The sequence below is a fragment of the Miniopterus schreibersii genome (assembly GCF_964146895.1).
Source record: "Miniopterus schreibersii genome assembly, chromosome: 2".
NCBI classification, from domain to species: domain Eukaryota; kingdom Metazoa; phylum Chordata; class Mammalia; order Chiroptera; family Miniopteridae; genus Miniopterus; species Miniopterus schreibersii.
This window is the reverse complement of record NC_138102.1, coordinates 143,115,544-143,238,884: the sequence shown is the minus strand read 5'-3', so window position 1 is coordinate 143,238,884 and position 123,341 is coordinate 143,115,544. Positions and strand designations below refer to the sequence as shown.

The following is a 123,341-nucleotide window of genomic DNA, read 5'->3' as shown; positions in this document are numbered from 1 at the left end:
ACTATTCCCATTAAAGTTAGGTATTCCACAAGGATGACCCCTGTGACTATTTTTATTTCACATTGCTTTGGAAGTACTCGCTTACTTAATTACAGAAGAAAGAATGGGATATAAAAGCTGGAAAAGAAGTATTATTTGTGATATGAGAGCCAACCTGAAAAATCCAAGGACATCAACTGAAAAAATAATATAAATAAGACTTCAGCAGAGTGGACACAAATTAATATACAAAAAGCCAATGAACAACAGCCAATTAGAAAGTACAGAGGAATAAAATTTTCATTTATGATAACAGCAACAAAGTAAACTAAGGATAATCTTAATAAATATGCTAGATCTAGGTACCTAAAACTAAAATGCTGTATATCATAGGACACAAAAGGAGGCTTGAATAAATGGAAAGGAATACTCTATTTTGGGGTGGAAAGACTTGCTGTAATAAAGATGTCAGCTCTCCATAAATTAATCTATAAATTTAACACAATCTAATAAAAATACTAACACTACATAACCTGAATATAATGTTCATGTGGAAGTTTTTGCATCAGGAATAGCCATGAACATTCTGGGGAAAAAAGTTAATGAGAGGAGAATAGCTCTACCAGATATTAAACTATTAAAAGCTACAATAATTAAAATAGTAAAATTCAGGGGACACTGGTGCATGCATAGGCAACTTGTTCAGGAGAACAAGAGTCCAGAAATAGACCCAAGACATTTAAAATGTTAGTGTATGATAAAGATGACATTGTCTATCAGTAGGGAAAGGAATTATACAAGTGGTATTGAGACAATTGTATAGCCACCTGAAAAAAATAATGTGGTATCTCTGCTTTAGCCCTTACACTAACATAAATCCATATGAATCAATTGTGTTTAAATAAATTTAAAAGAGTAAAGACATAAATTTATAATGTAGTGAAGAAAGTATTTTTCAGAATAGCATAAAATTTCCCAAAGCATAAAAAAAGACATTCTGTCAACATAAAAATCTATCATTTCTGCAGAGCAAAAACACCATAAACAATGACAAATGGCAAACGGGGAAATATTTGCAATTCATATCATAGACAAAGGGACTAATTTGCTTCATATATACAAAATCCCTTCAAATCAATATGAAAAAAAGCAAAAATCCAATACGAAAATGGGATGGTTAGCACAAAAGGAAAGACAAATGGCTCTTAGATACTCAACCTCACAAGAAAATTAAAACTACATTTAGATACCATTTTTCACTTATAGATTGGCAAAAAATCCAAATGTTTGACAATAGACTCCTGGCATGGTTGTAGGGACATAGGCCCTCTTAGATATTATTGGTATAACTATGAATTGTCAATACTTGTCAAAGTTACAAATGCATATAATTTTTGATCCAGTATACTTGTACACATGCATAATAAACTATACAAAGTTATCAACTATCGCATTGCTTAAAGTAGCAAAAGTTTACAAACAATTCAGATATCTATTATTAGAAGACTAGTTAAATAAATTACAGTCCCTCCATACAATGGAATATCATACAGCCAGGCTAAAGAGCTGTCACAAAAATCTTTATAGGTTATGATTAAACTCATGAAGAAACCATTAAAGGGTTTTTAAGCAGGGTGTGTTGTGAGGTCAGGATTTTAGAAAGATCTCTTTGGCCTAGTATGAAGTATGGATGAAAGAGTAAAACTAGAGACAGGGTGATCAGTCAGTAGACTAAATTAGGCTAGTCACCAAGGCGAAGATACATAAGATATAAACTGGATAGGGCTTGGTGATAGATTAGATATAGGGGTGCAAGAGATGAGGCACTGATGATACCCTGGTTTCCAGCTTTGGCAGTAGAAGGAGAGTGACGGTTAATGCACTGAGATAGGAAGCACAGGTGGGGAAGCCAGTTTGGGTGAAAAGAAAGATGAGTTTTATTCAGATGAATTGAGTTGAAGGTACCAGTGGGCAACAGGTTCAGTTGGGTGTTCAGATATACAAGTCGATGACTTTGGGGAGAGATTGGAATTAGGGAATCATCATCATATAGCTGATTCTCAAAGCAGTAGGGAGAATGAAGTCATGCTGGGATATTCCGTGGCAGGAGGAAAGGCGAGAATCCAGGCACTGGAGAGACCCCTGGAGTACACAGGAAGAAGGTAATGGGCTCTTACAGGAGCCAGAGAAGCACAAGGGGCACATAGGAGGGAAACCCAAGTATCACAGAAGTCAAGGGGAAGAATATGGTAGCGTTTTAGTGGCCTGTGTCTCTCACTTGATTATAAAATCCTTGAGGACATAAGTTGGGTTTATTTTTCTTTGTTGTCTGCTCCATCGCTACCTTCAATCAACACAAGATTTTGCACATAATAGATACGTCTGTGAACAAATAAGGGCACGAATCCAGTCATAGCTGGTTCTTTACACTACTTTAGTTCACACCTTCATTATTTTTATTTGTGTGGTTTTTTTATTGATTTTAGAGAGGAAGGGAGAGGGAGAAACATCTATGAGAGAGAAACATCAAATGGCTGCCTCCAATATGCCCCGCACTGGGATTTGAGCCCGCAAACCAGGCGTAAGTCCTGACCGCGAATCAACCAGCGGCCTCTTGGTGCATGGGATGACGCTCGACCTACTGAACGACACCGGCCAGGCCACACCTTCATTATTGCTCCTCTAATTGATCTCCCTGCATCCACTCTCTAGCATCTCCACATTGCCAAAGCTGTCTCTAAAGCATAGATCTGGTATTACCACTCCTCTCCTTGAAAATCATCAGTGGCTCTCCACTGCATACAGAGGAAAGTCCTCAGCTTGGCCTTCAAGCTCATCCAAACAGTCCCAGCCCCGCTTAGCTCCCACAACCCCTGGTTTTTACCCATTGAACACAGCCATACTGACCACTTTCTGGTCCATAATATGGTCTGTGCTTGTAGTGCTCTATTTCCTGGGTCCCCTGGGTCCCCCCTTCCCTGCCACCCATGGCAGTTCTTCAACATTCTGTTGGAGTCCCACTTAGTCCTGAAGGTTTTACCAGGCCCTCACTGCCATGGACACCTCCTTCCCCATTCTCCATTTTACTTTGCACCTGTATGACATCACTTGCCCTGTACTGTGTTACATATGCCGGCTTCTCACTGTTTGCTACCGATCTCCACACTGCAGTGTGAAAAGGGATTGTATCTCAATGTCACCTTTATACATCTAGTATTTAGTAAGTGCACTAAGTACTTGCTAGATGAGGGATGGATGGATGGGTGGATGGTAAGTCCTGGGAGTACAAGGACCTAGTTCTATTTATTTTGTTACCACTCCAATGCTTTGCATATGGGCTGTATGCTATGTTGGCAGTAAGTTCCTTGGAAGTTTGTTTTACTCACTTTTATACCCTCACTCCCTAGTGCAGAGCATAGCAACACAGCAAGTGCTCAATAAATGTTTAAAGACTTAATAAATAATTACTCATTTAATTTGCTCTTGGGAGGCTCTAGAAAGGCCACTAGCTTTGGCAAACAATGTTTTGTATGTGCGTTCTGCCAGCTCTGACAGGCCGCCTGTGCAGGCCAATGACAAGCCATGTGTGTAAACATGGATCTGCAGAGGACTGTGAAGCTCTGCTAACAGACTAAATTAGGGCTGTCGTGGTGGGTAAGTGTTTAACTCAAAGAGATGTGGCTCTCCAGGCAGAAACATGGCTTGGAAGAAGCCTCAGAGGCAAGAGTAAGTCAAGTCAACTAAGGAGGGATGGGATCACTAATTCCTTAGGGAAAAGTCTGACTTGGTTTCTACTTTGTGCACAGCCCTCTGTGCTGGGGCAGCTACAACTGGGCAAATAACTGGAATGTAACTGGGCTTCTACTCTTAAAGAATCTGAAGTCTGGTGGGGCTGAGGACAGCCCATCAGTAATCCCAGAACAAAGGCAATATTGACCAGTGCTGGAAGAAATGCAAGAACAGAGAAGATGGAGAGAGCCCCCAAGAGAACGGGGGTCTTAGGGAGGATTAGGAGAGGCTTCATGGTGTGTGTGGGGGGTGGGGGGCATAGCATTTGAGCTCATTTATTAAGCTCTCCTGAATGAGATGGGAATTGTAATCACTTCCAACTTGTCTCTGCTTCCTTCTCCCAGCCTTCGGTCTATTCTCATCACTGTAGCCAGAGCAATGCTCTTAAAGCGTAGGTCAGAGTATGTCACATCTTTGCTTAAAATTTTGCAGTGGTTCCCATTTTATTCAGAGTAAAAATGTCTCCTACTGCCCCCCACCCCCACCCCAGTCACTTCTCCTGCATCATTCCTTCTCTTCTGCTCACTCACCCCACAGCAGCCACACTGGAAACTTCGCTATTCCTTGAATGTGTCAGTCATGCTCCCCCTTCAGGCCATTCTCTCTGCCTGGAATGCTCTTACCCCATGGTTTGCTTCCTCACCTCCTTCAAGTCTTCACTCAGATGTCACCTCGCTGAAGCCTGACATGACCTATTTTCATTGTAACCCCTACATTGTGGAACCTTACCCCTCTTTTGAAATTTGTGACCCTACATGGCATCTTTTACCAATTGACATACTGTGTATTTTACTAATTTTTTGTTTATTGTCTGTTTCTCCCCTATAGAATGTAAGTTCCATGAAAGCACTTAAAAAATACACACCTATTTTCATCAGTACTGTATCACTAACGTCTAGAACCGTGGTGTTAGGTGCCCAATAGATACTTGTTGAACCAATGAATGAATGAATGAGGACATGATACATGCTTGAGAAAGTCTACAGGAAGAGCCCCTTGGTGGAGTTCCTAAAAAACAGTTACCTGGAGAATCATTTGCAAGCACAGCTTTCTGACCTGCAGAGCAGAGGACCCTCTGGGAGTGGGTGGTCAAGTGAGGAGGAAGTGGCCCTAAGCTGAGGGAGAGAAGACTCTGGCTACCAAGAATTGTCTGCGGGATCCAGATGTCCAAGGATGGGCCAGGAATCCTGTCTCTTTCCCCTACCATTGTCATACTTGCTTTCCACACTCAGCCAAGCACCTTCTCAGACAAACCCTACCCAGCTTCAGTTGTGTCCCTCTTTCCCATGCTTTTAATTCAGCCCCTCTCCCTATCCAGGCCAGTTCAATCTCTTTAAAAAGCACTTTGCTGCCCCCTTGTGGCTCCTGCAGTGAAGGAACTCTTCCAGAAAGTGAGGTGACATAGAGACCTACATAGTACTCTTAGGACAGGGATTGTGGTAGAGGAAATCTAAATCTTCTCGACCTCATGGCAACTCTGAATTATTGACAACTGCGTTCCCTCACAGACATTGCCACCAATGGCAATTACCATCTCTTCGCAGAACCCTGATAGATATGCCAGCTGGGTTCAGGCTTCAGTTGTTCTGGGATAGTCACCTGTGGGGAAAGAATTTGGGGCAACAGATCACAGGGCCTACCTTGAGGAGCATTTAGGCCAGTTTACTAGTATATCTAGCCTCCACCTATTCTGTTTCCTCCCAACTCACAGCCAATAAATAATCTTTGAGGGTGATGCAGCTCAGGGTTAGTATGTGTAAAGAGAGGAGGGGTTGGGTATGGCATGAGAGGGAGAGCTGGGCACCATGGAGAACTAGAACACATTCCCTGTAGGAAACTGCTCAGATGAGCCACTGCTCAGCTCTAGCCAATTGTTTTTGCAGGTAACAGAAACCCGTCTAAGCTAATATCAGCCCCAAACGGGAATATCCTGGAATGCTCATGGGTTATATTGTGGACTTATAAGGAAGAGATACAGATGGGCCTTAGTAACCATCTGGCTGGCACAGTTTCCAATGAGGAGAGTGCTTTGTTACTTATTTCTATGTAATTTTTTTTTTCTTTCTGGCTACTTTCAAGATATTCTCTTATCTTTGGTTTCAGCACTTTGACTATGATATGCTTAGGTGTGTTTTTCTTTGTGTTTATCCTGTTTGGGGTTCTCTGAGCTTCTTGGATCGGTAGTTTGTTGTCTTTCATTAATTTGGGAAATTCTCAGTGATTATCTCTAGATATTTCTTCTGCCCCATTCTCTCTCCCTTTTCCTTCTGGGACTTCAATTACACATGTGTTAGATCATTTGTCATTGTCACATACATTTTGCTTAGTTTTTGGTTTGCCTGATTGTTTGTTTGCTTTTACTCTTTGTATTACAGTTTGATTAATTTCTATTGACCTAGTTTAAAGTCATGGATTTTTCCCTCTGCTTTTGTCCAGTTTGCTGATAAAACTGTTCAAGAACTTCATCCATGATACTAAGGTTTTCACTTCTAGTATATCAATTTTTCCATTTCTGTTAACAATTTCCTACTCTCTGCTCAAATTTCCCCATTAGTTCACACATATTGTCCAGCTTTTGCACTAGATTAGATCCTTTAATGTATTAAATGAAGCCATTTCAAAGTCCCCAATTGACAGTTACATCTTAGTCATGCTCATATTCTCTTTTCGAGATGACTCCTCCATTCACGGAGTCATGCTCATCCTTTTCCTGATTTTTTCAAGTTGGCCTCCCCAGTACATGGGACACGCCAGACTCCATATGGATTTCTTCCCCGTGCCTCTTTGTCTGGACTGTTTACAAAAGGTTTTGGTTCCTCCCACTTCATCTGTGCCTCCTTGAAGATCACAGCAAGAGCTAAAGTAGACCTTTCCCTCATGTCCCCTTCCACACTAGTGTTAGTTTCTCATCCTGGAGGCTCGCAGAGAAGCAGAGATATAGCCAACCCCAAATCTGGCTTGAAGAACTATGCCAAAAAATATTTCTTTCCATGCCTTGGCTTTCCTGAGATTTTTTTGAGGATGGAGACATACCTTGTTTGACCAAATATATAAACTTTGCTCTGGAAAAAAAAAAATGAGGCATGTGTATAGAATCAAAGAACTTCATTGCTAGAAAAGCACCCTATATATCTATGCATCTCCTTGGTTTTCAACCCTCTTGGCTTCATAGCTTGGCCCATCTAGGCCTTCTTTACCTTTAAGGAGATGAATTGTTAGCAAAGCAGAAGAAGAATCTATCAACTACTCTGCTTGCTTGAGAGAGAGTTGCTAGAGGACATGCAGAAAGTCAAAGTCCTCTATCACCAGAGCAAGAGTAGCCACTAGGCTACTTAAGCACAGTTCCAAGAGCATATGAAACATAAAAAAAATGTTCCTGATTAAAAAAAAAAGTTATTAGTTTTAAAATACAAAAAAAATGTAAAAAATATGTATATATAATTAAATGTTTATAAAATATAGTATTGCCAGTCAAATTTAATATTCAAAATAGTCTCATTACATTTATAAAACTTGTTAGATTTCATCTCTATTCATGATGATTGTTGAAAAGTCATAGCCAAACTACATATTAAAAACACTTACTTATAGCCACTTAATTTCCAAAGCAGAGTTACAAAAATCCTTTCAAATTATTTAAAGCAATATATTGAATATGAGGGTGTTTTAATGTTGGATATAATTGGTGTGAGGCCTCCAAAAAAGAATAAGCCTAGGAACTGAAAGGCTAGAAAGGGCCCTTTGCTGCCACAGCTGTCCCGTGTGACCCGCATCAGGAATGCCTCTCACCTTCCTCCCCACCAGGCTTTCCTTGCAGTATGTTAAGCTGTGGCTCAGAAATCAAACCCTACTCCAACATCATCCAAGAGCCAGTGGTTCACATCCCACATCCTTTCCTTCCTTCTAGACTCTCAACCTTAAACTGGAAGCAAAGATGGGCAGGATTGCAGGATTACAGGTTCTCTAAGGACAGAGTCACTTCCCAGTTAACATGTTATTATGCCTGGTCCCTGAGCGGGGTCTGGCTGGGTGAGTGGAGAGGAGAGGGAGGTGGAGGCAGGTGAGAGATGAGACAGATGGCTGTGTGCTAGGAACAGAGAGGGCGGGACAGTACTTTTTAGCTGAATGAACTGAGGAAAGTAGTGTCTTGACTGAAATGAAAGACAATTGCCAGAAATGGCCTCCTTAGCCCACACCATCTAGATTTGGAACCTCCATGTCTCCATTTCTGTCACTTTTGCCATCACTCCTGAGAGTTACTCACCTTTGCCTCCCACACAGTGACACTTGACTCTGACTGTACACAATATTTCCTTTTGTTTTTCTCCTCTGTGCTTTCATTCTAATCATCAGTATTTCAATTACTTATTTAATTCAAGAATTCCAACCCCTATTCCTTGCCAGGCACTAATCATGGCCGTCTTGGCCTCTTGGCTCCCTAAGGAAAGAGAGAATCGGGAATCTTCTCCGATTGGTGTCCAGGTCAGTGGCCAGGTGGTCATGGACCTGGTTCCAAAAAACAGTTGGGAAGATGTGGGTTTCAGCAATGAGACAGAAAAATTTTAAAATAAGCATACCTCTATTTTATTAAAAATATACAATTTAGGGAGTGAAGGAGGAAAGTAGCATTTCTCAAAGTTCTAGGACTATTTAGCAACACCCCTGGTGTTTGTTGAAAAACACCAGCTGGGAACCTGAATTTGGAACAAGTTCCCATGTGATTTTAGTCACCCTAAAATTTGAGAATCACTGGCTAAGGGATGGAGTGGGGACTGTGATTGTCTCGATCCTTCTGGCTGTTTAGGGTTCCAGGGAGCGACTCACTTGACTTTTTATGAACAAGTACAGCAGACTCATCTGAGGACTCCTGGTGTTCCTTTCTTTGGGTCACCGAGACACTGAAAGAGTTAATATAGTTATAGGTAGGGGAGCAGCAGAGGCAAGGCCTCAAGATGTGAATGCGCCCACCCAACCCACCCAAGAGCTTCCCAGGTCTTCTCTGGGAGACCAGTACAGGGCTGGGCCCAGACCTGGCCTGCACATGAAACTGCTTAACACACATTTCTGCCCCATCCCAGGGGCTCTGCTTCTCTTCTCCCAAGTCTGCCCCTTGTCTCATATCACAGAATACTTCCTTCTTCTCTCCCCTCACGTTTCCCTGCTTCCTCCTACCCATCTCCATAGCCATCTAATCTCCTTCCCAGGAACCAACTTAAAGCCCTCTCCTCTGTCTGCAGCATGTTGAACATCTGTGTGAGTTTGCACGCGCTGCATCTCAGTGCACACGCAGGAACCACTGTGAACTTTAGCTGTGCAGGAATAGGCCCTGAGCAAGGGAGGGCAGTCAGAGTGAAGGTTAAGATTCTTCTCCAATGGCAGACAGCATTTGGTGTGTACAGACACATAGCTATCTTACCTGTCAGATAGAGCCCAGGGGAGACGCTGTGAAGCGAAGCAGGAAAAGATCTTGAAGGAGGGGTCTGCTGGTTTTTTAGGGCAATGGTCTTTCTAGTGTCCCAAATCACAGAGGGAAGATGAATAGCCCTTCCCCACAGGCTGAGAGGACACCTCAGCAGGCCTGAGATGAGAGGCTGTCGATGCCAGGCAGATTAGGAAAATGGGGTAGTCAGCATGAGGTCAGTGGTCCTACTTATGAAACCAGATGGTGCTGTGAACTGGACAGCACAGCCAGGGAGCTGGTGAGGTCAGCAGGACTACCAAGAGGTGAGTGACCTGGAACCACACAGCAGGTGGACTTGAGGATTCATGGTGGGCCTGGGGCACGTGGCCAAAGAGAAGGTGCACTTTTGGGAGTGGAAGCAGAGTGTAAATCCAGAGGGGCACACACACAGAGTACTCACAAAGCAGCATAACCACACCCCAAAGCAGCAGTAGCTGGGCAGTCGCATGGAACTTTTGTTAAAGAGTGGCAGATCCTCATACCACAATAACAGGATCCCCAGACAACTCTGGGAGCCCCTACACTGAAACGTTGAGGACCAGCCTGACATGCAGGTAGGTGGTGCCAACCTGGCTGTGGATAAAGAAGACAGAAGAAGCAGGGCTTTGCCTCCACACCTGGTAGTGAGACAAGGTGAATAAACTTGTATAGAGTTGGAAAAGGGGGGAGAAAATTGAATGCACCTAAATTCCCCTAGAAAGGGGAAGCTGTCTTTGCTAGGAACAATATTTTGATAAGTGCTTAAGCCTGAAGCTGAGATCCCAGGGGAGGCCTGGGTGTGGGAGGAACAGCTCTGCATGAGACAGGAAGGAGTTTTTGAATTCTGCACTTTATACTGAAGAGAGGGGGGAGAAAAGAGGCTGCTATTTGGTGCTGTTTACTGTGAATCCCTTACCACATCCCCCGCTTAAATTTTCCAAAAGTTGCTAACATCATGAAATGCTTGGGGTCAAATGGAGTAAGTACCCTTGATATTTATGTGCAAATATTTATGTGTGTGGGAAGAACAAAGGGGTTGGGGCTTCCAATCCAAACAGATGCCAAGTAGAGCCCAGGCACTGACAGGCATACAGAGGGAGAAGAGAAGGAATGCAGGATCCTGAGACACCAACATGGGGGTGCCCTGGGCAAGTTTAACCAAATCTCAGGGTGATGGGGCCCCATTTGACCTCTGGGTTACTTCATTCTGCCACAGTGTCGTTTTGGTTGTTCTCAATCGTGTGTGCTATATCCAAATCAACTCACAATAACAATAACACACACACACACACACACACACACACACACACACACACCCCTTGCAAACTCCAGAAACTGTATCTCTGCTGGGTGAGCTATAATGCTAATGTCCAGTTGGGGCTCAGGCCCACTTCAGAGTGGAAGCCTAGCTGTGGACCAGCTTCTTCTGATGCTGCCATGATACCCTGCGTCTCACCTAGGTCCCTGTCTGGAGGATGGCAGCAGCACCAGCGTCTTACAGCTCCTGGTTTTGGCCAGGGCTAGACTGTCAGGCAACAGTGCTCACTCCCTGTCAAAGATCTTTTGGTGTGTGTATGTGTGTGTGTTTTAATCCTCACCTGAGGATATGTTTATTGACTTTTAGAGAGAGAGGAAGGGCAATAAAAACATCAATGTGAGAAACATAGGTTGGTTGCCTGCCATACATGCCCTGACTGGGTATCGAACCCACGTTTTTTGGTGTGTGGGACAACACTCCAACCAACTGAGACATCTGGCTGGGGCCCTGTCAAAGATCTTTAATTGGGGCAGGGCCAGGGCCACAGGAGGCAGCTGGGATTGGTCATCTAGAAAAGCTGTGTGAGCCCTGGCCGGGTAGTCAGTTAGAGTGTTGTCCGGATACACCAAGGTTGCAGGTTAGAACCCCAATCAGGGCCCAAACAAGATTCAACCAATGAATGCAGAAATAAGTGGAACAACAAATTGATTTCTCTCCCCCTCTCTCCCCCTCTTCTGCTCTCCCTCTCCCTTCCTCTCTCTCTAAAATCAATCAATCAATAAAAAAAATTTAGAAAGGCTGCTTGAAAGAGCCTTGAATCTTCAATAGTGACATCTTAAAGCCAAGAGAGGCAAAGGAGAGTTGAGCCTTCCTAACCAGAAAAGCTGATTGTTGGCCCACTGCCTCCTTCCCCTCAGCTGCTCTTCCCAGGGACAGTTTTTGAAGGTCTTAAGGAAATGACAATGCCAAAGACAGGCACAGGCCCAAGTCTCCGATTTATCATATGATTCTTGGTCTCCCTCATCTATCCATTCTTCACCTGGCTCTCTTTGAAAACAACCCCCAGACCTAGGACGAGATATGCCTCTTGAGCAATTCATGGGAAGCCCAGGAAACAAGAAGGAGAGACTTCTGTAGTGATCTTCTGAGACACCATGGAAAGTCCTTTGAGAAAACTAGATTGGTATTGGCGTGGGGACCCAGGCTGATGGCTGATGAGGCAGGCAAGCATAGCCCTGTCTGATGCGGCATAATAAATGAGGTCGTTATTAATGTTTGGAAAGAGACGTCTTGGGTCACTGGACAGAGACATTGTGTACTCTGTCCCCTACCCTTGATGGGCAGATCTTCCTGTATCCAGATTAACCACCCAGCCTTGCACCTTACCAGGTCTTGAGGGACATCAAGCTTTTATGGTAGGAGGAATGCACATCCAATGCCAACAGCCGGGGAATATCTGGGCACCCCCCCAGCTGGTCCCAGGACAGAATGGCAGGGGTCTTCTTTTCTATTGCGTGACTGGAGGAGGCCACATCAGTCTTCCAAACAGCCTCCATCTGGCTCCTCCGTTGGCTGGGGGTGGAGGGGTGGGGGTGGAAACTGTAAAAAAGAGACAAAGAGACATACAGAGAGAAAGATTGAGAAGCAACAAGCTCTCCAGGGCCACAAGGCTCAACATACTGTTTTCTTCCTTTCTTAAATAGTTGTCACCTCTCTTCCCCTTAACTCTAAGTCTCACTTCCCTGGGGCTCCTTTGGCTGAGGAGTGGCTGGAAGAGCCACGCCCCACCCCCTCACCACCCCCACATTTCCTGGAGCTGAAACCCATACTAGGGTAGGTGTAGATGTGGGTCTTTTTGGCTGCCCAGAGTCTCACAGTGTCTCTTTTTGAGTCTGGAGGGTCACACAGTGGGAATGATCAGGCTTGTTTATAGGGACAAACCAATGGCAAGTGCTGGACCAATGCTCAGGGTAGAAATGGTTGTAAATTCTCAGCTGTGGGTCCTCAGAATCTTTCCATTGCATAGTTTGAAACATATTTGGTTAGGCTTGCCCCTGACGCCCACATACCACCACGCATGCGCGCGCACACTCACACACACACACACACACACACACACACACACACACACCATCTGAGCCATTGGCCAGAGCTGAGCAGGGCAGCTGAGAAAACAGGTGCCTTGCAACTCATGGGGTGAGCCTTGCCTGTCTGCGCCCTCAAGGAGCTGCCAGCCTCTCCAGTCTGGCCACCCCTACTCCCTGCCTTCCCACCCATTCAGCTGGCGGTGCCCTTGGCTTCCCTGCACCTACCGCGCTGTCCTTAGGGGCACACGTTCCTGGTGCTCGGATGGAAGATGCTCTGGGGGCTGCTTGCAGAAGGCGCTGCTGGAGTGGACACGCCGAAGTAAGGATGAGGGCGGCTTGCTTTTCCTTGACTTCGGGGAGGTGACCACAGGGGTGTGCAAGTGAATGTTCCACTCCAGCTTGAGCTAGAGGAACCAGCAGAGAGGCATCAGGGCGATAGGGAGTCATGCCCTCTCTAGGGCAGGAGGAGGCATTGCCTAACTCAGGGCTGAGCAGAGAGGGTGAGACCCAGGGAATTCCTCCAATTAGAAACCCCTGGGACCCCAGGGTATCAAATTTCCTATAAATTCCTTGAAGTCTTATTTGCTAGATTAGTTCTTGTTATCTCCTTTGCTGTAGAGAATCTGAACAATGGGTAAGACAGCAAGGAAAAAAACAAAGAAGCAAGGAGCAGCTGGAATTCCTGAGGCACTTGCAGGGTTAATGACATGGGGTCAGGCTGTGCCTGGAATGCTCCAGGTATCTTTTCGTCCAGCCTCCACTCAGGCAAGGAGCTGGGGGAACCCTCATAACCACCAAAAGAAGTCATATGGTCCCTTTCCTTCTCAACCTCAAAACCAATTTAGCAAGTTAGGACACAGGAAATGATCAGGGCTAGTATACGACGATAAGAAACTGAGTCGGGAGATAACATCCATGGCCAAAGCTCTTCCAACTGCCTGCTGCTGGCACTTACACAGAGTCCCTCGCCACACTGCCTCCCCCAGACTTAGGCCACTTCTGTTCAGGACTAGGCTTACCCCTGACCCAATCCTAGGGGAGATCCCAGCAGATTTTGAGGCACTCCTGTGGGACTCTCCAATCTCTCCAAGGCACAGGCTAGCCCCCTGGGGACCAAGTCAGCTGCCCCCAGTAAAGGGGAAGGGGTAAAAGAAACTGAAGCCAGCAGTCGGCAAAAATGGGTCAAACCCAAAGGCTGGGACTCAAAATGATTTTGGACTCTGAATAGCAACGCCAAAACCTAGAAGGCAATGAGCAGTGTCTTCAAAATCGTGAGGGAAAATGAATTCTAACCTAGACTTCCATATCCAGGCACACTGTCAATTAAGAATGAGGGTAGATATTAAGTAAAGATGTTTTCAGACAACCACGGTCTCAGTGATTTCATCTCCCAGGCACCCTTTGTCCGGAAGTGACTGGAGGAGGTGCTACACAAAAGGGAGGCCTGTCATCTAGAAAGCAGCGGAGCTATCCCCAGAGAGAAGCAAAGCCAATCCCCAGTGTGAGGGTAAAGATAGCTGTGACCAGGCCTGAAGTACTTATAGGAGCAGGGCAGAGATCCACAGGGGAGGGAGAACCTCAGTGCAAAGTTGGGACTGTGGGGTCCAGCTACCGCCCCCCTCCAGAAGAGTCTTCTGTAGTTTTTGAAAGTCCCTCTCTATTGCTCTCCCCATATACGGAGATTGGAAAGCTGCCCTTCCTTGCACTCAGGCCGCTCCTGCCTTTACGTCTTCCTGGTGAAGCTTAAACCTGTTATTTACCATCTGCCCCTCTTGCCTCCAGTCACACCCCACATTCCTGCTGACTCATTTCCTGGCCCCATCCCTACTGTCTATGTGGACCCTGGAGAAGGTCACCAGGCAGGAGAGCCACCTTGGGGAACATGGTCACCATGCTGCTCAGGCACTCTCGGCGCTTCTCCTCCAGGTCCTTCTGCCTGTCCACACAGGCCTGCAGGCGGAGGTTCTGCAGGTGGTCGATGTTCTCCAGGAAAATGTAGAGGCTCTGGGCCTTGTAGGTTGCCCCAGTTTCTCGCATGTCTTGTACGTGGTTAATCACTTCTTGTCTGGGGAGAAAGGGAAGTCATTTAGTGGATGAAGGGGCCTGCTTTCCCCCCTAAGTCTGTTAAGCAGAGATGACTTCGCATTTGTAATTCCTGGGAGCAAGAAGAGAAGCGGAGGTTGGTGAGAGCTGGGGAGGAGCAGAGAAGTGGGAGGCAGTGTCAGGTGAGGAGGCTTGGGCTGGCTGGAAATAGAAAGGGAGGCTGGAAAGAAAGAAATGACGGAGCATATAAGTGGGTTATGGATGGGGGGGGAAGGAAGAGAGGAAGAAAGAAGGAACTGGGCTTAGAAAAGTAGCCCACTGCAGGGGGAACAATTTGTAAGTACCCTACCTCCCTCCTTCAGGGTTGCCCAAGCCTCGGGGACCTTTCCCCATCTCCCTTACCCGATGCTCCTCCGTTTCCCTTGAGTTTTGGCTGTGCCAGCACACCACAGTGGGTAGGTGCCAGATGAGTGCCAGGGAGGACCTACCGGAGGCTCTGGAAGCATCTGTAGAGGATATATTTATGGCACAGGTTCCGCAGCTTGAGCATGGTCAGCTCCATGGTGGTGGTGGTGAGCTCCAGAGCCTTGCTGCGCAGGTAGCTAGGCAGCCCCAGCTCCGCATCCTCACTTAGGAGCTGCAGGTTCTTCCTCTGGGCCTCCACGTCCATGTGGTACTCCTTCCCCTTCAGAGTTACCGGGGATATATGCAAAGGGGGCTGGGTCACCTTTCGAATGAATGCCCCTCTGACAGGAACGGCGGCTGATTTCTTGGGCTTTGTGGGAACCCGGCGGGTCCATGGTTTCTGGGTTAACTCGGTTGAACTCTTGGCACTCCGCTGCCCTGGAGTGGGCTGCTGAGTATTAGGGGACCTGGGCAAGCGTGGCCTCCTGCCTTGGTGAGCAGATTGGGTGCGGCTTGGGGGAGGTACCAGTGATGCCTTCTCCAAGTCCCTCCATCGACTGGTGGTCACAAAGATCTTCCTCTCCTCATCCTTGCCTGGCTGCCCCGGCTCCCTCCGCGGGCCCCCGTCCCCCTTTTCCGGCGGGACCAGTCTCTGCTGCTGCTCCTTTGCTCCTTCCTCCACCTCCCACTGGCGCATCTTCTCCTGGTGCTCCTGCTCCAGCAGGGCCCACTTCTTCTGCCGCTGCAGCCACAGCTCCTCCTCCTCCAGCCACTGCTGCCTCCGCCTCTCCCAGCTGAGTTCCTCTTCCCAATGCTCCCGCTTGCTCTCCAAGGCCACCGTCCTGGAGCTCTCTGGAGACAGCTGCTCCCTAAAATGGGACTTAATTTGGAGTCCTCCTTTCTCTTGGGCTGCTTCCGGGAAGAAGTCCTTCTGATCTAAGACTTCGTGGCCTGGGCTCTCTGCCATTGGTATTTCCCATTTCTTAGGAAATTTGTGATCCACTGAGGATGGCAACATAAGCTGAAGACTTTCAGTGTCCCTGCTGCTGTATACATCTGCGATCCTCCGATGCATGGTCATGGTGGAAAGTGGCTGACATGTAGAAGACCTAGCACCACTGTCCCCAGCTGTGGCCATGGGACCTGGGGAAAGTGGTGAAAACAACTGCTCCTCCTTCTTGGGCTCCTGTTGGGTTTCCTCCGTGGCTGCTTCTTTCTTTGGGAGAGTCTCTTTCTTAGGGGGGTCCAGGGAGTTGGCTTGACCTCTAACAGTCTGGGCCTTCTTCAGCTGAAACTCTAAGGCATGCTTTATCAGGAGAAGGTCATGGTACTTTCCCCCTAGAGTTTCTACCTGCCTTAGTAGGGCATCCCTCTTATTCTCAAGGACTTGGAGGGATTGCTGAAAGTAGAGCCTCTGGCAGCTGAGTTCTTTGGTCATCTCTATTTTCAGTTGCCTATATTTGGTCTCCAGGCTCCTGTTCTCATTGTGCTGGAGGTTCAAGGCCTTGTTGAGGTTCTCCACCACTGCAGACATGTACCTGATGGCCCTGACCTCCCCCTGGCTGAACATGGTGGACTCGAGGAGTTCCTGCAGCATGGACCTCACCTCAGAAACCCTCGTGCAAGTAGTATTCTTGTCCTGGAGCATCTGCTCTGGGCTCAGTGGCTGGGGGTAGGATGTAGACTTTTGCAGGCTTTGTTCCTGCCAGCCTTGCCAGAATGTGTGTTTGGATACTAGAAGAAGTAGAGAGAACAAAGGCAATAAGCTCCCATGGGTCCCAAGAATTGTACTGCTTCTCCAGATGCTGCCTGGCCACATTCCCACCCAACCTGACTAGAGCTTTGGCAAGAAAGGAGCTGGGGCTATATGTGAGGCCAGGGGAGATGTTGTCAGGAGGGATCTCTGCCAGGCTCAGAGCTTGCTGAGGGCTTACCTGTCAGGGCCTGCCAGCTCCATAGCACCTGCAGGACCCAGAGGGGCTTGAAACTATTCAATTCAGTTCAACTCAATTCAAAGTACTCCTGATCTTCCATATTTCCCTGGAGTAAAGTTGTTTTTCTAATCATGCTACTTTTCAGCCTCAATACCTGTGTTCTCCAACTATCCAAACTCTGGAAGCCTGCCTGGCATTTAGACTCCAGATCACCTTGGAAGTTTTATTTCCCTTTCTTGTTATCACTGAACTTTGTAGAAAATTTATCACATGGTCCTGTAACTGTTCACATACCTGTTTGTTTTAATGACTGTCTTTTTCCATTTTGGGGGGGAGGTTTACAAACTCCTTTAATACTCTGATGAAAGCAGGAGACCTTCCCCCCAGGAAAATATACATAAACACAGATTGTGCGCTCTGTGATTAAAACCATTCATAGACGTCAGCTCTTCAGGGCTGAGTCATGGTCATAGTCATATTCCCTTGGATGTACCACGTGTGGGGTTGCTAGAGTGATTATCTGGGAGCATCCATTTATTTGCCCATTCAGCGAACATCACTGGCACACAAAAAAACATTGGCTAACTTTGGATGATGGATATATGGAAATTAAATGACACTGAAATCAAGCTAGCATCAAGCTAATACTGTCAGAGAGGCCATATGGCCTCATGGTTCAGAGCCTGGATTCTGGAATCAGATAACTTGGTCTTGGATCCCATCCTTACCACTTGGTTTGGGCAAGTTTCCTAACTTTTCAGTGCCTCCATTTCTGAAAAATGGGGATAATCATAACATCTAATTCGTAGCATTTAATTTAAAGCATGGTTAGTGCCAAGCACAGTACCAGATACCTAGTAAGTACTCAGTAACTAATCCCTAAAAAGAAATGAGTAAGACACAGCTTTGCCCTCTAGGAGTTTATAAACCAGCAAGGAAATAAGTCAAGTATACAAATAACTATATTTGGAGAAATAATACGGTTAGGATTGTAGAAGAGATTGTCTCCTTCGCATCCACCTTTCCCTGCTTCCTCCCTCCCCTAAACGTGGACCTTGTTTGATGATAAGTAACCTGGCCCAGGAAAGTCAATGGTAAATGCTAATGTGAGCTATTGTTTATTAAGCCCTGAGCATGTTCTAAGTATAGTGCCAGATGTCTGTACCAAGGGGAACCCTACAAGTGGGCAGTGTCCTCCTAATTTCGTATAATGGAAAAGTGAGGTTCAGAAAGATGAAGTTAGTTGCCGAAATCACACAGCGAGAAAGTGGCACATGGGATTCAAAGTCAGGCCTGTGTGACTCTGCAACCCATGCTCTTGAGTAAGATTAAGAAGCCAGAAAACCCAGGTGTGGAGCCTGGTTTTGCCACAAGCTTTCTTTGTGGTCCCTTCTCTTCCTTGAGCTTCAATGTTCTCTATAAAATGTAGGAGTGAGATAATCTCAGTCCCCTTCTAGTGCTGATAGGAGTACAATGTCAAGGTTGTACCTTGTTGACTGACGACATCTGGAGCAGCCTCAATTAAGGAGGTTCTGACACCTTTGGTTGAGTTGCACCAGACTTTTGGCTCTGTGGCTGGTTTTGGAGTAAAAAAAGGATGTACCTCAGGTTCTAGCTATAAACTTCAGCCTTTCTGGCTTTGTTCCCCAGAATTGCATGAGGCCACAGCCGCAGGGAGCACCAATAGGTGATGTCTCCACATCACTCCTCCTCTAACCCTGAGGAACAGCTCAGAACTGCTCAGTGCTCAGCTTCAGTTTAGTATCCCAGCCCCTCACCACTGCCCATGCGTCTCAGATAAAGCTTTTGTTTTATCTGAGTCAGAAAGACCACCATGGACCGTGGTATGTGACTTCTCCTCTGAGCTGGTATCCACCCCCCAAGCCCTCTCCCCTATACGCCTGGTACCCACCTTGTGCCCTTTTCTTTTGTCCTTCAATGAGAGTGGAGCAAAGGGAAATGAGCGACTCGATGCCTCCTTTGGTGGTGATGAGGGAGAGAGGTAACACCTTCTCCATCACCTCAATCCATTCGTCCAGGGCTTCCTCCTCCTTCTCACTCTTCCTGTTCCTGATCTCGTAGGTCAGACTGTCACCTGGAGAGGGAGTGGGAGGTTTAGGCTGAGAACAATCCGTCTTCTAGGGAGCCCCAAGCAGCCCGATTGCACAGGGGTGACAAGAGTAGGCTTTGAAGTCAAATCGGTTTCCCTCTTACTAGCTGTGTGATGTTGGGCATGTCGCTTATTCCCCTGAGCTTCAGTATCCTTGCCTGTAAAAGGATTGGGCGGATAGTAAATGAAACAATACATGTGAGGCCTGCCATGTAGAAAATATGTAATAGACATTAAACAGTATTGTTGTACTATAAGGCCAGGGATGTGCCTGTCTTGTTGTTGCTCTATCCCCATATTGCCTAGTCCAGGACCTGGACAGTTAAATCAATTATCTGAATTCAACAGTCCTGCTGAGTTCTTGGGGGCGGCTGAAGAGCCACTGAACTGAGAGCCCCTCTGAGCAGGGCAGTGTGAGGGGGTGGGGCACATCCCTGTGCCACGTGGCTCCCTCCAGCACTGCAGCATCTACCACCCTTCAGGGCAGACTGAGCTCTCACGATGGGATAACCCTGGTGTGGGGGTAGCACCTGGCCCACACCCGAATGGCCATACTGGTTTCTTACAGCTGGCATCGGTGCTGTTTGGCCCGCTGCCCATGCGGCAAGGGTCATTTAGTACTGTGAATGACACCCTTGGGTTCCTGTATAAAACAGCTAATGTGTACCACCAAAAACACTGTTAGAACTAATAAACAAATTCAGTAAAGTCGCAGAATACAAAATCAACTTACAAAGATCAGTTGCATTTCTATACACTAACAATGAACTGTCTGAAAAAGAAATAAAACAATCCCACTTACAGTAGCATCAAAAACAATAAATACTAAGGAATAAATTTAACTGGGAGGTGAAGGATCTCTGCACTGAAAACGATAAGACACTGGATGAAAGAAACTGAAGAAGACACATGGAAAGATACCTCATGTTCATGAATTGGAAAAATTAATATTGTTAAAGTGTCCATACTACCCAACCAGCTATAGATTCAATGCAATATGAACGGCATTTTTTGCAGAAATAGAAAAAACAATTCTAAAATTTACATAGAACCACAAAAGTCCCCAAATAGCCAAAGCAATCCTGAGAAAGAAAAAACATCAGCCCTTCCCCGTGTGGCTCGGTTGGTTGGGTGTCATCCCATGCACCAGAGGTTACTGGTTCGATTCCCAGTCAGGGCATATGCCCAGGTTGTGGCCTCGATCCCCAATAAGGGGCATGCAGGAGGCAGCCAATTGATGTTACACTCTCACGTTGACGTTTCTTTCTCTCCCTCTCCCTTCCTCTCTCTCTAAAAGTCAATAAAAATATTTTTTAAAAAAGAAAAACAAAACACATCATACTACCTGATTCCAAACTATATTACAAGGCTATAGTAATCAAAAACAGGATGGTACTGACATCAAAACAGACACATAGACCAATGGAACAAGAATCAAGAGCCCAGAAATAACCTGATACACACATGGTCATCTAATATTTGACAGGGGAGCCGAGGATACACACTGGTAGAGGACAGTCTCTTCAATAAGTGGTACTGGGAAACCTAGACATTCACATGCAAAAGAATGAATGAAATTGGGCCCCTATCATACCACTCACAAAAATTAACTCAAAATGGATTAAAGACTTAAATGTAAGGCCTGAAACCATAAAACTCCTAGAGGAAAGCCTAGGGAAAAAGCTTCTTGATATTGGTCTTGGCAATGATATTTTGTATATGACACCAAAAGCAAAGGCAACAAAAACAAAAATAAACAAGTGGGACTACATCAAACTAAAAAATTTCTGCAGTAAAAGAAATGATCAACAAAATGGGAGAAAATATTTGCAAACCATTTGTCTAATAAGGGGTTAATGCCCAAAATATACAAGGAACTCATACAACTTAATAACAAAACAAAACAAAAAAATCCAATTTAAAAATGGGCAAAGGATATGAATAGACATTTTTCTAAATGTTCAATATCACTAATCATCAGAGAAATACAAATAAAAACCACAATGAAATGTTACCTCATACCTGTTAAGATGGCTATTATGAAAAAAATAAGAAATAAGTGTTGGTGAGGATGTGGAGAAAAGGGAACCCTTGTGCATTGTTGGTGAGAATGTAAATTGGTACAACCATTTTGGAAAACAGTATAAAATTTCCTCAAAAAATTAAAAATAGCCCAGCCGGGCATGGCTCAGTGGTTGAGCATCAGCCTAGGATCCAGGAGATAGAGGTTCGATTCCCGGTTGTGGCACATGCCCAGGTTGTGGGCTTGGTCCCCAGTCGGGAGCATGCAGGAGGCAGCTGATCAACAACGACTCTCTCATCATTGATGTTTCTCTCTCTCTCCCTCTCCTTTCCTCTCTGAAATCAATAAAGATATATTTAAAAATAAATAAATAAAATTAAAATTAAAAATTAAAAACAGAATTACCATATGATCCAGCAATCCCACTCCTGGATATATATCTAAAAAAATAAAATCACTATCTCCAAGGGATATCTGTATGTCCATGTTCATTGAAGCATTATTTATAAGAGCCAAGACATGAAAACAACCTGTGTCAGTCAATGAATGAATGGATAAAGAACATGTGGGCCCAGCTGGAGTGGCTCAGTGGTTGAGCATCAACCTATGATCCAGGTTCGAGTCCCGGTCAGGGCACATGCCCAGATTGCAAGCTCAGTCCCCAGTAGGGGGCGTGCAGGAGACAGCTAATCATGACTCATCATTGATGTTTCTCTCTCTCTCTCTCCCTCTCCCTTCCTCTCTCTGAAATCAATAAAGACATTTAAAAAATTTTTTTAAAATGAGAACATGTGGCATAATGGAATATTACTTAATAATTAAAAAGAATGAAATCTTACCATTTGGAACTACATGGATAGACTTAGAGGGAGTTATGTTAAGTGAAATATGTCAGACAAAGGCAAATACCATATGATTTCGCTTATGTGTGGAATCTAAAAAACAAAACAAACAAATTCATAGATACAGAGTACAACTCATGGTTGTCAGATGTGAGGGGAGTTGGAGGGCTGGGTGAAAAAGGTGAAGGGATTAAGAAGTACAAACTGTAAGTTACAAAATAGTCATGGGGATGTAAAGTACAGCATAGGGAATATAGTTAATAATATTGTAGTAACTATGTATGGTGTCAGGTGGGTACTAGACTTATTGGAGGAATCATTTTGTAAGCTATATAAATGTCTAACCACTATACTATACACCTGAAACTAATATGATATTGAATGTCAACTATAATTGAAAAATAAAAATAGCCCGGCTGGGCGTGGCTCAGTGGTTAAGCATTGACCTAGGATCCAGGCGATCAGGGTTCGATTCCCGGTCAGGGCACATGCCCGGGTTGTGGGCTCGATCAATGACTCTCTCATCACTGATGTTTCTATCTCTCTCTCCCTCTCCTTTCCTCTCTGAAATCAATAAAGATATATTTAAAAAATAAAAATAAAAAAGTAAAAATAAATTTAATGTGGTATATACAATGAAATATTAGTCATAAAGAAGGAAATCTTGCCATTTGCTACAACATGGATGGACCTTGGGGGTATTAGGCTAAGTGAAATAAGTTAGACAGAGAAAGACAATACTGTATGATCTCCCTTATGTGTGGAATCTAAAAAGTTGAACTCAGAAACAAAGAGTAGATTGGTGGTTACCAGGGGCTGGGAAGTCGGGGTAAATGGGGAGATGTTGGTCAAAGGGTACAAACTTTCAGTTATAAGAGAAATAAGTTCTGGGGGTCTAATGTACAGCATGGTAACTATAGTTAACAACACTGTATTGTATACTTGAAATTTGCCAAGAGAGTAGATCTTAAATGTTCTCACCACATAAAAAACGGGTAACTATGTGAGATGATGGATGTGTTAAATAACTTTGTTGTGATAATCATATCGCAACATATATCACTGTACACTTTAAATTTACACAATGTTATTTGTCAGTTAGCTTTCACTAAAGGTGGAAAATTTAAAAATAAAATAGCTAGGGTGGGTTTGAACTTAGTTTCCATCTTGCTAAAAAATACGGTGATATAATGGACCCGTGACTTAGGCTTCATCACATATGGCAGCTAATGTTACATTTTGACAATCATGTGTTTGCCTCTCTGGGGAGTGAAGGTGAGGTGTTGTGACATGAGTGGGAGGATGTTTCACTGGAGAGGCACTGCACTACGTCCTCTGCACCGCCACCCCGCAGTCCCCTCCCAGGGAACGGGACAGAGGAGAGGAAGAGGCTGAGCAAGCTGGAAGGCGCCCGCCGCAAGCTCACCCCAGTCACCCAGCCAGTGGAGAATTTCGTATAAGTGTTTCTCTTTAGTCTTAGAATCTTTGGAGAAGGAGGCGATTTTCTCCAACAAGATGAATCTGTTCTTGCCCTTTTGCTGCATCTGGTGAGATTTTGCCTTTTCTTTTAAATCATATCCCAATTCTTCCTGGAAGCGGTTGATGACACAATTGACATTGTCCAAGATGTCGGCGAGCTGGGACGAAATATCCTATATGGAAAACCGAAGATTGTAGTGTTTAGAGGTGTGAACTCTGGAGCCAGATGCCATGTCCTGGTATGATCTTAGGCAACTCATTTAACCTCTCGGGGCCTCTGTTTTCTTATTTGTAAAGTGGAGACCATTAGAGTACCTATGTCACAGGGTTTTTGTAAATATTAAATGAATTTGTAAAGCACTTAGGACAGTGTCTGGCACATAAAATAAGAAGCTCTTACTATGTCATTTTGATTATTAAGAGCAGGTCAGGGAGAGAATACTAAAAATCCACAACAAACATTTCTTCAGAATTTCAGAATTTGCTGGGGATGTCTGGACATCTCTCCTCACAAGGATCCAGAGATAACAGACCGGAAAAATTAGGCCCCAAGAAACTCTCAGGATCAGAGGCTCCCATAAAAAATGCACTAAAAGCTCACGAGTAGGGTGATTGCCGCCTTTGGCCATTTCACTCTGAGCTTCTAGGGCTTAACTTGGGGGATTCTGACAGGTCGCCAGGAACAGACCCCAATCATGAACTCCGGGCCCCTCCCCTTGCCTTGCTAGAACCCACACCTCTGTGTCTCACTACTATCCTGGGGTTTCCACGGGCTGTTCCCTTCCTGGGCCCAGCCCTGCCTTAGGGGGGTGGTTTGATTATGGCCTGCCCTGCAGAGGCCAAGTCTAAGAGGTGGATGTTTTGCACTAATCTGTCTGCAAACTCAGCTTGCCAAGGATCCCAGGACCCCAAGGGCCCAGACCTGGAATCTTGCCCAAATCTGGGATCAGTCCCCAACTGCCACATCAGACTCCAACAGAAGGGTAACTTCCTCATCTCCGCGGTTACCTCCTGCGCCCGAGTTAGCTGGGCAGCCTCAATCCTTGAGATGATGGCTTTCACTGATGCAGGAGTCACCAACTGTGGGGCCTCGTCTTTCTCCATTTTGGACCACTTTGTCAGTCACAAAGATATTCTGTGTCTCTAGGTCACAAGCCTGGACGCGTAATGTTGGCTACTTTGGAGTTAAGGGCTCTGGGGGAGCTCCTGAGTACCCTATTTCTAGCCACGGCTCCCAGTAACTGCCAGACACCAGGTTCCAACGGACCTTCTTTTCTCCAGTGACATCATCAGTTTGATTGGAAGAATGACTCCCTGTCATCTATCTGCTTGATTACCTAGCTGTTACCTAATATACATGAACTTCACCTGTTGCTTTTAAAACATCATTAAATGTTTTGCTCCCAAACTAAGTGTTAATGGCTAAAAATAGGAAAAAGCAATGAGAAAAAGTTCTTTTCCCAAAGAGGACTTCAAAAAACTTATAGCCAGTCAATAACTAATGGGAATATGCTTGCATTTGCACCAGGGATCAGGGTTCAATCAGCACTTTCACTTACTGAAGGTGAACCTCATTGCAAGAGGCCTTTTATAAAAAAAATCTTTATTGCTGGGAATATTACAGATGTCTCCCTTTTTCTTCCCCATATTGCCCCCCTCCACCCAGATTCAGCCCAACCCCAGGCCTTCACCACCCTATTATCTGGGCAATGCATCTATGCATATAAGTTCTTCGGTTAATCTCTTCCTGACGACCCCCGCCCCCCACCCACTTCTCTCTGAGATTCCTCAGTCTGTTCCATCTTTCCATGCCACAAGGGGCCTTTTGAAAACAAATGGTTAAAATGAACATTGTAGTATGCCCAGGATCTAGAACTGTGCCTGGCACATACTAGGCACTTAATAAACACTTGTTGAATGAATGAATATGTAAGTACAAATACATATACATAAAAATTATTCTTCCATGCTACTGAAAAGTATTCCCATTTAAGAGATAAGTAATTAAAGTAAATACAGCCCAGCCGGGCGTGGCTCAGCGGTTGAGCTTCGACCTAGGATCCAGGAGATTGAGGTTCGATTCCCGGTCAGGGCACATGCCCGGGCTGCGGGCCGCCAATCAATGACGACTTTCTCATCATTGATGTTTCTTTCTCTCTCTCCCTCTCCCTTCCTCTCTCTGAAGTCAATAAAGATATATTTTTAAAAAAATCAATAGAGTAAGTACAGTTCTTAGTAGTGCCATAGGCACTTAATAACTTGTCATCTGACACCCCCCTGTCTTCCACATACCATCATTCATTCACTTACTCAAAGTTACTTATTTCATTGATTCATTCACTCCACAAACACTTACTGGTAACAGTCTATGTGCTAGGCACGGAACTAGGTGCTGGAAATATAGAAACAAGTGAGATCTGTCTCTGAGGTGCTCACATTACCCTGGTTTATGAATACCTGTCTATATGTCTGGCACTTGATGGTCCTTTAATCCTTACAATTTCAGACCATGTTGTAGTTTATAAATAACTTATTCACCCTTACAAACATGTGTGAGGCAGCTACAGCTCAGAGGAGTTAGATTTACCTAAAGTTACAGAGCTAGTAGATACAATCAGGACTTCAACCTGGTTTCCTGACTCCCAATCTAGGGTCCTCTCCTTTTTTCCCCTTTTTCCTTTCCCACTCCCTTCCTTTCTTCTTTTAAACCCAACATATTGATAATTAAATTATACATAAATGACTTAAACATCCAATTAAAAGTTAAAGATTGTAAGATTCAATTAAAACCCAAGACTCAACTATCTGCTGTCTCCAAGAAACACACTTTAAATAAAAAGATACCTATGGGTTAAAAGATGTCAAGGTAAGAAACATTGAAATCTATAGAGAATTTTTTGTGAGTTTATTTGAGCCAAACTGTCAACAATTGCTCGAAGCAAAATCTCAACGCATTGAGATAATGCTCCAGAGAATGGCAGTTTTATACCTGACTTTATTATACAATTGACAGAGAAGATGCCAGTGGGTTCCATGAAATTCACTGGCGATAGACTAGGGAGGTAGGAGAGAGCAAAGCAAGGAAACCTCTGAGATTGGATGAAAAGTAAAATGATAGACACATACACCTTTTACCTAGGTGGGTATAGGGCAGTTAACCATCAACAATTAACATGATAACAGTAACAATGAGAGGATTTATGGTCTCCGCCCTAGTGTATTGGTTGTGCTTTGAAGGATCTGGAAAAAAGGGGAGTTACCTTGACATTCCAAAGGTATGTTATCTCAGACGCAAAAGACAATAGACAAGCTTAGTTAAGATAAAGACTGACTTTTGTCAGGGAAGATTCTAGCCTAGGACATAAATGGCTTTTATTTATTTATTTATTTTAAAATATATTTTATTGATTTCAGAGAGAGGAAGGAGAGAAACATCAATGATGAGAGTCATTGATCGGCTGCCTCCTGCACGGCCCCTTCCTGGGGATAGAGCCCACAACTCGGGCATGTGCCCTGGCCTGGAATCGAACCAAGATCTCCTGGATCCTAGGTTGATGCTCAACTGCTGAGCTATGCTGGCTGGGTGGACATAAACTGCTTTTAGTTAAAAAGGTTTTTTGGGGTGTTTCTTTATCCTTAGCCAAGGATTTTTTTCATTGCTTTTCAGAGAGAGTGGAAGGGGGAGAGAGACAGACAGACAGACATCAATGTGAGAGAGACACATCGATTGGTTGCCTCCCACAGGCGCCCCAACCGGGCCTGGGGATTGAGCCTGCAACTGAGGAATGTGCCCCTGGCTGGAATCGAACCTGGGACCCTTCAGTCCGAGGGCTGACGCTCTAACCACTGAGCCAAACCTGCTAGGGCTAGTTAAAAAGTTTTAATTGCAGACCATCCTTCGTGGTTACTTTAGGTCTCTGAGTTTACAAGGCCACCATGCAGGCCTTCCCTGAGCTTGTCAGGTTAGCTTTGTGGCCCCTTTTGTCCACAAAGAAAAAGAATGGAAAGACAGAAACCATGCTCATACTAATCAACATGTTGTAGCAGCAGGGAGGGCACCAGGCTTTAGACCAGTGGGACCAGAGGGATCAGACCAGACCTGGGTTCCACAACCTTAGTACTTGAGTTCTGGCTAGGAGAGAATTCAGAGTCGAGACTCAAACTATAAGGGAACATTTACTTATAAAATCACAGAGGTAGAAGAAGTAATTTGTAGAAGAAATGGGCTGAAGAAACAAGTTATGGAGTTAAAGGAAGGGCCCTTGGAGCTTGGGAGTGAGAAGCTAAAGGTAATGTGCCTGGGGAGAGGAGGAGGGGAATGGGAAAGGGAGAGGGAGAGGGAAAGGTTGGGGTGCGCTCCTGGGGGGGAGAGCACACTGGGTCCTCCATCCTAAGGGTGGAGATTTTAGGGGAGGTCCCAGAGGAAGATCTCAATAGAACATTCAGCAGCTTTCCAGGTGTGTCCTTTCAGGGTCTATGTCGCCACTGATTGATTGGTCGGCACCAGGGCAGCGGGTCATTATCCGATTCAGCTGGTCCTGAGGTCAGCCATGGAGTCGCTGGTCTGGTTTTGTTGCTTTTCTGGGCCTGAAGCTGAAATGTAACTGAGGCCTAGATGTTATATCTAGAGAGGAAAAGTCAGGGGGTCCAAACCACCTGACCAGGGATATGCTAGGGGAGGAAAGGTCACCCTAGAGGGGAGGTCCAGCCCTACAATTGCCCTTTGCTAGGCACCTGGAGCCTTCTGTACCTGGCCCATCATCCTTGCTCTGCTCATGTCTGTCTAGCATCCTACCACAAAAAGAATACTTGAGGGGCTATATTAATAACTAGAGATATTAGCAAACATCAAAAGGGAGGGACTTCCCATATCAATAAAGGTGTCAATTAATAAAGAGGACATAATCCTATACGTGTATGACCCTAATAACATAGCTTCAAAATACGTGAAGCAAAAAACAAGTGAACGGAGAAATGGATTGTTATACTCGGCTTTCGCGGGATTAATTCACACAGAGACCAAATTGACCGTTTGGAGATTTATTAGCCGGTGACTGTGAGCAGGCTCCTGCCCTGAACAAACTCGCAGCCCCGAAGAGTCTTTGCAGGGAGAATATAAAGGCAAAAACCACATTCTATTTGGCTAAGGGGGGCAGGTGGGGGACCAGCGAAGCGGTATACAGAAACTAAGATAAGCATTAATTACCCTTCCTGCTTAACTATTCCCTGGAATTTTTATGGGCGGAAATCTTTTACGAAGTTTACAAAGAGCCAGGGGAGGGGAAGAGGTCATTGTTTCTACCAAATTTTGTTGCTCTTATCTTCAAAGTAGCGGTTGTAAGGGTAGAAAATAGGAGTGCTAAGATGGGAGTGCTACACTTCAGGATAAACCCACAATTATAGAGATATCAATACTTCTCGTACAGGAATTGGGTAGAAGTAAAACAAGTAACGATACAGAAGTCTTGACAACCACTGTCAACCAACACAATTCAATTGACAATTATAGAACACTTCACTCAAAAATAACAGGACACGTTATTTCCAAATACATAAGGAACAATAATCTGGGCTGTAAAACAAATACCCATAAACTTAAAAAGATTAGAATCATACAAAATATGTTCTTTGACCACAGTGGAATTAAACTATAAATCAATAATTGAGAAATATCTAGAACATTCCCAAATATTTGTAAATTAAATGTACGTCAATTAATGTAAGAAACATTCAAACATGTGAAGAATTTTTTTGTGAGTTTATTGGAGCCAAAATCTCAACAAATTGGAATAATGCTCCGGAGAATGGCAGTTTTGCACCCTGCTTTGTAGATTACAATCAAAGGAGAAGACACAACTGGGTTACATGAAATCCTTTGGTGATAGATTAGGGAGGTGGGAGAAAGCCAAGGGGGTGAGGGAAACCTCTGGGATTGGACAAAAAAGTAAAATGATAGAAACATACTTCTTTTACATAGGTGGGTACAGGATAGTTCACAGTTTACAAGATATCAATACAATGAGAGGATTCATGCTCTCGGCTCCGGTGCATTGAGGTCCCGGAAATTACTTTGTTTTGCAAAAACATGTTAATCAGGATGTTATCTCAGATGCAAAAGACAACTGACAGGCTTAGTTAAGATGAAAATTAACCTTTGTTAGGGAAAAATACTGCCTTAGGGCATGACTACCATCCATAAACTGCTTATGTTTAAAAAGTTTTCATTTCAGACCATCCTTTGTGGTTATTTTAGGTCTCCGAGTTTGCAAGGCCACCGTGCAGACCTTCCCTGAGCTTGTCGGGTCTAGTATGTGGCCCCTTTTTGTCCACACATCTATATAATCCATGAGTCAAAGAATACATAATAAGAAAGATTATGAAATAATTTGAACGGAGTGAAAATGAAAACAAAATTTGTGAGATGCTGCTAAAGCAGCGCTTAAAGAAAGAAACTAGAAAAGGAAGAACAGAGAAACTCAAAGTAAGCAGAAGGAAATAATAAGACTAACAGTAGAAATCAATAAAACAGAAAGCAAAAAAAAATAGAGAAAATCAATGCAATCAGAAATGGTACTTTGAAAAAAATTTATAAACTCTAGCCAGATTTTACCAGGAAAGAAAGAGAAGACACAAATTATCAACATTGGTAATGAAAGAGGGGACATCAATACGAACTCTACAGTGGAAATAATAAGTGAGTAGTATGGAAAGACTCTGTCAAAAAAGTTGGTAAACTGGATGAAATGAACAAATTCCTTGAAACACACAATAAAGAAGAGAAAACCTGAAAAGCCCTGTATCTACTAAAGAAACTGGATTGGTAATTAAAAACCTTTCCTCTAAGAAAACTCCCGCACCAGATGGCTTAATTGGTGAATTTTGCGAAGCATTTAAGGAAAAAATAATACAATTTTATATAAACCCTCCCAGAAAATTGAATGGTAGGAAGCACTTCTCAAATCATTTTATGAGGTTAGCATTACCTTGCTACCCAAGCCAGATGAAAATACTATAAGGAAAAAACCCCAATATTCCTCACAAACATAGACATAAAATGAAAGGAAATAGAAGCCTCTGACTGGAAAAAAAATATTTGCAAAACACATGTTTGATAAAGGACTTGTATCCAGAATATATACAGAACCATTACAACTCAATAACAAGAAGAAAAATAATCTGTTTTTTTTAAATGGGTAGAAGATTTGAATAGACACATCACTAAAGAAGATATACAAATGGTAAATAAACACATGAAAAGATTATCAACATCATTAGTTGTTAGGGAAATGAAAGTTAAAACCACAACAAGGTGCCAAGTCTGACAAGGATGAGTCAGACAATAAGAAGTGTGACAATATTAAGTGCTGAGGAGCAGGATGGTAAAGTGAACCCCTCACATATTACTGGTGAGAATCTAAAATGGTACATCCACTTTGGAAAATAGTTTGGCAGGTTTTAATTTTTATTTATTTTTTATTTTAATCATCACCCGAGGAGAGAAAAAGAAACATCAATGTGGATTGGTTGCCTCCCACATGTGCCCAGGCGGGATGGGGATCGAACCTGCAACCAGGTACATGCCCTTGACCAGGAATTGAACCCATGACTTAGGTGTGCAAACTGATGCTCTAGCCACTGAGCCACACCTGCCAGGGCAGTTTGGCAGTTTTTTAAAAAGTTAAATATACATTTCCATACAACCCAGTAATCCCACTCCTAAGTAATGAAAACATATGTCCATACAAAGAGCTATCCACAAACATTCATAAGCAGCTCTATTTGTTATAGCACAAACCAGCAAACAACCTAAATTCCACCAACTGGCAAATGGATAAACAAATTGTATTATGTCCATGCAATGAAATATACTACTTCACAGTAAAAAGGAATGACCTACTGATACATGCAACAACATGGATAGTCTCCAAAGCAGTATGCTATGTGAAAGAAGCCAGACACAAACTACTACAAACTGTGACTCCACTTACCTGGAATTCCGGAAAGGCTAGCTATGACACAAAGCAGATCAGTAAATGCCAGGAGCCAGATGAACAGGAAGAGACTGACTGCAAAAGGGCACAGAGGAAGTTTCTTTTTTTACTGTTTTTGTTTTTAATCCTCACGTGAGGATATTTTTTCCATTGCTTTTCAAAGAGAGTGGAAGGGAGAGAAAGACAGACAGAGGGAGATCACTCGATGTGAGAGAGACATATCGGTTGGTTGCCTCCTGGCAGATCAAGCCTGCAACCAAGGTACATGCCTTTGGCAGGAATTGAACCCGGGACCCTTCAGTCCTCAGGCCAATGCTCTATCCACTGAGCCAAGCCAGTTAGGGCCAAAGGAGGTTTCTGAGTGAAGGAAATGTTTTATTTCATGATTATGGTGGTGGTTATATGACTATATACATTTGTGAAAATTCACTGTATTGTACACTTAAAATTGGTGAATTTTATTGTATGTAAATTACACTTCAATAAAGCTGATTTTTTAAAATGTAATGTTTTATAATGCCTAAGATGTGGTGGGATTGTGGGTAGATAGTGCAAGGGGCTGGAAGTTAGGAGGGTATTGGAGGGTGTAAGGAAATAACCCTTTCTCTCTTTTTGGTGGCAAGTCTCTACTTTCATTCCCTTTTCCCTTGAGGCTGGGATGCTCCCTCGTCCAAGCTCCTTTCCCATGCAGCTCTGTGGCCGATAGCAACACCTTCACCATAGTGCAAGGGCCACAATTAGGCGATCACTAGCCCAGGAGAGATGTTTGTAAATGTTTTTTAAAAAACGCAGTCAACTCCCTTTCCAAGCAAAGCCTTTTGTACAACCTTACTATTTAAAACAGGTAAAAGAAATATCTTATTAGAATATTTATATATGTTCAACTTCATGACATCTCTGTGTTCTAAAGTCATTCCATGTCAACAAGTCTTTTATGATGAACCTCAAACTTTTATATGTAGGACATTTGACTGTATATATTTTTAAACTATTGTTTTTAAAAGTTAAAATACAGGCAACCAGGTGCCGAATGGTGGGTGAAATGTTCCATATTCTGGAGAGCAAGGGCATCCAACTGGCTTTGGGCCCACAGAGCCCCCAGGAGGAACATTGAGTGACCTTTTCAGAAGTCCAGAAGTTGTTCCTTCAAGCCCACCCGACAGGATGGCATCAGATATTTTTGGACAAACTTAAGGACCTCAGTACATGCCTAAGAGGACCAACCCTCAAGGAGGGAAGAAAGTGGTATTTTTAAGGAATCAACGCTTGTGCACACTCAACAGAGCTGAACCCACCTAGTAGGAAGACCAGTGACATTTTTGGGTCCCCAGTGAAGACTACTTTACCCTTGGCACACCCAAACAAACCCAAGGACCACGTGCTCTTGTGTGGAGATCAAAATTGGACCTTAAAGCCTCAACGAGCACCTTGCCCAGAGAAGAGCTGGTGAGAAAGGCAGCCCAAGAGAAGCAGACCTCTCCCAGAGCCTCAGCCCACCCCCATGGTAGACAGCCATGAGCCCAGGTTGGGCCCATGGCCTTGATCTCACAACAAAGTCCTGAACCTACCTGGAGGCAAGTCCAACATCTCCTTCTGCTAGAGAAGCTATTGCTTCTCCTATAGCCAGACAAGAAACTCGAGGGATAGAATTACAAATATTATAGTTTCCTTCAGCCCAAAGGAACAGGGGTGGGGAGAGGGTCTGTTGTGTATCTGAAGCCACTGCTCAGGCTCTATTGCCACCATGAGAGATGAAGAGGACCTCGCCTTCTAGACTGCAGAGAGATATATCTTCATGGGGAAAAAATATGACTCCTTGGTGAGCACTCATTTGTAATTTTGGATGTGAGAGGGACTCTCAGATGGGCTGGATGGGGAGCTGGTGCAGGCTATAGGAGAGCCTGATGAAGTGGGATCTTCCCTGTCCTTGTTGCATGGGTGATCTGCCAATCAATTGGATACCTAGGAATCACTTAACACAATAACAGAGTTTAAAGCCTTTGAAAGAAAGCCAAAAATAACTTGCCAAAACACTAGTCTCCATTCTTGGGACTATTGCTGCTAAAACCCGAGGCCTCCTTTGCACTCAGGCACAGTGTATTCTGCAGTTTTTTCTTTCTTTCTTTTTAGATAAGTTTTTATTGATTTCAGAGAGAGGAAGGGAGAGGGAAAGAGAGATAGAAACATCAATGATGAGCGAGAATCATCAATTGGCTGCCTCCTGCACGTCTCCCCTACTGGGGATAGAGACTGAAACTTGGTCATGTGCCCTGACTGGGAATAGAACCATGACCTCCAGGTTCATGGGTTGACACTCAAGCCCTGAGCCACACTGGCTGGGCTGCAGTCTTTTCTTGAAACATCTTTATTGCTTTTCCTCAACAACTGTCGACCAAAAACAAAAAGTTATTCTCAGTCTTATGCTTTATGGAGAGATTTGGTACCCCAATCCTCTGTGGCGATCTGCCTTTCACTCATAAGGGACTGGTCTTGGTCTCTTCATAGACTGGTTTTGCTTGTAAATTGTTTCTTTTTTTCTCTCATCCCTAAGTCTCAGCCTTAGCTCTTCACCAGTGATGTGGACAGTTCCTTTATTTGCAAAGCCCACTGACTTCTGTAAGACTAAAACTCTACCCAGATACATAATTGGGTTATTTAAATTCTTTTTAAAAAGTTAAAATATATTTAAAGTTTCTAGGTAAAAATGGTAGATTGAACACATGTATCTAATTTTGCTGCACTAAAAATACACTAAAACTAGAGCAAAGGGATTTTTTTAAGGCAGAGATCCACAAGGACAGGGAAACAGGAGAGGAGACAAGAGCCAAATACTTTAAGAAGCTGGAAAGCATGTGGATGAGTGGTTACTGACTTAGACTAGAGAAAGAGAGATCCTAAGGCACCAATGGGGCAACCATATGGCAAAAAGGAATTGATTGTACCAGATGGCTTACCACCCCAAGAAGGAAGTCCTAAGATGCTGACAGTAGAGGTTCCCTGCTGTGAAGCTGTGGCCAGTAAGTCCCATCATGTTTATGAACCCAAAGAGCAAAACACTTCCAATCAGCTTTTTGGTAATCCATCCTTAAATGTGAACAGACAACCAAAGATTATAAGACCTTCAAGAAAAAAATCTAATATGAAAGAACAAAACAACAGAAAAAAACGTTTAGAGAAAACAGAGATTAGGCAAAAAGAAGAAAACTTAAACAAAATTACAATAGCTTCAGAGATAAGATAAGCTATTGCAACTCTGAAACAAAACGAAATGCTGTAAAATGAATATTCAGAGAATAAAAATAAGGTGAAAGTAATAAAATCTGTAAAATATGGAAAAACTCAGAAGAGGGCTCTGGCTGGAGGGTTGAAAAAAAATATATATATATTTTTAATTTTATTTTTGTTTAAAATATTACAGATGTCCCTTTTTCTCCCCAATGACCCATTCCACTCTGTCCCATCCCTCTCCCCAGTCCCTCTCCCCACCATTGTCCGTGTCCTTGGGTTGTGCATATATGCATATAAATTCTTTGGTTACTCTCTCTCCCTCCACCCACCCGCCCTCCTCCATCCCTCTGACATTCATCAGTAACATCTATGCTTCCATGTCATTGAATCTATTCTGTTCATCAGTTTATTAAGTTCTTTAGATTCCACGTATAAGCGAGATCATGTGATGTTTGTCTTTTGCTGCCTGGTTTATTTCACTTAGCATAATTTTCTCTAGGTCCATCCATACTGTCCCAAAGGGTACGAGATTCTTCTTCTTTACAGCTGTGTAGTATTCCATGGTGTAAATGTCCCACAGCTTTTTTGTCCACTCATCTACTGATGGGCACTTGGGCTGTTTCCAGATCTTAGCTATTGTAAACTGTGCTGCTGTGAACATCGGGGTACATATATTCTTTCTGATTAATGTTTCAGGATTCTTAGGCTACATTCCTAGGAGTAGAATCACTGGGTCAAAAGGCAGCTCCATTTCTAATTTTTGAGGAAACTCCATACTTTTTTCCATAGTGGTTGCACCAATCTGCATTCCCACCAGCAGTGTACTAGGGTTCCCCTTTCTCCACACCCTCGCCAACACATGTCGTTTGTCGATTTGTTGATGGTAGCCATTCTGACAGGTGTGACGTGATACCTCATTATGGTTTTAATTTGCATCTCTCTGATGATGACTATTGAATATCCTGAGAGGTCAGATTGCTGTCAGACATGGCTCATGGACATGAACATGGTCATAGTAAAATGGAACTTCCAGATTATAAAAAATGGAAGGTAGAAGGGACACCATTAGAAACTGTACAGGAGAAGCTGGCTGCACGAGGGCTAAGGGATCCATGGGGCTACAATGAAGCTTGGAGATACATGGGTGGCTTTGCAAACAATGTTTCCTTTGTCGGTGCATTATTAAAAGGATTCAAATGGGGATTTGCTGCATTTGTGGTGGCTGTAGGGGCTGAATATTACTTGGAGTCCCAGAGTAAAGATAAGAAGCATCACTGAAGATAATACCTGGAAGTATTTTAGTGGCTTCGTAAATGACTTTTAAAAATAAGATGATTTCTTCACTGTAGCCTACTCATCTGTGTGTTTGTCCCTTAAAGAATACTAGTAAGATTTAATAAAGAATACATGTGACAGTCAAAAAAGAAAAGAAAAACACAGAAGATTTCTCAGTAGAAGAATGGAAAGATAAAATTGAGGAAATATCCAAGAAAACAAAGTAAAAGGATGGAAAGTAGGAGAAAAAAATAAGAAACTAGAAGGACCAGTCCAGCAGATCCATCATCTGAATTATAGAAGTTCCAAAAACAGAAACAACAGAGAAAATGGAAAGGAAGAACTCACCAATGGGATGATTGAAGATTATTCCCCAGAAGTGAGGGGCACTGAATGTCCAGCACAACAAACAGCATCTCACCAAGACATATCATTGCCATTTCAGAACACTGGAGACAAGAAGACGTTCAGAGAGGGGGAGAAAGACACTTACAAAAGATAAGGATTAAAAGGCTTCACCTTGAGAGGAGTGATGAAAACTAGTAAGGTAATGTTGCAATGCCTTCATTATTACCAAGAAAGTCAATTCCCAGCTAAACAATCAATTCAGTGTCAGAGTAGAATAATGGCCATATCAAACATGCAAAGTTTCCAAACAATATAATCACTTCCTGTCTCAGGAAGCTTCTGGAAGATGGTCTCTTCCAAAAAGAGGAAATAAATCAAGAAAGAGAAAGACATGGAATATGGCAAATAAAAGATCCAACTAAGGAGAGAGGCAAAGAAAATGCTCAGGAGGATGAGAGAGAAGATACCAGGATGCCAGATGTTCAACAAGGATAGAGGATGAACCCTCAGGTTGGAGCAGGCCAGGGCTCTGGCAGAGATGTCTTCAAGAAGGCAAAGTTGATAGAATATCTGCCATATCCAGATATTCTGAGAAGAGATTTAGACAACTTGGAGAAGATTTTAAGGAAGATTTTGTGATAAATACATAGACAACTAAACAAATGGGGAAAAAACCTCATAAGATAATTATTCATTCCAGGAAAAATAAAAAATTGTGCAGGAAAGAAAGAATAATCAAAGTTTTCTACACAGCTCAACTCTGAATGGAATATATAGTCATAGTGTTATAAGAACTAAAAATTGAACTACCAAAAATTATCAAATTAAATTTGGCAGAAGGGAGATGGGAATGAGGTATAAGTGGTGGGGAGAGAGGAAGGGGAAAAATCCTCAAATCTACCCCTATTATTTGTGGGAGCTAGGGCAAAACTACAACGGAGACTCATGTACTAAATATTTTAATGTTATAAATTAAACCAACAAGCTGTTAAATAGTATACCTTCGAGAGACAACAAGATGGTGGCGTAGGGAACAGCAGTACCCACCTCCTCCCACAATCACATCAAAATTACAACTAAAATACAGAACAACCATCATTCAAAAATTCCTGAAATCTAGCTGAACAGAAGTCCTATAACTAGGGAACTAAAGAAGCACATTGAGACCAGTTAAAGGGGTGCAGACATGGGGCAGAATTAGGCGGAATTGCGGAAACGCAGCCATGGTCCCACACCAAGTTGCCGCAGTTTAAAACCTGGAGGAATACCTTAGTGGCAGAGGTTTCCCGGAGGAGCAAGTGGTCCCAGCCTCACATCAGGGCCCCCAGCCCAGGGTTCCAGTGCGAGGGAGAGAAGTCCAGAACTTCAGGCTATAATAACTAATGGGGATTTTGGCTGAGTGACATGGAGGCTGCGGGAGTCCCAGCAGCTCCTCTTAAAGGGCCCACACAGGGACTTACTCAGACGCACTTCCTCTGAGTCCCAGCGCTGGGCAGCAGCTTGAAAGGAACCTGGACATTCAGGGAGGAACTAACTTGCCTGGAATCAGGAAAAGAGCTGGAGGAGCAGCTTCTCACAGACAGAAGAGCTGGCAGAGGCCATTGCTCCTTTGATGACCCCTCCCCCAACAGAGCTGGCAGTCAGGCGCCTTTTCTGAATCTCCATCTATCAACCTGACTCACACCTTTCACCTGCCCTGGTGATTCCTGGAGACTTCACCCCTCCCTACTTGCAAATTCATCCAAAACATTTCCAGTGGCTTTTCTATGCACGTGGCCTCTCTTGCCTCAGGCTTAGGATTTTCCTAAACTCTCTCAAACAAGCAGCAGCTGGCCTCAGTGTGCCCCATACCTGCATTGGTTCATAGCTTGGCCTCTCCTGGGCACCTCCAAGACCAGCACAAATAGCAGCCATCTACAGACTACTGTGTAGCTCATGCTGGGTGATCCTAGCCAGGGCACAGGCAGAGGCTGACTTTGCACTTCCAGGGAGGTCCCAGAAACAGGGCACCCAGTGGTCAGCTTCAACCATGCTGGATTACAACCCTACCACATCCATGAATGACTCAAGGGGCCAACTCAATGAACACCAAAGCTCCACTGAAGTAAATACTGTTACATAGGGATGTCTCCAGCATAGCATCTCTTTGGCAGTAGTTGCAGCTGGTCCTTACAGTCGATTGGCCTGGGGGTCAATTCCTCCCAGGGACACCAACAGCAACCAAGGCTCAACTACAATAGGACAGTGCACACAGCACACATAGGGGAGCACCTAGAAGGTCCAGCTCAGGTGACTGGGGAGACTGAGCCTCTGGGCCCTGCAGGACACCTATTACACAAAGCCACTCTACCAATTCCAGGAGACATAGCAGCTCTACCAAATACATAGAAACAAACACCAGGAAGCAGCAAAAATGCCAAGGCAAAGAAACATGTCACAAAGGAAAGAACAGAAGAAATCTCCAGAAAAAGAACTAAATGAAATGGAGCCAAGTAAGCTACTAGGTACAGAGTTCAAAACAATGGTTATAAGGATGCTCAAGGATCTTAGTAAGGCTATTAAAGAAACTAGTGAGATCAGCAATGACATAATAAAGAACCAGTCAGAAATGAAGGCTACACTAACTGAAAGGAAGAATAGTTTACAGGAAATCAACAGTAGAGTAGAGGATGTCGAGAATCAAATCAGCAATTCGGAATATGAGGAAGCAAAAAACACCCAATCAAAAGAGCAAAAAGAAAAAAGACTCCAGAAATATGAAGATAGTGTAAGGAGTCTCTGGGACAACTTCAAGAGGCCCAACATTCGCATTATGTGGGTACCATAAGGAGAAGAAAGAGAGCAAGAAATTGAAAACCTATTTGAAAAAATGACAAAAAACTTCCCATTCCTGGTGAAAGAAATAGATGTACAAGTCCAAGAAGCACAGAGAGTTCCAAACAAGAGGAACCCAAAAAGGCCCACAGCAAGATGCATCATAATTAAAATGCCAAAGGTTAAAGACAAAGAGAGAATCTTAAAAGCAGCAAGAGAAAAGCAGTTAGTTACCTACAAGGGAGCACCCATACAACTGTCAGCTGATTTCTCAACAGAAACCTTGTAGGCCAGAAGGGAATGGCAAGAAATATTCAAAGTGATGAAAAGCAAGGACCTACAACCAAGGTTACTCTACCCAGCAAAACTATCATTTAGAACTGAAGGTCAGATAAAGAGCTTCACAGTTAAGAAAAAGCTAAAGGAATTCATCACTACCAAACCAGTACTACATGAAATGTTGAAGGGTCTTCTTTAAGAAGAAGCTAATGAACAAAAGAAACTGACAAAGAAAATAGACCCAGAAATCTCTATTGAAGCATGCAATAGACTGTCATACCTCAGAGAGAAGAGGGAAGAGGGAAAAGGGAAGAGGGGTGAGGGAAGGGAAGAGATTAACCAAAGAAGTTATATGCATTACCCATTGACACAGACAATAATGGGGTGAAGGCCTGGGGTGGAGGTGGGACTGACGTGGAGGGGGTCAACAGCGGAAAAAATAGGACACCTGCAATACTTTCAACAATAAAGATAAATTTAAAAATAATAATAAAATACCTTCTAAACTCCTCAATTACAAATATATCTTCATAAGGACCTGGAAGGCCAGGTTCTTAATTAGAATTTTTGGAATCCTAGAGTTCCACACTAGAAAATAGCAGGCTCCAGCGCTTGGCTCTTGCCTGACCCCCTTCCTTTCTTTTTTTGCCTCTGTCCTGCCTTGAGAGAACCTCAGGCAGGGTCCTGTGGACACCCCAGCTTGTGCTCACACCTCTTGCTGTAAAGAGCTGTCCTTGGCTACCTTCAGGCCTAGGGATGCCCACACCATCAGCACAGTTTCCCTGGGAAGGACAGATGCAAGGAAGAAGCTGGTACAAGCCCATCAAGCAAGGTGGGCAGGGAATTGTAGGGTCCTAGGTATTAAGGATATGGCATATAAGGGCATAAGTGGTCTTTGGATGAGCACATCTCCTTAGACTCCTCACCCTGTAGGGAGGGATGAAGTTGGAGGAGGGCCAGAGATATGAAGGTAAATTCCAAAAAGAAACAGCTTAAAATAGCTGAAAATGGAGAAAGGGTTCTGCTTATAACAAATCTTGTACAAGTATTTGACTTTCTAAAATATGTGTCTATGTATTCTAGGAAATACTTCATAGAAAAAAGAAAAGCTTTAAAAATAAAATAATAAAATCTGTGGAACCTCTGAACCACTTCTGCTATGCCTAGAGGTCTCAATAATTAAGTTTGAAAACCACAGGACTATGCCCTCATGTGAGGCTATCTAGGTATTGTGAGGAAAACCACAATGAATCCCTCTTCCTTTCCTTCCATCTATAACCTCTAGTTTAAGACATCTACTTCGTGTTGGTTGCTTTTCTACCCCTCCCCTCCTAGACTCTGAGCTCCCTGCAGGCAGATACCCAGTTCAGAGTTTTTTATATTTCTAGCACCTAGCACAATGCCAGGCAGAGTACAGGCCCAACTAGGTGTTGATGGAAAAAGGAAGCATCTTTACCCAGGCTTTGGAGGGAAGGTGTTTGATCCCTTTCTGCACCTGTATTCCTGAAGCCCTGTCAGTTACTAGCCCTGCCACCTTCAGCACATTTATTAAATAGCTTTGGGTTATAATTCCCTTATCTGCACAACACAGTATTTATCTTACACTAATTCCTATAAAGGATTGGGTCCCGCCCCAGCCGGTTTGGCTCAGCGGTTAGAGCGTGGGCCCGCGGGCTGCAGGGCACGTGCCTCCGCTCCATACCCTCCCGGGTCGGGACGCGTTCGGGAGGCAACCAGTCGGTTGATCTCTCCCTCATCCTCGGGTGAGGATAAAAAACATAAAACAAAAAACTACGCGTCGAATAAAAACATGCTTTGTTAAGTGCAAAGATACTCATATTCGGAATAAAAACTTCGGTTCAGGCTCTGGTCCTGAGAGAGCACGGGATCTAGCCGCTCCGACCGTCCCTCCAGCCGAGCTGCGAAGGCTGAGAACGGCTGGCCGAGGTCTGGGGGTGGCTGGTGGGAAGCGCGGGAAGGCCGAAGAGCTGCGGGCGCGCGCGGTGAAGGCCGGGGACCCAGAGCTCTGGCGGCTTTGTGCAGCCTGGCGTCGGGGCCGGGGCGGTCAGTCAGAGCGCCGAGCAGGTGCCGCCCGCCCTCCAGTGGGCGGGTCCTGGACCCGGCGCGGGGGTGGGGCCTGACTCTCCGCGCCGGGGGGCGGGGCCGAGCTTGGGCGCTCCGGGCCGGTGCAGGGCCGGGCTGGTCGACCGGAGCGACCGGAGCCCCGGCCACCAAGGGGTGCGACCCCCTACTGGCCCCGCCTTCCCGGCTGTGGCCTGGCCAATCAGAGAGGCTTTTACTAGCGGGTGGGCCCAGCCGGCTCAGCTGCTCCGAGGCTCTGGCATGGTAACGTCCTCGCGCGGGGGTGGAGGGACCCGGGGAGGTTCCACAGCGCCCCCCGCGGCCCGGGCCGGGGCCTTGGGTCGGGGAGGCTGTGGGGGATACGCGGGACCCCGGGGGAAGTCGAGGAGCTTGAGGGATTAGGGAGAGGAGCCCGGGAGGGGGAGGGGGTCGGGGATTTGGGGAGAAGGGGTGGGAAAGGCCATGATGGAGGATGGCGGGAGGGGGGTGTTGAGGAGAACGAGAGTTGCGTGACTGGGTGAGGAGGAGAAAGGGAAGAAGTGAAGGGTGGGTTTGTGGAAAATGGTTCGGAAAGAAGAGAGGGAACAGGAGATGTGGAAACTGCAGGACAAGGGAAGAGCTGGGAGCCACAGTTTCTCCTCCTGGGATATTTGGCGTGCGACATGCCCCTCCCCCAGACTCAGTGCTTGTTCCCTTTGGAAGCCGCGTATGCCCCTTCAGACCTCTTGGAGACCCTCTTTCATTTCCTTTCCTTGTCTTCTGAGGAAAGAGAGGCTTCCAGCCCCCGCCCAGTGCTGGATAGTCCAAGAAATAGGAGAGCAGAGGCCCCTTGGTCCCAACCCTGGCTCTGCCATGAACAAACTGTGTAACAACTCTGTGTGACCTTGGGCAAGTCACTACCTTTTTTTGGGCCTCAGATTTCTATCGATTAAGAAAAGGGAAATGCTTAAGAATGGTAGCTCAAATCTCTTCCAGCTCCAAAATGGAGTGGTTCTTTAGGAGAGATTTCAGGACAGTGGGTTCTAGGATGTGGGCAAGCAAAAGAAAGGATGAAGATGGAGGCAGGCCTTCAGCTGGGGCTGCAGAAAACCCCCAGGGATGTGGGGGATGGTAGGCTCAAAGCCTGCAAGGCTGGGACAGGCTGCCCCCGGCTTCTCGAATGCTGTTGGAGGGATGGAAGAACTCTTTAAGAAGAGGAGGAGGAGGTTGGGACCTAACCCAGTAAAGATGAAGACCAGAAGTAGCATTCTGTTCTTCAGAGGGAGAATAAGATGGCAGGATCAGAGAGAAGCAATGGAAGATTTATTCTAGTAAAACAGTATCTTTGCAATCAGGAGGAATAAAAAGGCTGGTACAGGAGAGTGGGGACTAGGATGATCTTGAAAACAGGGAGGGAGGGCTCTTGCTGTTTGGGGCAACTGAGTAAGGGCAGTATGTGGATCGACCACAGGATAATCAGCTGGTCTCAGCCTCTGTGATACTTTTCTTTTTGGTGATGACTACCTCTTTCTGAGAGATGTGCCTTTCAGACATCATTTACCAACACAAATCTCTTCAGGGAGTGAGTCAGACCAGGTCAGCCTTGGGATCACCTAGCTGTCTGAGGATTTCAGAATTGTGTGAAAATTGGGAAAGAAAGCAGAATGATACCTGAAACCTATATAATTTTATTAACCAATGTCATCCTAATAAATTCAATTTAAAAAGAAAACAGAACGAATTTGAATGTAAGAAATACCTGTGGCACCATCCGGCACCATCCTTGCTGGGAGGAAGCTTTTTGAAGTATTTGAAAACCGAGGCTTTGGGGTCAGTCTGCTTGGATTCCAAACCTGCCTCTGTCATTTAATCTCTTTGAACCTCAGTTTCTTTATAAAAATGGGGTTAATAACCTCTGAGATGGTTGTGAGGATTAAATATTTGTCCTGGTATCTGGCTCATAATAAGCACTCAATAAATATTAGCTATTAGCTGTTATTATTCCTTCTTTGCATTCTCTTTCTCCATTCTTGTCCCTTTTTCCTTTTGTTCTTTCTTCTTGAATCTTCAGTTCTGAGATGCCCCTTATATGTGGAGGCTGAGAAGAATTGATTGCATCTTGGGGGGTTCCACTGGTCTAGGTGAGCACATGGTGATCAGGCGATCAGTTGTCTCTTCATCATCCTTCCCCAGCCCACAAATATGTTTTTGTTCCAAGGAAGACACAGGAGCTGCTTTTCTTTCAGCCCCCTTTTCTATATCTTTCTCGCACGAGTTACTTCAGATTCGCACTCATTTGTAATGAGATCCAAAGTTGTACAGGCACTGCAGCAAACGAAATAGGGGAAGGGGTGTCTGAGCAAAGAAAGAAAGTATACACATCGCACAGGGGAGGCTTAGGAAAGGGAAGGCTTTGGAAGTTTCGTAGAAATTTATGCTCATTCCATTGCTCTCTCCTCTGTCCAAAAATAGGCCATTGTCTGGATCCTTGCCAGGGGTCTACATTCCAAGTTAAAGATGGTCATATACACTTAGTTTTTCATTGTTTAGGTTTTTCCAAGCCAATATTTCATTCCAGTTCCCTTTTCACAGCCACATAGATCTCTGCCAAGCTGCCTCTCTGTCTCATCAGAGTCAGTCTTTACCCAGAGAATTTATACAAAGGTACCTAGGCACCTGTGTGTGCGTGCGTGTGCACACACACACACTCCTATTTTAGGATATTCCAGTGTGCAAAAGTCTAATCAGGTTAAGGATGACTCTGCATTTTATCACAGCACTTTGTGTGCTGGGCCCTGACTAGATACTCAGAGGAGGCTTAAAAAGAAGAAAACCCAATCTTGAATGTAGGGAAATCCCCACCCAAATAGGAAGAGAGGCAGTCCCACATGAAACACCCAACAAACATCCACAGAGTTGCATGTCACTTGGTGCAAAGTAGTGCAGCATTTATCATGAGGGGACTCAGGGAGATAGAAGTGTGTATGTGTGAAGGATAGTCATAAAGGTAACCTGAAGGAGGTGAATACTGGATCATCTTCAACAAAGTGAGAGACAAAGTGGAATAAAAGATACACTTGGAGTAATTTGTGTGCAAAGAGGAGAGAAGCCATTGAGTCAGGAGGAGCAAAGAAGAGTTATGGCATGGGCCTTGTTGAAAGACTGAATGTTAGATGACAGATTTTGTAGGGTGGACAATAGAGACCCACCACTGATAAGCAAGAAAATGTTGGATCCTTGCTGATTTAACTACATGGGTTTCAGGGGATATGCTGGAGTAAAAAAACAGACCTACTTCCTATGGCAAGGACTGTGCTTTTAAGGGAGTAGGGCTAGAAGGCAGATGAGATCCAGTCCTGGCTCTGTCCCTAACTAGCAGTAGGACCTTGGACTCATTAAGCTTCCTTAGTTTTCTCATCTGAAAAAAGGGGGCTACCTTGGGTGGTTGCAAGAGTCCTTTCCCCATCTCTGATATCTTGTGTTCCCTGAATAAGTACTAGGCTTTGTTTTGTGGGACTGTCAAGATCATTCAGTCATTAAGTCTACAGATATTTTTTAGCACCTACTGTGTTTCAATAGCAGGTAGTGAGGAAAATTCAATGGGGATAGGATATCGGGGTGAGCAAAAACAGATAAAGTCTGTCCCTTAGAGTTTTCAGCCTAGTGGAGGCAGCAAGTAGATATTTCATTGATTCTAAGACTCACAATCTAACATTTCTTAAGTCAAGATGCATCTTAAAATCAATGGAGTAGCATGATTTAATTGGCAGCATTGTTTTTTTTGTTAATGCTACATAATAGTAAATCAGAATTGTAAAATAACTGTAAAATCCCAATGGATAAGTGCTGAAGGGAAAGGTACATAGTGTACAAGCATGTAAAGGAGGGTACTGACTGGGGTCTGCTGGGTTGGGAGGAAGACTTTTCTGAGGAAATGATGTGAAGGATATGTAGTCGAGATCTGTGGGATTGTGGGTAGATTACCCCACGAAAAGGTGGGTGCCTGAGGTGGAGAACTGAGAGAAGGTGAGTGTGACTGGAGCACAGACCCAGGAGCTCAGCATGGGTGAGGCTGGCAAGGCAGTTGGGGAGCAAATCTATCACAGCTTCCCAGACCCTGGGCAGGGATTTTGGTCTTTACCCTAAGAACAGTGGGAAGCCATTAAAGAGTTTTAAGCAGGGAAGTAACATGGTCTGAGGTGCATTTTGATGAGCTCATTATGGCTGCAGGTTGGAGTGGATGTGGGAGACCAGATGAAAGAGGTGGTAGGCATGGAGGAGGAAATGGAGAGAAGTAGAAGATGGGTTCAGGAAATCTTTAGGAGGTAAAATTAACAGTTCTCAGTGATGTATTGAGAAGGAAGAGGGAGGTGTGGAGAGTGACACTCATGTTTCTATCTTGGACAACTGGTGGCGGTAGTCTCTGACATGGGCAATGGCTGGAGCCTGGTAGGACCCACGAAGATGGTTACGTAGCATCTGGGAGGGTAGAGAGGATCCTAAGGCAGCTTGAGGTGGGAAAGTGTGGCACAAAGAATTGGGTTTCTTTCCATATTGATTAGTTTCTGACTTCCATGCTAAGGAATGTTTCAGGGGGAGAAGCAGGTCTGATACAGGGCTAGAGGAGTTGAACACTGAGGAAAGGTGATTCAAGTTGGAGTACTTTGGCTTATCTCCTCTCCTTAGGACAAGATGGGCAGGAAGAGAGGAGGCACAGACATTGGTAAAAGTAGAGATTAGAAAGTAATTTTAAAAGCTGAGAGTTCTCAACATAGGGATAATTAGGGAAATAGGAAAATTGGGCAGCAATGAGGTGGCTCTTGGATCACCTTTCCCTGGGCCTCTTCCCTACCACCACCACCCCCTCCTTTCAGGCAAAGAGGAGGAATAGCAGGGCCTTTTAGCTGCATCTCAACACCTCAGTTTACTTAAAAAAATTTTTCTTGAATGTGTGACATAATCATGTGGGTGCATATTCAAAAGTTACAAAAAGGCATATAGTAATAAATCTTTCTACCTTAGTCCCCCTTCCACCAGTTTCCTGTGTGTCATCTTTTGTGTCTGATTTTTATACAAGTGATAAAACTTTGCAGTGCTTTGCTTCCCCCACCCCCACTTGTTAATATATATTAGAGGTGGTTTGATAGCAAGACAGTGAGCTTCTCATTCCTTTTTATGACTGCATAGTATTCCATTTTATGTTTGTGTATAATTTCATAGTTCCTTATTGGTGGGTAGTTAGCTTGATTCTAAACTTTTTTCAAATAATGCTGAAATGGAAACCTTGTATAGACATCATTTCGGCCATGTGGGGCTTTATCTGTAGGATGAATATTTAGAATTGGAAGGTTCTATATAGAGAATATTTGTTCTCTCACTTGTCATTCATCCATTTAATATTTATTGAGTGCCCACTATGTGCCAGATACTCTGGCAGGTGCCAGGAATCCAGCTTTCAACAAGTCAGATATGCTCCCTGCCCTCATGGAATGTTATTACCCTCTATTAAGGGGAAACATAAAAGGGGGGCACATAGAGAATAAATTGGAAGGATGTGCTTTAAATAGAGCCAGGAAGGCTTCATAGAGCAAATGATATTTAAACTGCGAACTAAAGGATGGAATGTGGCCAGCCATTAGGTGTAGGATGGGGAGATCTAGGCTGTTCAGAGCCTCACCCACAGGGAGAGGAGTTCAGGATCTGTAGGGGAGGAGGAGTAGAGCGAAAGAGATGAGGGAGGTGATTGGGAGTGGAAGATGTCAGAGAGAGAGTGACTGAAGATGAGGTCAGATAGGAGAGGAGGCTGGTAGTGGAGAGAGGAGAGTTAGGGAGACTAGAACTTATGAAGAACTAGTTATTATTTGTGTTTAGAGGGCTTTGGGGTCGAATCTCTGTACCTGGGTGAATTCAGGTGGGGAAATGGGGAAAGAGGCCACTTCCTAACTGGATACTTTGTGAATGAGTAGTTTAACTGGTTTGAGGGAGGCACAGCCTTGTCCACAGGCAGGAGAGTGGATAAAATGCCTTGGGCAGAGCCAGTCTGCCGGTAGTACAGCCTCCTCCGTCTTTTCTGTGGCTTTGGCAAAATGGAAACTTCTAAAATAAAGATGACATTGAAGGGGTTCAGCCAGCTGGCTCTGGGCTGGTAGAAGAGAGAGCAGACCTACCCAGGGCTCAGAGCTGGGAGTGGGCAGGAAGTTGGTCTTGGAGACCCTTCCTCTGAACTTTGTGCTCCTTTTTTATCCTCAACACTCTGCTTCCCTTCTGCAAACACCCATCTCTTTGTCCATCCTGGGTCCTATGACTTTTCTCTCCCTCAACAGTCGGTTCCCGATTCTGGTCCCCGGCCCCCAGCAGCGCCTGCCCCCTTCCCACCGGGGCCCCCCATGATGCCACCACCCTTCGTAAGTTTTATGTCTTTCCCTGGGCTTGGCTTTTCCAGCCTGTACCCCCTAACTCCCCAGTCCCTAGCACTGCTGCACGGTTTTTGTGTAATAAACCCTTACGGCTACCCTTGGAAGAGGGATGGTTTTGCTCGGGTATTGGGGTGGGAGATGCTGTTCAGCTCACTGTTCATAAAGTTGATAGTTTCCCCTTTGTCTTTTTGCCTCTGGGACACTGGGGCTAGGGTAGAAGAAGTGGAAGTGAAAAGACCCAGGTAGAATGAGTGCAGGGTGGGCTGTCTTTCTCTTCCATTACTCCTTACCCGTATTCTTTAAATATGCCACAGAGGTCAGGCTGGCCTAGCAACTGGTGGTCACTGAGTTGGAGAAAAAGGGATGGGAGGCAGGGGACTAGGGATTTGGGTACATGGACATATGCCTTCTGGCTCTGCATCTGAGAAGCCTCTTTGGGAAGAGTTTCTGAAGAAATGAAACCTTCCAGCTGCAGTCTGGTGGTGGTTATACTTTTCTTTTCCTTCTCCCTTCCCTACCTCTCAAGAAGCTGTGTGCTTGCCTGTTAGACCCAGAGGACCCCCCAGTTACCAGTCTTTCTCAGTGGTGAGGAGGGAGGCAGTTTTCATACTTTGTGCTTCTCAAACTAAAGCCTTGGAATTGCCTCAGAGCCAGGGTGGAAGGTTTGGGTGGGAGACAAGTGGATGTTTTCTGCCAGGTCCAAGGCAGTGTCTTCTCTGCTCAGTATCTCTTTTTTTCCTCATTTGCAGATGCCCCCTCCAGGAATCCCTCCACCCTTTCCTCCAATGGGGCTACCACCCATGAGTCAGAGACCACCAGCTATCCCCCCCATGCCACCTGGCATCATGCCCCCAATGCTACCGCCAATGGGGTCACCACCACCACTCACACAGGTAATCCTCTCCTCTGTACCAGAGCCTCAGAAAACCTGTCAGTTTATCTGGGGATGGAGATGAGAGTGGGGATCCGGATTTCAGAAACTAGGCAGGGAAGGTAGAGAGCTTTGGAACAGGCCCATGCAGATTTGTCTGCTGAGTGACTGGAGAAAACTCTCAGGTTAGGCTGGAAGCCCAAAATCCCTCAGGGGATTGCCTGAGGAGGTGCCTACGTGACGATCATGACCCCAACAGAATCTCCTAGGACGTTGCCCAGCCTGTGCCTGCCCCTACCTCAGTAGCTGGTTTTTGTCTTTGTATCCCTAGATACCAGGAATTGTACCTCCCATGATGCCAGGAATGCTGATGCCAGCAGTGCCTGTCACCGCAGCGGTAAGCACTGGGGCCAGCAGGAAGCAGCTCTGTACTATAACACTGTGGGTTTGGTTTGGAGTTCAGGGATATGGCCTCCATTCTTTCTCTCTTCTCATTGGATCCATCCTGGTCCCTGTCAGCACTCCCCACACTTGAGTCCTCTCTAGCTATGTACTCAGCTTTTCTTGTTTTACTCATCCCCAAAGGCATATACATTGTCTGTTGTTACTTGCCACTGTGCCCATCTCCTTTAAGGAACACACTCACGCCAGACACTGCTTGACCTCAAAGGGCTAGCCCTGTGGACACTTAAATACAGTCTCCTTCATATCTTTTTTGTCTCTGGAGGAAACTACATCACCTGGGGATCTTCTTGTGCCATTGCTCAGTGTAGTAGAGTCTGGGTAGGATGTAGAATTTGTCATCCACTGTGGAAGGGATGGGTTTCAAAAAAATACTCTTGCTTGAGGAAAACAAACGAAGGAGTTGCTGTGTGATTCCCCCGGGAATCCTAGAGCCATTGCCCCGGAGGGTGGGGGAAGCGTGTTAGGTAGCAGAGATCCCTGAGAGTCGGACACATGGATCTTGGCCTGGTCTGCTTCTCCCTCTCCTATGGCCTGGGTCCTGGAGGCCACTGGGCTTGGCCCCAACCCTTCCCCCTCCTCTTTCTTCGGCAGACGGCTCCAGGTGTGGACACCGCCAGCTGTGAGTCTTCTGGGGGCCTGCTCCCCCCAGGCTCGGAGGTTGGGGGGTATAAGGGAGAGGGGACTAGAGTCCACCCTGGATCATGCCTGTTGGGATGCCAGGGAGCCGGGGATGTTGTTGGGACCAGGGGATATATATTGGGGATGGAGTAAGGGAGGAATAGGTGGGGATAAGATGGGGCTTGGAACAAGGACTTAGTATCTTTCCTTTGGCTTCTTTTCTAGCTGCTGTGGCTGGGACAGGTCCTCTGGTGAGTTCTTCCAGCTCAGGGATTTCTGGGTAGAAAGGCTGAAAGTGGGCGGCTAGTGGTTCAGTTTTTGGGGTGAGGAGAAGAGGCTTTGGGAAAGGGGCCTTGACCACCATTCTGTGCCCCCCCCCCCCCGCCAGAGGGCCCTATGGAGTGAGCATGTGGCCCCTGATGGGCGCATCTACTACTACAATGCTGACGACAAGCAGTCCGTGTGGGAGAAGCCCAGCGTGCTCAAGTCCAAGGCGGAGGTCCTGAGCGCGGCTTTCTGGCCCTTCCTTTCAGCTGCCCTGACCCTCCCAAGTGCTTGGTCTCCCCTGAGTCTGAAACCATACACATGGTTCCTCTGATCCCAAGGTCCCTGACCACCCCAACCTCCTTAGGATCTCAGGAAGTCCACCTTCCCCCATGTTGAGCCAGGCCAGGTGGTAGCTAAAAATTCCTGCGTCCCCTCTACTCACTGGGTCCCCTTAGCTCCTTCAGCTGTGGCCAGAGGGTATACCCAGCCCACTAATGTCTTCTGACCCATCTTCTTACAGCTGCTGCTGTCCCAGTGTCCTTGGAAAGAATACAAGTCAGACACAGGCAAACCTTACTACTATAATAACCAGAGCAAGGAGTCCCGCTGGACCCGGCCAAAGGACCTGGATGACCTGGAGGGTGAGGATGGTGGGCCTCGGCAGGGGTTCTGGGGGGGGTAGCCCTTGCTACCCTGTGACCATGTTAACCTTTTCCCATTGCAGCTCTAGTCAAACAAGAGGCTGTAGGGTGAGTAACTTGCTTACCTTGTCCACCTGTCCATCCATACTTGGGGCCACCTGAGGAGTGAGAGTGGACTCATCCCACGATCCCTGCTCTGTGGAAGAAAGAGCCAGCTCTCAGTCTTCTTGTGGAGTAGTCTACTCTGTCCCCAGTCCTTAAGATAGAGGGTCCTGCCAGCCCCTGAGCACCTCTATCCTTTCCCACTCCTGGACTCTGCCCTTCCGGCTTGCCTACAGGAAACAACAGCAGCAGCAGCAGCCACAGACATTACAGCCACAGCCTCCTCAGCCTCAGCCTGACCCCCCCCCTGCGCCTCCTGGCCCTACCCCAGTGCCTATGGGCCTCCTAGAACCTGAGCCAGGTGGGAGTGAAGATTGCGATGTGTCAGATGCTGCCCAGCCCCTGGAGCAGGGGTTCCTGCAGCAGCCAGAGGAGGGCCCCTGCAGGTGAGGGCTGCCCCCACAGTATTCTGGATGCTCCCAGCCAGGTTCTACCCTTTACCTCTGTTAGGCCTCTTGGGAAGGGTGTGGAGATCTGGGCATAACCTCTGAAAGGCAGAAAAGGGCTGCACTAGGGAGCAAGAAGTGGGTGGTTTGCTGTTGATCCCCCAGGGCATTGAAACCTATGGGGTCTGGGGGGTGCTGTGGCTAAGTCTCCTTTGCCCCCCCCCCCCCCCCAGTTCTGCTGGACAGCATCAGCCACCACAACAGGAGGAAGAGGAATCAAAGCCAGAACCAGAGAGGTCTGGCCTCAGTTGGAGCAACCGTGAGAAGGCAAAGCAGGCCTTTAAGGAGCTGCTGAGGGATAAGGTGCGGGGGATGGTGCTCCCAGGGTAGCCCTGGAGGGGGCTGGAGGGGGCCAGACTCTGACACCCACCTGTTCCATTCCAGGCTGTCCCCTCTAATGCCTCATGGGAACAGGCCATGAAGATGGTGGTCACTGACCCCCGTTACAGGTAGGCCTGGGCAGAGGGAGCCAGGCCCTCCAAACCCTGATTATGAGAGCAGCTGGGTCAGGGACTCCCTGGGAAACCCCAGCTTGATACTTGGGCTCCAAGGGGCCAGAGTCAGGAGAATGGTAGATGGGTAAAGGCTCAGGGGAAAGAGAAGCTATAGAGGGCCTCCAGGAGGAGGGAAAGATATCTGACATGAGACATTCAATAAACGCTTGTTGAATTGAATTGATTTGAATTAATTGGGGAAAGGGGACAGGATACAGCAGATCCCTGACTGCAATTTGAGCACCCTAAAGCGTAAGGGCCGAGTATTATCAGTGTCCTGGAACCTGTCTCTTCCCCTCACTACTTCTCACCCCTCCCCATATCCCGGAGATCTTTCTTGCTTCCCTGTCCCCTGGAGCCCCTGCGGCCTGCTGTGCCCATGTGTGCATCCCTCACTCAGGTCTGTGGAGACCTACCCCCAGTGTGCCATGAACCACAGGGTGACTCAGGCTGACAACTCTATTCCCACCCCAGTGCCTTGCCCAAACTGAGTGAGAAAAAGCAGGCATTCAATGCCTACAAGGCTCAGCGGGAGAAGGAGGAGAAGGAAGAGGCCCGGTTAAGGGCCAAGGAGGCCAAGCAGACCTTGCAGCACTTCCTGGAGCAGCATGAACGCATGACCTCCACCACTCGCTACCGGTCAGGGGCCTGGGCTGGGGCGGGGCTGGGAAACCCTGAGAACACATGTGCCCAGGGTCTCTCTTCTCTGCCTGCTTACCCACAGCCCATGTGCTCCACAGGCGGGCAGAACAGACCTTTGGGGAGCTGGAGGTCTGGGCTGTGGTCCCTGAGAGGGATCGAAAAGAGGTTTATGATGATGTCCTCTTCTTCCTGGCCAAGAAGGAGAAGGTAATAGTCACAGGGCTAGATTCTTCAGCCCCAGTCTCATCTCAGACTCCATATCTTTGGTCCTTATGTGGTCATTAATTTCTCCGATGCCCTAGGGTGCCAGTTTCTTACTCTGAAGCTGGTGTAGCACTTGCACATCCCTTCCTTCATTTCTGCTCTGGGCCTACAACCTTGGGCATGGGAGGGCAGGAAGGACTCTCTGAAGGGTTGGTCTGTAACCTTCCCCTTTCTGAGGACATGAAAGCTTTGCGTCTGGCCCTCCTAGGGTTCCCTAGCTACCTTCCTTTCCCCCAAATCCTCTGCCCAGGCCCATTTAAGTACTTCTGGCCTGCCCTGCCTCCCCAGGAACAGGCCAAGCAGCTCCGGCGCCGCAATATCCAGGCCCTGAAGAGCATCCTGGATGGGATGAGTAGTGTCAACTTCCAAACCACATGGTCCCAGGCCCAGCAGTACCTCATGGATAACCCCAGCTTTGCTCAGGACCATCAGCTTCAGAGTAAGCCCAGGTCTCCACTCCCACCTATCCCTTGCCCTTCTTTACTGACCTGGGTCCCCATATCCTCTCTCACACATCTCCCCTGTACCTCCTGCCCTCCTGACATTCAGGAGTCCCCAGCACTCAGTCCCTGTACCTCTCTGGACTCTGGAGATCCCAGAATGCTCAGGTCACCCTCTCCCTCCGGGGTCCACTGTTGACCTGGAGATGTGTGTCCTTGGAGGAAGAGCTTGGAACAGGAATCAGAAGACCTGGAGATGAGGACTGTTAACAGCTGATGTCACTTGTCTTAAATTGTCAGGGTACTGTGGGCATTAACTGGTCACACATGTTACAATAAGCTGCTGTTGGCCTATAATCACTGGCAATATCAGAAATTCACCTTCTGAAGTTGCATCACAGCCTGATTGATCATGGTTCCATAAACTGAAACCTTAGATTCCCCAGAGAACTGATTTCATAAACATGATGACTTTGGTAACTAAATTTACAAAATTTACAGAATTCTTGCTGATTTTTTTTCATACAATTAATGATCCCTCCTCAAGAACAACCATTCCAGTACCCCCTCCCACAGAGCCCTCTCTTCACCTTGCCCCACCATCCTGGCTGTCCCCAGCACCTACAAGGGCAGATCCTCAAAGCAGTGGGGCTGTGGGGGACTGAGAGGGTGTCGTGCTGGTGCAGTCCCCACTGAGCATCCTCTCTGTGGTTAGACATGGACAAGGAAGATGCACTGATCTGCTTTGAGGAGCACATCCGAGCTTTGGAGAGGGAGGAGGAGGAGGAGCGGGAGAGGGCCCGGCTTCGGGAGCGGCGCCAGCAACGCAAGAACCGGGAGGCCTTCCAGGTATCTTTGCTGACCCCTGATCAAAGCTCAACTCTGCCCCAGACCATAGCCTCTTCACCTGTGCCCTACCTCCTGGGTCAGGCCCACTGTTTTGTCTGTGCCCAGCCCTGTCACACCTCCACAAGGCTTCTTTATGCTTGCAGGTCTCACATGCTATGTCCCCTCAACTTGGCCTTGCTCCTCTAGGGAGATGAGATGTAGGCACCACCCAGAAACTGTCAGCAGAGAGCACTCTAAAGGCACAGCTTGGCAGCTAGGCTGTTTATTTCCCTTTGGTGGGGAGCCAGGCAGCCATAGCTCATCTCCCAGGTTGGAGATGGCAGTGGTGGCGTTGGTAGTGGGGGTTACTTAGCTGTAACACAGGGAAGTTGAAACCAAGTTGTAGGAAAATTGTGCTGCAGGCAAGTTTCTGTTTCTTTGCCTCTCAGCCTGGCTCACTGTCATGTTTTAGTCTGGCCCTCTCTGTATTTACATTCTCTCTTTTCGTATTGCTCTCTGCCTCCCCATCTGTGTCTCTTCATCTCTGCCTCCCTGGCCTGCATTTCCTCAATCTGGATTGTCCCTGCCTCTCCTGCCATTTCCTCTCTTCCTCCCCAGTCTTTGGCTCTGCCTTCCTGCCTGCCTCACTCTCTCTATAACCCGCCTTTCCTTGCTCAGACCTTCCTGGACGAGCTGCATGAGACAGGGCAGCTGCACTCTATGTCTACCTGGATGGAACTGTACCCAGCGGTCAGCACTGATATCCGCTTTGCCAACATGCTGGGCCAGCCGGGTAAGGCAGCCGGGCTCCCTTTCTCTGGCCTGGCTTCCTGCCCTGCCGGCCTCTCTGCACCCCTACTCCTGGGTCCTGTCCTTGACCCAACCCCCAGGCCTTGGGAAGCTGCCACCGCCAGGCCCCCCTCCCTCCCTCCTCCACAGGCTCCACCCCTCTGGACTTGTTCAAGTTCTATGTGGAGGAGTTGAAGGCACGTTTCCATGATGAGAAGAAGATCATTAAGGACATCCTTAAGGTGAGGGAGGCCTGGGGTTGTGGATAGATGCAGGCTGGGTACAGGGCACGTTCCCCAGACAGGACTCCCTGATAAGTCCTGTTTTGTAGGAGCATTACAGCTCAGTTCAGCAGATATCTACTGTGATCCTTTATGTGCACTGGGGACACAAATGAAAAGATACCATTTCTGCCCGTAAGAGCTCATGGCCCAATGAGAAGATAGACGTGACAACTGTTATACAGAGGGACAAGTGTTATTACAGAGACCAGAATCAGAATTGACATTTGAACTGCACCTTTAAGAACGAGTAGATGGAGGAGGGTGGAGGTCCCAGGCATAGGGAACTACGAGAGCAAAGGTGACGCAGGGACAGGGCATGGTGGGTTTTAGGAGCAAGAAGCATGTTAATCATAAAGCCCACAGATATGTTCTTTCTGGGCTGCAGTATTTTAGAAAAGTTTGGAATTTCCGCTAACATTTTAAGATCAAGAGATTGCACATCTTCAGCTTCTTTCGAAAATTTGGATTATCTAGTTTGGATTTGGTTTTGCCAGGCATTCAGTGGACTCCAGCTGAGATGCCACTGCCTCTCAGAAGTAGGGCCATGAGTGTAAATTCCTTGAATGGCATCCTTAGCCTCATCTCCCTGTCATGGCAGTGAGTTCAGCCATTTACCATCATCTTACACCAGAGAAATAGTTCTGAATATCCATGTCTCTCTAAGGTGGAAAATTGAGTGATGGACTAAGAGAGCCCTGTGTTTCTGATGAAGAAAACAGAGAAAGCATATACTTCTTTGTAGAAGTGAAGAACATTCTAATGCATTTAAGGAGGCAATAGGCATAGTTGTTAGGAGCATGTCTGGAGGCAGACTGCCTGGGGTAAAAGTCCAGCTTGACCACTTACTAGTTGTGTCACTGCTGGCAGATTATTTAACCTTTCTGAGCCTTAGCTTCCTCATCTGAAAAATGTAAGTTTTCCACCAAAGTAGACCTAATTACTGAGGGGAGTAACTTGGTACCTGAGGTGAGAAAGATTTGAGAATAAAGCTAGAAATGCCCTACTGTACACACATGTATTTTGCCTTACAAATTCATGCAGGTATTAGATTTGAATACCATGTTGCTTCTCTGTTTAATGTAAACTTAATATTCTAAAATTACTGATCTTAAGTAAGACATATCATATTGTCCTGTGGCTTCCTCTGTTTCTCTGGAACCACATGTCCCAGTTTGGAAGTAGGGTCCTGTGTGTAAATTCCTTGAATGCTAAAATAAGAAATTTGGATTTTTATCTTGTAAGTACTGGGAGCCAAGGAATGATCTGATCAGGTGATGTCTTGGGAAAGCCCTGGTGAGAGTATAGAGCAGTACTTCTCAGACTGAGTATCCTTACGAATAGGATAGTTCCTGAAGTCTCAGGATACTAAAAGCGGTAATGGCAAGTAATACAAATAAATTTTGAGCATGAGTCATCTTCTTGTGACTCCCCCTGATACCACTGCCCTGCTCTTGGGGCCATGTGGTAGAAAAGTATGAGCAGCCCTGGATTCTCAAGGCTGGGTCAGAAGTATGGGAGGTTAGCAGGGAGATAAGTCAGAAGGCTACTACAGTGATCGAGGTGGGAACTGAGCCCAGGCAGGGCACTAGGGATGGCAGATGAGAGAGCTATAGTGTTCCAACTGTGTCTGAGACTCTCTAGGTTTCCTCAGAGGTGCCTTGGGACAAGCATGAGGATGGGGGAAGGTTATGTTCCTTCCTCTGTTTACACGTACAGCAGCTTTTTTATACATCAAGTTTCTGCATAAAATTTTTATTGGAAAAATAAAATTTCTGCTGTTAAAAAAAGCGAAAGTTTAAAACAAGTAGGATAGTCACTCAGAAGTAAAACTGACAGATTTGGGGGGGGGCATTGAGGGAAAGGAAGGAGTGAGATGGGAGGGGATGATGGCACCATTGCTAAGGATTAATCAGGAAGAAGAGGGCTGGAGAAAATAGGAATTCCATTTGGGAAATTATTCTCAAAAACAACCTGGGGGCAGGGAGGAATAAAGTAAATACAATATATTAAATAGAATAATCATATAAAGTAGAAATACTTGTCCCAGGAGAACTATATTTTATTGGATGCTTAACTTTAGCCACAGAGTGCCTGGTACTACTGACAGGTCTACAGAAGGCCTATCCTCGCTGTGTCCTGTCTCCACACCTCTGGAGAAAGAAGCTGCTTTAGGCAGTTCCTCTTCCTGTTCCCCCTTTTGGGATCCTGCCTACAGAAGGCTGACAAGCCCAGGAGCCCCTGTGGCCATCCACCAGTCAGGCAGACTGTGATGGTGTGCCTCATCCCAGAGGATAATGCTGAGATCCCCAGACTGGGAACAGCTGGAAGTCACAAGATTCGGGCCTGGGAGATATGGGGGAGAGGGACAGGCAGGTGCTCATGAGAAATGAATTTTCTTAGGATCTGCCAAATTTGAAGTGTCTATGAAATATCCAATCTAGTATGGGTCTGAAAATGAGAGAGGTGGAGAATGAGATTGCTAGGGACAGTGTAGACTGAAAGACTAAGTGCTTTTCTCAAGTGAATAAGTGCATGCAAGAGAGGTAGTAAAAGGGGGGAAACAGGAGGGGAGGAGGTGAACAGCAGAGGTGCTGAGGACCAGATGAGCAAGGACTGAGAAGGGGCCCTGTTACGACATGAACAACCTTTGGGAGAGCAGTGTCCATGAAGGGGGTAGAGTGGGTGCAGCACAGGCTTAAGAGTCAGATAACTCCTGGCTGTTTATTGGTTGAGACCTCTGCAAGTTATATAGTGGCTCTGAGCCTCAGTTTCCTCATCTGTAAAATGGGGATAATTGTATGTGCAAAGTTGTGACAGTAACATTTATAATGTCTTGTTTATGGTAGGCCCATAAATGTTGATTCATTTTCCTTTGTGCTACATGTAAGGATTTTGAAACAAAGGAAAAGAAGCAGGTTGTTAAACCTGAGGAAGGTGAGAGCAGGGTGGAGATGAAGTTCCAGATTAAGTGAGGTGCGTGCTTGATGGAAGGAGCCAGTGAAGAGGTGAGATTGAAGCGTTCAATTCCCTAAGAGAGAGACTGACATGTTTGAGAAGGGCTGGAAAGCGTGGGTTGAGGAAGCCCTCTTGGAAAAAGTAAGAGTATGCCTTTGCCATTGGCAGTATGGCCGAGCAAGTTAGAGCTGTATGGAGGGACAGGCAGGGAAATTGAGCCTGTGGCCCAGCTGACTAAAGAGCCAGACTTTGAACTCCAGTGGCTCCACTTTCTATCAAGTTGTCTTGGGCCAAGTGAGATAACTTTCCTAAGTCTCTGTTTTATTGGGGTGTTGTAAGGCTTAGATGAGAATCACAGAGCCTGGCCCATGATGCTTTGAGAATGTGAGGTATTTGTGGGTTTTTTTGGTGTGTGTTTTGTGTGTGTGTGTGAGGTGTTTTTAATGTTTGGGAGTTGCACACCTGATTGTCTCAGTTTCTCCCGTGGACCAAGTGATCTGTGTGGGTGTAGTGTCTACAAGTATGGACTTTGGTGTTAGAAAGACGTAGGGTAGAGTTCTCGCTCAGCCATGTACTTATTAGCTGTTTGACTTTGGGCAAGTGCTCTAGTTTCTCTAAACCTTGGTTTCTCTTTCTGCATAAACTTAGACTAGGATTTATGCTTAAATTTAGATAGATAAGGATTAAATGTGTGAAGCACTCAGCTTGGTAGCTAGTACTTAGTAAACCCTCAATAAATATAGCCAAAGAGTGGGTCCAGAAGGGGCCCAAGCTTGAAGCCACAGGGACAAAGAACTAATTGTGAGTCTGTGGCCATACCACCCTGAACATGCCCCATCTCCTTTGATCTCTGAAACTAAGCAGGGTGGGGTTTGGTTAGTACTTGGATGGGAGACCACCTGGGAGTACCAGGTGCTACAGGCTTTTAAAAAAAGAAAAGGAAGAAAAAGAACTAATCCTGAGAAACTCAAACATCAATCAGAAGACATGGCACACACATATACACACCTGCCTCCCCTCTGTCCCATGTGATCCAGCCCTTCAGCTCCCTGTGACAGCAAGGGTAGGCATGGGGGCTTAATCATTAGGTGGTGAGGACTTGGACAACTTGGTGTCCAAATGCATCCTAGTCCTATGGATCTCGGGGTGGGGGACTTCTTGAGCATCCTGTAGTTGGACTCCTCTGCCTGCCCTGGAGGTGCCCCCTGCTTTATGCACTGCTGTGCCCACAGGACCGGGGCTTCTGTGTGGAGGTGAACACAGCCTTTGAGGACTTCGCCCACGTCATAAGCTTTGACAAGAGGGCTGCTGCGCTGGACGCAGGCAACATCAAGCTGACCTTCAATAGTGTGAGGGGTTGGGCGGGGTGGGGCTGTAGCCAGGGCTCCTGTTCAAACTCATCCCTGTGTTTTATTTCATTCCTCTCACTCTGCCCCAGTATAACTGTACCCCAGTTCAGGGGATGATGGTAGGAACCCAGACCTCAACTTCCCACCTCCTAAGGCATGCCTGAGTGGGCCCCAGGTACCCACCCTCCTGGGTGACCCTGTTCTGTGTGCTTTCTGCCCTCAGCTACTGGAGAAAGCAGAGGCACGGGAGAGAGAGCGGGAGAAGGAGGAGGCACGAAGGCTGCGGCGCAGGGAAGCTGCCTTTCGAAGCATGCTGAGGCAGGCCGTGCCTGCTCTGGAGCTGGGCACTGCCTGGGAAGAGGTCAGGACTGCAGCCTGGTGCCACATGCCACCCCCTCAGTCCTGAGGGCAGCGGTGCTTCTCCATCACTGGGGGCCCACCCCAGTCATAACAGCTGGGGCCAGCTCCGGCTCCCTTCCTTCCTCCGCCCCAGCCCTGCCCTGTGCTCATGGCGGCACCCATGCCGTGCCGGGGCTGGTCTGATCAGCAGTGCTCTCCTGTTCAAGGTCCGTGAGCGCTTTGTGTGCGACTCAGCCTTTGAGCAGATCACCCTGGAGTCGGAGCGGATCCGGCTCTTCCGGGAGTTCCTGCAGGTACTGGAGGTGAGGCAGAGCTTCTGGTCCTCTGCATCTGTCCCAGGTGCTTAAACTCCTGAGGCCAGCTCCACAGAGACCTCACCACTCCCCTTCTGGTTCTCCTTTCCCTGGACAACTAAGGAGGGGGAGGTCTTAGGTACCCTGGATAAGTCTGAGGCTCAAGCCTCAGAGGATGAGGCAAAACCAGGTTTTAGGTTGCAGGGTCCTTCCTGAGGCTAACCCTGGTGTCTTCCTTACTCCTCTGTTTGCCTCTTCCAGACCGAATGCCAGCACCTCCACACGAAAGGCCGAAAGCACAGCAGGAAGGGCAAGAAGCACCATCGCAAGCGTTCCCACTCGCCCTCAGTGAGTTGGAGGGTAGAGGGATGTGGGTGAGGCTGGACTGTCTTGGGGAAATAAGAACTTTTCTTATTTTTGCCCTGTGTCATCTCTCATTGAGGGAGATTTGAGGATTCCTTTCATCATGGATCCTCCCTTTGTCCCCAATTCCCAGACTTGAGGGCTTTTGGAGGCCAGGGAATGTCTGGGCTGACATGTATCTGCTGATTCACGCAGGACTCTGAGTCGGAAGAGGAGGAGCTGCCCCCACCGTCTCTCCGGCCCCCTAAGCGGAGGCGGCGGAACCCCTCCGAATCTGGCTCTGAGCCCTCTTCCTCACTTGATTCAGTTGAAAGTGGGGGTGCTGCCCTTGGAGGACGGGGCTCCCCATCCTCCCGCCTTCTCCTTGGACCAGGTAAGCAGTTGGGAGCTGGAGAAGTTGGCCCAGACTGAGAGGAGGCCCCGGGGAGGCCTAGTCCTTGAGGGTAGAGTAGATTGGGAGGCCTGCACCTGTCAGAGAGTAGGAAGAACTTCCCATCCTGGAAGGGAGGAAACTGGACTGAGACTTCCTCGGGCAGGTCCCTGTCTGTGAAGAGTGAGCAGACAGATGGACTGTGGCAGAGGAAAGGGTGATCCCTCTTCCCATGGAATTAGCAGCGGGGGTTTCTATCTCCAGATCATGGCCTTCGGAGAGCCAAGAAACCAAAAAAGAAAACTAAAAAGAGAAGACACAAGTCGGTGCGTAGAGAAGGAACTTCTGCCCAAGGCCCTGCTATTGTGTGAGATCTCTTCCACCTGCCTCGGCTGTCCTTCATAGGAACTGAGGAGGCGGGCTCTGGACTCTTACAGAACAGTCCTGAGAGTGTGACAGACCCAGAGGAGAAAACTGGCAAGGAGAGTGATGAGAAAGAACCAGAACAGGACAAGGACAGGGAGCTCCGGCTGGCAGAGCTCCCTAACCGCTCCCCAGGTTTTGGAATCAAGAAGGAGAAGGTGAGAGGCAGGTGCCTGGTCCCAGCCCAGGCAGCGCTCTGTCCAGGCCTCCATGGCTCTCAGGGAGGCTGTGGGTGAGCTGTGCCTTTGCTCCACCAGACGGGCTGGGACACGTCAGAAAGTGAGCTGAGTGAGGGTGAGCTGGAAAGGCGGCGGCGGACACTCCTGCAGCAGTTGGATGACCACCAGTGACCTGATCAGCGGCTCTGCCTTGGGTCTGTGTGAGGCTGTGGCTACTAGGTCACCTTCACCGTCTGCCCCAGACTCCTTCCTTAGTCTGGTCTGTCCTTTTTTCCTCAAGTAATCCCACTCCCAACACACCATTGCCAGCACCTCCCAAGGTTGCTTGCGGTGTTCAAGGGTCCCCGACTTCCCGGACAACTAGTGCAGTCCTTGCCCTCAGCCCCACACGAAATTGGTGGTGTATGCCATGTGGGGTGGGTGATGCCAGTAGATAGAATGCAAGAAGGGGCCTCCAGGGAAGTGACAGGCTGGTGGACACAGCCTGGGTAGCAGAGGGCGGGGTCCTTACCCTCTAGCATCAGTGCCTGCTCCTGCCTGCCCAGGGCCCTGGGGCTCCACCACTCCGTCCTCCAGCCCTGGGACCCAGTGTATGTGTGTTTTGTTTTGTTTTGGTTTTATAAATAACAATATTTATAACATGGCCAGTGGCTCTTTTGTCTTCATATGCTACTGGGGGCCTGGGGACTGGGCAGGTGTAACCATGGCCAGCAGGGGGTGCAAGTGTCTCATGGCAGGCAGGCCTCCCTTTGTGTGGTTGGAGCCCACCCAGCTTGGTTCCCCTCCCCAGGTTTCTGTGCTCACCTCCAAGCAGATGGCAGCTCTGCCCAGCCTCCTTTTCTATCCACGTGGCTCAGGTCAAGCTAAATGGCCACCCTAGCTTTCCACACTCAGAAAGAGGAGACAGAGTCAGGCCTGGTGCTTCAAGCCTTTGTTGAGAGAAAGAAGATCTAGGGTTTATATACAAGAGAGAAGGGAGATGATACATGTACAAAAAGGAATGGGCCCCTGTATTCCCTTCCAGGGGCTAAGAAACCGGCAGGGGACTGAGAATATAGCCAGTTAAGACCACCATGCCCCCTGCCCCCTCAAAAAAAAACCTAGCTGAGGGAAGGAGGTGAAGGTGTTGTTGGCATACCCTTTCTCTAGCTGTCTTGGGACTAGAGCAGAGAAAAACCCCTCTGCCCACTTCAGCAAAGACAGAGTCTGGAATGCAAAGGGCCAGGGCCAAGGGCAGTAAGTGTAGCATCTCTCCTCTACCCTTATCACCAGGGCATAGCTGAGCGGGGCCCAGGCTTAGGAGGGCCTTGCTCCTGGTAAAAGATGATCTGAGATTGGCAGGGTCCCAGGGCTCCCCAAGCCTGGACACTTCTCTTGTCCCCTATGGCTCTATTTACTGATAGTGGCCTAGGTGCCCCTGTGTAGGCTAAAGCTGGAAATGGTTTTTTCCAGCCCTGAACTGACCCTTGGTGACCCTTGAGGAAGTGAAGTTGAAGACCTTGGAGGCAAAGTGCAGTACTGGAGGCACCAGGGCCGTGCCAGGCCCCGAAAGACCTAGTGCCACAGTGGCGGCAGGCAAGATGCAGCTTTGAGAGCTGGGGTGGGCACTGGGTTTGGAGCAGCATGGCCCTCCGCTGGGCCCTTGGCTGATTCCAGGGCTCCAGGTCTAATGGTTGGACTTGCAGGACTCTGAGAGTTGAAGTGCTTCTGCTTCCTAGAGGGTCTCAGTGGGGGCCTGGAGCCCGAGGGGGGCTACTGGGTGGGGCCACACTCCTGGCTTGGTGGCCAATGACAATAGGCTGGTGGTGGAGACCTGTGGGGGAAACAGAGGCCTATGAGTGGGCAGGGCAGCCAGGCCAGGCTCACCCTCTGTAGGAATAGTCCCTTCAGGAGCAGCCCAGACAGGGCCAGAGAAGAGCCAGCCATGAGTCAGATGAGCTTAAAAACGCTTAAAAACACTAGAGGGGATGGTCAGGGAGATGGCTGGATCTCTGCATTTTCATAGGACCAGGTAGGGGTGACTAGAGGCCACTGGGCAGTGGCAGAAACAAGGTAGACTCAGCAAGAGCCAGAAGCTGGGAAGAGACCTTTGGCAGATTGGATATCGGGAAACAGGTCAAGGGACATTTGACGCGCCTGGGCAGAAGCTACTGCCAGAGCTCTTATGAGGAGGGGTCCTAACGGGAATAAGGACAAAGGATACCCAAGCCCAGTAACAGAGTCTCAGGCTCAGCCATCAGAGGCAGTGGCCTGGTCCCTACCCCTTGGTCTTAGTAGAAGCTAGGACGGCATTAGTGGGGAGATACCACTTCCCTGAGGGCACATGCAGGGCATAAGCCATGCTTCTCAGAGCATGCAGGAAGGGAAGTATGTGTCCCCATCACCACGCTGTGGCCAGAGGATGGTGCCAGGTCATGCAGAGGAGGAGGTGCCTGTGGACCCCAGCAGTAGTCTTGGGAGGTAGGCATGCAGAGGGGCAGCTATGGTGCCCAATACCTGTCAAGGGCCCCAGCCTTGGGGGTTAACAGTTTGACTCATCATGGTGGGCTGCATCGCAGAAGAAGCGTGAGCCCCGCTTGGCAGTACGGGCCGTGAAAGGGACACTCTTCAGCACTGTGGCCCAGGAGAGAGAGACCGTGGTCAGGCCCCATGGGGTGGGGTGGGAGGAGAGCGCAGGAAATATGATTGGGTTTTGGGAGCTGGGCCCAGTGCCCAGGCCCCAGGGAGGAAAGGCCCCACCTGTGATAATGTCCTCAATGGTACCATCTTTCCCTTCATACACGGGCCGGTGCTCCTTGGCCTGGCGTCGCCTCAACTCGGCAATTAGCTCCTGCTGTTGCCACTTGTTCCGCTGGGATGGGGTCTAGTGCCAAGCATTTGAAGGGAAGGGAGTCATCACTAACCTACCATGGGGATAGTTCCTGCCCCAAGATGCAGTCCAAGTATGTTCTTGATTGTTCATGGCAGCCCTGTCCCTGTCCTTGCCTGGGAATCCCCTCCCAAAGCCCCTCTTTCCATCCCTTTGGACGCCAGCCTCAGGCCCTCTGGGTGGTCCGTGGGCTCCAGCTTTCCATCTCCTCTCTATTTGCTCCACCCCCTCCTAATCCTTTGCCTGGTTTCCTCCAGGCCCGTCTTGGTCCCACCCACCTTGGCATCCAGTTTCTTGGCTTCCTGAGCCAGCTGCTTCTCCCGCATTACCTCCTCCTGCTTCTTGCGGGCTTCATTCTCTTGTTCTGCTTCCTAAGAACCATGGTGTGAGTGTGTGTGTGTGTGTGTGGGGGGGGGGATTGTGAGACACACATAGGCTGTAAGGGGAAGGGCTGACACTGAGGGTGGAGAGTAGGTGGCAGTGGGACCAGCAACCCCAGGTGGCCACCCTCTGGAGGGGCACTTCCTGCCCCAAACAATGACAGGAAGGGCCTGGGCCCCCACCCTGCCCACCAGTTCACAGCTAAGGCCTATGGCCAGCTTCCACTGCTCCCTCCCAGGACCCAGAGGAAGAGACAGAAAAGGCCCAGACTTGAAGCCCAACCCGCCCCACACCAGTTCTCTCTCAGACATTTTTCTTTGTAAGTCTCTCTCCTGCTCACCTTGTAAGAACGAATGAATCGGACAAATACTGGGAAGAATACAGAAGGAGGTGTGGTCTTGGGACTCTCACCAAAGTATCGCACAACTGCATTGTAGGCCTCCTGGGGAAGGGTGGGCAGAAGGGGTCATCAGCCTGGCAAGGAAGGAGAAGCCCCCTCCCCACCAGGGACAGGAGGCCCACAGAAAGCAGCATTCAGCCCCTATCGGCTGGAAAAGAACCTTGGCTCCCAAAACTCCCTAGAGTGTGCACTGCCAGAGGCAGCTGCCTGTCACCCCCAACGGCCCCTATCCCCCACATTAAGCCAGCTGGCCAGCGCTTGATAAAAGTTATTTGCTCCAAGAATCAAAACTAAGCCCACCTAGAGGGGCACAGTGCCTTAATCCTGGTTGCTGCCACCAGCCTCCACCCTGTGCTCACCTCGGCCGTCTTGGCGTCGCGCTGGAGCTTGTCCAGTTTGCCTTCGTTGGTGCTGAGGAAGTTCCGAAGGACGCTGTTGTCGTGTATACTGCATTCGCGCCGAATCAGCTCCATGCCACGGCCCAGCTCCTTCACATCTAGCAGCACGTTCTCCAGGGACACTGTGGTCATTAGAGCCCAGGCTGAGGCCTGCCCAAAGCCCAACATGCCCACCTCCCAGCCCTGGGCTACAGCAAACTCTGGCCCTTCCCCTCAGCATGGGCTCACCCAGGTTCTCACACTCCTGCTTCTTGAGCCACCCAGGTGGACACAGGAGGGCACACCAAGCTAGCCAGGCTTTCACAGGGGCAAGGAAAATGAATGGAGGCTGGGAACTCATGACCCCAAAGAGCGAAGTAGCAACGGAAGGCAAGCCAGAGAAACTGCTAGTTTCCAAAATGGAGCTGCCTGAGGCCTGCCCCAGTTTTCCTGATTTGGGCAGAAATAACAGCTACCTATGTCTGAGGGGCTTTATGGTTTTTCTAAGCATTTCTGACACATCATAGAGAAACACTGTCTCTGGAGCCAGCGTGAAGGGGTTGGGAGTAAAGAGCCACTGCTGCCTTCTTCTGCCCACTGCACCCAGGTGAGAAGGGCTGGGCTGGGTCTGGTGCCTGCAGGAAGGCTCCCTCTGGGGCGGCCCCTGCCCATGGCCTCAGCAGAAAGCTTTGAAGTGTCAGAAAGAAGACAACAAAATCCAGAAACAAAGGGACTAAAGCGTTCCCTCTCCTCATAGCTTCCTGGGATTTTCCTGGGCTGAACTTGAGGTCAGGCCCCCTCACCTGCTGCAGCCTTCTCCACAAAGTGCAGCTCGTGCCAGAAGTTGGCCAGATCTGGGTATTTCTCCTTCACTGTCAAGGCGATGAAATGCAGCAGTGTCATCTTCCTGTCAGTGGACTTGGTGTCCAGCAGCTGGGAGATAGGGCAGGGGGCAACATGAGAGGACTGAATCCCCTGGCTCCACAGCCACAGTCCTTTAGGCTTCCTGCCCCATGTCGCCCCCACCATCTTACCAGATCCAGACTCTGGAGCTTGAAGCCATACACAGCTCCCCGCTTGCTGCTGTTCATGTAGTTCCCCAGTGCAAGTATGATCTGTCCAGAAGATGCGTGGGAGGAGGTCAAGCCAAGAGCTGAGAGCTCCTTCCTTCTCTATATAGCCCCTGGTCCCCACCAGCACCCTCATCTACAACCTCTCCTCACCTCCAACATCTGCTTCAGCTTCTGTGAGGACTTGACAGAGGCAGAGGCTGCAATGATGGCATTGAGTTGCTGGAAGGCAAGGTGAAGAGCTGAGTAACCCAGGCCAGGCTGAGGCCAAGTCAGCAAGGGGCTGGGAGGACCGGCAGGGCCAGGGAAGTGACTAGCAGATGGACAGCGGAGAGGGAGCTGAACACGACTGTGATTTGGGTGGGGGCCCTACCGGCGTGAGCATCTGTAGGTTGTCCTGGAAGTTGCCTAGAAAGGCCATGCCAGCCATTCGCTGGGTCAGCCGTTCCACCTTGCTGAAGAGCAGCATGAAGCGGTCCTCGGCTGCCAGCTCCTCCAAGGGCTGTCGCTCCCGCTCATATTGCCGCAGCAGCTTCACCTCGGCCTCTGTGGGCAGGAAGCGCATCAGGCACTCCACGAAGTCCACAGGTAGTGTCTGTAGGTCGTACCTATGTGGGAGGGAGGAACCCCCTCAGGTCTCGCATTTGCCCACATTATCCGTCATCCCTTTATTCTCCAGCTCCTAGGACGACTGAGGGTGAGGTCTGTGAGCTGGACACAGCCAGAGGCAGAGGGAAACATCCCATGCCCTGCTTAAAAACCCTTCAGTATCCTCTCTCTGCACCTAGGGAGAAGTCTTCACAACTGAGCATGGCTTAGGAAGCCCAGGCTGCAAGACTTCTGCTCACCTTTCTACCTTGTCTCTCCTACTCCTCTCCTTACACCAAGGTCATAGCCAATTTCATAGCCAATTGAAGCCAGGGCACCAGACTTCTCCCTCCAGGACCTGAACTGGATTTCATATACTTCCTTCAGGTCACAGGTAAGGTATCACCTCCTCTGGGAAGTCTTCTCTGATTACTCAGCTCAGCAACCTGGCCCTCCCTGTTTTCCCAAAGCTGCCTATACCTCCATCACCTTGGTGGTTATGACCCCGCATTACTGGACTGTCCCCACTAGACTGGGAGTTCCTTGAGTGAAGGTCTGGGTTGAATCCCCAGCATCTCACACAATGCCTGGTACACGGCATCAGTATAGTAAGTTCTGGCCAAGCCAGTGGGTGACTGAGGGGTGTGAGGCAGGTCTGCCAATGCCCTGGAACCCAGGGAAGGCCAGGATCCAAGGTGGAGAAGTGGCTTTCCAACTGGCTGGGACCAGGGCCAGATCAGAGGGAGCCTCACGTGTGGATGGCCCTGCAGATCTCCTCAGCTGAGCGGCCAGCCTTGCGTAGGGTGATGGCCAGGTTCTTGGCACGATTAGCTTCCAACAGGGTCACCTTGCTGGCGGCCTTTTGTGCTGTCTTGTTTTTAGAGCAGATGAGGTCAAGGGCAGGGCCTTGGGCTTTTGTCTTGAACAGTTCTTCAAACTTGTCCAGGTCCAGGTCCTGGCAGGAGTTGAAAAGAAGGAGAGTGCTGTGGCCTTTTACTACTAGAGAAGCCCTGGCAGCACTCCCAGCAGCATGGGCTCAGCACAGGATCATGAAATCTGAGGGCTTTCCCAAGACTAGGAGATCTGGCTAAAAGGGCAACCTGCTCCCCAACCCCCAACTTCCCCTCAGGGCCCCAGGCCCTGCTACCTCCAAGATCTTCTCATCATCAAGTTCGCTAAAGACAGTGCCACTGATCTGGTTGGGTTTCAGTGCTGTCCAGTTGAAGACAGGCAGCCGGAACTTGGTCTTGATAGGCTTCTTGATTCGAATGGCTAATTTGGAAGGAGGATCAGTGAGGCAGGGGCCAATGACACACCCCCTTGGTCCCACTAGCCCCAACCAGAGCCCTGGGGACACTCACCTGACAGGCCTACTGTCAACACCACAGAGGGAGCAGCACCAGGGAGAGGTGGGGCTGGGGGACACTTGTCTGGAGGAAGAAGAATGGCACAGTGGCCCAGGGGCTAAGAGACTCACCAGAGGTCCCCTCCCCTCTGTCTCCCCCACCTGGCCTTTAAGACTCTCGGGCCCTGGCCGGGTGGCTGGGTTGGAGTGCTGTCCTGCACACCAAAAGGTTTCAGGTTCGATTCTTGGTCAGAGCACATACCTAGGTTGCGAGTTAGATCCCGTTGGGGTGTGTATGGGAGGCAACCGGTCACTGTTTCTCTCTCACATCGATGTTTCTCTCTCCCTCTCTCTAAACATACCTTTGGATGAGGATTTTTTTAAAAAAAGAGCCTCGGGGAAGGAGGCTGCATGAACTTGGCCCAAGCGGCTCCCAGGGGCAGTCTCTGCCCCACTCTCTCTTGCTCTGATCAGAGCCCTCTGTTGGCTGTCTTCAGAGGAATCAGGAGCAGCAGCTTTATGACCCTTAAAACAGATCCATGCCCACCCTTGGACATCCCTTCCCTAGTAACTTGAACCTCCCTCAGATTCTAGACCACCCCTCAGTGCTCTCCCACCTGCCTTCACCCCCTTCCAGCCGGGTCCCCAGCTTCTCCCTGAGGAAGGCACTGCTGATAGGTTTTAGTCTGGCCCCACAGTGAGGCTGCCCCTCCCGACTCCTAGGGTCCTCCTTACCTGGTAAAGGGGGAGGTGGAGGGGGCAAGGGAGGAGCAGGTGGAGGCGGCAGAGGGAGGGCCTCCTCGGGGGGCGGGGTGGGAGCCAGGAGGTCCAGGTCAGAGGGTGGCATGCCCGTGCTCAACTCTGCAGGGCCCACCCGGGCCAGGGCCTCGCTGCCCACTGACTCCAGGTCTCGGGCATTGGGCTCCAAGTGGCATCGGCGCTGGAAGGCCTCCTCCTTCTCTTTAATGAGCCGCCGCAGAGTGTGTACCTGGTGGCTCGTGTTCTCGTAAGTCTCCTGTCAGAAAAGAAAGGGCTGGAGGCACAGCAGTCACTGCCCTTGGAGTGAGACTTCCTATTCAAGGGTCTCCCAGCTATAGGGTCTCTGGGAGGGTGTCTAGAAGCGGCACAAAAAACTCAGGTGGGGACCAGGAGAAGCTGAAATGAGGAGCACAGCTTCCTCTCCACTCCAGCCTTAGTCTCGCTGGTCCCTCCAGGCCCAGGTAGAAGGCGCCCCTTCTGATCCACCAGGAAGGTGCAACTCTTCCCGATCCACCATCAGCCTGCTATGTAGCTCTGGGCCCTCTGTGCTCGCCACTGCTCTCATTTCATTTGGCCTTGTGTGCTCGCTCACTTGGGAGCCCCCTACAGACAAGACCCTGCCTTAGCCATCTCTGTATCCCCCATACTCCCCAGGTAGCTCTTCAGACTTTTAGCAGGGGCTCAGCAGATATATACTGAGTTTAACAGAGCCAGTATAACTGTATTCCTTTGGAAGAAAAGACAGGTTGGGGCATGATTTTATAACTAACGAAAAGTTAGCTTAGGGGACAGAGAAGACACTGAAATATGAGGAGCCCCTGCTGGTGGATCTCCTAATGACAGCCCCGAGGACCTGGGCTACTCTGAGCCTGCTCATGACGCAGGGCTGGGGGAAGCACTGGGGGGATGCAGGGGCAGGAAAAGCAGCAGGATGGGCTGGTAAGAGAGGGCTGGACCCCAGAGGTGCCAGCAGGTGCCCCATATACTCCCACCTTCTTCTGTCCCACTCAGGCTTCAGTTTCCCTCTCCAGCCAAAAAATGGGGTAAAATCATCAGCCCACCGTATCTGCCTCAAGGTCACGAATCAAGATCTGGACTCTCAAGGACTTGACTCAGGAAAGAAAAACAAAGATCTGCAGGCCCTGGCGCCCAGCAGCACGCAGGGACGCCCTCCCCATCATTACTCGGTACCTTGATGCTCTCTAGTTCCTTTTCCCGCTGTAGCAGCTGCTTCTCTAGCTCCGCCACTCGCATCATGTTCTCGTTCTCTAGGTCCAGAAGCTTCTCTGTGAGCTGCAAGATGGGAAGGGTAGGTTCAGAGCTGGCCCTAAAGTCTGAGCACTCAGCAAAGCCTGAACCCCAGTAAGGACCGGGCCCCAAGGCAGCTTGGCCTGGCGGCTTCCCTACATTGCTCCCATGGGCCCAGGGTCTGAGACCACGTGAAACAGTATAAGGCATCAGACTCCCTCAAGCCGGGGGCCACCTCACACCCCGTCTGGAAGGTCACCATGTGTTCCAATCTCTGGATGGTCCAGCACCTCAGTCAGGACATGCTTTAGAGAGCCTGGTGGTGCCCAAGGATTCCCTGGGCTCCATCTGGAGGCAAGGGGGTCAGCTCAGGATTCCTGGAACTCTGATGCCCCCCTCCCGTGCCCAGCCTCAACACTGGTTCTGGCAGCAGAGGAGGACAGACCACCTACGTGTGACACATGCTCCTCCAGCTCCTCCACCTTCTCCAGGGCCACGTTCTTGGTCTCGGCATCCTCCAACAAACCCCCCACATCAAACACATTCTCCAGGTACGCCTGGATCTGCACCTGCAGCTTCTCGCTCTCTGTGTGCCTTGACTTCTAGGGAGAGCAAAGGGAGTCATAGTTGGGGGAGACTCCTGAGAAAGGCCTAGTCCCCATCACCCTCCATGGCTGCTTCCTGGAGCATAAGACCCAGGGAGCTCCTTCTGAGCCAATGCCAGATTCTCGCCCCAGGAAGCTGCCTGATTGGGGCGCCCTCTGCGGGAGGGTCTGGGTCCCATGCCACAGAAGACAGGCAGGGTTCCAGGAGCATCCGTGACTAGGCTCTTGTAAATGGAAAAATCTTTGATATGGCTCAGCTAGCTGGTCCTTTGCCCCGAAGCTCCTCACCCTGTGAGGACTCGAGCCCAGCTCACCTGCAGGAACTCCTCCAGCCCCAGCTTAGTAAACTCATACTGCAGGTGGACCCGAAAGTTCATGTCCTCCACCGAGTGCACCACAATGTTGATAAACTGCATGCAGGCCACCTGGGGAAGAAGCGGCCCAGCGGGCAGACAAGAAGGCAGGAGAGACCAAGAGACAGGGAGGGTGGGCGGCTGTTAGAACCAGCATTGTCAGGTGGACAATCAAAAGCATCTTTCTGGGAGCAAATGAGCATTTTAACTTAAAAAATATCAAACTTAGTATTCTTAGTGTATTAAGAGAAGTAAATTACATGAGAAATAGATGTAAATGAAGCTACCACTCTGATTTCCTCTGCACATCAGCAGGTACCTCTTGAGACATCCCTATTTTAGCTGAAGACCCTAGTCTGAGGGGCAGAGAAGCTGGAGGAAGAGCTGGGAAAGGGAAAACAGTGCAGAGAGGGTCAGAACCAGGGAAAGTAAGGCCACCAAAAGGGGGAAGGAAGCAGACTCGGGATGACCAAATGACACTGTCTTACAGTTTCTAAAAGCTCTCTGGGGTGGGCAAGGGACAAGGAGCATTTACTGGGGAGAGAAAATCATTCTAGGTTCTACACAGAAGATCAAAATCCACTGTCAGCATGGCCAGGTGTGGCTCAGGGGTTCAGCATCGACCTAGGATCCAGGAGATGTGGTTCGATTCCTGGTCAGGGCACATGCCTGGAATGCGGGCTCGATCCCCAGTCGGGATGTGCAGGAGGCAGCCGATCAATGACAACTTTCTCATCATTGATGTTTCTATCTCTCTTTCTCTCCCTCTCCCTTCCTCTCTCTGAAATCAATAAAGGTATATTTAAAAAAAAAAAAAATCCAGTGTCAGCAGGGCCCTTATTCCCAGGGAGCACGCAGCCCCGCTGGGCCCAGGCCCAGTTCCTCACCATGAAGTCAATGTTGCTGTCCTCATTCCGGAAATACTCCATCAGCTTCTCAAAGCGGTGCAGCTCCTTGCATACCTGAACAATCGGACTTCTCAGTGAAAGGACCTGCCCCAGGCCAAGCCCAAGCCCCCAAACCCTGTCTCCCAGGTACACTATGGCCAAAGGACTGATTCAGACCAAGTTTAACCACAACTCTCTCTCTATAATAAGCCATGTGGGACATGACAGAAGAAAGCCTGGGACCTGGCACCTGAAACCTGCCCTGGTTTCTGGTCCCCCACCAACTTGCTGAGGGAGCTCTATAAAGCCCATGCCTTAGTGTGAGCTTTAGGATCCCCTGGGAGTAGGCCAACAAGAAACACAGGGGTTTGCTGTGGCCAATTTACTGAAGGAAGGAGGAAGAAGGAAGGTTGGGGGCTCTGGCTGAGACAGGGGCTGAGGTCCCAGTGGGGATGCAGGAGAGAGGCCAGGATGCAGGAAAGCCCCTGTGCTGAGAGGGGTCCCAAGACTCCTCTGAGCTCTGGCTTCAAGGAGGAAGAGCCATTTCCTGGCTTGAACAATGGATGCTAGGGAAGCAGTGCACAGAGGAGAGGGAAGGGGTGGGGCCAGTGGCTACAGCTGGATGTCGAGGAATCCAGACAGGGGTTCTAGGGCCAGGCCCAAAGTTGGGGAAATTCCAAGCAGAAGCTCCCTTTCCCCTCACTAGTATCAGCCACCAACCCAGAAGGATCCTTGCTTGCCTTCTCCTCCCACTGCAAAGACATCTGGCCTTGTGCTCTACCAGTGGGTCTACTGTCTCAGAACACCTGGGGGGCCTGCTAAAGCACAGATACCCAGGCATCCCAGAGTCTTCGCTTAACAAGCTCTTCAGGCATTCTGATGCATGGCCAGAACTAGAGGCACTGGACTAGAGCCTCAGCTGTCTGAGGGCACCCTTAGCTGGCTAATCAAGAACTTCCCTGGACACAGTCTGGTAAGACTGAAGTTCTAGTTTTGTTGAAAACAAAAGGGGGAGGTGGCAGGCCATTTAGATAAGCACTGGGATGTTAAAATCATTGGGATGTATGAGACTGCAGGAAAGTCTGCTTACCTACTTCGCTCCCATCTCCTCCCGCCAAACACACATACACATGCAGAAGACTCACCTCTTTGAAGTTGTCGAAGGCGGCAAGAATGATTTCGTGACCTCCCCGCACCAAACACACAGCTGCTAGGAGCTCCAATACAAGGGCTTTGGTCCTAAAGGGCAAAGAAGGAAGATTAACACCCTAGCTCCCCACCATGGCCACCACAAGCTCAACTGAGTCCTTTTAGAGAGTGGAGACAGCCTCAGTAGAGAGGGGAGAGGTTGGGTGTGGGAAAGAAGGCAGGCCTGCTCCCTCACTAAGCTGTGCAGACCCGGGGGAAACTATGGACACTGCTTCTGCTCCAGCAGAGGTGAGGGACCCAAACCAGGGCGCTGCCCCAGGACACAGCACCGCACACCAGCGAAAGGTGGAGCCCAGATCTCCAGAGCTCTGTGCAGAATGGGGAGGAAAGGGGAGGGAAGGAGCTTACCTTGGATTCTTGTTGTTGAGACTGAGTGCAATCTCATTGACAGCGTGGGGGTGGGACATGACCAGGTTGAATCCGTACTGTAGCAAGGGGAAAAGACAGAGGGAAGGGAGACCTTGATGGTGGGGAAGGCAGATCCTGGACTCCTTGACTATAGGCCCACCAGTAAACCTCTCTTAAAGCTGGTGCCCTCCTAGCTTTCCTGGTGTGGCAGGTGAGGCAGCAGAGGCCGAGCCCCCAGGGCTGCTGCCCCTTACCTGATAGTTCATGATGGCTCTGAGACAAAGGATGCACACGTGGACATCATCCTTCTGGCTCACCAGGCGGGAGTTCTTCAGGGCCCTGCGCCCAGGAAGAGTGCTATACCTGGGGGAGAGGTGGCTGTTGGCCCAGGGTCTAGGAGTGCTCACCATCGCCCAGACAGCAGGCTGCCCCTCACCAGCAACAGAGATGGAGAAAGAGGACCTTGCACCACCAGCCCTGAGAAAGAGGGTGCAGGGGCAGGGCACTCAGCTGTTCCACCTCCCTGGATCAGGCCTTGGTCAGGAACTACCCAGGAACCAGGCTGTACAATCAGTGCCCAAACCTCCTAAGCGCAGAGGTCCTTCAAAATACAACAGTAGGTATGTAGGCCTTCCTTGTCTTTGAGGGTCCAGGGAGATGTACTTGAGTCTTTCTTCCTGCTCCCTCCAGTCGCTGCATCTTCCATACATTCCCTAGGGCAGGAGCACTTGGCTCCCATCCCACTTCTATGTCTCAGAAAAGGCAGCGCAGGCCCCAGAGGCTTTAGGTGCACCCAGGGCTACATCTGACTTTGCATACACAGCCCCCCAGTGATGTTTCATGGAAGAAAGAGGAAGCACAAATGGTATCTGCTTATGCATGACTGGAGTGATGAGCAGTGTCAGAGGGCAAAACCCAAAGGAGACCAGGAGAAGTATGGCCATGAAAGAGAGACGACAGAAAGGGCCACAGGACACAAAGGAAAGCCTCCCTAGGTAGGAGGGGCTGAGACAAGTCATCAGGTCCATCCACCTGCCTCCGGGCAGGACAGCTCTTAAGATACTGCAGACAAATGAACACCTTGGAGCACTGGAGAGAAAAGGCCTAAAGAAGACATGAAGGGAAGATGAGCAGTGGGCAGGCTGGATGGCAGCTCCGAGCAGCGGATGGGGCAGAGTGCAGAGCCAGAGGGAAACAGGAGGGCTGGAGCTGGATCACCCGGTGAAGTTGAGGGAACTAGGTGAGAACAAGCCCTGCATGAGAGACTGGGAGGAATGGCAGAGTGAGAATGAGGAATGGAGGGGTCCCCAGAGAGGGGGTGAGGAGGGGTAGAGCTGGAACCCCAGATGGGGTGGGCACAGCTGAGGGCGATGTACTTACCCAGGACAGATCGCTGGGCAGAGTCAAGGAGACAGAGAGGACAGACCAGAGACAGACTGGCAGGCAGAGGGCAAGAGAGCTGAGCCTGGAAGCAAGAGTGGAGGGAGGCGCATGAGCACTCACCGCTGTTACCCAGGACCTGGACTGGGGCTGGGGGAAGGCAGGCGGGCAGAGCAAGAGCACACATACCGGAGCACAGACTGGCGCGCAGAGCGAGCGAGGCTGTTGGTGAAGGGGGCTGACAGGGCGCTGGGTGGCTGCAGGTCCTCGATGGACCTGCTCCAGGACCGGAGCTTGTCAAATGCACCATCGTCACCACTCTCCAGACCCTCAAAGTCAAACCTGGAGCAGGAAAGGACACACATGCGCACACACAGGAGAAATTCAGTGCCAAGACCCCTGGCAAGCCCACCCCTGCCCTGTAGACTTCTAGGGCAACAATAAGCAAGGGCAGTCAGAAGAGAAAGTGGAATTGGGCAACAGAGACCCAACCCTGGTTGGGAGAGCCAACAACACAGCACAAGGGCAGAGTGGGCACAGGAAGCAACCAGGAGGGGATCTGAGGAGACAGGAATGCTGACGGAGGCCAGTGCTCCTCCCACTGGCCAGGTGACTCGAGGAGTGACCTCCCCATGGGCCCAAAGGAATGTGGGAAGCTGAATCTTGCTGCATTCTCAGCCTCAGATGGGACATTTCAGAGAAGCTGTGGCTCCCCACGTAGAATTTGCCCCATGGAGAGGTGGTGGGAACACACGAGCTACAGGTCTTGCTATTTGGCAAATGGTGGCAGCCAAAGGAGCCTGAGTGTCCTGAAGGAGCCCTACTGGTTTTGGGTTGGGATCATGAGGACAGGTCAGAATGGGGAAAAACAGGGGTCTTACAAGCCCAGAGAGGGACAGCCTCCTATATTCAGGAGGAAATCACGGTCCTATACTATCACTGGGCTTGAATGGCCGGCTTTTCTGTGGTTCTACAGGGGGTTTCTAGGTTTTTCTGGTATAGAGGCCCCTTGGGCCTCAGCTTCCTGGGGGAAGGAATCACATGGGTCCAGGGTGTGGACTGGTGTCCTTGGTTCGGCCTTACAGGAGATGGGATGGTTTCTCTGTTTGTCACTTCCTGCTTCTGGGACCAGATGTTTCAGCAGCTGGGGAGTGTGGCCAGGGCAAGGAGGACAATTCAAGATCACGAATCCATGGAGCTTTCTCCCTTACATATCCCCAGATCTGGATAAATGCCCTCTGAAAAGCAAGCCCACTCCTCTTTCCTGTCCTTTCCCCCTGCAGTTCACTAAGGACTGAGTGAGCATCTCCTATAGGCTCTTCTCCCAAGGAGCCTTCTGCTCAGACATGCACAGCCCCCGGGTCAAAGGCACAGAGGCTGACACTTTCTGAAGTAGGAAGCGACATCTGCAGATGCCTGAATGTTTCAAAGGAAGCGGGAGCGGGCTCGGAGTCCTGCAATTGGGAGATGTTTAATGAGGCTCAAGTAGAGGAGTCTTGCTGACAGGGAAACAGCTTGCCAGTGGCTTCTCTCCATCACTAATAGTATTCCCTACACTGGTCCGTGCAGTTTACAAAAAATGCCTTCACCCAAACTCTATTTTACCCTTTCCTCTCAACCCTTCCCAAACACACACTCTCTTCCACCCTACACCTACGCCCACCCCAAATCTTTCTTTTAAATCAGAGTGAGGGGCAGTGCTGTGGACACTACAGTCCTGAGGTCCCAGTGTATTTTGGTTCAGCTGGGATTTGTTTGCTTTTCAAACAAGACAGGCTTATTTGGGAAAATGATCTACATCTTTTTACTTTAAAAGTTCTGAGTTTTTAAAAAATCACTTCAGCAAATGTTTTTCATTTCTTTCTATAAAAAGAGTGGTTTTTAAAGGGACAGGAGGACTACAAGGCATGACTTCTGCAGGGATGGGAATGGGGAGTGGGCCACTCTTGGCTTTAACATGGGATGACCTGGAAAAGGTAACAGAGGCCAAACCTGGGAGAGGTATTAGTTTGAGACCCTAAGGAGATGAGACTGAAGACCTGCTGGACAAAGGAGAACAGCCAGGGGGGCAAGGACAGTAGCAAGAAAAGTGAAAATAGAGGCTAGGGCTGAGTCCCAGGGCTAAGGAATTCCCCAGGACGTGGGACTTTCATGGCTAAAACTGGGGAAAGTCACAGGCAAACTGGGTGATTTGTCACCCTGGGGCCAACTTAAGTCTCGAGTATAAGTTTGAATGTGTTAGTCCTCTGGTCATTATGGTTGGACACACCACCTTGAATATTAACAATTAATAAAGTGGTTACCACAGTATAAACTTATGTTCCAAATACTGCAAAGTGCTTTACACACATTATCATCTAGTCCTAGGACCCCGGACCATGGATCTCCTCTGATGTAAGGGGATACACACTTGTCTGAGGTCAGACAGATGGTAAAATACAGAGATCTACACCCAGCTCTGTCTTCCCTGAGAGCAGCTCGCTCTTTCCACTGCCCAACACTGCCTGCTCATCTACGTTAATTCATTTCTGGCTGCCTCCAAGCTCCTGACCTGCTTGAAAAACGGCTCCTGAATGTTTCATTTTCAGTCTGGGTCAAAGATCATGCTCACTGTTCCTGGGGTGACCTGGAGTAACCCTCTCACAACTGGAGACCCAAAGGAGCTTCTCGAAAACTCCACTTTCCACAAGCAAATGGACCCTAACAGGGCATCTCTCCCAGAAGCCAGGACATTCCCTTGGACTGCTCCCAGCCCAGAGACTGGCTCTTTTGGGTTCCGATTCTGAGCTTTCTTCCCATGTCTCTCTCCTCCTGCCTCCTCAAAAGCACCTTCTACTCCAGCCACCTGGCATTCTTCACTGGCTGCCATCCACTCCCCTGCTGCTCTCTCAGCTCTTCCCTCTGGCCTGGGATCCCCGCTCCCATCTTCACTATTGCAATCTCACCTTCCTCATTCAATCAGAATGGGACTAAATCCTCTGTCCTTCCTCACTGGTCCCCAGCCCCAGTCCCACTGGTACTCACATGACGGAACACTGGGCAAAGGACAGGTAATCCACCAGCACATCCAGGCCTTTGTTTTCATCATTCAGAAACTCTCGCACCCATCTGCAGGTAAGAAGACATAGTGGAGGAGTCTGCTTAAGTGGGATGAGGGAGAGAAGGGAGAGGGACTTCTGATCCAATAATACCCTCTGGGATCCCCTGTGACTTAGCACCAGGCCGGGAATATTCTGAAGATCAAACCCATGGCAGACCCACCCATGGCCATGTCACCGGCCTGGACCCTCCCCCCACACCCCAGGCCAGGAAGCCAGGAATGGGGAAAGGTCCAGGCTTTCTGATACCACATCAGCCAAACAAGCTTTCAGGGGCCCCTACTCAAAGGCCAGGGCCCCGGCTCAATCACTTCCTGTGTCCCTGGTGCCTAGCACAAGGCTGGCCACACTGTCTTTGCAAGATGTTTGTTGGAAGAATTGGGGGGTTATCAAGAACATTTACTGCAGCCCTTGCACAGAGCTGTACCTGACAGAGACCAGCAGGTCCCCAATTTGACCAGAGTCTCAGCCAAAAGACCGGCAGGAAGGATCAAAGAGAGCTCTGGAACAGAGGCATATTGAGCCCAGGGGCTCTCCACCAAGTTTAAGGAAAGGTATTTTAGGAAGTAGTGAGCAAAGAGGGATCTGTGGGAGTTCTGTGTGGCAAAATGCGAAAAGAACGTGGGAACAGCAGGAACTCAAGTAACTCCAGGATGGCTGGGACCACTCAGAGCCAGACTGAGGAGATGGGCCCCTCAGCCAGGGAGGCGGAGGGCAGACAACAAGGCTCCCTAAAGACAACAGCAGAGCAGGGCAGTTCCACCATTCAGCCTCCAGGCCTTTGGGGTCGAGATATCCCCAAAAGGGAAGTGCGGAGCGTGCCCTAGGAAGACTGTTCCAGGACAGGCTCATTCTAGAGCAGAGGGACAGAAAGCTCAGGATGAAACCTGGACTGAGTTCTCTGTCCCCTCAGAATGTCCTGGGGTCTTTAAAGGCCAGCTGTGCTCAACAGCCCTGCAGGGATGCTTCTCCCCTACAGCTGGAAACCAGCGCCATGTTTGCCAGCCCCACCCCGAGCTACAGAGAGGCTGGGCCGGAGCACCAAGCCCAGCTGAGATCTGGCAGCCAGCTCCGCTGAGGCTGACTGACACCGGAGCTGCCTGAAGTTAGCTTCCTCTCTGGGGGCCGACAGGCCTCCCGTTTCCTGTCTGTCTGCTCTCCAGCTCCCCACCCCCTTCTCATTTCCTGTCTGAGTCTACACTGCTATTTTCGGGATCTTGACACTTTGAGGAGAGGTTAAAGGGCACTTAGGCAAGGCTGAGAAACCAATACAAAGCAGGGAGAGGTGGAGACGCAGAGGCTCTGGAATCCCGCTTCCCAGCTCACCCCGCTCCAGGGTCTGGGTTCCCACTGGGCTGCCCTGCACACCCAGCTTCCACAGGCCCCGCAAAGATCAGGCTGTGCCCAAGCCAGATCCTCCTCTCTCTACCTTTCCCTGGGCTCCTATGGCCTAGAAATCTCGGAAAGATCCTGACCCTCCCTTATGACTCTACCTGGAGAAGCCACAGTTCAGATGACAGGAGCTCCTAAAATGCCAGACACTAAGCTGTTCCCTGGGAACCAAAGACCAGGTCCAGACCTCTAACTTGTGTGCCAACTGCCAAGAAGCCCCAGGCCTGGGAACCATGCTGCTCTGGCCCCACTTCCTGGCCAGTGGCCAGAGGGGCAGGCACAAGGTAGCAGGGGAGGGCAGAAGGGACTGTCACACACTGTGGCCCTCTGGAGAAAAGCAGCAAGATTTAACACGGAAACAGAAGGGCCTGAGAGGGAGGCAAGGAAGCAGGGAGGGAAAGGCCCTGCGGAGGAGTGCGGGGTGGTAGGCGGTACTCTGAGCTGCCATTTGCTTCACTCGCCCTTACATGCAGGGAAGCTGAGGAGGCTCTGCCAGTTTTTCCTTCTCTGAGCAGTCACCAAATAAAGGTGGAGGCTTCATTATGTTTCTTAGTGGGTCAGCTTTCAATGTCTGGTTCACAGATGCGGTATGGAAGCCAACTCTGGCCACGGAGCACAGCTACAGAGGCCAGGAACTGTCCCTTTCCTGTTCTCTCCAGTGCCATTTCCTTTGTGACCACTGCAGCAGCTGGCTACATACAGGTAGCCTCTACGAAAGCCCTGTGCAGGCTCAGCCTGGGGGTAGACAAGTAGGTGGCTGCCTCTGACAGGAGGGGAAGGCAGATGATGCCATTTGGCGCTTCTCTCAGGAAGCCCAGGACCCTAGGGCTGGCACCTGCCCAGGGACCCCAACCCCCAACCTGAGCTAGATTTCTCACTCATGTCAGTTCTCACTCCCGTGGTCAGGAGTGTAGCCCCGCCTGCTGCTGTCTATAAGGTGTCCCTCACTGTCTTTTGTGTACACACACATACTCTCTCTCTCTCCCCCTCCCTCCTTCTCTCCCTCTCTCTCACTTTCACTATATATATATTCTGGCTGATTATGGCTTTATAAAATTGAGAGCACTGCCATCTTTCACTGTACCTCACACATTAGCCCTCTGCCTGTTCAGCAAGTCCTGGTTCCCCATCAGACTGAAAAGACTCATACAGCTCCTAGGGGTGCTGTCAATGGGTTGGGTCCGTTAATACAGAAGGCACTCACCTCCTGGCCCCAACTGCCTTAGATCTTCTTTCCTGGTACTTTGTGAAACTTCTGCTCAATTTAAAATTATCTTAAAATCAAGCAAATAATCTTCTGGGTACCAAAACAGTCCAGGAACTAGGTCTCAGCTACCCAATGCAATATGCTCCCCCACCCGCAGCCTTCTCTGGACCTTCCTTGGCCCAGCCCCAGGCCACAGGCTGACTCCAGTCTCAGCTGCTACAGGAATGTCTTCCTCTCAAAGCCACAGGCTGAGGACCCCAGGAGGGGCCCCCAGCTCGCCAGCAGCATCTAGTCAGCAGCTGGCAGAGCTGAGGGTAAGAAAAGCCAGAAAGAGACAGTCTGAAGCTCTAGGGAACCAAAGCCATTCAAGGGGCAACTCTATCTCCTGGCAGGGGGATAAACAGGCAAACTATCCTCAGAAGGACTGGGCAAAAAGGCTCTGATGGCCAAATCCGACTCACCCAATGTGGTTGGTTCGCAGCGAGATTTCCAGCTCCCTCAGCACTTTGGTTGACTCCTGCACTCTCCTCCTGAACTTCTGTAAACGGAATTTTCTGTCACTGATCAATCCAACTCCATAGTACAAACAAAAGCAAAGGGAAGGGATATAGGAAGGCAGTGATAAGCCTTCCCTCTATCGTTAGCCAGAAGTTCTAGGCCCATGGCCTCAGAACCTGGAAACCCAACTCCTACTGCTCAGAAGCATATGACTCCCAGGTCAAAGGGTTTGCCCCCAACTCCCACAGGACTACAAAGGGCAGCAAGATGGGGCCTCCCTGCCTTGTACTTCACCTTTCGAGTTACACTAGGGTCCAAGAAGCTCTGGAGTTTCTGGATGTAAGTGTGGGGAGGGTTCTTCACTTGGAACCGTTCCTGTAAGGGAAACACACATGTGTGCACACAGCTTGGAGTCCTAAGGAGAGTGTGAGGAAGGAAAGCACTCATGTTCGATGTGAGGGGACCCAGCCTCCTAAAGTTTTCACCTGGCTCTTAAACAGCTTGTTGACCAGCTATTTCAAGCCAGAACTCCCCCATGTGGCCAGCTACTTTGGTCAGCAAGGTGTTTAAATAGTTATTTAAATTAATGTAAGTGCAGATCAGAGTTACCTCTTGACTGGTCAGCAACATTTGGACACAGAAACACATGTTACTCGTGACCAGTCAGCAAGGTGTTTAACATCGCCCAAACTACAAACTCTAAGTTCCCATCCTGACTTATCCTCAGACACGTTCTCTTTGTTGCCATCTTCCCTAGTTCCAATGAGTGCTCCCTGAACCCAGGAGATTTTTCTATGTAAAAATTATTTTACTTGGGGTGGTGAACACACAATACAATATACAGATGATGTATTATAGAACTGTACACCTGAAACCTATATAAATTTAATAAGCAATGTCACCCCAATGAATTCAATAAAAAAGTTAAAAAAAAAAAATCTGTAAAAGAAAATTATTTTATGGGCCTGCTGCTTACTGAAAAGATGTGGAGACTACAGAGCTCTGAACAGCACCCAAAATGAAGATACAATTGGGAAATGTTGTTTGCTGCCTGACCAACTGATCTATGGGGGTAGGAAGGCCAAGGAGGGGGAGCTGGTCTTGTAGAGTTCATTTTCTCAGCTCTGAACCCAGAAGTGAGGACTGGACTGGTTTTGCAGCATTAACAAAGTTCAGGGCTGCAAACACACTTTCTACTGCTTGCCAGGCCCCAGACCCCAACAATCCAAAGCAACCTTGATGCTGAAGCCAGCTTTCAGCAAGGTCATCCTCGATCTCCTTCCACACAGGGCATGGGACCATGCCCTTCCCATTTTGGCCCAACCCCCTCATCTGACCCAAGGGAAAACTTAGGTATTCTGGTCCTGTAAGAGCCTTCACAACTGAGATATCTGGAGAGCTGGGGGACCGGGAGTGGGGAGACAGAAAGGGTCCAGGAAGCTAAAAAAGCACACAAAATGAAAGGAAAAAAAGAAAGGTTTGAGAATGAGCTGAAATTATGTGACCTAGAAATGAGAGATTATTAATTAAGGAAACTCAGTACCAAAGGGCTGCTGTTCTCCAAACCTCAATTGAGTGTTCACCATGCTCACCAACTCCTCTTAATGCAGAATCCAAGGAAATGGGCCTTCACTGGAGAGGGAGGGACCTGGACTAGGCTGTCTGAGGCACGGTCCTACCTTAAGTCAAGCAGTGTGATGTGGGTAGCAGAGGAGCTTAATGGTTAGCACAGAGTCAGCTGCCTGAGCTCTGGCTCCATCACCAACTGGAGTTCTTCATCTATAAAATACAGCAGTGCCTTCCTCATAGGGTTTGTGAGGATTAAATGAGATATTTCAGTGTATATAAAGTGCTTGGTCCATATAAGCACTCAATAAATGTTAGCTATTATGATTTTGTTTAGTGTTTGAAAAGAAATAATAAATATGCCCTAGCCGGTTTGGCTCAGTGGTTAGAGCATTGGCCCACAGACTGAAGGGTCTCAGGTTTGATTCCCATCAGGGGCATGTAACTCACTTGCAGGTTCGATCCTGCGCGCCAATTGGGACGCGTACAGGAGGCAATCAATCGATGTGTCTCTCTCACATCAGTGTTTCTCTCTCTCTCCCCCTTCCACTCTGTCTGAAAAGCAATGGAAAAAATACCCTCGAGTGAGGATTAAAAAGAAAGAAAGAAATAATAAATAAATTTGTTCATGCAAGGCTTCATGGCAAAGTGCTGGGCAAACACACTGCCTACGCTGTGCCAGGTGCTTCCACGCCTCCCAAGAGTTAAGGAAGTAGAAGCTAATGCTCTTGGCTCTGCAGATGGGCCTGAGTTCACAGACTCATGACTTTGACCTTCAAATGTTTGCAGGGTAAAGCGCCAGGCCATAGGTGTTAGTTTTTAGTTTTGAGCTAAGTAATAATCTCTATATTCTCTTCTAGCTCTAAACACTATTTATGTAGAGAGAGATTGAGCTTCTGATCCTCACATTGAGATTTGGGAGCAGGAGCCTAGGGGACTGGGGCTTCTCATTCATAGAGGCCTGTAAATAATGAGAAAAGCCCTGCTATTTGCCAGGTCCGGGGCAGAGAGAGAAAAATGGTCCTTTGGATTATTCTCTGTCTGGCACAGCCCTTGCCCTGGGGAAATACAGAAATAAGTTCTGTTGGGAAACTACCAAACTCCTCCACAGCCAACCCTACACCCCCGACCCACACAAACCTCCTCAGGCTACTGCCCATTGGGAAGAAATCAAGACAGCTCTTTGCAGGAGCTGGAGGGGAGCTCAGCCTTTAGCCTGGTCTCTGTTAGGACAGTTCTGTTGGCTTAGGAAGTGAGCATGACCGAGGCCAGGCTTCCTCAAGGGACTCCAGGGCTGCAGTCCGTGCCTTTGGTCTTGCTGCCTTGTGCAGTGCAAGACACAGCCCCCACCTCCCGACCCTTGCCCCAAACCGCGTACCTGGTCACAGATCAGATCCCACTTCTTCTCATTGTCATACTGCCGCAGGAGCCGGGCCTTGTCAGGGGGCAGGTTCATGGAGCTCTGAGGAGAGAACCCAAGTCAATGAAGCCGACCAGTCTCCCCACCCGGAGGAGAGAAAAACTAGACCACGCATACCTTTCCCTCCTGGACCCTCAGTTCACCCTGACACTAGACTGCTAATGAGAAAGGCCCAAAGAGACTGGCAGACCTCCTGCCTCCCCTCCATATTCAGTTGTTTGGTTGAACAATGTTTTATAAACCATAGGTCATGAAATCAATTTAGTGTGTCAAGATTATTTTTATTTTAAGTGAAAACGAACAGATTAAAATAGAATAGAAGATACCAGAATTCATTGCAAGTAAGAAGTATAAATAATGAAGTTTTCATAAAGTTTTTGTTTCCTTTACAGTTTAAGTACACACACACACACACACACACACACACAGATCATGCTGTAAAATGTGTTTCTTCATATGGGATAGGTCAAAAAACTTTGAAAGCTACCAGTCTAAAGCAGAAACTTTCAATCTGCTTTTCCCCCATGGGCTGGGAGATGGGCAGCCTCCCTGCACCATGCACACCCAGGGATGAATCCTGAGCCACCCACAGCCCATGTAGATGCTACAACTCTATCCCTTTGCCCCGTATCAGGATACAAATGCATGAGAAGAACATTAGCGTAAATATAACTGCTTAGAATATTTTAGGAAATAACTCACAAAACTTTAGTACTATATTAGTAGCAAATTACTTATGACACACACACCTCCCAATTTATTAAGACACAGTAAAGTGCCCTGACCCCTCATTGAGACATTCTAATCTAGAATATGGAAGGTACAGACCAGGCGTCATTTCATTTCATTCACTCCTGTTTGCTGAATGAATAAACAAATATAAGTGCAGGGCAGTGAGTGAGTGAAGCCCAAGGCATCCACGCATGCCCTGGCCATGCCCAGGCCAGCAGCCTTTACCCCTGCCCAGCCAAGTCTCTCTGCTAACCAGTCTGGCTGTGTTTTAGGCCACAGCCCTTGCTTCTAAAGGCAGATCACTCCACCTGCCCACCCCCCATACTCTTGAATCAAATATGATCTCCTATCTGAAGTATCATAGCTGTCTGATAGCCAGCACGACTTCCTACAAATCCAGCCTCTTCCCCAGCACACTGCAGGCCACCTGGAGGGCCTTCCTCTCATCTTTCTCTCCTTTACCGACTGCTCCGAGCTCTGCTCTAACTCCCTGGTAACCCGAGCATGACCACTTGGTTTACCTCTGCCCACTCCCTGACTTACTCATCCCTGGGGATAGGAATTATGTGCACCGAGGAGTCACAGGCCCTGCCTTACTCCAGACGCAGCAGGACTATCCTGAAAATGGGCCCTCATTTCCTAGGAAACTGAAAGAAAATCCTTAAACATTTATGTCCCTCACACATATCTATTATGCACTTATCTACACACATACTAGTAAACCAGCTGTATGCTCATCCATCTCCAAAAGGACTGTCTATTCATATGGCTCCAAACCCCAATAATGTCTAATACTGTGACAGGCACCTATGGTTAAGACATCCCAGCCTGAGCTATAGACCCAGATCTTGGCTAGAAATGGGGTCACTATGGTTCAAAAAAGAAAGTAGGGCTGGGATCCCTGGTCAGCATTTAGAAATGGTAGAATTTAGGAATACAGAAGTGGGGCAGGTGAGAGAAGGGGAAGACACCACCATATCACACCTCTCTCCTGTGGTTTCTGCTGCCCCAGGAATCTGCCTGAACTTCCCCAGGAGAAAAGGGCCAACAGAATCCCCCCCCCCCCCCCCACTGCTGATGTAGTATGGATGGCTGGGGTGAGGACACAGATATAACCCCGAATGGTCTTTCTGGAACTACTTTGCTAAGGGCCAATCTCGGCATGTCTATGTGGATAGCAGGACAAGGACAGAAGTCTACCACAGGGACGCAAAGGTCAAAGGCGGGCCCAGAACCAGGGCCAGGCTGCTGCCAGCTGACCCAAGTGAGATGGTAGCAGAAACTGTCCTCAGGCCTGGCTCTGGCTATGTGCACCTCCTAAGCACATCACTGTCATCTGCCTGTTTATCCGAAATTTATGTCATGAATACAGTTTTCTATTGCCTCCCCTAGAAGAAGCCACTGGGGAAGGAGTGGGGCAGCTGGCACTATTCTGGCAGAATCATATCCTGTCTATACCAACTTCCTCCCTCAGCCACCACTGCCAGCTGCTGCGGCCTCACATTTCCCCAGCATGTGAACTGGTGCGGAAACATTCGGTGCCCCTGGGGCTTCAAATACAGAGCAAAGTCACCCCCTTTGGGAACTCTGGCATGAGAGCACGTAAGAGGCATATCAAGGACCTGGCTAAATTTTAGGTGCTCAGAAGAGGTGAGCCCCCAAAGTACGGAAACAGGTGGCGGAAGCAGAAATCAGCTCTGACCACAGGCCACATCCTCCAGTCTGTGTGGCACTCTCCAGACCCTGATGCTAGCCTTCCCTGCTCCTTTGGGGCTGAAGTGTGAAGGGGAAGAAGTGGGTAAGGGGAATTCCCCCAGCCTCCAGCACGCTCACAAGAAACTGGTCACTGGCTGTGGGATGGGAGTCACCTGCCATGGGGGCAGGACCAGGGCCCGGCCAGGGCAATTCTCTCCCTGCCAGACAAGGGCGTCAGGGCTTGTGCATCCACCTGACAACGTGCGTGAGTCTAGCAGGGCTCCAATGTCCTGAGGAAGTTACTCTTCCCTGAGGAAGGACAACTTCCTGAGTTCCGGGGACAGCCAGGGACCAAACCTGACGAGGTTCCGGTCTCAGTCAAAGGTTTGTTTCCTTGATGGGGACTGTGGGCTCTCGGAGGGCAAAAGCCAGGCTAAGTCCTTGCTCCCTCCTCACGGAGACCCTCCCAAACAGGAAGGAGGCACTGTCCTGGAGCAGAGGGCACTGGATGTGGAGTCAGCACAAAGCAACCTTGGGCTCTTCAGAGCTGCTGAACCTCAGTGAGCTCATCCATAAAACAGAGATAATCTCATTACTTCCCACGGTTTTATGAGGATTAAGTGATAAACATTTTATGTCTGTATTTGTTGGGAACACTGTGGGTGTTCAACACAGTGCCCTTCCCCTTCCTCCCGAAAAGCCTGTGTAATGTGGTGACATCCCAAGGGCCCACCCTCTTATCTCGGGGTTCTCTCTCTCCCTCTCACTCTCTCTCTCTGACTGTCTGTCCCTCCTTCAGCAACTGCTTCTCAACACTGAGGACAGAGGAATCCTTTAACCCTCCTTTGATCCCTCTCTGGTTTCCTCTAAGACTAGGAGGCAATGAAATACCACCATCCTAGGGGATGAAGGGGGAGACCCCAGGAAGCCAGGAAAAGAGGAAGATGAACTCAGACTGAAAGCAATTCTGGGACTGAGTCCTAAAACAGAGAGAAGCAGCAAGAAGTCTAATAATAAAACCTATAATGGGAAGAAAGAGAAAGGGGTGGATCTGATGCTTCTCCAGCAATGCTCCTCTGGTTTACTGCCAGTCTGAGGCCAGGCAGAGTGCCCTGCTCAGTGGCCAATCCGCTCCTGAGTTCTGTGGAAGCAAGGCTTCTACTCTCCACTTGACCTTGCCCCCCAGGCTGAGGAGGAGGGAGGCAGTTCTGGTGGCAGAGGTTCCCTTCCCTTTCCTGCCCTGCACCCCCAGCCAGTTAGCCCCTCCTTGTTTCCTTCCCATTGTGGGGAGGGAAATGCTGGTGGGGTTGGGGTTTCCTTCAGCTGTGGGTCCTTTGGGACTCACCCCTGACTTGTCAGTCTCCTTGGGCCAGGCCTGGGGAAAACCCAATACACAGAAATAGGAACCACCAAAAAAATTCCCAGCTGTTTCTGTTGGTCCCAGTCAATCATGGTAAATCTTAGGAACAGAGACAAAAATGGCATGGCTCCTCTGAGAGGCAGGGGGAAAGGCAGCTAGAACTTTCCTGCAAAGGGGATTCTGGAGGCCTTAGGGAAGGCAGGCAGGGGATATTTATTTTGAGCAAATACAGAATGTGAGTTGGTGGTTTCTTAATATTTTCCGTCTCAGAATCACCTTTAACCAAATCCCCTCTGGCTGGACACTTCTCCCAAGTGCAGTAGCGCCAGCCCCCGTGCTCAGCCCACAGGGGTCTATCATTTTATTATAGACATAAAATGTTTATCATTTAATCCTCATAAAACCCTGGGAAGCTGAATCTACAACTTCCCCAGAGATGACATGAGGCACTATCCTGGGCACCACATGCTGCTGAGCCCTGGGCCACAGCTGCCTCCAAGTCTTCTCGTATACCCACAGGTCAGCCCGTTGTAGAGATGGGCAGAGTTTGGGAGTCCAGGGCAACACTGGGCACAAAGGCCCATCCCTGGCTGCCAAAAGGACAGAGCGTTAGGAGTAGCCCAGCCTGCCCTCCACGTGTCTCTACTGTTGGGCAGTAGGCACAGCTGTGGCCAGCTGGGCACTACTCCCAAAGGGCAAGAGCCCAAGGAGGTGGGAGGTACCAGCTCCTGCTGCCTCAGCCCCCTTGGCGGCCACAGCCAGCCCTGCCGCAGTAGCAGCTCCCAGACAATGAGTTATTTTCAGCCAGTGCTTTAACACAAGCCAGCTGGCCAGTGTGCAGGGCGGGAGTCCTCCACCCAGCCCGCCCAGATGGCAGGCAGGCCCAGCCCATCGCCTACACTGCCGACTCTGCGTCACTGTTTGTTTATCTCGTTGTTTCAGCACAACTCCTCCTAACTCCCAGCCAAAACTACAATCCTTTCGAAGGGAAACAAAAAAAATCAGAGAATTTGATCAAAGGTCCAAAAGCTAAAATTAAAAGGTCCTGACATGGGAAGCACAGCAGCCCCTCCAAACACCCACACTTTTCCCCAGCCCTGTGACTGGCGGGCATAGTGCAGGAGAGGAAGCGGAATGGGTCGGTGGCCAGATCTCACTGCAGCCTCCATGGACCAAGGCCGAGCCTGGCTTTGCTGCCAAACCGGAGGGTGAAGCTCAAGACTGCTCTCCTCGCCTGCCTCTCTCCCATCCTTCTTTTCAGAGCTCAGGTTTGGAGAAGATAACTTGGACAGACAGCCTGGAATGAGCCTGAGACAACTGTGAAAGATTCTGGGAGAAGAACCATATCCTGCGGCTGAAAGGAAATCACAGGAACAGTTCATGACACTTGGCTGGAGGGAAAGGCACCACACCCCAGGATAGAGTCGGGTGGACACTTCAACCAGTCCCCTGCACACTGGAGAGGTCAAGAATAGGAAGGGGTGGATGGCAGCAGTCACCTCCCTGGGCACTAGGCCCCAAACTCCCCCTCCTCTGCTCCTCATCTCTCTCCACCTACCACCCTATGCACAGGAGCTCGGGTACAGCACAACTCTAGCCACACACACATTTTGCTCTAGGCCTGAGCTGCCCTGTTAGACTTATAGGAAAGTTGCTGGGGTACCTTATGACAAAAGACATAAAAAACTGGGTGCTCCATGACTTAAGTGTCTGGAGTGACTTACATCTGGATTTCTGTTTTTGTTTAATTGAAGCTATCACTCTGGGGACAAGCTGCCAGGGAAAAGCCAGCTTTCACAGGCTCGGAGCCCTGTCTGGAGAACGTGCTTCTGTGGTCACTGATGACTCTATAACCAGAAATGACTTGCTGAGCAGTTCCGAGCCAAGTCCCTGAGCAGCCTGGAGGAAAAAGAGATGGATTCACCAGATGTCTCAGGCTGAGCTCTGCAGCTCACACCAGTGAAGTCGGATGAAGGAGAGGTCCTAGAAGGCCAGCATCAATCAAACACAGAGGTGGCTGCTTCCAAATACAACTGTGTCCCTGAGGCCCCTTCTTCACCTCAGAGGACTCCTCCACTGGATTATCAGGGGGCAAAGGAAGTTGGCTAGTCCCAGTGCCAGCAAAGCCCCCAGCTCTACCCTCTGCCACGCTGTCAGCTTCACACCTGACATCAGGTAACCTCTGCAAGTAACCTGGCACCCCCAACCCTGGCTGAGGACACCCCCTTCTGGCCTACTTAGTCAAGAAGCACATTATCTCAGGAGAACTCTTGTTAGCTCTTCTCAACTGAGACCCCAGGGCCCGGCTAAAAAGCTACTGCCACAGCAACTTGATCTGCCTGCTGGCTCCCCAGCCCCTCCTCGCGGTTAGCCAGACCCACACACTCCCCCATTACGCAGGATGGAAACTATTCTGCTGGGGGCAGCTGGCTTTGCAAAGCCAAGGAGTCTTGGGGCAGAGCCTTACGTTCTCCCTGCAGCCAACCAAGGCCCTCCCTTTTCATGATATTCTGCCCTCTTGCCTAGGGAACCCTAATAGGCAGCACTACCTCTCAGAAGACACATTTCTTGGGTTACATCCTACAAAGGGCATTTTCCTCTCTCTCCCCATCACTCACTGAGACCCAGTACATCTCCCTCCCAGGGTCTCTCATCCATACCTTCCCTTCTATTCCCACTGTCACACTAAATGGGCCTGTACTATTTACTCCTGATCCCTGGGATAACCTTCTAGCTGGCATCCCTACTTCTAGCACCTCTACCCCACCCAACTTGCCCATAGATGAAATTTCTAAACTTCCCAGCACATAAGATAAATTATGTTTCTTCTCAGTTCAAAAATTTTCTGACTCTTTTATCATTTACACAAGAAAACCTGAATGCCTTGGCCTGCTGTTCCTAATCTCCTGAATCCCTACCTATTGCTACCTGACTCAAAATCCAACAGCTTGCCTCACCGGTGTGGCTGGAAAAAAACTATATGCCAAGCACTAAGCTAGGATCTGGGGATATAAAAATAAATAGGGCAGGATCCCTACATTCAAGAATTTTATATCCAGAGGACAAGGTAGACAAGCAAACCAAGTGTGAGTATAGACAGGTGCACATGGCAGGCACTGTGGGATCCTGGGAAGGCAACATCTAAATGGACAGAGGAGTGAAGTAAGGCTTCCTGGAAGAAGTGCTACAGAATTTAATCTTAAACATCAATCAGGAAGGAGTCAGGCAAAGGCAATGAAGGAGGGAAAGATGGTGATGTTCTATGTAAGGAGACAGCACTTGCAAATATGTGAAAGCACAAAATACCATAAAAAGTACAGGAGTTGCTAAGTGACTCATGATAATAGAATGAAAGGGTATATGAGGAAATTACAGCAGGCAGGGAACAGCCAGATGACAAAGGGTCTTAGGAGCTAAGGTAAGTAGGGGCATGAATAGAAATACTGATGCTATCAAAACAAAAATAGTAATACTGACAAAAGCTGACATTTATTGACAGGACTGTGATTAGAGCTCTATATTAATTATTATATCATTTAATTCTCACAGCAACCTATGAAGTTGGGACTATGATCATTCCCATTTTACAGGTGAGAAAACAAGGACTTAGGCCAGGGAACTTGCCCAGGGTCACATAGCCAGTATGGGGTGGAGCTGGGATTTGAACCCAGGTCTAACCCCAAAGCCTGAGCTTGTATTCCCACACAAGCTTATATCTTCTCTGAGGCAATAAATTATATCAGCCCTCCTCTGCATCTTTTCAAATTGTACATATCCTTTCCCCCCCCATTTTTTCAGCAACTATTTATTAGGGGCAGAATATATCCCCCAAGAAAGGCCACAATGTTTTAATCTGGATAAAAGAGAGGTACAATTATATTTTTAAGTATACAGGATGTGGTAAAAGTAGGCCCACAGTTCATACGGGAAATAATACAATAATTAATAAATAATAATACAAGAACAAACTCTGTGCTTTGCGAAATTGTACACATCCTTCAGGACCAATACAATCAACCTTCCTCATGAAACCTCCCCCAAACAACCTAGACCTTACCCGCTCCTTCCTCTGAACTTCGGGGGGGTTACTGCCCTTCCCTCCTATTGGCAATCATATTTGATCATCCCTCCAACACTAGTCCCAACACTAGTGTTTTCGATGTATCTCATGTTGTGCCCACTGGAAGATCTGTTTTTCCTTGTGGTAACCTGTATATTTATGAAGAAAAGGAAGCTACAGCTTATAAACATCTACTCTGGGTAAGGCACTGTGCTAGCTCCTTTAAGTACAAGATCACAAGGAAGAGTCACTCCTCTCTCATATTGTTATTCACCTTTCACATTCTGTATTGTTTCCCAAACTAGACTGTAAACTCCATGAGGGCACAGACTTTGTCTTGAACACACTTGTTCCCAGACAAGGATGCCTGGCACACAGCAGAAGTTAATAGATACTGTGTTCATGGAGAAGAGAGGCTGCCTGGGGGCAGCACTCCATCTCGCCGAGTGCACCAGCTACAGACCCAGTCTGGAGTTCCAGGAGTCTCATTTTAAGTCCAGGAGCTTATTATCAAACCATAAAATTTAATGACTCCCTACTTCCAGATTACATGTGGGAGGGGCACGACTCCTGCTTTATGGAAGGGTAAACTGAGGCCCAGTATGGGCACACGTCTATCATATTTCATATCAGCTGGAGAGAGGCACTACAAGTCCTCTGTCTCTCTTTGCCTTTTCAGTTGCTCCCAAATGGGGGTCCATCCTCAGCCTAAGTGCTCCTGTCCTCTTTAGGGAGGAGTCATAATGACCCCACTCTGCTCTTGGTCCATGGGCCATCCTCCCAACACTGTCCCCACCCCGTCTTTAAAGCCAGAGCTTGACAACAGAGGTCACACCCCACCTCCATCTTTGAGTGTCCTTGCTTTTTTACATCTCATCTGACTGTCCAGCTAGCAGAAAACACCTCTTTGGAGTTAGCCTTCTGAGAATTCCCGCCTCATGACCCAAAGACACCCTGCACCTTCTCTGCTTCTCACAACGTCTGGAATGAACAAGTGCCATGTTCACTCAGGGCCATGGAGGGGGAGAAAAACATTACTGGCACTTTTCTCACATGATCTCACTTACTGCTCTCAATAACCACTAGAGGTAAATGTTATTATGCCTGTTTAACTGGGGAGAGAATTAAGAATTGTGGACCAACTGGCTCGAGGTTACACAGAAAGTGGCAAAACCCAGATTCAAACTCAGATATGTGGCCTCCAACATAACCTTTGCCAGGACATGGCTTTTTCTACCATGTCCTGGCATCTCTTTACAAAGAAAAAAAATCTCCATTTCTAACTTGGGGAGGTCCACCAGGATTTGTCTGACTGGCTTTGGTTGATTATTAAACAGTGCTTCCCTGTCGAGCCCAACTGGGGTGGAACCAGCTCAATGAAGTATGTGGGCCGGACACCTGAAGTTTAAGGCTTCTCTTTCAGAATAAGAGGGTAATCATGCTGAGCAAAGGGACAAGGGAATTGCCCTCTTGGATACCACATGGTGACAATGCCCTCATATCTGAATGGCATTTCAAACATTCAGAATGCTATAGATAAAAGCATGGGCTTTAGAATCGGGGATGATATAGATTTAAATCCTGGTACTTTTCATAAGATAGTAGGAAAATTATTAAACTCCTTTGAACCTGTCTCTTCATCTATAAAATGTGGATTATAATATCTACCTCTTATAAGAAATAAGTGAAGGGATGAATGAATGGAAGGATTGTGCATGGTGCCTGGCACAGGAGAAGGGCTCTGTGAATGGTAACTGGAAGGAGCTGCTCCAGGAGTTGCAGCTTACTCGAGTTAGCTCCTAAGCACATAGGCAAAACGCAATTTCAGAGTTCTTTAAAATACAACAGTGTAGGTTAAATATATTTATGTTTATTTCTCTAGGTTACAGCAATTGCACACATGCCCCTTTGAAAGATAAGACTGAGACACCAACAGTCACCCAGGGGATTCACAAAAAAGCTGGGACCAGAATCAGGGAGACAGAATTGAGTCACTGACTATAGTGCGCTGCTGAGTGATCTGGGACAACTCCTCTGACCTTTTGGAGGAGATTTTGCTGAACTTTCACTCATGTTCCACTTTATCTCATATCCCTCATCGTCTCCTGACTTCCTGTGGTCTGCAAACCTGAGGTCTGATTCTGCCACAAACCTCTGGTTTTGGCCCCCTCAACTAACTCAACAACTCTGCTTCTCTCCTTGTGACATAAGCCCTGGGAGCTGTCCCTACCAGTCATTGAAGGACTATGCAATCTATGGGAATATAGAGAAAGGCATGAGAATGTTTCAGCCCTAAATTTTAATTGACCAGTAGACATCGATGACTCTCAAATATGTTTCCATCTCAGACTTCTCCTTTGAGCTTTAGCTTTAAATATCCAACCACCCATTAGAGCTTTCACCCAGACTTCCACAGGCTCTGCAGTCTCACATGTCCCCAACTGGCCTCATCACTTTCCCTTCTACATTATTTTTTCTCTTGTATTCTCTCTCTCTTTTTTTATAGTCCTTACCCGAGAATATGTTCTTATTGATTTCAGAAAGAGAGGCGGGGGGGGGGGGGGGGAGAGAGAGAAACATCAATGTGAGAAACATTGACCAGTTGCTTTCCATACCCACCCGGACCAGGGAATGAACCCACAACCTGGGTATGTGTATTGATTGGGAACTGAACCCACAAACTTTCCATGTACAGGATGACACTCCAACAGAGCCACCCAGCCAGGGCTCTCCTGTATTCTCTTAACCAACGGCACCTCCATCTAATTCATCTAGCAGACTAGAAATCTGGATGTCATCCTTAAATTCACCCTTTCCCCTCATCTCTACCTTCTGAATGTCAAATGTAATCAGTCATCAAGTTCTCAAAATTTAACCTTTGAAAGTATTTATTGACTCTGTGCCATCATCTTCACCACGCAAACCAACCCTGGTTTAGGCTCCCATCATTGTCACCAAACTACCAGGCCTCCCGTTCGGCTGCCCATCTCCAATTCTGATTCGCTCCCACAGCTGCCACACCAATCTGCCCACAACTCAAAATCTGACCACACCTTTCTCCTACAGAAAACAAGAAGTACAGTCCCTTCCACATGGCATTCAAAGCCCTCCTTACACTTCAGCCTTCGCTCTCACCATTCTCTGCCTTACACCTCACACTCCAACAGCCCAAGCAGCTGCCTGACGATTCTCTGAATACACCATGCTGTTTCCCCTGCCCATGCCGGCCCCTCTACCTGCAATGCTTTCTCTCCCACACGTCTCCAACTCCTTATTATCCCTGTAGCCAAGAGAAATTTCCTCCTTACAGGCAGTATTCCCCTGGCTCCACCTCTCCCCTCTTCCCCTGATGCTCCCGCATATCTGTACCACTGCACTTCCCAAGCCATATATTGCAATTATATGTTTAATATGCTTGTCTCCCCCTCTAGACTGAACTCCTGGGGCAGACACTGTCTTAGTCATCTTTACTTCTCCGGCACTTAATTCTCTAAATGTTCAATAAATGCTTGTTGAGTGAACGAACACCAGACTCCACTCGGTGAGTCTCTGAGGGCTGTATCGTGTCCCTTTCTGTCTGCAGGCAGGAAGATGACACCTGAACCATTCTCAGTTCGCTGCCTCAGAGGCCCTCCACACTACCAGGGTACTGATGTGAATCTCCACCTGCTCTGCCATAGAATAAGCCGGGGTAAGCTCACTGTTTCTCGTCTAAGACAATCAGAGGCAGCTGGCACTGCTTTTATAATGTTATGATACCATCTTCACATTTTCTTGCGCATTTGCTGGCAACAAGTACTAAGTGGTTTCTTTAGTTTTCGGAGGGAATCAACTAAGAAGCCAGGTGCCCCCACTCTCTAGCTGGCTACCCCTCAACTCCTGAGTTTATGTGCATAACTTTTAACAAGGACATTCTGGGGAAATGACAGATAAATGCTTTGGGAGCTCACCAGGATCTGTTGCCCCATAAATGCACAAGATTTTCAACTCCTTAGTCACTCAGAATGCCAGCAGTAATTAGCCAGCACAGAGGGAGCAACTAATAGCTGCTTATTGGACCATCAATCTGGAACTCATGCCAGATGCATCAGAAAATAATGTGCAGACATGAGCACTTTACAAGGGATTCACCAAGGGCCCTGACTGCCAGGGCCCAGGGATAATGAGTGCTTATGTGATGCTGATTCTGCTGAGAGGCAAGTAAAAACAAAATACCACAACCACAAACAAGAAGTCTGTCCAAAGTAAGGGGCCCAAGCATACTCTGGACACAGAAGGTTCATACAAAGATGCTCTTTCCTGGTTAGCTATCTCTCATCCGTCCATTCGAGAACATTGTCTGGGCCTCACTCTAAAGTTGGCATTGAGGGGAGGGAAGTGTGTGGTCTTCAATCTGCAAATGAGCCCACATAACAGAGGCCCTACCACGAGTTCAGTACAATCCCAGGAATACAGCACTCAGCCTCGGCAGGCCTGTGCTGGCTGTGCTCGCCTTGGTAAATACCCGAGTGCAGAAGGCTCTTAAAGTCCGATCCTTCCATGGCTGTACTGGAGATGAAATGTGCTAAAGGCAGGTAAAGAGTTACGCTGGTTCCTGAAGGTCCTAAGGCCTGTGGAGAGGTCATGACAAAGCCAACATTATTGAGTAGGATGAAAAGGTGACTAATGTTGGTGTGCAATTTAGTGATTTCACAACTTTGAGGTACACAAAACCAGTCTCTATCCATCAACAATAACTCATATTTCTTAAATATTCTCATGGGACCCCTTAATACCAGATCCCTGACTTCAAGAAGTTAATGGTTTTAGAATATTTCTGCTAGGCATTGCCCTGGATCCTTTAATGTTATTTAATCCTCACAAAATCCCTAGAACCTAAGTAGTACTGTCCTGATTATACAGATAGAGAAACTGAGGCTCAAGGGTTAAGGAACTGGCTCAAGGTCACAGTGCTAATAAATGGCAGAGCCAGGATTCTAATCCAAATCCACTGAGCCCCAAAGCTCTTGCAAAAACCTTGCTGAGCACCTGGTGACAGGCAGAGGAATCCCTGAGCTCCTCGCAGTTTCCAAAGCCAGACTTCTTATCCCTCCTCTAGCCAAGAACACACAGAGTGACTTCAGGAAATCTTGAGAGAATCAGGCTTGAGGAGCCCTGTTAAGATAAGTATCTATTTACAGTTAATCAGCACCCTGCCCAGCCCTGCAGACAGTCTGACAAGTGGAGCAGGGAAGAGGCAACCACAGGCTTTGACTGGGGCCCACCTGGGGCTAGGACCCAGCTGGCCCCCACATGAGCAATGATCCAAGCCCTGCCCAGACTGGCTGTGCCACCATGGGGAACCTCTTCCTTGGAGAAGCACTCAGGAACTGGGATCCAGAGTCCACATATAGCCGCCCTTCACTATTTAGCTGCCCTTCACTATTTTGCTTTTCCCTTATACCCCAACCCCAGAATTTGCCTTGTCACTTTACCTAAAATATTGTCCCATTACTCTCTATCCCCTTACCTTCTTTCTCTTCATGGCACTTACTACTACTTAACATTATATATCTGTATATTTGTTTATTCTTTCCAACAACGTGCACTCTATGGGGCAGGTCTCTTTGTCTCTTTTGTTCACCATGGTACCCCTACTGTCTAAAATACAGAGCAAACACTCAATAAAATTTTGTTGAATGAATAAATAAGTGATCATACAAACATTTAAAAACTCTACTTTCATCCCAGTGGGCTACGTAAGAAACAAGATGAACAGTGCTGACTTCCCAGAAAGTCCCATCAAACCTGTCGTTGGACCCTAAGGTCCGTTCCAAATACCTTCCTAAAGCCCCCCACAGCTAACCCCCAGGCCCACAAACCTGACCCCACCCCAGAGCAGGCACTAAAGGGAGAAAATGGAGCAGAGCCTAGGGAGGAGACACGTTTCTCCTCCGGTTAAATACAGCCCAGAACCTCGGCAAATTAAAAGCTCCCTCTTTACTGAATCCACTCAGCTTTAGTTATAGGTCGCACTTTTTATTTTTGTAACCAGCCAATCCACCAAATTATAGGCTCAGGCCACGGGGAGGCACGCCAAACACTGGGGCCAGCCTAGCAGAGGCACTGCCCTTTCTGGCCTGAGTGGGGGTATGGGGCTGAGGGCTGAGCACCAGTCAAACCTGAAAGGGCAGAGGGCGTGACAGCTCTGCTGGGCAGAGTTGAGTGAGAAGAGCAGTCTCACTCAGGCCAACATGCTGCCCAGAGGGGAGCCAGATTCCAGGGCTTTCCACACAGCAGCCACAGTGAACTCTTAAAACTATAAAGCAGATCAGGTCACTCCCCCTACAATTAATATCCAAACTCCAAGGCCATGAAGGTCCCTATGACCTGGCCCTGCTCATCTCTTTTTTGCCTTCTCGAACATCTCTCCAGCATCCTTGTCAACCAATCGGGCATGCCTGCAGTTCCTCAAAAGTGCAAAGTTCTTTTCCACCCCAAGGCTTGCAAAGGTCGTTCTCTCTTCCTAGAAAACCCTTCCCCCAGATCTTCACATACACCTATGACCATGGGTTAGGTGGGTGGGTCTGCAAGACTGGAGGAGAAAGACCACTAAAGTGTCTATTGCAGCAGACTAGGCAAGTGATGAGGGCCAACTAAAGCCGTGGCAGTACATATGGAGAAGGGAGAGAAGTAGCCCAGAGTGACTCCCAGGTGTCTGGCTGCATTACTAGCTGGGAGAGGGTGCCATTCCCCCACACCCTGCCTTAATACAGTGTACATAAAAACACTAGCAGGTAGAAAGTAGCTCACAAACACTGGGCATTATGACTATGCAATAAGATGTACTGAGCAGCTACCATGACCAAAGCGTTGTTAATCATACAAATGATTTAGTACAAGACAACATTTCACTCTAAAGGAAGGCAAGATAGATTTGACAAAGGAAAGAATTAGCCAAAAACTTGGTAACTAGAAATGGAAGCTTCTACATTTTTGGACTTCTGCGGTTCAGAGGTAACCTGTGGGATTATCTTGTATCCAGCTTTACTTAAAGCAAATTATTCTGATTTTCTAATCTGTAAGGATTAAGCAATGATTCAACATAACAAACCAACACATGAACAGCCAGGAACCACTTACCATCTAATCTCTACTCCTCACTGAAAGGTGGGCAGGAAGGCCTCCATGGCCTTTTCTAACTATCAGAGACTCTTCAGACAAAACTCTGTGAACTGGCCATCCAAGCTCACCTCTCTGTCTCTAATGGGACTCCTCTATCCCAGCAGGCTGGGCTCTGGGCTGCCCCTCATACAGCTGGCTCATTATTTCTCTTTAATCCCCTCTCATATGCTCTGGCCTACAACAGCCTCCTCTCTCCTGATCCACAACTGTCACCTTTAAGACCTGACTTAAAGTCCATGCCCTCCTTAGAGCACCGCCTGACTAGGGATTCTATGCCATACTGACCCTTCCCTGACTCTCCAATTCTTCTGTGCCGGTAGCGGTGTGACACCCATCACCTTATGATCGCATTTAGTCTTTAAAATACACGTGATTGGGTAAAATAAATAGTATCCCCATATTATGGATAAAATAACTGAGGAACACAGAGAGCCTCATAGACACCTTAAGGACACACACTTATTTTAATTCTCTAGTTGTTCAAAGTACAGTTCAAAATAAATATTCTGTCTCCAACTTAGTGAGCATTGTCTTCTATTTCTTTGGTGTTCTCCAAAGCACTCAGGAAAGTGCTGTGTATCCAGCAGGCACCAAGATCTATTTCCTTAATAAATCAAGAAAGGAAGGAAAATGAAATGAAAGTAGAAAGTTTTTCATAGGCTACCAAGGCTCTCTGTCTCTGGCCTTCAATTAGAGGGGAGCCTTGGTTATGCTCTCTCCTAATAATCTATTCTTTGCCTCCCAAGGAACTATCAAAATTTTCATATCATTAAATATTTATTTGTTTAATGTCTTTCCCCAGGAAGGCAGAGGTGATATTTGTTTTTTTCACCACTGTATACCCAGTGGCATCACTGGCACAAAGTAAGTAAAAAAAATAACAAACAACAACAAAAACTTGTCAAATAATGAATTCCTAGTGGGACAGCTGGGATTCAAATCCAAGTATGGCTGACTCCAAAGCCCAAATCTTTCTACCACACCTCTTAGCAAGGGAAGAGTTGTTCTGGAACTTCCCCGATAGGCCGCCATAATCTACACAATCCCATCCAAAGCAGCACCGAGGGCAAAGAGAGCTGACCCTGGAAAGAGAAGGAGACTGTAGTTAAGGATACGGGCCTTAGAGTCAGACTGCTTGGATTCAAATCCAGACTTCAACACCTACCTGTGTGATCCTAAATGAGCTATTTAACCTCCCGGGACCTCAGTGTCCTTACCTATAAAATGGAGATAATAATAACTACTTCATAGAGTTGTGATGATTAAATGAGATAATGCATGTAAAGAGCTTTGCATGGTGCCTGGCATGAGATTAGCACTCAATAAATGTTAGCTATTAAAATGATTAGCTATCTGTATTCCTGGGAGACAAGAAATTAGAGAATGTGGCTTCCATGGGGGTCAGGGCTGCTGAGCCGACCTGACTCTGAGAAGCTCAGGTGCAGTGAAGCCCAGAGCTCATATAATTCTCTTTGCCGACTTCACCTGCTACAGCTCTGCTAAGGCTGGAGGGGCAGCTTTCACTGGCCTGGAAATGAAAGAAGACAAAAATATACAGACTGGCTGTGTCTGGGGAACCAGGATCACGCCTACATTTAAGAACTTAAAATACAGCCTCAGGACAGAAGAGTATCTCTTAGGATTCTTTTTACTCTGAGAACTAGTACCGAGCTCAGCACAGGGCAGGGAAAGGGCTGTGGCCATTTGCTGACCACAGTGGTGGCCTGTCTCCCTTTTCTTCTCTTCTTTTGGCTCAGTGCAGAGAATGAGAGAGAGGAGCTTTCGTTTTTGCAATAAAAGTTGAGTCCTGCTCCTCTATTTTTATTCCTCCTTCTCCCTTAAAGGAGAAATAAATACATGAGTACATTTAAAAAAAAAATCAATCAACTCAAAAGCTTATAGAATAAAAAATGAGTCACTGTTCAGTCCCCAACTCTGTCCATCCCTCTCCTTAGGTCAACACGGTTAACAGCTTGGTAGTGATTCCTCTGGGCCTTTTTTCTATACATTAACATACATACACATGTGGCTTTGTAAGGCAATATATACAGTCTTCTTTGAATTGTCTTTTTAGATTATTATACTTATACACACACACATACACATCTTGGAGATTCCCATCAGCCACAACCACTTATTGGGTGCCTACCCGGTGCCAGGTATTTGGCTGTATGGTGATAAGCATACATAAAGTCTCCATCCTCATGGAGTCAACAGTCCGGAGAGACAGATAACAGACAAGTAATCACACAAATAATTTCTAAATGGGAAGTAATACAAAAGAAATGAATAGGGCACTAAGACAGAGAATAATAGAGGAGGAAGGCCTCTATGAGAGATGGCATTTTAAAAACTGAGACCTGATGTATAAACTGGATCAAGCCATTTGAAGATCCAGGCAAAGGGCATTCCAGGAGAGGAAACAGCTTGTGCAAAGGCCCTGAGAGAGAAAGGAGTTTGTCTTGAACTGAAAGAAGGCTAATGTGGAGCTTGGTAAACAGGAAGGCAAGTAAGGTTAAAAAGGTCAGCAGGAGCCAAATAATGCAGTCCCTAAGGGCCAAGGCCAGGACTTTGCTCTTTTCTTTTCTTTTTTTTTTTTTTATTACAAAGCAGGGGAATAATGCTAGTTGATTTACAGTTTAAACTTGGCTGTTGCCCTGGCCGGGCAGCTCAGTTGGTTGGGGCATCATCCCAATATGCCAAGGTTGCAGGTTTGATCTCCAGTCAGGGCACATACCAGAAGCAACCAATGAATGCATAAATAAGTGGAACAACAAATTGATGTTTCTCTCTCTCTCTCTCCCTTCCTCTCTCTCTCTAAATCAATAAATTTGAAAATTTGGCTGTTTTGTGGAGAATGGGTGGGAGGATGGAGAAAGGGGCAGTAGAAGAAACTGGAGGCCTGCTGGTTAGAGGTAATACAAGCAAGAGCTGATATTGCCTTTGACTGAGGCAGTAGAGATAGAGAGAATAGGTAAATCTGAGATATATTTTTAGAGATAGAATTGGAAGGCCTTGCTGATAGACTGGATAGGGGGAAGGGAGAAGGAAATATTAAGGATAAGCCCCAGTATTTGCCTTGTAACTAGATGAATGGAAGAGAAATAAATTTGGGCAGGAAATGTACAATCAAGTTGTTTCCAGTTTTTTACTGTTAAACAATGCGGCTCCGAGGATCCTTTCCATGTACCTTCACGCACATGTGTAAACAGTTCTATATGGCAGTTTCCTGGAAGTGAGATGGCTGAGTTAAAGGGTATGCAAATTTGAAATTGATAGGCCCTATAAAATGCTTTCTAAAATGTCTGTACCAAATTACCCTACCATTGATAGTGTATAAATGTACCAAAATGACAACCATGGACATTGTCAATCTTTAAAATTTCACCGAGATAATTAATATAAAAAGTGTATCATTTATAAACTTTAAAAAAAATATATATCTTTATTGATTTCAGAGAGAGGAAAGGAGAGGGAGAGACAGATAGAAACATCAATGATGAGAGTCACTGATCAGCTGCCTCCTGCACACCCCTGACTGGGGATTGAGCCCGCAACCCGAGCATGTGCCCTGACCGGGAATCGAACCCTGATCACCTGGATCCTAGGTCGACGCTCAACCACTGAGCCACGCGTGGCCAGGCAAAAGTGTATCACTTAAATATTCACTTCCTTGATTTCTAGTGAGGTAAGGAATTTTTTCTTTAACTTTTAACAATATAACTAAACACATAAGTACATTCTCCTTGTAAAAAGAGAATGTAAACCGTATAAAGCTAAATTCCCTTTGACTCTCTTGTTCCTCCCATTATGGTTCCCTCCCTGTATCCTAGAAGTAACTACTGTTATCAGTTTTATTATATCCTTCCAGAAATTTTTCTATGCATGTTTTTTATTTAATTATTTTTTAAAAATCCTTAGCCAAGGATATTTTTTCCATTGCTTTTCAGAGAGAGTAGAAGGGGGGGAAGAGAGAGAGAGAGGGAAGAACATTGGTATGAGAGAGACACATTGATTGGTTGCTTCCCGACCAAGGCCAGGGATGGAGCCTGCAACCAAGGTACATGCCCTTGGATGGAATCGAACCCAGGACCCTTCAGTCCGCAGACCAATGCTCTAACCACTGAGCAAAACCGGCTAGGGCTGCATGTTTAAATCTATATATATAAAATCAAGGATTAAGCATCTTTTAGAAGTTGTATTTCTAGCAGTCCTTTTAGCATGAACAAAATATCTAATCAAAAACTTTTGCTTAAAGACTAAGAGACATTTAGCTGAGACCTTCTCCAAATTATTTAACCCTTCTGAGCCCTGGTTTCATCGCCTATAAAACAGAAATAACTGCCTCACAGAGTTGTCAAGTTAAATGTAAAAGCATGAAGCACATACCCAACAAATGTTAATTCTCTTTCCTTAATGTATACAAGTTAAATCCAGGCATTGGGTGGAGACAAGAAACTAAGCCATTCCTAAAAGAATGAGATGGGAGGCTCCACCCAGAAAAAAAAACGCTCATAACAATGTCCTGAAAAAAATTTTATTCATAATAAATAAAGACTCGCAAAACATCTTAATTTTTCTTCAGAAATTTTAGTATGAAATATTCTGAGCAGTCAAAAAAGTGTAGGGTTTTTTGTTGTTTTTTGTTTTGCTTTTGTAAGGCAGAAAGCAAGAGGATTTAAGCATAGAAGTAACATCCAGAGACTGGATGTTTGCAGTCCTCTCTCAGGCACACCATGCATGGGAAGCCAAGTGTCTGGATAGTCCTGGAGACCTTAGGCCTGCGGGAGGAAATTGCAGCCTTAGGCAAGCAGTACCTCCAAACACAGGATATAAGCTAACCTTTGGGCCACACTGCAAGAATGCCACTGGTTTTCCTGGCTTGTCAAAGTACATCCTGTCATCCCTACCTGGATGTTCCTGGAGGTTGAGGGTGTAGCTTAAAGGGACAGAGGCCACCACAAAGTGTCCTTAATCAAAGTTTAAATCAAAATGTCCAAGGGCCAGACTCTCACCCTGAATGGGAGTCAGATGCATCATTTTATCTGAACTGATAACCAGGGCTCCTTTTCCTTACAAAATATCAAGAGTATGGTTTGTATCAAGGAGCTCCTGCAGTGGCTTCTCCTCATCCAGCACCACCTTCCCATTCTGCTAGGCTCAAGGCCAAGGATTCCCTAGCAGATCCACAAATGGGCTTTAAACCCTCCCCCACCAAATACTGTGTGTGTGTGAGCACATATGTATTACGAGGAGAGAGAATTAGGGGCCACAGGTTTAATCAGATTTTAAAAGGGTCTGTTACCCAAAAGGTTCAGAAGAATTTTTGAAAGATCTCTCAAATATATTCCAAAACTACGAGAACTTTTAACCTGGTGTGACAATGAACTAGCCAGGGGGTAGGCAAATGTCAGCAGTGAAGTACTATACTCCGAGCTGCTTCTCCATTATTTATTTATTTATTTATTTATTTATTTATTTATTTATTTATTTATTTTTTAGAGAGAGAGAGAAATATTGATCAGTTGCCTCCCACACATGCCTCAACGAGGGGTCAAACACGCGACCTGGGTATGTGCCCTGACCTGGAATCAAACCTGTAATCCTTTAGTGCACAGGAAGACGCTCCAACCAAGTGAGCCACACTGCCAGGGCCCAAGCTGCTTCTTGATAAGTTTTAGGGTAAAGCCCACAGAACAGAGGGAATCAGGGAATCAGGCACTAAACCTACAGGTAGAGGTAATAAAAAGAGGTCTGCCTCTAGTAATAGGAAATGGGAAAACCAAGAAAGCACCAAAAACTATGGCTCTGCCTTCACTTTTACTGCTCTTGAAGTTTCATCTCCAACCGAAACACTGGACAATGGAGGTACAGATTAGAAGGGGATTCTCAGCAGGGGAGCTATCAGGGCTGTGGACAGGATATTCTTCATTGTGTGAGGATGACCCAAACACCTTAGGGTGGTTAATATCCTGGTGTTCAGACACTAAGTACCAGCAGCACCCCCCCAGTCAGTGTCATAAACAAAACATCCTCACTCGTTTCCCAAACTCCCTGCTGGGACACTGCCTCCCCCAGTTGAAAACCACCTTAACTTAAAGGCACAAAGGTGGTATAGTGGGCACTATATGTGCCACAAACATTTATTTGTAGAGCCTTTATAGATTACAAAGTATTTTCACTACGTTTTCTACTTTAAGCATAGTCCAAACACTGTAAGGTAGATATTATCATTACCCATTTCATAAAGGATGAAATTGGCTCAGAAAAGTTCTAGGTTTTGCCCAAGGTCATTCAGCTGGGGTGGGAGGGCTATAAAGCTGGATCACAACCCAAGTCTTCTGACTCCAAACTGACAGTCTTTCAAACCATACTGAGCCAGCAAGAGTCTCAAACCAACTACGTCCACCCAGAAAGGATTTTTTTTTTAAGGTTTCATGGGAAACACTGGGAAGATCTAGGGATTGGCTCCCCAGCTCCCTGCATGGAAACTGGTAAAAACTGAGCAGAAACTAACTCTGCTCTAAGCTGTAGGTAGTTCTTAAAACAGGATAACCATCCCCTAAAGTACCCAAACACCAGGCTCATCCCCAGCTTACTTAGAGAGGGTCTGAGCAATTGGAAGAGGGCTATGACATTCTCTGGTCTAGATGTGAGTAGAAATGAGCAAGTAGGGGAAGAGAATACATACCTTCCCTGTTAATACTTTTAGGAACCCACAGGCAAGACCACCAACCAGCCCAACTCCAGCCCTGGTGATAATGCTGAGTGAAGGTGGGAAGGTGGTAAAGGAGATGGGGAAGGGACAAGGGAAAGAGATGAGGACAAGAATTGAACAATTATGGGTATACAATAGCCTAAACCGTTCCTCTACTGGCAAAATTTGTCACGAAAAAATTCTGTTAGCCCCTTATGGTTCTGAACATTTAGAACACCTTTCAAGGAATTCAAAGTACTTTATAAACTGAAAAGAGAATGCATATTAGTAAAGTTGTGAGGTGATAGAAGACAGAAAGGGTAAGAAAATCTGGAAAGAGGATTCTGAAAGATTAAGAAAGAAGCAGAAAGGGGAGTGGGTGGCAAAGACCAGAGTATCTCAAGGACAGAGAGGCGGCCTGATAGCTCCACATCTTTCTTGGGGGACTCATTCTCCCAAGTGTAAGGAAAACAAGATACAAAGATGTGGCTCTGCTGAGGGAGGTGAGAGAGAGACTGGAAATGAGAACTCAGAATTCTAGCCGCCCAGTCCACCTTTTCTGGAATCCACTTTTCTTCGTCATGGATCTTAAAATCCTTAAGGTCCCATCTGGTGCTTTTCCAACAGGGGCTCCTAAAGTACCCAGAAAGAAGTGGTGGGGGGGAGCTGTGTAGAGACAGCACCCTCTCTTATCTTCAAAGAAAAAGGTCCTTCCTCTTTTCTAAAGTGCACTTCCGAACTGGAATGAACCCCCGGCCTTTCCCTGGCACTGCTTCAGTTCAGCTCAGACTTAGGAGAAATATTTCCCTACAATGGAGGTGACCAGCCTGGCCAACCAGATAACAAACAAACTTCAGGCAGCAGCATTGCTGTCCCCTGGGCCACTACAGTCAGTTTTGGGGTGGATACTTAGGTTTGGACCACAGAATAGGACCTTGGTTCCAGCTAGCCTTCCCAGGCAACCTCAGGGGCCGGGGAGGATCTGTGGTCTCATTTCCTCTCCACCTTGGCTTCTTTTTTCACTTCAATAAAGATTAGTTCTATTTCCACCACGACCAGTTCCTGTTCTCACCAGCTGCAGCAGTTGTTTCCCCACAGACAGAGCTATGAAGCACTGGTGTGGCTGCCACCTGGACTGTCCGAGCTACAGAAACAGACCCAGCAAGTCCTGAGTTAAAAGGGCTTTTCTATCCCAGATAAGACAGCAGGGAAACAAAATTTTAAGGGACAGGAAGCAACTGCAAGAACACACAGTGGATATACTGGTGGCCATTTTATTATTATTTTAATCTTACATAATAGTTGTATGTGAGAAATATTTTATAATATTAATATGTGAGAAATATTTTATAATTAAAAAGTGTAAAAAATGTATACATTTATTACATAGAAATACATATATATAATAAATTCCCAAAAGACAGCAAAAGACACAAACAAAAGATAGCCAAATACCTATGAGGAAATTTGATAGAAATGCAAAGTAAAACAAGATATCATTTCTCATTAATGAAATTGGCAAAAGTTTTTAAAAAGTTAAATCATCCAGTAATTGTTAGCTTATAGAGAAAGGAAGATACTGACACTATGAGTGGAAAAGTCAACTGGTACAACTTTTTTAGAAGGCATATTTCTCAAAGGCCTTGAAAAAGCATATGCCCTTTGACCCAATAACTTGACTTCTAGTAATTTATCCTAATGAAATAATCAGAGATGCACACAGGATATTCATCACAGTGTTATCAATAGTAGCAAAAAGAAAGAAAGAAATATAAGGCAGTGATAAAATACGATATTACAGAGTACTATGCAGCCATGAAATTATGATATTGAAGAATAAACAAATGAGAAAATGCTTACAATAGCAAAATAAATCAGTTTATAAAACAATATGCACAGTATGATCATAATTGTTAGAATATATATAAGTACATCAAAATGTTAATCGATAGTAAGATTACAGGTGATTTTAATTCTCTTCTTTATACTCTTCTATATACTTTGTACTTTTTTATATTTTTAACTTCCAAATTTGCTTAAACATGTATTAGTTTCATAATCAGGGGAAAAAAAGTTATTCTCAATCCTCCTCCCTCTCTTTGAGGACACTGACATGCATTACTGCCTTTTTAGAAAACCACTTGGAAATGTATATTTAGGAACTTAAAAACATATCCTACAACTTGGCATGTTCAGTTTTGGGTTTCCATCCTAAGGAAAACTCTAAATACTGAAAAGGCTTTATACACCAAAAGATTCATCACAGCATTGTTTATGATAGCAAAGAGAAGCAAATAACCTAAATGTCCAACAATAGGGGGATAGTTAAGTAAACTATGGTCCATTCATTTGATGGACCACTGTACAAGCATTTTTAAATGTCTACAATGATTAGCCTACAAACACTAATAAAATAACAATAAAAACACCCCAAACTGGATACACACACACACACACACACCTCACAACATTGTATACAACCCTATGTAGAGAAAAAATATTAAAGGTTTTAAAGGATAATGGCTCCATTTGGTAAAGGAACTAAAGAAAATATGGATGCTTTTCTTCAATCTAAATCTTCAATCTTGCTCAGCTGGGCGTGGCTCAGCTACTGTGCATCGACCTAGAATCCAGGGGATCACGGTTCGATCCCCGGTCGGGGATGTGCAGGAGGCAGCCGATCAGTGACGACTCTCTCATCATTCATGTTTCTATCTCTCTCTCCCTCTCCCTTCTCTGAAATAGATATATTTTAAAAAATTAAAAAATAAATAAATAAATCTTAATATTTTCTTCTTTCTAACTGCCCATACATTTTTTAGAGAATGAGTATTACTTTAAGAGAAAAAGGGGAAAAAACAAAACCTGAATCTCCTTCTGAGCAATGGAAACATTCCCAAATGACAAGGAGTCCATTCCACCAGACCGTCCCCACACATACATACACACAATTCCCCCAGTCTAAGGCAGGGTCATATGGAAAGATCAAGGGAATGAAGCTCCTCTTGTGGCCTAGGGTCCTCTCACTGGGGTCTCTGTACAAGAGGAGTTCCTCTGACCAGCTGCTGTCAAGGGCCCTTTCCCTCCCCCAAGTCCTATTCCAGCCTGAACTAATTCACCAAAATCTCCAGGGCTGGGGAAAAAAATTTCCACCATGGTGATTTGGAACTTGATATTTAACCCAACTTTTTCCCAGCCCCTTTCTGTATCAAAGAAGGCCTGTCAAAGCCTCTTAGACAACTAGCACCCAGACCGGCTTAGCTCCAACATCAATGCTACACTTACAGCAAAACCCCAAGTCATCAGTCATCACCAGGAAAATGTGAGAGGAGGAACCACAGCAGGGACACCCTGTCACACAACCCCATCCTCATGTCCTGAGAGCCTCCTCCTGAGGGATATCCAGGGGTTTTTCTGGTGTCAGAATCTTTAGACTGTTTCAAGTCTATAGTAAGTCAGCAAAGAGAAAAATCAGGGTGCAAACACAGCAAAGGTAGACTCTTATCCTTTCAATGCCCTTACAGCCTTCTGCCTCCCTCGCTATCTAAGGAAAGGTCTGTACTAGCCAGAATGCTAGCTTCTGAGTAACCAAGGGTGGATTATAATCTAGTTGGTACCAAAACACACAGAGTAGGGCTTTATCAGAACAGAGATCAGCTCTCATCCTGGTATTAATAAAGAGGAGCCCCAATAACTGCCCATCCCTAAACTTCTCAATATTCAACAGAATGGGAACTGCTGCTCAGACAGGGGGGTAAGGAAGAATCCCAAGGAAACAGCATAACAGCAGCCTTGCAACCTTTTTCATATCGTGGCACACCTAGAAAATAATATTTGTATACTACATGGGGTATGGTGGAAGCCAGATGGGACCAATCTGGAACCTCAGCTACACCCAGGGATGAGGGGATCAGTATTACAGCACATCAGTAGAAAACCCTGGACTGGGTTAGGACTCTTGGGATCAATGTCCTGAACAAATCACCTCATGGCCTCAGGCCTCGAGCTCTCCAACCTGAGTTGACAGGCTGTGGGTCAGATTATGAGTCTACATCAGAAAGCTGAGAGCCTGTGGTCTTGACTCAGCAATGATACAACTTCCCCAACCAGGGTGCTTTTCAGGGGGGTTTCCATAGATACACTAGGACTGGGGAGGCCCTCCATCTGACAGCAGCAGACATATCCTGAGACTGGCTTCATCAGATTTCTAAACTAAAATCCCATTTTGGGAATACAAGTCGTCTCAGATCTGAGTCACTGCTAAGAACTACATATTTAAAACTACTATTTACTGAGCACATAGTAGATGCAGGCTCTGCTAAGTACTTGACTTCCAGTTTCATTAAATCCACATAACAATCTCATGTGGCAAATACAATTATTATCCCTATTTATAAGAGGAAACTGGGATGAAAAGAGAAGAAGTAACTTGCTTGAGGTCAAACACTTTTCTAACTAGAGACTGGAGAGCCAGTATTTGAGCCCCCTTTGACTTGAAAGTCCAGATGCTTAACCAGGACACCAGTATGTCACTTTAACAAACCCCCAAATACTATTTGGCTTTTTCTGAAAGCAAATGAATCATAGTGAAACTGACAATCTGGGAAAGAAAAGCAGCAGCCCTGGCCAGTGTGGCTCAGTTGGCTGAGCGTTGTCCATGCACCAAGAGGTGGCCAATTGGATTCCAGGTCAGGGCACATGCTCCGGATGCAGGTTTGATCCCTAGTAGGGGGAGTGCAGGAGGCAGCGAACCGATGTTTCTATCTCTCTATTCCTCTCCCTTCTTCTCCAAAATCAATTAAAAAAATATTTTAAAAAAATGTTTAAAAAACAAAAAAGCAGCTAATCTATATTAAGTACCCACTGGGTGCCAAGCACCTTACACACAGCCCACCTATTTCTCACAATACCATCATCAGTATGGCTATTATTAGCTCCAATTTACAGATAAGTAAATCTATAAAATTTATAGATGAGGCTCAGAATGGTTAAGACAATTGCTAAGATAGTGTCCTGGCTTTTTCTATTATGCTCTGTTCCTCCTGACTGTTCAAGAAATACACCTGAGACTATTCCAGGGTCAAACATCCAACAGCCAGTATTGCTCCTGAAGGATAGCATATAGGGCATGTTTCAGTAACAAAGAAAAAGAGATCTTTAAGAGCCCCCAGAGAACTCAAGTCCCAAGAAAGCACAATTTCCCTGTGCTGGAAAAGTGAGGTAAAATCCCCTTCTCTCTTAAGACAGCTAACTAGCCCCGGCCTGCCCTGTTCCAACCCCCTATCAGCAGCAGCTCAAGCACACAGAAACAAGACCAAAACAAAAGCCACAAGAAAACAAATCAAAACTTTATACAGAAAGGAAGGCTTGCAAGTGGGTGGTCCAGTCCCCTGCTTAACCTGGGCTCTCCGGGTACTCTGGCTAGTAATCACGTGCATTTCATGGATACTAAGCCATCAACTTGCCAACTAAACAAATTTATCAACCAAGCTCCCATGAGGGCATGACTGACTTTGGTTCTGAGCTCTCACAACAAATGGCCTGGCAGCCCCTACCTAAGGCAGCCCCCGCACCCAGTCCACCTCTTTCTCTCTCTTCTATTTCTGAGGCTACCTCATGCCAGCTCACTGGGGGTTTTCACACCCCCACTGGAGTGCAGATTCCCTCCCACTGTTTTTCCCAACAGTTGAGCTCTTGTTCTCAAGGGCACCAAGTCCCAGGCTCTCCTCAAGCCTCTGAGATGGCCACAGCACATTAGTAATCACTGACTCACCCCATCCCCCTGAGGAGGTTAGGGGAAATGCAGAGGGCCACAGGATATATGGCCCAGATCTCTTTGGCCCTCTGCAAAGTTGGTGGGCAGAGAGGTGCAGAGAGGTGCCAGTAACACTGCTTCCCCCTGGAACCTCGTGGACGCTCTCTGATCTGGCTGTGGTGCCAGTGGGCCGATGTCAGGCTCTCCACATCAGAGAGACCAGGATCTCCAGACAGCTCCAACAGATGCCAACAGATCTAATCTCCCTATTCCAAGGCACATGAAATCCAATAAGGCTGCTAAGTCCACAACTTATCCCTCCTCATGGGCAAAGGCAAAGTCAGCCCTTCAGGCCATACCAACAATAACAGCAGCATTAACACTGCCTCTTAGAGAGTTATTTGAGGAACTGAGAACTATTTCCCCAAGTCTTTTATTTTACCTCTGTTAGCAAATATCCCATCACCTAGTTCACTTTCTCCAAAACTTCATTTCTCGCTCCGACATATTTCTTGCTCCATCCCAGTGATACCAGCTCAGATTCTCTCTATCCACTGAGCCACGAGCATCAACGTACAATTCCCATACCAAAAGAAAATCCCAAAGTGAGCTCTAAAAACTCATCTATGCAGATCATTTGGGAACCTACAGAAAGACTAAAAAGAAACACAGGCAAAGAATACAAAATCAGCCACTAGGGCTTAACATAAAAAGTGTGTGTGGGGGGGGTGTAGGCGGGACGGTTTGTGTATTGTTTCAATTGGAAAAATACACTAGTGAAATGGCTTATCCACATGTTCAGCCCTTTTAGGCAAATCCACAATAACTTTACAGGATGCCTGCAGGCCGTTCTCTAAATAAGTAGAATGGCATCACTCTTTATTCCACCTCCTTCAAGATCTGCCAGCCCCCTCCCCATTCCCTATAACCTCCCCCAAACATCTGGTCGGGGCTGGGAGTGGGACCCACTCCCTGGAAAGCCTCCATGTTAACGCGAGAGGCGGTCTCCCCAGTCAGAGCCCTGACTTAGGCTGAAGAGTGGGCCGGCCCCAAGCTTCTGAATTCCCCCTCACCAGCCCGAGGCTTAGGAATGAGAATCCTAGGGACCTGGGGAGACTGTCGGGGAAGGGGGGAGAAGTGAGAAGCGCAGCAGAAGGATGGGGGGAGGAAGAAGTTTGGATCTTGGGGCGGTCCCGGGCTGGGGACCCCTCCTCCTCAGTGTCCAGCGGTTGAGACTTCAGTCGGAGGTCCCCGACGGGCTGTCGGGGCCGGCCGGCGGCTGCTCAGAGGTTCCCAGAAAAGCACTGGAGGATGGGGTCTGTCGGAAGCCCTGACTGAAGGGGTGTGCCGAGGGGGAACCGCGGCCAAATCCCACCCCGGGCGCTGGAACCTGGGGGGCGGTAGGAGGGGGAAGGGACTGGGCTCCGCTCTCACCAGCACCAGGGCGAACCTCTCTTCCAGCTCACAGGGCTCAGGCATCGGCATCTTGCCGGGCGGCGGCAGAAGCGAGACAGAGGGCGGTTCGCCCGGACCCCCATCGGCGCTCTCCAGGTTGCCCATCGCGGCGGGGCCCCCTTGGGGGCCTCAGCCCCCCACCTCCACTCCCGGGAGCCTTGGGCTCGGCTGCTCGGTCCCGGCTCCTCTCTCAGCGCCGATTCCCAGTCCTGACTCCTGGGCCCGGTCGTGAGCGCCGGGGGCTTCTCGGGGTCCCGCAGGCGACGGCCCGCGGCGAGGGCGGAGGCCGCGCAGCGGACAGCGGCACTCAAGCTACCGGCGCGGCCGCCACGGCTCTAGCTCACACCCGCGCCTCGCCTCTCTCCGCGCACCAACCCGGCTCTGCCCCTCCCCGCCCCCCGCGCTCTTTCCCTTCCTCCCCCGCCCACCCCCCTCCGCTTCCTCCCACCCACTCCCTGTCCCGACTCTTCCCCCGCGAGCGCCGACTGGAGCCCTCTCGCCGCGCGCCCCATTCATGCAGGCCCCTCCTCCCGCCCCGCTCCCGCCTGCGCCCGATTGACGACCGCTCCTGCCAATCACAGCGCCTCCCGCCCCCGGCGGCCTCGCGCCTGGCGCCTAGCGCGCCCTGGCGGCCCTGGTGCCCATCTAATCACTGCAATTGCGGAGGGTGTGAGGTTTCAGTTTGGACAGTTGGGAAATGGACCCCGGCCCTTTTCCACAAGGAGCTTACAAGGTATACAAATAAGCAAAATATAGGGCAAAGTGTGAAAAGATAACTACAAGGGAAGTGGAATAACTAGGATGCTCAGAAGAGGGAGAGAGAATACATCTGTCAGAAGTCTTTATCAGGGAGATCATATTCGAACCTGGCACTGAGGGATGAGGAAGACGCTGACAGAAACAGGTGAAAGGCATTTAGGAAGAGAGAACCTGACCAAAGTTCAGAGGTACATCTGCTGGATGTGAAAATGGAGGGGCAAGAGGAGAGTGCTGTTCTAGACTAGGTCTGCTGGTGGGTCATCATTGCTGATGTATGTGCTGGACATCTGTTGTTTCTGCCAGCCTAGCCGCTATCCCTTTTCCTCAAGTAATAGCACCCCATTTGCTTTTAGGGAACCACCTCTCTCCTATTCTCAGTCCATGTAGACCTGAACTTTACCCCAATTCCAGGGGGCCCCATGACCCAGACCTGGCCAGTCACAGGATTTTCTTCCTCTATCTTCAGAGATTGTTTTAGAGATTGGCACTTGACCCAAACGCCGAACATGACTCATTTCTAAGGCTTTCACTGGAGCAATCAGGAAAGAGGCACTCTCTTTCCATTAAGGCTGCTGAATTGCTAGAATGTAAATCTGGAGCTGCTGGCCCTCATGCCATCATCCACCATACCTCGAGCCTGCTTGAGAATGAAGCCAATGCAGAGGAAAGCAAAACTAAGAGATAAAGACGGAGTTCTAGTAACATACTGAGAATCTAAATAGAACCATGCCTGAAGTCATCACCTGGACTTTTCATTTATTTATTCAACAAATATTTACTGAGCCCAGCTGGCATGGCTCAGCAGTTGAGCATCCACCTATGATCCAGGAGATTGAAGTTCTATTCCCAGTCAGGGCACATGCCCTGGTTTCAGGCTTGATCCCCAGTAGGGGGCATGCAGGAGACAGCCGATCAATGACTCTCATCATTGATGTTTCTCTCTGTGTCCCTTCCTCTTTCTGAAATCTATAAAGATATTTTTTAAAAAACAAATATTTACTGAAAAGCTAATTATATGTCAAATACTGTTTTAGGCATTGAAGATACATCTGTGAATAAAAAACGCATACATGTTTGGCCGGATGTAGTTCAGTGGTTGAGCATTGACCTAGGATCCAGGAGATCACAGTTTGATTCCCAGTCAGGGCACGTGCCCAGATTGCGGGCTCCATCCCCAGTTGGGGGCGTGCAGGAGGCAGCTGATCAATGGCGACTCTTTCATCATTGATGTTTCTGTCTCTCTCTCCCTCCCTTCCTCTGAAATCAGTAAAGATATATTAGAAATAAATCAACAACAACAACAACAAAAGCCCGCATACATCTTGCCCCCTTGGAATTTTCATTCTGGGTAGGAGGAGAAGTGGGCAATAAATAAGTAAAATGTACAGATGTTAGTGATCTGTGTTAATAAAAATAAAAACTGAAAGGGGGTAAGAGGGGTTTGAAATTTTAAATAGGACAATCAGAGAAGGTCTCACTAATAAGATAACATTTGGGTAAAAATCTGAAGTGAAGGAGTAAGCCATGTGGATACCTGGGGAAGAATGACCCAGACAGAGGGAATGGCCAAGAGTATACTATGCCTGATGTATTAGAGGAACAGCAAGGAGGCCAGTGTGGCTGGAGTGTAATGAGCAAGGGAAAGAGTAGTAACAGGTGAGGTCAGAAAGGTAACCAGAAGCCATATTGTGCAGGGCATTGTAGGATATTGTAAGGACTTTGACTTTTCTATAAATAGATTAGGTAGCCATTGGAGGATTTTGAGCAGAGAACTTATGTTTCAAACAATCATTCTGACTCTTGCATTGAAAACAAACTCAAGAGAGGTATGGGCAGGGATACCAGTTAGTAGACTATTAAAATAATACAGGTGAAAGATGATGGTGGTTTGGAGCAGGAAAGTAACTGTACAGGCAGAGAGAAATGCTTATATTCTTTTTCTTTAACCTCTAAATACTTCCACGTGTATTTCTTAAAATCAAGAACATTCTCTATACATAACCACAATGTAGATGTGTCAAAATCAGGAAATTAACATTGATAAAACACTGTTATCCAACCCACAGACTTTATTCAGATTTCATCCATTGTCCTGTTTGTCTCTGTAGTAAGAATTTTTCAGGTCCAGGATCTAATCAAGGATCACCTGTTGCATTTCAGTGGTCATGTCTCTTCAGTCTTCCTTCATCTAGATCAGTTTTACTCCTTTTTTCTTTATTCTCAACTTTAACATTTTGAAGAGATGGAGTCATTTATTTTGTAGAATGTCCCTTGATTTGGACTTGGCTGATATTTCATTACATTCAGGTTATGCATAGGTGGCAGGAAAACCCCAGAAGTGATGCCATCTTCTGCTCATTGATCCTACCAGGTGACAGGCAATTGTGAGTTGTTCTCATGTTGATGATGTTAATTTTGATCACCACATCCTGGACATGTCCTCCAAGTTTCTCTGCTTAGTTACTATTTTCCCCTTTGTAGTTAATAACTAACCTGTGGGGAGATTATCTGAAACTATGTGCATATCCTGTTCCTTATAGAACATTAATGGCTTTTGCCTGAATCAAATTATTGTGATTGTCAAATAGTGGGTTTTTTTTAAAAAAAGATATTTTTATTGATCTCAGAGAGAGGAAGGGGAGAGAGACTGGGCAGGTGGGGAGAGAGACACACACATCGGTCAGATCAAACCCACAACCTGAGTATGTGCCCTGACCAAGAATCTTACCGGACAATGCTCCAAGCAACTGAGCCACACTGGCCAGGGCTCAATTAGTAGTTTTTAAATTCTATCATTTCTTCTGCATTTATTAGTTAACATTTTACCATAAAGAACTTCCTGTCTCCCTTATTTATTTACTTCTGCTAAAATGGATTCATGATTCTGATTTTATTCAATGGACTATAATCCATTACTATCATTACTTATTTTGATGCTCAGATTGGGAGAAACTTCCCACAGCTCTCCTCCTCCTTGACAGATGCTCTAGGGTTAGTAAATGGATTTCCCTCCTATAGAGACTAGGTGTCCTTTAAACCACTGTTTTTTCCCTGTGCCCCTTCAGTGATCCCTCCAGGTTCCAAGGCCTTAAGTTGGGCTGGAGGGCCCCCGGCTCTCCTACCATTTCTGTGTGGTCTCTCTCTCATTTGTTGTACTGAAGCTGTTCAATCAGCCCTCAGTTCTTCTTCAAGGGTAATTGCTCTGTCTGTCAGTGCAAATTCAATGTGTTCATGAGAGGAGGTACTCAGGGTCTTACTACATCACCATCTTGGGCTAGAAGCCCCGAAGTGGTTGGATTCTTGATTGATTTGAAAGTACAGCCAATAGAATTCCTTGACCAATTGGATGTGGAAGGTGAATGAAAGAAAACCTCAAAGTATTTTACCTGAGCAACTGTGAGGGTAGAGTTCTCATTACTTGAAATTGAGAAAGACTGTGGGAAGAGTAGATTTGGTGAAGGAGAGATGGAAAGAGAAAATCGGGAACAGAGTTTTGGCTATGTTGAGTTTGATTTGCTGATTGGCCATCCAAGTAGAGGTAGCCACTAGGTAATTGGATATATATGAGACTGGAAAACCAAGCTGGCAATATCAGTTTGGAAATCATCAGCATTCTGATGTTTTTAAAGCTGGTAAATTCTACTTTTTTGTCTACTTTTATTGTTTACAACCAAAAAGTGGAGTCCTTACCATCCCAGATCATTTGAAACTCTCTTCCAAGAAGCTCAGCCTCTTCCAATTAGTTGGATAAACCAACCAACTCACATCTTAACCTCTTTTCCTACTACTCCACCCAAACACACACTTTCCCAACTGCTGTAGCAGACTCTTCTAGGGCAGAGGCTCTATAACACAACCAAAGACTTCTACTAGGCAAAAAATGGAAACTCATGAGGAGAAATAATTCATCAGTCACTTATTATGGATGCTCAAGGAACATCTAGCAAAGAGAAAGAGCTTTGATAAGACAGTAAACAGCAGTGTATTTACCCTTGTGTGGTCTCTTGGTCCCAAACCTTTTGTTTTTCATTTTGTTTGACCACCAGATTTACATACTGTAGGGTCCTCTGGAGTCTGGTAGATTACTGCTTTCATCATTAACTCTCTGCTTATCCATCTTCAAAGCTTCCTTACTTTATAAGGGATGAAGCCCACACTTGATCTGGTGTTCAGGGGTCTGCATCATCTCTAAACCCCAGTGCCTCTTTAATCTACTTTTCCTATCTTATCTGGCTCCAATATTCTATGAACATTTTGCTTCAGCTGAAAAAGTCCATCTCTAAACATCCATTGTGCATCCTTATGTCTTCAGCTTTGTGCCTTGGGGTAGACAGAATAATGGCTCTCCAGAGTGCCCTTGTCCTAACCCCCAGAACCTGTGAGCATGTTATTTTATATGGCAAAAGGAACTTTGCAGATGTGATGGGAAGAGTATCCTGGGTCATCCAGGTGGGCTCAATGTAATCATGAGGGTTCTTATAGGAGGGAGGGAGAATGGTCAGAATGAGAGAAGATGTGGCTACAGATGCAAAGGTCAGAGTAATGTAGGGCCAAGCAGCATCCTCTAGAAAGTGGAAAAAGCAAGGAAACAAATTCTCCCCTAGAGCCTCTGGAAGGAACACAGCCCTGCTTACACTTTCATTTTAGCCCTGTAAGGCCAATTTTAGACCTCTAACCTTAACACTTTCATTTTAGCCCTGTAAGGCCTATTCTCAGAACTTTAACCTGTAGAACTGTAAGGTAAGAAATCTGCATTGTTTTATTTTATTTTTTTTTAAAATATATCTTTATTGATTTCAGAGAGAGGAAAGGAGAGGGAGAGAGGGAGATGGAAACATCAATGATGAGAGAGTCATTGATCGGCTGCAGCCCACAACACGAGCAGGTGCCCTGACCAGGAATCGAACCCCGATCGCCTGGATCCTAAGTCGACGCTCAATGGCTGAGCCATGCCCGGCCGCGCAAGAAATCTGCGTTGTTTTAAACCACCAAGTTTGTGGTAATTTGTTAGTGCAGTACTGGGAAATGAATACACTTTTGCTGTGTCCCTGATTTGGATTTCTGTTTTTTTTCTATACAGCCTATTCAAATGCCATCTGGGTTCAGCATAATCTAGTTTTTAACAAAATGCAACAAACACTTATTGGATGCCTATCATGTGCAAAGCATCTGGCTAGATACTTTGCCAGATGGATAAGGAATGCAAAATATAGAGATGAATAAGAGATCCCTTGACTTTAAAAGAGCTCACAGTATGAAGCCAGGGAGGCAAGATAGAGAAATGGAGGAGTGTGGACTAAGTTTGAAGGCACCAGATGGGATCATCGGTGTTATATTCATGGGTACCAGCTTTTTTTTTTTTTAATCCTCATCTGAAGATATTTTTCCATTGTTTTTTAGAGAGAGTGGAAGGGGGGGGAGAGAGGGAGAAAGGGAGAGAGGAACATCGATGTGAGAGAGACACATTGATTGGTTGCCCCCCGAACCGGTCCTGACTGGGGCCAGAATCGAGCCTGCAACTGAGGTTTGTGCCCTTGGATGGAATTGAACCTGGGACCCCACAGTCTGAGAGCTGATGCTCTAACCACTGAGAAAACCCAGCTAGGGCCATGGGTACCAGCTTTTAAGCCCCATTCTGGAGTTCTCCCAAATTTAAATGATTATGACTCTTATTTTCTCTACTTTTAATTTAAAACTTAATTAAACAACATTTACTGAGAGTCTATTACATGCAGACACTGTGCTAGGTGCCATAGAGGATACCCAGATACATAACTCATGTTTTCTCTACTGCCTGTTATTGCTTAATTTTTTCTGTATGTCTTGTCTGGACCGCGGGATTTTTGTTTGTTTGTTTAAGACATATGTATCCAGTACCTCCTTTGTTTCGAGTACAAATGAAGATTCAGCGATGAATCGGTATCTTTTTTTCAGGTGCTCACAATCTAGCAGGAAAGACTCTCAAAATAATGTTTACAAAACTATGTGGTAAGTGTTGTAACAGAGGGGTGTACAAAGTGCTGCTGAGAGAACCAAAGATGCAGCCGTCAACGAAAGCCTCAGGAGACAGATGACACCTGAGCCAGGGCTGAAAGATGAATAGATGTGCCAGGGGAACAAGTGAGACAGTGAGATGAGAAGGCGATGGAAGGAGGGACAATCAGGAAGGGGAAATGGCATTTTGGTAGGAGGAACAGCACAGGCCAAAATGGAGAACCGTGAAAGAGCACAGAATATCCGAGCAATGTTAAGAATTCCAGTAAGGCTGAAGTATAGAATGTGTAGTGGAAGGACAGGGAACAACGCTAGAAGGGCAGGTCAAATCAAGTTCAAGAGGCATCTCGTGCTCAGCTGAGAAGTTGGCCTTTTATATAGTAAATAGTTCTGTGTCCTACACAGTTGGAAAGATTCCTTTAGCAGCATTTGAGAATACAGAGAGGTCTGCAGAGATGATATGGAGAAACAAGGGCCTGAACCAAATCAGGGCAGGGAGGATAAAAAGAAGTAAAGTTGGAGGGAATGATTACATTAGTCTGCTAGAGCTGCCATAATAAAATACCACAGACCGGGTGTCTTAAACAACAGAAATTTATTTTCTCGCTTTCCTGGAGTCTAGAAGTCCAAAATCAAGGTGCCATCAGGGTTGGTTTCTGGTGAGAGCTCTTCTCTCTGTGCCCTCACGTGGCTTTTCCTTTGTGCACAGCCAGAGAGAGAGGGTCATAGTGTCTCTCCCTCTTATTATAAGGCCATCAGTCCTATCAGATTATGGCCCCACATTAAGACTTCCTTTATCCTTAATTACCTTCTTAAAGGACCTGGCACCAAACACAGTCACATTGGGTGCTAGGGCTTCAGCATACGAATTTGAAAAAGACACAATTCAGTCTATAACAGAAATATACATCTGAGATAGAATCAACAAGACCTATTAGATAATAGTGACTAATATTTTTGTAGCGCTTTATAATTTACAACTTTTTTTTGTAGCCATTATCTGATTTGAGCTTTATACTGTAGGAGGGAAGCATTATCATTATCCTCATTATAGAGATAGTAAACAGACTAAAAGAAGTTAAATAGTATGTCCAAGGCTATGTGCTGATTCTCTTATGAGAAATGCGGGAATAAAGAAGACTGAAAAGTTGAGGCCAGCTTGAGGATGCCTTATCCTTAGTGTCTAGGGAAGCCCAGAATCTCTCTTAGGTCAACTGCTTCCATCTTCTTATTCAAAACACCATTAAACTCCTGCCTCCATCTACGCCCTCCCTACCCAGGAAGCTCCTACACTATCCCTAGCCCCCTTCTCTAAGGTCGTTAGAGACACATACCTCCTTTTTACTTTACTTTCCTGAGAAGGTGCGGGGGGGGGGGGGGGGAGTGTGTACACAGATATTTAAAAGTTTTTCTTAACAATTTACCCTATTACAAATAGAATGATTTTTCCCCTTCCTCTTTGCTGACTAATTCCTACTCATTCATTAAAAAAAAAAAAAAAAAAAGCTCACCCGTCACCTCTTTCATGACTTCTCCAAATTTGATTGAGAACATGTCTGTGAGCACAGAGTCCCAAAATATCTTTATCATCATACCATAACATCATCAGATTGGGTAAGCTCCTTCAGGGCAAGTTGATATTCCTGTATCTAGCAATAACACCCACTTCACGTCTGTTACATGCTCATTAAACAAATGAATGACTTCATACATTGTCATATCCTTCCCACACAATGGGAGTCCTTTTATTCTTTATCATTCTTTTCAGATACAATCTGACTGCTCTTACCACTCAGGGTCAATGCAGGAAACAAAAACTCTTCCAAGAAGTTCAAGGATACAAGGACATAAGGGCTTACAAAATCAACTGGAAAGTCTAGAGGGGCCTACTCTGGGCTGAAACTCCAGGAATGACCTCCAGAACATGCTCTGCCAGGGAAGCTGCTACCTCTGCCACAATCAAGGAGGGAGCCTGGAGGTCTCCACTGATGACTGGGTTTAAGAGCAAGCAGCTACAACTCTGATCCAGGGATCTGGAAACTATGATCAGGACATTGCTACTGCTACATTCTGATGCAACCACCTCTCAATATTTGCAAAGCTAGAGACACCACTGGATCACCACTGTAAAAATATGTCATATCTCCATGACCTTGCTCGTCTGGAGAAATAGCGAAAGTAGTGTAGAATGGCCTTTGTCTCACTTCCACTTTCTAAATCTCATCCGAGTACATCTGACTGGCTGCAAGGTATTCTGAGAAATATAATCCTTAGCTTTTTCAGCCTCTGCAGTATAGAAAAGCACACTTGAAGGAGATGAGAATCTGTGCTGAATGCTAATTAACCATATCTACCACTCTGCCTGTCTGAAATCTACCCAGTGTCTTATCATCTGCTACTGTGTCTCTTCCTCCTTCCCCACCCCCCTTGCTCAGTGCCCAGGTGGCTGGTTCAGTCTTTGGTCTTGCTCCCATTAGTCTACTCCTTCAGGCTACAGTTTGCCCTTTCCTGTGACCTGGGTGAGGCAAAGTTTCTTAGCTATGATTCCAAAAGCACAGTTCTTTAAAAAAACAAATTGATGTATTGAACTTCATCAAAATTAAAAACTAATACTCTTTGAAAGACATTGTTAAGAGAACTAAAAACAAGCTACCAGCTAGGAGAAAATATTGCAAATAATATACCTAACAGTATCCAGACATGTAAATAACTCTCAAAAGTCAATAATAAGAAAACAAGCAACTCAATTTAAAAAATAGGCAAAATATTTGAACAGAGAATTCACCAAAGAAGATATATGAATGATAAATAAACACATGAAAAGATATTCAATGTCATTAGTCATTAGGGAATTGCAAATTAAGACCGCAGTGAGATACCACTACACACCTACAACAAAAGAGTCTGGGCTGGGTGTTGGTGAGGACGTGGAGAAATGACCTCTCATGTACTGTGGGTGGGAGTGTAAAGCTACAATCACTTTGGAAAACAGTTTGGCAGTTTCATTAAAAGTGAAACATATACCTACCATATGATTCAGTCATTCTACTAGATATTTACCCCAAAGAAAAGGAAACATATGGGTACACAAAGACTTGTACACAAATGTTCTTAGTACTTTATTTATAACAGTGAAGAACTGGAAACAGCCCAGCCGGGCGTGGCTCAGTGGTTGAGCGTCGACCTAGGATCCAGGCGATCGGGGTTCGATTCCTGGTCAGGGCACATGCCTGGGTTGTGGGCTGCAGCCGATCAATGACTCTCTCATCATTGATGTTTCTATCTCTCTATCCCTCTCCTTTCCTCTCTCTGAAATCAATAAAGATATATTTTAAAAAAAAAAAAAAGAACTGGAAACAATCCCAA

The 123,341-nt window shown here is 47.2% G+C and overlaps 4 protein-coding genes and 1 pseudogene across 13 annotated transcripts; 3 read left to right on the top strand and 2 right to left on the bottom strand.

Moving 5' to 3' along the window:
- Window positions 1-8,332: 8,332 nt before the first annotated feature.
- On the bottom strand, window positions 8,333-24,493 carry FAM186B (family with sequence similarity 186 member B; the record flags this gene model as incomplete). 2 transcript variants are annotated; one of them, XM_081130171.1, is made up of 8 exons in its annotated part: window positions 8,333-8,666; window positions 11,853-12,065; window positions 12,779-12,957; window positions 14,426-14,618; window positions 15,085-16,735; window positions 18,848-19,030; window positions 23,337-23,562; window positions 24,398-24,493. In XM_081130171.1, 8 exons carry the CDS (start codon window positions 24,491-24,493, stop codon window positions 8,522-8,524), a joined length of 2,886 nt encoding a protein of 961 aa, XP_080986297.1. The 2 variants fall into 2 exon arrangements, with proteins under 2 accessions (XP_080986297.1, XP_080986298.1); XM_081130172.1 differs by having other exon boundaries at window positions 8,522-8,666; window positions 11,853-12,038.
- A 6,809-nt stretch (window positions 24,494-31,302) lies between these two features.
- On the top strand, window positions 31,303-32,980 carry LOC308552560 (jupiter microtubule associated homolog 2 pseudogene; annotated as a pseudogene). The gene is made up of 2 exons: window positions 31,303-31,321; window positions 32,474-32,980. The product of its transcript is annotated as a jupiter microtubule associated homolog 2 pseudogene (transcript).
- A 2,581-nt stretch (window positions 32,981-35,561) lies between these two features.
- Window positions 35,562-35,886, top strand: LOC308552685 (NADH dehydrogenase [ubiquinone] 1 beta subcomplex subunit 3; the record flags this gene model as incomplete). Its single annotated transcript, XM_081127896.1, has 1 exon — window positions 35,562-35,886. The coding sequence occupies exon 1, from the start codon at window positions 35,596-35,598 to the stop codon at window positions 35,884-35,886; it is 291 nt and encodes a 96-aa protein (XP_080984022.1). The 5' UTR covers window positions 35,562-35,595.
- A 5,462-nt stretch (window positions 35,887-41,348) lies between these two features.
- PRPF40B (pre-mRNA processing factor 40 homolog B) lies at window positions 41,349-61,950 on the top strand. Of its 7 annotated transcripts, none has more exons than XM_081130179.1 (26): window positions 41,349-41,670; window positions 47,709-47,789; window positions 48,551-48,694; window positions 49,004-49,069; window positions 49,729-49,756; window positions 49,981-50,006; window positions 50,144-50,254; window positions 50,543-50,663; window positions 50,747-50,771; window positions 51,002-51,211; window positions 51,445-51,574; window positions 51,656-51,720; window positions 52,240-52,404; window positions 52,506-52,614; window positions 52,960-53,110; window positions 53,827-53,960; window positions 54,618-54,732; window positions 54,879-54,970; window positions 59,200-59,316; window positions 59,540-59,677; window positions 59,883-59,978; window positions 60,231-60,317; window positions 60,528-60,705; window positions 60,967-61,028; window positions 61,140-61,283; window positions 61,383-61,950. In XM_081130179.1, exons 1-26 carry the CDS (start codon window positions 41,668-41,670, stop codon window positions 61,473-61,475), a joined length of 2,691 nt encoding a protein of 896 aa, XP_080986305.1. In that variant the 5' UTR covers window positions 41,349-41,667; the 3' UTR covers window positions 61,476-61,950. The 7 variants fall into 7 exon arrangements, with proteins under 7 accessions (XP_080986305.1, XP_080986299.1, XP_080986303.1 ...); XM_081130173.1 differs by having other exon boundaries at window positions 41,506-41,670; window positions 59,883-59,969; XM_081130177.1 differs by lacking the exon at window positions 50,144-50,254 and having other exon boundaries at window positions 41,506-41,670; window positions 59,883-59,969.
- Window positions 61,951-62,242: 292 nt separating this feature from the next.
- FMNL3 (formin like 3) lies at window positions 62,243-113,605 on the bottom strand. Of its 2 annotated transcripts, none has more exons than XM_081130169.1 (27): window positions 113,202-113,605; window positions 84,263-84,346; window positions 81,613-81,693; window positions 81,282-81,358; window positions 78,148-78,231; window positions 75,313-75,465; window positions 73,998-74,106; window positions 73,744-73,820; window positions 73,332-73,425; window positions 72,187-72,261; window positions 71,261-71,371; window positions 70,794-70,943; window positions 70,285-70,386; window positions 69,070-69,349; window positions 68,351-68,419; window positions 68,137-68,261; window positions 67,742-67,944; window positions 66,775-67,009; window positions 66,555-66,623; window positions 66,366-66,446; window positions 66,135-66,264; window positions 65,314-65,474; window positions 64,895-64,996; window positions 64,452-64,544; window positions 64,044-64,167; window positions 63,801-63,917; window positions 62,243-63,117 (listed from the first exon to the last, which is right to left on the bottom strand). In XM_081130169.1, the coding sequence occupies exons 1-26, from the start codon at window positions 113,325-113,327 to the stop codon at window positions 63,826-63,828; spliced, it is 3,087 nt and encodes a 1,028-aa protein (XP_080986295.1). In that variant the 5' UTR covers window positions 113,328-113,605; the 3' UTR covers window positions 62,243-63,117; window positions 63,801-63,825. The 2 variants fall into 2 exon arrangements, with proteins under 2 accessions (XP_080986295.1, XP_080986296.1); XM_081130170.1 differs by having other exon boundaries at window positions 70,794-70,940.
- Between the last annotated feature and the right edge of the window lie 9,736 nt (window positions 113,606-123,341).

Excerpts from the sequence above, each read along its gene's own strand:
- PRPF40B (XM_081130179.1), top strand. Across the intron at positions 49,757-49,980 it reads AGGTGTGGACACCGCCAGCT|CTGCTGTGGCTGGGACAGGT; the intron begins GTGAGTCTTCTG and ends CTTCTTTTCTAG. Across the intron at positions 61,029-61,139 it reads AAAAGAGAAGACACAAGTCG|AACAGTCCTGAGAGTGTGAC; the intron begins GTGCGTAGAGAA and ends GGACTCTTACAG.
- FMNL3 (XM_081130169.1), bottom strand. The coding sequence starts at position 113,327 with ATGGGCAACCTGGAGAGCGCCGATGGGGGTCCGGGCGAACCGCCCTCT. Across the intron at positions 68,262-68,350 it reads GTTGACAGTAGGCCTGTCAG|CCATTCGAATCAAGAAGCCT; the intron begins GTGAGTGTCCCC and ends CTTCCAAATTAG. Across the intron at positions 67,945-68,136 it reads ATGATGAGAAGATCTTGGAG|GACCTGGACCTGGACAAGTT; the intron begins GTAGCAGGGCCT and ends AACTCCTGCCAG.